Raw genomic sequence first — 144,179 nt, 5'->3', positions numbered from 1 at the left:
TCTGAGTATGAAGACTCTGAAGCTAAGGGCAATTAGTCATCACGTGACAAGGAAAATGTTGATAAAAAGCAATTCACCATTGGACTTGAGGAATAGAACATCCTTGGTAGAGGAATAACATCCACAATTGACAGACAACATCTACGGTGTTAAAGGGAAGAGGAGCTTGACATCTGAGAAAGAGGAAGAGAAGATCCATGGCATGACATGGGAATAATGATCTAAGAGTAAACACCACATGTTAAGGAGAGGAAGAGCTCAACAATGAACTAGAGCAGAGGCACAAACTGGATTAGAGCTCTATAGCAAAGGCAAGAAATGCCTACACTCCATGATGGGGAGAAGAACAAGCACGGTGGAAAGGAGCAAAGCACTCCACACATGTTGAAGAAGATCAGCAACAATTTTTGAAGATTGGAAAGATTGTTGAAAGATTGGTTGAAGCATAAATGTTGATGATATGTTACATTCTTGATTGAGTTTTTCATTGATGTCAACATAGCATGTTTGATGTTTTTTGTGGTATCTAACAGAAGAACAGTGGAAAGATTAAGTTGGTACAGATGGCTAGTTGAGCATGATAACAACTTGAGATTATGGGAGATACTTCTAAGTATCTAGTATATGTAGTTAATGTTAGAAGTAGAAAGGACAAGTCTAGAAGAAGTTATGTAAGTTTTGGTGATGTTTATTTTGAGATAGAGTTTATAGAGGCATGTTCTGGTAAACTTGTTATATCTCTTAGCAAAGTTGATATCTTGAGGATTGAGGTTGAGGACATGAAGAAAACATGTTGAAGATGATGTGGCTAAGCTCACTCATCATATTATTGCATGTACAAAAAGTTATTCAAGTTGCAAGGCAGAAGATTAAGGTTATTGCTAAGTGTAACATGTTCTTAATGTGGTCCTATGATAATTGATTGAGAAGGACTAATAGCCAACTTAGGGAATTGTTTTATGGACTCGATATAAAGGAAGGACATTTTCCTTTATCATGGCATATGTTGATATGATTGAATGGTTGATGATAAGCAGCAGAGAGTGCAGAATGCAAAGTTGAGAAGAATAGTGCAGAAGTGAAGGAAACTTCATTGTCTAAGTTTTGTTGAGTGATCTGAGGTTTGTTATTTGGATCCAAGGTTTGTGACTTGGCCTACAAGGTCTGATAGTGATTGGTTTAGTTGAAAGGATAGAGGAAAGGATAGAGGAAAGAAGAAGATACCAGTAAATTACTTGTTTGAGTATTGAGCTCTTCTTGTAGTTGAAATTGCATGTTTGGGCAGTGGGCTCTTCTTGCATACATTGTACCACAACTTCTAACAGGGTCAAAATCTCCTAATAGGGATTAAAAGTCTCCTAACAGGGACTCATTGTACTAAATATTGTAATAGACTCCTAATAGGGTCCATTCTCTAATAAGGAATATTTATATTAGTACATCATCTTGTGGGCATCATTCCCACTGGCATTCTTCCTCTGATCAAGGGCTTCCCTAGTCAACATATATGGTGTAATTGTCCATGTGCACTTTATTATGGTTATTATTTACTTTGGTTGAATGGTTAAGTTTGTTTAATGAAGATAAGTGTTTTAATTGTTGGATAACTAATTCACACACACACACCCCCTCTCAGTTATCTTGGTGGACTATTGTTTCTAACAATTGGTATCAGAGCATCAGTCCCTTGAAGAAAAAGTTTAATATTTTTGGGAGATCCATGGTGAACATGTTCAGGAAGATAGTATGAAGTTTGATGTAACAAATTATGACAGTTGGAAGGAAAAAATGAAGACACATTTATTGTGTATGGGTTTAGGATATTGGATCTTGACAAATCAACGAAGACAATCATTGACGAAAAGGATATGGAAATTTGCACTGAAGTAAAAAAAGATCTTTTCATGTGTGACATGAGAGCTAGAAAAGCACTATTGAATGCACTTCCTTAGATTGAGTACAATCAGGTAAAATCACTTGCTACTTCAAATTTGATTTGGAAAGGTTTGGAAAATAGTTTTGAAGGTGATGCACATTCTAAGAAGTTGAGGCTACAAAGTTGGATCTGTGCATTTCAAGATGCTAAAATGATGGAAGATGAATTTGTAAGAACATATATAAGCAGGATATTAGAAATTATTGCAGGAATTAAAGATCAAGGAGGAACCAAAGAAGATGATGAGGTTATAAAGAAGATGATGAGGTTATATGGCAGATGATGAGGTTATATGGAAAATATTGAGCACTCTAAGTCCACCATTCAAGTCAGCAGTTCAAATGATATAGTTGTTGACATCATGTACCAAAGAGTTTACAAAGGAGACTTTTCTTGGAAGACTTGAAGCAGTTGAGAATGAACTTAGACAATCCAGAGAATTGACCAGAATAGAGATAGCTTTCAATGCCTTGAATAATGGACCTAACTTATCAAGGAGCACAAGTGCTAGAGGAGATTTTTCTAGCAGTAGTAGATCCGGAGAAGACATAAAGATTGATGAAGTAGTAGCCCTTCTAATAAGAAGAGAAAAAGGAGGTAAGAAAATCTTTAAATGTTGGACTTGTGATGAATATGGTCATTATGCATCTAAGTGTCCCAAAAGACAAGAAAAGCATAAGGTAAATCATAAGCCTAGAAAAGATAGAGATTGTTTGTATGCAAATGAAGATTATGATTCTGATGAACAAATATTAAGTGCTAGTGATGATGAAATTGGATTTGTGGCAATTAAGGAAGAAATTCTAGAGAAGATAGCTTTGGTATCATAAGTTGAGAAGAAATCTAATTGGATAATTAATAGTGGTTGTTCACATCATATGACTGGTGACATGAACAAGTTTGTTGACTTCAAAAGTCGGGATGGAGGAATTGTCAAAGTTTGAAACAATGCAGCAAGCCAAGTAAAAGGTATTGGATCTATAACTCTTGATGGTAAAACTAATACTGAGGGTGTATACTTTGTTGATGGTTTAAAGCACAATATTTTGAGTGTTGGACAACTAATAGACAAAGGTTATTACTTGTAGTTCATAAAAAAGACATGCATGATTAGAGATAAAGATGGAAAGGTAATTGGAACAGGAATCAAATCTATAGGTAATGTATTTGAGTTGAATCTTACTAAAATGACATGTTTGGTTGCAAAGATAGATGGTACTTGTTTATGGCATAAGAGATTTTGTCACATAAACTTTTATAGTATTGTGAGGACTAGTAGAGTGTTTACTATTAGAGATTTCTCGAAGATTGTACAGCCTACTAACACAATTTGCAAGGAATGAATTTTGGTGAAGCATAATAGAACTTCTTTTTCCAACAAGAGTTTACCACTATAGTGAAGTTAGAGATTGTACACATAGATCTCAATAGTCCTACAAAGACTAGAGGATTCTATGGTGAAAGGTATTTTATGATCCTAGTTGATGATTTTTCTATAATGATGTGGGTTGCATTTCTTAAAGAAAAATCTGAGGCATTTGATAAGTTTAAGATATTCAAGAATAGAGTTGAGAATGAATCTGGTACGAAGATTAAATGTTTAAGATCAGATAAAGGAGGAGAATTTACTTCAAATGAGTTTAACATGTTTTGTGAGGAAAATGGAATTAAAAGATAGCTATCAGCTCTGAGAACCCCTGAATAGAATTGCGTTGCAGAGAGAATGAATAAGTCTATTACAGAAGCTCCAAGAGCTATGTTAGCAGAAAATGATGTATCCAAGGCATTTTGGAGAGAAGCTATGAATACAATAGTCTACACTATGAACAAAGTGCAAGTTAGGAAGGACGCATACAAGACACCTTATGAATTGTGGTTTGGTCACTCACCTTGACATAAGGAAGGATAGGGAAAACTAGGGCCAATGGCACACTTAGCTCTCTGAACTACCCTGCAAGAGTTAACACAGCGAAAATTTAACACATAGAATCAACAAGAAAAGGAGGAAGAGCAAAAACTTTCATTAATTCTTCAAATATTCAACATACATGCCCAACTGTAAGGCCTTTTGGGTTATGGCCAGATACAAAATACATTCATATTCAAAGATCTAGCAGCAAATTCACACTTTCCATTTCTGCTCCCAATCCTCTCTTCAAAACTCCAAAAATTGTCCTAGCTCTAAGTGTGAACACTCTATTTAGCCAAAACGGCTTATAGACCATTCTAGAACATAGAAAAGCCAAAAGTTGGCTCTCAACAAATATTAAATGAAAATAAACCTAACATTAAATTCTTGAAGAGCCACAAGTCGGCCTGCATCAGTAATTAAATGTCCAGAAATCAATGTCCAAGTAAAATTGCAATATCTCCTAGCTCTGATTGAATTAGAACTCACGCTTCAAACTATAGGTAGATATTTAGGTCCTCTACAACCCCTTAAGTGTGCAAAGACTGATTCACCAAGGAAAAGTGTGTATCCAATCTAAAAGTCAAGCACAGAAAACTGTCATGTAGAACTACCAAAAATCGGTACTCTGGGAGAATTGCCATATCTCCCAACTTATATTGAGTTAGAACTTGCACCTTGGACATAGATAGTACTCTAGGCCCTCTTCAATCCTTGAAGTGCACAGCCTCTCATGATTATGAAAAATTAGTTATAGGGTAAAAGTACAAAGTTGTGTCATCTTTTAGGCTAACTTATCAGAACAACTGAATTTGAGTACTTCTATCTAAATTTTTCTTTTTTTTTTAAATATGATCTAGATAAATTCGTTCTAGCTAAGATATATATGGTCTCATAGTTTTTCAATTTGAAATGCCTATTAAATACATGTTTTATAATAGTTTGTATCCAATTACTAAAGAAAGAAAATTATTTCAGAAAAGTGGTGTTTCAATAACTCTTGCTACTTTTTTATGATATTTTTCTAATAACATATAAACACCATTTTATAGAGCTCAGAGTCAAGAATATTCTCAGATAGATTTTATAGTGTTCTAATTAGATATAGCAATTTTAACACTTGAAAAGATGTCGGTTTTGAGAAAGAAAAAATATTAAATCATATAAAAAAAATATAAATATTATATGGCATTATAGAGGAGAGAGTCCTATTCTAGAATGTATTATTTTTCTCCTGGTTATAATAGATTTGTTTGGAAAAATGTGGTGAGAGATGAAAACTATTGATTTCAAGTGAGTTGAAATTTCAATCATTATAAAAGAGAAAATATAGGTCTAAAGCCGATTTTTTTTTTTTTATTGTTCTAGATATATATGTTATCTATAACATATTCTAAGATCAAAGGGAAATAAGTTTATTTCCATATAGTTTTGTGGTGGGAACTAGAACCCTAATTTTTAGCATTTTTTAGCAACTAAAAAAATATCAATAAAAATTAGAAAAATATATCAATTCTTATTCCAAATAATTATTAAAATTTATAATCCTAAACTTTGTCCATTTCTACACATTTCATTAGTTCACTTCATTTTCAAATTCAAAATAATAATACCAATTTTATGTCATTAAAGGTGAAAGCTTATACTTTTGTTAGTGTTTTCCTTTACAAAAGTGTGACACAAATTTGTGCTTTTACCCTACATAGTCTGCAACGGGCACCTAGAAACCAAAAAACATAGTTTCAGTAGAATATAGTTTCAACAGCAAGATAAAAACTGAAAACATGCAGGATAGCAGTGCAACCCAAGATGCTCTTGCATCAGACAACCAAGGTTGGAAGAAATGATTCTCCTAAATCATTGGGATGTCACAAACTGAGCTGAATCTAACTCAGATTGAGAAATCCATAAAGCATCTTCCATAGGTTTGTTCTTCCACATCACCAGATATTCATAATAATATTTTCCTCTTGTGCTCTTACCAATTCTATGATCCAATATATGTTCAACTTCTTCAATCAGCTTCTTAGGATAGTCCTCTGATACAATAATTTCATCATCTAACTCATGATACTTGTATAAATCAGCAACATTGAATATAGGAGATATATCCATGTCATCAGTTAACTCAATTTCATAAGCATTTCCATTGTCAAACTTCTTCAAGATCTTACAAGGTCTAAACTTCTTCATTTTCAGCTTACTATAAGTTCCAACCGAAAATCTCCCTTTCTTCAGATGAACCATCACCTCATCACCAACTTGAAAATCGTGATGTCTTCTAGACTAATCAACATTCTCCTTATACTTTTGATTACTTTGTTCTATCCTCAACTTCACTTTCTTATGTAAAGACTCCATAAAATCAACAAATTCTTCTCCTGCAACACTCCTCTTTTCCTCACCGGCAATAACTGTCAAATCAGATACTCCTCTAGGCTTCATTCCAGTAACAATCTCAAAAGGTGTCTTCCCTTTACTCCTATTCATAGAATTATTATATGCAAATTCAACTTGTGCCAATATCATCTCCCAATTACTTGGCTTATTCCCAACTAAACATCTCAGCGAATTACCCAAGCCATTATTCACAACCTCTATTTGTCCATCTATTTGTAGATGGAATGTAGAACTAAACTTCAACTTAGTACCCATCTTCTTCCACAAAGTCTTCCAAAAATAACCAACAAACTTATTGTCTCTGTTAGAAATAATACTTCTTGGTAATCCATGCAATCTCACTATTTCCTTAAAGAAAAGTTTAGCAACATACTTAGCATCTGATGTCTTCTTACATGGTATGAAATGAGCCATCTTAGAAAATTTGTCCACTACAACAAATATAGAATCATACCCCTTCACTGTTTTAGGCAATCCAAGAACAAAATCCATATTGATGTCACTCCAAGGTTTCTCAGGAATAATAATAGGTGTATACAAACCAGTATTTTGACTCACTCCTTTTGCAACTTGAAAAACTCTACAACTCTTTACAAATTTCTAAACATCCTTATACATTTGTGGCCAATAATACTTCTCTTTCAACAAACTCAATGTCTAATCAATTCCAACATGTCCAGCCAATCCATCACTATGCTTTTCCTTAATCAAATTCAACCTCATAGAGCTTCTAGGAATACACAACTAAATACCTTTGAACAACATACCTTCTTGAATGAAATGCTTATCATACTTACTTATGTGATTGGTCAAATTTGGTCCTCTGCACTCTCTCCACGCCTCAAAAAAATCAAGATCAGCATCATGCAACTCTTTCATTTCATCAAAACCAAGAACTTCAACCTTCATTTTAGTCAACAAAGAACATCTTCTAATCACTGCATCAACAACTTTGTTAGTAACTCCACTCTTATGTTTAATTACAAATGTAAAATTCTACAAATACTCAACCCACTTCATATGTCTTTGATTCAATTTATGTTGACTTCCCAAGTATTGTAAAGCTTTATGATCAGCATACAACACAAACTCCTTAGGAATCAAATAATGTCTCCACTTCTTCAAAGCTTGAATGATAGCATAAAATTCTCGATCTTACGTAGAATACTTCCTTTTAGCATCATTCAACTTCTTACTAAAGAAAGCAATAGGTTTACCTTCTTGACTTAATACGGCTCCTATTGTACTACCACTTGCATCACATTCAATTTGAAATACTTCATTGAAATCAAGTAAAGCCAATATAGGTAATTCAGCAACCTTTTGTTTCAAAGTCTCGAAACTCTTATCAGCTCCATGTGTCCACTTGAATTCCTTTTTATCTCCCCTCATTGTCTCAGTCATAGCATTACAAACAACACTTAAATTCTTTATAAACTATATGTAGAAATTAGCCAAACCATGAAATGATCTTACCTCACCCACATTCTAGAGTGTAGGCCACTCCAAAATTGCTTTAACCTTCTCAAGATCTATCTTCAATCCATGAGCTGAAATTACAAATCCCAAATATACAGTCTCCTCTTGCATAAAATAACACTTTTTTAGATTAATCAGCAACTTTTTCTCTTTCAACCTCTGTAATACTTGTCTTATATACTCAAGATGTTCTTCCTTAGTCTTACTAAATATCATAATATCATCCAAATAAACAATTACAAACTTACCCAACAATCTTTTCAAAACTTGATTCATCAACCTCATGAAAGTACTAGGTGTATTAGTCAAACCAAAAGGCATAACCAACCATTCATACAAACCATCTTTTGTCTTGAAAGTAGTCTTCCATTCATCACCTTCTCTGATTCTAATTTGATGATAGCCACTCTTCAAATCAATCTTGGTAAAATACTCTCCTCCAATCAAGCAATCCATTATGTCATCCATCCTCGGCATAGGAAACCTATATTTCACTGTGATCTTGTTAAAAGCTCTAGAATCAATACGCATTCTCTATTCTCCATTCTTCTTAGGTGTTAATACAACAGGTACTGTACATGGACTCAAACTTTCTTTGATCAAACCTTTCTGCAACAACTCATGCACTTGTTTGTTAAGTTCTTCATTTTTTGTAGTTGTCAATCTATATGGTGCTTTGTTTGGCAAACCAGCTCTAGGAATTAGATCCATACAACTGTTGACATATCAGTAAAGTTTTTTATTAGTGACACACACTTATTCAGATTGTATATAGCTACCGAGCTCTTTGTATAGTTCATAGTGTTTGCCAAGTATTTCAGTTGTCACCAAATTTTACAATTGTTGTTGAGTCCTTTGGATAAATCTAAGTGGTTATCGAGCAGTCATAGTTATAGTGAAGATTAGCAGTGTAAATTGTGCATCTCATTGTATCCCATGTTTATCAGTGGAAGCCAAGCTATGCAATGTTCACCAAGTTTGTAGTGTATGTGATGTGAGTCCAGTGTTAATCGATCTACTCAGTGTTAACCAAGAGACTCAATTTATACCAAGCTCGAAGTGATAGTGTTTATCGAGTCATATAATGTAAATCAAGAGACTTAGTTTATATGATGAGTTTCATAGTATCTACTGAGTCACCAGTGTAGACCGAGTTCAAGACTACTTGGAAGTGATCAGTATGGATCGAGCCTCTACATCTACCAAGTGCATGATGATTCCAAGCATTGACAGTGGATGCCCTGTATTAGAACCTAACCAAGTCTGTCTTCAAAACCTGAGTGTCTTCATGCGAGCCGACTTTGTAATATTTGTGGTAACTTGTATTGTGGCCAACTTGTAATTTGTATAATTGGATTAATTTATATGTAATGTATTGTATCATATCCAAAACATATGCGTAAGAAGAAGAGCGGGAGAGAAATCAATGTAATCATTAGAGAAGAGTAGAAAGAGTGAATTCAAAAAGCTACAATAGTATAAGGAGTAGCAAAGACATATATATCATAACAAGGTGATCAGTACTTAAAGGAATCTCATTCAGCAAACCAAGTTACAGATCAAAGATCATCTATTGTTTCATCTTAATAAGTGGATCAGTCAAATCCTTTCACAAGGTAGACCTAACAGTTTTTTGTAAGTCTCTTTACCGAGTGCATACTTAATTGTATGTTTATAAATCCATTAACAAGGTGGACCTAGTAGTCCTTATTGCTCCTAACAAGGAAGATCATCAGAAGTGATCAATGTAAGCTTTAATAGGCTAACTTTATACTACAGTACTAAAGTTGTGGGTATCATCCCCACCCCAGTTTTACTTTCTATTTGGAAGGTTTTTGGGTTACCAAATCTTTGTGTCATAGTGTTAAAAATGCTTTCATATTTTCAGTTTCTTATCCATGTAATTAGATCATATTATATGTGATGAATTGAATGCTAATTGAATGGTTAAATCAAGAGCTGAAATTGTTGAAGTTTTAGAAGTTACTAATTCACCCCTCCCCTCTCAGTAACTTAGCATAGTCTTGAATATTTCTAACAATTGGTATCAGAGCATTGTGGTTCTCAAGAAAAAGCCTAACATCTTGAGAAAAGATCAAGGCTATGGAGATATTTAGACTTGACAAAGCTATTGACAATGAGAAGCTAGATTTAGAAGTGGCCATTGCCCAACTCAAGAAAGCAAAGGAGAAACTCTCTCAATCCTTGAAAAGAAGCAAAGAACTTGCAATTCAAATGAATGGTCATGTCTACATTGAAGAAAGAATTGAAGTCCTTCATTCAAGCAATTCAGATGAAGCCAATGAAGTAATCAAAGAACTACTAGAAAAGAATGGATCCCTGTAAGAACAAGTAAGAAAACTAAGAAGAGAACAAGAAATTCAGTTAGTAAGGTTATGTGAAGTCATGGAATAGAGAAACAAGATAAAATAAGAGATAGATGGAAGGAACAATGAAATTCATAACCAATCCCTTCAGCATGCAGACCTTATTGATCAACTCTCCAATGCAAATGAGGAAATCATGAGCCTAAGATTTGAAAATGAAAGAATGAGGAATGATCTAAACTCTAAAAGACAAATCAATGAAATAATGAGGAATGATCTAAATTTTGAAAGTTAAATCAATGAAAGGTTACAGAATGATCTAAACTCTAAGAAGCAAGTTAATGAAAGAATGATGAAATCCCACGCATACATGAATCAACTGAATGAACAAAACCTCTATAGGTAAAAATGAAAAGTAGGAATTGGATATACAGAAGAAGGAGAGTCATCCAAGCAAGGAGCTCAAAAGAACCAAATACCTACTTGCAATCACTATGGTAAGATAGGTCATACATCAAACAAATGTTCGAGCAATGGAAAAGTAAAATTCAATGGAAAATGCTACAATTGCAATCAGCATGGTCATAAGGCTAATAAATGCAAAGAGAAACCAAAATTTGAAGGCAAATGTCACAAATTTAAGAAGTATGAACACAAGTCATTAGAATGCAAAACTAAGGTATTGAATCTAGTAGAGCAAATTGTGAAAGCAAAATTTGGTTGGGACTACAACACCTAGTGGATGTCACTACTGTGGAAAATTTGGACACATTGCAAGAAATTATGTAAAACATCATTTGAGAAAAAGAGACACTACTAAAAGATGTTTCATTTGTACAAAACTTGGTCATCTTGCCAAGAACTGCATGAATACGGGTAGAATTGAAGATGAGAAAAAGGAAAAAGTTGATAACATCTAAAAGTAGATGAGATAGCAATGGGTTCCTAACTCTACCAAGGATACAAGTCCAAGTAATGATCAAGTCACTCACGAATTGGGTGACTCTATCATTTCTGCTTAAGTTCTCATAGGAGAAACTGGAACTATGCTATCAAAGAAGATATCCAAAATAGTTCCAGATTGAAAGAGCAAAAGGATCCAAATCAGTATTTAGGATACAAAGGGATCATCGAGTAAAAGTGTCTACCAAGTTATCATCTCTACCAAGTGAGATTGGGTCACAGACTCTATCGAGCTAGGTCGGGAGTGATAAAGATGTTCATGGTTATCAAGTCACGAAGACTTTACCAAGTGTTCAATGCAAGTTTAGTGGATGACAGTCTGTCAATGTGATGTCAATCAACCTACCTTTGTACTGAGCATTTATGGCAAAATTTTAACAAAAGGCATGAAATCAAAATCATTTCTTACCATAAAATTTTGAGTGCTATTGTGAAAGTGTCATCTTTAGAGCTTCCAAATGATTTGAGAAAATTTCCAGCAAAAGTTTTCGAATTCCCTCAAACCCTACTGAGTCAAGATGGCATCCAATAGTAGCAAGGTCAAATGAGGATCAGACATGTTGGTTCATGGAGTGGAATGGAAAGCACCTAATTTCAAGCTCACTCCTGCGATTGCCGAAACCCTAGATCCAATTGGAGCATAATAAAAAATGCTTCCCAAGGTACTTCTGATTAACGATATTCTAACTCATTTCAAGTGTGTCATTCAAGAAATTGGTACATTGGAAATGGATGATGCCCTAGGTTAGCTATGTGTTAATGGATTTTTGAAACCTAAGCACCAACACCTAGAAACCAAAGGATTAACACATATACCTCACATGCCCTATGAATTTCAAGTTAAATGGATTAGGTTTATCCTAAGCCAAGTGCATAATGGTCAATTGTGGTTGGAGAAACCAATGTTAATCACAAAGAAGATTATTCATCAAATCATTGGCCTCCCAATGCTAGTCAAGGTCAAAACAACAAAAATCCTAGGTCAGGCAAAGTTGGAAAAGAAAACCCTAGCATAATGGGACGATAGGGGAATAAAAATTAGCAGTGTTTCTGATATGGAACTGAAGTTTGGTATTCACATTATTGCACATAAAATTTATAGCTCTAGTAGGTTAAATAGTGTGTCATGTGAAGTTGTAGGCTTTGCATACAATGTGGTAAAGAACAACTTGTCATTCGACCTTGCCGAGCTATTGCTAAGACAATTCAACAAGAACATGGAAAGCATAAGAACTTTAAAGAATAACCCATGTAAGTTCAGTTCCTTGTTGACTTATTTATGCTTTTATGTTAAAAATTTCTTTCCTTGAAAAGGCATTGTAGTATAGAGAAAATATGTGCCTATGCTTTATCAGATAAATGAGTATATTGCAAAAATGGGTGAAAATTATAGCAGTATTATGGATAATTATTTTGATGCATTCAAAGAGAAAATGAAAAATAGGTTTTGGATCCCCAAGAAACTAGTTGAGGATTATAAGGATGATATATTTTTCATGGTGGATAGTGACAAAGTGTACATTCAAGAAGTTAAGCCTAGAATTACGTGGGTAAAACCTCTTGGTTATGAGGTTAATAATGATGAAACTAAAGAAATCATTGAAGCTCTTGTGAATGAGCTAGTTGATCCTAAGGCTACATATTTTGGAACATGTGATGAAGCAAAAGCTAGGATTGAACTTGAGATAAACCTTTCTGAGGCAGTAAACAAAAGGAAGAAGAGAATTGCAAAACTGAAATCCAGTTCAACCCTTTTGTTAACTGAGGGTAAATGAGAAGATGAGGAAGTAGAGGATGAAGACTCAAAGGAAGAAAAGAAGCAGATTGAAGACCTAGTGATGAACAAAATGGGTAAATGGAAATACTCACTAGACCAGCTTACTTCTCAGCTCCCCAATATTTTGTTGGAAAAGATAAAGCCAAGATGGGATTTTTCCATGCAAACTATCAAAGACATATGTGGGCAAACCTTGAGGCAGCTATTGCCGAGCATATTAGATGCTAAGGTAAAAGAGTCATTGAAGAAAAATGAAGAAAATTTGACTCTAAAGTTTAATACTTTTCTAGTTTTGATTAAGGACATTGAGCATGTTGTAAGGAACACAACAAACACTTGGAAGAATATTTACTTGTTACATAAACCAAGTGATTTTCCAATCAATGTTAAAGATGATGATGATGATGATGAAGATAAGGACAAAGATGAAGAAGAGAATGTTGAAGAAGTTACTCATCTTGACAATGAAGAAGATAAAGAGGATCAAGGACAAGAGTCTATCGAGGAAGCTAAGCTAGATGAGGAGATCGATCGATCTGTCATGCCCAAACTACGAGGGCAAAAACACACTCAAATTTTATTTTTTATAATTAATAATTTAGCATGCTCTAAGCTGAAATGATTGATAATAGCTTTAGTCCAGGTTCTATACTTTACGTCCTAGGCTTATAACATGAGGGTGATTATATCGTTAAGATTTTGAAGCTTAATCGATTAACACTTAGCTATATAACCATTTTAATAATGAAAGCATATATAAAAGGAAACAATACCAAACTAACATAATCAATGCTAATTGAAAAAAAATTATCTAACGTTTGATAAAAACAACTAAATTAATCTAAGAACCAAACTAACTAAATCTAATACGCACTGACTAAATATAAATCACTAATACATTAACACTAGTTAAAAGAAAACATTATAAAAGAATCATAGTTCTACAAGTTAAATGATGATAGAACCTATAATTTAGCATGATACACAGTTTATAACAAAATTAACTTACCCTTTTAATTCTAATAAGATCACCATTCTATTAATGCCAAAATTAAAACTATATTATAGCTAAACTAGAATATACATATATCTACAAATATCAACTAATTAAAATCTAAACTATATTACATTAAAACCAATGTAATAGTAAGCTAACTAAGTTTCTTAACAAATTAAGGTTACATATGAAACTAACTATGAGGAAATATTAATAAGGAACTAAAAATTAATTAATTAAACTTTAAACAACAAAAAAAAAAAAAACTCTCAACAATACTAACCTAGCTAACTAACCTACTAACTCCCTACAATCTAACCCTAGCCCAAACTACCACCCTACACTCCCATGGGCAGCGCTTCCCAAGGAGCGTTGTCCTTGGGACAGCGCTCTTCCCAACACAACAAAGCGTAGGCCTAAGGCTTAAATTCATGCGCAAGCATCACCCAAAAAGGTGGTGACCAGACCAAGTGGGGGGAAGAAAGGTAAAAAGGAAAAGATTTAAACATGTTTTAAAACAACACAACCTCCTTCCTTCATAAGGTGAGCGCTCAAAAAGAGAGGGGGGGGGTAGATGGAAGATGGGATGTGGGGACAGTATGATGTCACCCTCCCACAAGCAAAAAAAAAACTTGACTAAACAAATTCCATTTTAAAACCTATTCAACTGACGTCCAAGATGGAGAGTTGGTTTAAGACATAAAGTCATAAAGTTTATTAGGTGGTAAGTAGATATTTAGGATGTTAGGAAATAGCATAGTATTACTTTAGTTATTCATAATTAATTTATTGATTATGAATTAAATTTGAAATAAGGAAATCAGAATGGAATATTCTCTGTTCAACAAGAGAATAGATTATTCCCCCATACAATTTCCAGCATCCTGTAGGTGGATATTTGACAATTTGTCTTCTCTCTCTTTCTTGAAACTCATTGTATATTTCTTTGCAACTATATTACAACAATAGGTGTATGCATTATCTTATAAATTTTTGATTTATTATTTCCATGAACCTCAAATGGCCATGCAATTCAATGAAACCAAAGTTACCTCGTATATTCATATTTATCTGTCTATTGTAACTGATGGAGCACATAATTTGAATAACATAGTGACAAAACTAGTCTTATGGAAATTTGAGAAAATAAGAGATCAAAATGATATTGCTCTATTCGTTTAGATGAGAGTATCAAGACACACCAAGATCTTTCCTCTATCGTTTTGCAGATTTAAGTTGGATATCTTGACATAATTCTTTCCTTCATGTTCTTGCAATTTCACTTTCAACACAACCTTACATAAACTAAATCATTTCAAACTTGATAAAGACACCATACATTTACATGGATTAGCAACATCTCTCTCTACAGTCCATATGAATAGAGGCATCACCACACATCACAAATTGAATCTTGTATAATTGAACATCACTGTTGCATCTTATCTTTGATACACATTCATATGACAACATAGAATACGAAAATTTAAGAGAAGTAAATTTACTCAATCACTTATTTTATTATCACCCTGATTCAAGGCTCAGCCGGGAAAGAATCAGGAAGAAAACCCGGCTTCGTTGCCATACATAGTAAGGTTTAAAAAAATATATAATTTACAATAGGATCTCAATCCCAATTTTCAATAATTTTATCAAATTTTCTTCATGATCAAATCAAGGAATATGTAATGTTTTCTGAATCTCTTCTCAAGAACCATGGAGGAAACCAATATTGATCGGGTGACAACCAAGCAGAACCAAAAGAACATCAAGCATGCATAATCATACATGGTTTACACAATAAGATTCACAGTGAATCAAGACTAGGGAGAGGTGGATTCTTCCAACTGGAGAAGTCAAGCACAACACCAATTCAGATGCCCAAACGGGGCCAATAACCAAGAACTTCCGTTCTTCCATTTAAACTTGCCATACTCATACCAGGTTTGTGCTGACGGGTAGGGGCCCATAACACCCTACCCTTTATCCCTCTTCTCATCCTGAGAAGAGACTCTACACAGGTTGGAGTCCAACTAAACAGACCTCTCCCAAAATTGGTCACTTCTGCCCTCTCCTAGGGTGAGTAATACCAAAACACCCATGCAAGGAAACTCAAAATTTCAAACATAAACAAGAAGGAAAACAACCAAAATAACAAGGTTTACAAATCTTCCCAACATACCCACAACCATATAACAGTAAAACAACAACAAGGTAACAAGAACATGAAACAAAACATAAAAACTGAATAAGGGAGATGGAAGCTTCCTACCTTCACAAAGAGGTAATGGCAATGAACCAATTGAGTAGAGTATCCCTCCTTCCTTCAAGCTTCAAGAAATCTTCTCTAAATGTAGAGATTGGGTAACCAACCCACTAGACCAAGGAAGGCCTCTAAATAAGCCTCCAACTCAACCACCCAAAAGGAGCAATAACTATTTCCACCCACTAGCCACACTAGAAACTCCTAACTCAACCTACACCATGGTTAAACCCTAAGAGGAGGTGGGGTAAGACAACTCATGACAACCACTTGCAATTTTCGCACAAAGGCAAAAAGGGACTTTTTGAGTGCCCTCAAAAGTCAAAGCTAGGGGCTTAGGGGTTGGAAAAGACCCCTAACCCATACCCACACCCATAGGTTAGAGAAAAAACATGTTTTAAAGCCTTAGGGAAGAGGTTAGAGACAAAATAAAATCTAGAAATAAAATAGGTCCATCTAACAACTCTAACTAGCAAATCAAGCACATAAACATTTTATGAGTGTTAAGCGACACTGAAAGAACACAATTACGAACAATAGGGTTTCCAATTTTTTTGCACATGGAGATCAGTTTTGTTCCTCCGTAGGGTTCCTCGGCTAAATATCTGCACACTCATTGCACCCATCAGTAGTCCCATAAAATCACATGTATATAAACGTATATGTATCAGAAATTTTCATAATTTAAAACATAAATCAATAAAGTTTCTTCATCCTTTATAATTATTAACCATTTGAAATATCTTAAATCACATCTCAATCCTACATTTACTGATTTCGTCAACATACATATACATGAACATTAAATGACAATCATCAAATATATCTGGAAATAACATCACACAACATGAAATAATAAAATATGTTCTAAGCATCAGATAATGTCTCGACATCTCGAGTTGTGAATAACAAAATAAGGGTAATGTATCACTATGCTACGATGGGTTGGGGCGAGGCCTCACACGATCCAGTTAAGATAGTTGTAGTAGTCATTGCCTCACTTTTTCACTCTTCAAGCAAATCAGTGACCACATCAAGTGCAGAGACAGCCCTAACAAGTTTGATTGTGACCACTAGTGCCAATCCAATCATCCAATCACTCTTTGCTCCTACTTAGCTCAGCACATCACTAGCAAAGGTGAATTCCACTTCATCTACCAAGCTACAGATTCCTCCTTCATCTATCGAGTTGAGTACTTTAGTTTTGACTTCTTCAATTTTGAGCACTTCAATTTTGGGCACACCAATTTTGGGTTCTTCAGGTATTTCTATAATATTCCTTCAGTTAGTACAGTATCAGTTTTCACACCAAGTCCTAGCATGTCTACCATTATTTCTATTCTAGGTACAAAAGTAATAAGTGTAAGGATAGTTGAGCCCAAAGTTCAACCGAGCACAAAATTTTTGAGTAAAGGAAATGAGCTAGAGGAAGATATTGATTTAGATGAGGAAAATGTCATCCCAAATTGGGACATTTCCAAGCTTACCTCAGACCAAATGTAGTTATTTGGTGAGCTCCACTAGAAGAAGGTTAAATAGTAGAAACTAAGACAGGAGAAAGATAAGGAATTTAAGATAATTGAAGATGCGAAGAACATTTTGGGAGAGGCCATAGGTATTGAGGTTGACTCTTCTTAGCCAATTTTGTATTAACTAGTAGAGGCAGTACATAAATTCATCGAAGACACTAAGGGACAAGATAAGTTAGTGCAAAAAGTAGAGAAAAAGTTTGATAATAAAGTGTTGGAGCACATTGCTCAACAGATAGCCATTCATCAAGTAGAACTTTCTACAATTTTGGGCAGTTTAGAAGCATCTTGTACCAATGTATCATCACTTTTTGAAAAGCTTCGTGATATTTCTGAATTCACTAAAGAAATAAAGGACAAATTGTCCAAAATAGATGAAGATTTGAAAGCTAGTGCTCAGAAGCTGCAACTTGATCCTAGTTCAAGCTCTGCTCATTTTCAAAGGATAAAATTTTTGTCAGATTTGCAAGTAGAACTACGTAGAGAAGAAGCAAGGATAAGATTCACATTGATTTATATTCAAAATATGATTCTTCCCATCATGGATGCACTGTAGAAACATATTGTACACTCAAAAACTCTCATCCATGATAATAATTTCTCCATTGTAGATCATATGATTGAATTGTCAGCAAAAGTTCAAATTGCACTTCACACATGCAAGATCCTATAAGACAATTGGGATAATACCTTGGTGACCATTCTCAAGGTACATTCAAATTTTCTATCTAATTTTGGTGTTACTATGTAAATAAATAGAATAAATCTTTTGCATTAATGTCAAAAAGAGGGAGAAAGACTTATGGTATAGGGGAGAACATGCAAAGAAAGACATATGGTATGGGGGAGAACATGCAGAGAAAGACATATGGTATGGGGCAGAACATGTACAATATGTGGAGTAAGATATGTACAAAGGGATATATTATTATGTATAGATATATCCCTTACAAAATCAATTTTGAAAAATCAAAAAATCAGTATACTCTACTGAGCTAGTATTACAAGGTGATGAATAAAAAGTATTCAGGAATCTTTTTTGAATTTAGTTTTGGCTAATAAGTGTTTTTATCACTAATGCCAAAGGGGGAGATTGTTAAAATATCAGTCAAGTTTGTTATTAGTGACACACACTTATTCAGATTGTATATAGCTACTGAGCTCTTTGTACAATTTACAGTGTTTGCCAAGTATTTCAGTTGTCACCTAGTTTTACAATTACTACTGAGTCCTTTGGAAAAATCTAAGTGGTTACCGAGTAGTCACAGTTATAGTGAAGATCAATAGTGTAAACCGTGCATCTCAATGTATATCGAGTTTACCAATGCAAGCTGAGCTATGCAGTGTTCACCGAGTTCGTAGTGTATGTGATGCAAGTCCAGTGTTGACCGAGCTACTCAGTGTTAATCAGGAGACTTAGTTTATACCAAGCTCAAAGTGATAGTGTTTGTTGATTTATACAATGTAAATCAAGAGACTTAGTTTATATGACGAGTTTCATAGTATCTACTAAGTCACCAGTGCAGATCAAGTTCAAGACTACTTGGAAGTGATCAGTATGGACCAAGCCTCTATGTCCACCAAGTGCATGATGATGTCAAGCATTGATAGTGGATGTCGAGTATTAGAACCTCACCGAGTCAGTCTTTAGAACCTAAGTGTCTTCGTGTGGGCTGACTTTGTAATATTTCTGGTAACTTGTATTGTGGCCGACTTTGTAATTTGTATAATTGGATTGATATATATGTAATGTATTTTATCATATCCAAAATATATGTGTAAGAAGAAGAGTGAGAGAGAAATAAATGTAATCATCAAAGAAGAGCAAAAAGAGTGAATTGAAAAGGCTACAACAGTATAAGGAGTAACAAAGACATATCTATCATAGCAAGGTGATCAGTACTTAAAGAAATCTCATTCAGCAAACCAAGTTGCAGATCAGAGATCATCTACCATCCTAACAGGTGGATCAGTCAAATCCTTTCACAAGGTAGACCTAACAGTCTTTTGTAAATCTCTTTACTAAGTGCATACTTAATTTTATGTTTGTAAATCCTTTCACAAGGTGGACCTAGCAATCCTTATTGCTCCTAACAAGGCAGATCATCAGAAGTGATCAATATAAGCTTTAACAAGCTAACTTTATAATGCAGTACTAAAGTTGTGGGTATCATCCCCACCCCATTTTTACTTTCTATTTGGAAGGTTTCTGGGTCACCAAATCTTTGTGTCATAGTGTTATAAATGCTTTCATGTTTTCAGTTTCTTATGCATGCAATTAGATCAGATTATATGTGATGGGTTGAATGCTAATTGAATGGTTAAGTAAAGAGCTGAAATTTTTGAAGTTTTAGAAGTTACTGATTCACCCCTCCCCTCTCAGTAACTTAGCATAGTCTTGAATATTTCCAACAACAATGACTTATACTTCTTACTAGAGGTAAACTATTAAGAATATTATCAACAACAATATCTTTATACTCATTCAGCAATTCAACAATTTATGTTTTCATTCTATCATTACCAACTTCTATTGCTCGATCATTACTACCAACACTCGGTCCTCTAGGAACTATAGCAAAACAAACTTGGTTCTTCTTTACTTCCTTTTCAAATTACTTTCCATTAACCATGCAAATTTGATTGCAGTACAACTAACCTCATCTAGACTTTCAATCAAAGGCAACAATATTTATTTCTTCCCATTTACCCAAAGAGTATATTGATTCAATCTTCCATCATGTACAACATATCTATCATATTTCCAAGGTCTACCCAAAAAAATATGGCAACAATCCATGGGCATAATATCACACAAAACTTCATCAAAGTAATGTCCAATTTTGAACTTCACAAGGCATTGCTCACTTACCAATATCTTATGCTCATCTTTGATCCATGAAACATGATAAGGTTTGGGATGTTTCAGTCTCTACAATTACAACTTTGTAACTAGCTCTTCTCATGCCAAACTTCCACTATCAATGATCAACTTGCAACATTTTCTAGCCATCTTACATCTGGTCTTGAAAAGACTTCTTCTAAGGAAAGGTTCCTCATCACTTCCTTTATTACATAAGGTTCTTCTCACCATCATATTTTCTCCAACCTCAAGTCCACTTGGTGAACTCTCAATGTCTCCTTGAATCACAACATTTCTATTATTCTACCCACTCTCAAAATATCTACATTGAAAACATCTATGTCCTTTACCACATCTGAAACAATCACCATAGAAACCACCTCTAGGATAAGAATTACCTCTTGCTCGGTAAGATTCAGTACCTCCTCGATATGAACTACCACCTTTTCACTTGATCTTGTTTTTTTCATCATTCTTCCATTCAAGTTTGCCTTTATCTTGCACAAAATTGTTAGATCTACCACCTTCTCCATAAGATCTACCTCTGCCTCTCTAGAATCTACCACCTCTACCTCTTTGCATTTGTTTATGCTTCTTTGTCAAGATCTCCTTAGCTTTCAAGGCATATTGATATGCTTCTTCTACACTTTTCAACTTCACAAAACTTATTTCATCTTGAATTCCAAATCTTAGTCCATTTATCTACCTTGCAATTTTCTCAACATCATCATCCACATGTTAGATCTAATGTCCAATCTATAGAATTCCTCAATATACTCTTTCACAATCATGTCCTTTTGTTTCAAATTTTGCATCTTTCTCAACAAGCTAACTTGGTAATGAGTAGGAAGGAATTTGTTCTTTACCTTGTTCACCATCTTTGGCCAGGTTTTGATCTTCTTCTTTCCTCTCCTTTGTCTATCAGTTTGCAAATGCTCCCACCATAGTGAAGCATGACCTTTCAACCTAGTAACTGCAATCTTCGCCTTCTTATTATCAGGAGTGTTTTCATACTCAAAGAACTTCTCCATATTTGAGATCCAATCTAACACATCATTGGTATCTAATTTTCCATCATAAGGAACAACTTCTACAACAGGCTTCAAATGTGCCCTAGATAATACTCTCAACAATCTTTCTTCATCCTGATCTTCTTCAAGTTCTGAATTATGGTTTGGTGTTGTTGCTTCATCATCACTTACATCATCAAGATGTGCTCCTCTCCTCTAGGTGGTATCCACAGCATCTAATCTGGCTATAATTTGTCTCAATTGATCCAATATAGCATTACAAACATTTCCTCTACCACAAATCTTCTTTACAAATCAGGTTCCTACAAGATCGTAACCCTCTGCAAGTTATAGGTCAAATTCACAAATATGAAACCCTACAACCAATATACAAAATAGGGTTCTACACAATCCAATCTCCACAAGGATGAACCTCAAGCTCTAATACCACTTGACATAAGGAAGGATAGGGAAAACTAGGGCCAATGGCACACCCAGCTCTTTGAACCACCCTGCAAGAGTTAACACAACGGAAATCTAACACATGGAATCAATAACCAAAGGAGGACGAGCAAATACTTTCATTGATTCTTCAAATATTCAACATACATGCCCAGCTATAAGGCCTTCTAGGTTATGGGTAGATACAAAATACATTCATATTCAAAGATCTAGCAACAAATTTGCACTTTTCAATTCTACTCCCAATCCTCTCTTCAAAACTTCAAAATTGTCCTAGCTCTAAGCGTAAACACTCTATTTGTACTAGCCAAAATGGCTTACAAACCATTATAGAACATAGAGAAGCCACAAGTTGGTTCTTAGCAAATATTAAATGAAAATAAACCTAACATTTAATTCTTGAAGAGCCATAAGTTGGCCTACATCAGCAATTAAATGTCCAGAAATCAATGTTCGAGCAAAATTATGATATCTCCTAGCTCCAATTGAATTAGAAATTGTGGTTCGAACTGTAGGTAGATATTAAGGTCCTCTACAACCCCTTAAGTGCACAAAGATTGATTCACCAAGGAAAAGTGTACATCCAACCTGAAAGTCAAGCACATAAAATTGTCATGTAGAACTACCAGAAATAGATACTCCAAGAGAATTGCCATATCTCCCAACTTATAAGGAGTTAGAACTTGTGTCTTGGACCATAGATAGTACTCTAGGCCCTCTTCAATCCCTAAATTGAAAACCTCTCATTCATATTGGAAAATTATTTATATAGTCTGCAACAGGCACCTAGAAACCAAAAAACATAGTTTCAACAGAATACAGTTTCAGTAGCAAGATAAAAACTGAAAACATGCAGGATAGCAGTGTAACCCAAGATGCTCCTACATCACACCTATAGTTAAGTATTTCAAAATATTTGGAAGTAAGTGTTACATAAATAGAGATGATGACATTGGTAAGTTTGATGCTAGAAGTGATGAAGGTATGTTTCTTAGTTATTTATTGAAAAAAAAAGTTTATAGATGTTTTAATTAGAGAACTAAGACTATTATGGAAAGTGCAAATGTGAGAATTGATGAGAAATTTAGAATACAAGAGAGATTAGTTGATTACAATTCAGATAATGATGTTGTTACTAAGCCAAGGAATGATGAGGTATTTCTTGAGACTAACAATGATTTGCAAAATAAAGGAGAGCCAAGGTAGGAACAAAGCTCGAAACCTTGAGTAGAGCCAAGAGTTGAGATAACAACTCCTACTTTAGGAAAGAACATGATAAATAATTATTTATCTGAATAGATCATCAGAAGCAAAGACAAAGGTGTGATGACAAGGAGCAGAGTGAATGAAGAACTATGCTTGATATCTCAAGTTGAGCCTAAGAATGCATATGAAGCATGTAAAGATGACTATTGGAAATAAGCTATGAAAGAGGAATTGGATTAGATAGTAAAGAATAAGACATGGGAGTTGGTCCCTAGACTAACAGATAAGAATGTAATAGGAACCAAATGGGTATTCAGGAAAAAAATGAATGAGCAAGGAGAAGTTGTAAGAAACAAAGAAAGACTGGTATGTAAAGATTACTCACAAGAAGGAGGAATAGACTATAAGGAGACTTATGCTCCAGTGGCTAGAATAGAAGTTGTAAGATTATTCTCAGCCTATGTGGCACAAAAGAAATTCAAATTATATCAGATGGATGTCAAGCCAACATTTCTAAATTGAGAACTTGAAGAAGAGGTGTACATTGAATTGCCCGAAGGATGTCCTTTGACAGATGAAAGGGACATAGTATGCAGATTGAGGAAAGCATTGTATGGATTGAAGCAAGCACCCAAAACCTAGTATGTGAGGTTGGACAAGCATTTGACAAAGCTCAGATATAGAAAAGGTATGATAGATAGTAATCTATGTTGGAAAGAAACTAGTGATGGTTTGATGATTTTGGTAATATTTGTTGATGACATTATATTTGGAGAAAATGATGAAGAAAGTAAGAAGTTTGCAGAAGAGATGAAGAAAGAATTTGAAAAGAGTATGATAGGAGAGATGAAATATTTCTGAGGATTGTAGATTGTACAGAATAAAGAAGGAATCTTTATCTCTCAAACTAAGTACTTGAAGGATTTACTGAAAAGGTTTGGTTTGGAAACATGCAAACCCATTGGAACACCAATGGTAACTGGACACAAGTTATCTACAAAGGATGAGACACCTACTATTGAGCAGAAGAAGTACATATCTATGATTGGAGGATTTTAATATCTAACTCACACAAGACTGAATATAGCAAATGTAGTTGGAATTGTTGCAAGATTCCAATCTGATCCCAGTGAAGCACATTCTGCAGCAATAAAAAGGATATTTAGTTGTTTGAAGGGAACGTCTAAGTTTGCATTATGGTATGACAGATCTAATGATTTTACTCTAAGTGCTTATACTAATGTAGATTAGGCAGGCAGTATGGATGACGAAAAGAGCACTACTGGAGGAGCTTTCTTTCTTGGAGGAAGTTTGGTTTCTTGGTTAAGCAAGAAGCAAGATTGTACATCTTAAAGTACAACAGAAGCATAGTATGTTGCAGCATCAAATAATTGTAATCAAGTCATTTGGATGAAGCAGTTGCTAAAGGATATAAGGATAGAAATCAGTGAACTTGTTGTTATACATTGTGACAACACAAACACAATAAATATGTCTAAGAATCTAGTATTGCATTCGAGGACTAAGCACATTTCTATCAAGTATCATATGTTGAGAGAAAAATTTGCAGAAAAGGAAATTAGATTGGAGTATGTGAGCACAAAAGAGCATATTGTAGATTTATTCACTAAGCCTCTTCCCAGAGAGACTTTTGAGTATTTGCGAGGTATGTTTGGGGTTATGCCCCTTCCTACATCAGAGTAGAAAATGCAAGAGTGCATTAATCTAGGGTAACATAGCATCATTGTTTGTCTGGACTGGATGCTGATGCTTTCTATATAAGGGAGTATCTATGATGGACAAAGTCATCTGGGACTCTTATTTATGTTATTTTGAACAATGTCTTTTGACACTCAAGCTAATAAGTTATTGCAGAATTTGATGTAAAGATGTTGGTTGTAGAAGCTTTTGACATTGATGTCAATGGGGGAGAAGCATTGCATAAAAAACATTATACTAGGGGGAGAAGTATTATACTAAAGTAGAATTTCGACATGAATTTGTAATAACATTTTGGTGCAGAGCACATTGAGGTATATCAATGGGGGAGTATGATTGATGAAGAAGACTTACAAAATGATAGTCTTTTGTTAGTATTCTTGGAACTAGATGTTTTTCATCTATGTTTCCATCAATGCCAAAGGGGTAGATTGTTAGAAGATTGGTTGAAGCATGAATATTGATGATATATTACATTCCTGATTGAGTTTGTCATTGATATCAACATAGCATGTTTGATGTCTTCTTTGGTATCTGACAGAAAAATAGCAGAAAGATTAAGTTGGTACGGATGGCTAGTTAAGCATGATAACCACCTAAGGTTATGAGAGATACTTTTGAGTATTTGATAAATGCAGTTAATGTTAGGAGTAGAAAGGATAAGTCTAAAAGAAGTTGTGTAAGTTTTGGTGATGTTTGTTCTGAGATAGAGTTTACAGAGGCATGTTTTGGTAAACTTGTTATATCACTTAGCAAAGTTGATATCTTGAGGATCAAGGTTGAGGACATGAAGAAGACATGTTAAGGATGATGTGATTAAGCTTGCTCATCGTAATATTGCATTTACAAAAAGTTATTCAACTTGCAAGGTAGAAGATTAAGGTTATAGCTAAGTGTAACGTGTTTTTAATGTGGTCCTATAATAATTAATTAAGAAGGACTAACAACCGACTTCGGGAATTGTTTTATGGACTTGGTGTAAAGGAAGGACATTTTCCTTTATCATGGCATGTGCTGATATGATTGAATGATCGATGATAAGCAGTAGAAAGTGCAAAATGTGAAGTTGAGCAGAACAGTGCGGAAGTGAAGGAAACTTCATTGCTGAGGTTTTGTTGAGTGATCTGAGGTTTGGTATTTGGATTTGAGGTTTGTGACCTAGTCTACAAGGTCTGACAGTGATTGATCTGATTGATAGGACAAAGGAAAGGATAGAGTAAAGGACATAGGAAAGAAGAAGATACTGGTAAATTACTTGTTTGAGCAATGAGCTCTTCTTGTAGTTGAAATTGCATGTTTGGACAGTGGGATATTCTTGCATACATTATACCATAACTCCTAAAAGGGTTGGCTCAACTCCTAATAGGGTTTGAATCTCCTAACAGGGATTCAAAGTCTCCTAATAGGGACTCATTATTCTAAATGTTGTAATAGACTCCTAACAGGGTCCATCCTCTAACAAGGAATATTTATATTAGTACATCATCTTGTGGGCATCATTCCCACCAAGGTTTTCCCTCTAATCAAGAGTTTCCCTAGTCAACATATTTAGTGTAATTGTCCATGTGCACTTTATTATGGTTGTTGTAAATACCTTGGTTGAATGGTTAAGTTTGTTTAATGAAGATAAGTGTTTTAATTGTTGGATAACTAATTCACCCCCCCCCCCCCCAGTTATCTTGGTGGCTATTCTTTCTAACAAATAGGCCCCATGTTGAAGAAATGAGGAAACCCACAATATTAAAAAGAAGCAAAGCTCCATGGTGAAGCAGGGAAACCCTTAGGTTTAATCCCACACTAAGCGGGTTGGAGAGATTTTGTGTTTTTTAAAGTATTAGTGCATAGTTGATTAGTGTGTTAAAAGACATTATGGCTCTTGAAGCCATTGCCCACTTAGAGGGGCTTGCCCGTGGCCAGCCTGATGGATATGAAGCACAATTTTGACCATTCAAACCAAACACGAGGTGCCACAGGGTGGATTGCGAGGGCAGTTCATGAGATCAGGACATGAGAGAGAAAGGGTTACAATCTCACAACAAATCGTACATTTGGGAGGGTAATAAATTAATGATATGATGTTACGATGAAGCCTCGATCGTGTGACTAGGAGAGGAGAAATGGACATTTACAATGTTATGATGAGTTTGTAAGATCGTAAGTTGCAAATAAATGAATTAAGATGCTATGAGGAGGCCTATCGTAAGATCTCCAAGGTAAAGTATTAATGTTAAGATGATACAATTTTAATCATATGATTGTAATATCAAGTGGTCAAGAAGAGAAATATTAAGCCTTAAGATGTTATGAGGGTCATCGTGATATCGTAAAGTGAAAAGTTAAGTCTTAAGAATATACGATCAACGTAGGATCGAGAGTGAAAGATTTATAAAATTCAAATTTTTCAAATGTTGCATAGGATGATGTGGCCCTCTGTAGACGAGTTTACAAATAAGAAATAAACAAGTGGCATCCTATGGTTGGAGATAAGGAAAATAAGAATAAAATCAAATCTTCAAATCATATATTTCAAATGAGAGCACACATTATGATGTTTTAAAGTGAAAATTTTAAATAAATTTGATGATATTATATGGTGCAGACAATATAGTTTTAAAAATTTTCAATTTAATTGCTTTGTTCATGGCCTAGGACCTAGTTTTTCAACTGCACACCAAAGGCACTATTTATAGGGTAAAAGCACAAACCTGTGTCACCTTTTATGAAGAAATGTGATATCAGAATGCAACAGTTCAACATTAATGACAGAAAAAATGGTATTTGTGTTTAGAATTTGAAAATGATGTAAATTGATGAAATGTGTAGAATTGGATGAAATTTATGCCTATCATTTTTTTAAAAAAATTTGAGTAAGAATTTATTCAATTATTTTATTTTGAAGTCCCTTTTTTAACTATTAAAAATATAGGGTGTAGTTCCCGTCAAAAAAAAAAAATGCAAATCATCTTTTTATGTTTTGATTTGAAAATATCTTATAGATGACATGTATATCTAGTGCACAAAAAAAGAAATAATTATTTTTTATCTATATTTTCTTTGTTATAAGTACTCAAGCTCAACCTTCTTAGGAGCCAACAGTTTTTTCCTCCCGTCAAAACTTCCCAATCAAATCTACACCTTCTTGAGAAAAAATTACATATTCATGAAGAGGACTCTCTCCTCTAGAGATAAATATAATTGTTTTATTTTTTCGGTATGATTTACTATTTTTTTCCTTTTTTTAAGTGAGCATCTTCTGAAATGTTGAAATATCGACTTATAATATTTTGAAATTCTAACATATTATAACTAATCAAAACACTTAAAAATTTATATAATGTTGATATTGAATCTAAGATCTATAAAAGGGTATTTTTAGTTTTTGAATAAAATTGAGATTCGATAGAGAAATGAAATTTGACCAAAACAGGTTTTGATATCACAAACGGTGACATAGATCTGTGCTTTTACCGTATATCCACAACATAGAGTGTAATATACCATTGGAACCAAGAGAAGATAAATTTTTCATTTCTCTAGTTAGTTCTTACATAGGTATTCAACAAAAAAAGTTGCAAGTCGTTTTGTGTTTTAGGGACATTCTCAGTGATATTGAAGATTTGCTATTTCAAAAGGAATAATATCAGATTGTGATCAAATTGACATAAGATCAAATGCACTAAGTAGATATAAAGAGTAAATTGAATTTTTTAAAGGTAATTGCAAGCGACAGGGTTTTGTTGGCAGAAAGCAGTTGGAGATTCATGCAAAGGGAAAAACAAGAAAACTAGGTCAGATTGTAAAAATTCTGCACATCTTATTAGATATCTGATATTCATTTAGAGGATGTATTTCCTCATTATTTTAAGGAGATATATTAGATTTTTTGCAAACAACATTAACGAGTTTTGATTGTCGGTAGAGGATAGAAAGTTTCAACAAGAAACTTGTCAGAATCAAATTTTAGATCCACGAGTCCTCTTCTTGTCTATATATTCTTTTTTTTCTGTCATTGTAATGGTTCCAGTTCTGGAGAATTCTCCCCAGCTATTGTGAGACTATAATTGGTTCTAGTTTTATGACTATGACACCATATTTCAGTTTTCCTGTATAATGAAAAACAATATTGTAGTGCTTTTGAAGCATTTAAGTTATACAGTCATCTGTTGTGTATCCTCTGAGTTTTTTGCATATACATGATGTATTGATTTCAAGGAATTTAATACAGAGCTTTGTTGGAAGTTTCATTCTGAATTTATCTCTTTTTTATGTGTACAAAGTGCATACTGTCCATTTGCCACTTATTTTCGAAGTTGTATGCCACTGTGTATCTTATTATTGGGTCAAGGACCTGAGTAATTTGCTTGAAGATATATGTACAAGGATCATAGGAGGATTTGATAAGTACAAATTTGTTTGAAGATATATTTCTATTTGAAAAATAGACAGATAGATCAGGTATTTGAGTATACGAGTATATTTTGGGTATCCATGTGTATGTTCTGACTTAGTTTATGCCCAATGGATAAGGGATTGATTAGCTTGGAGATTACATGTTCTTGATGTTGCATACCTGGGTTATGTTGATTCAATCATTAATTGAATATCTTTTTCATTTATGTTTAAGAACTAAAAAGAAGTTACCCTCACTTAGTTTATCAGATTCATGTGCCCTGCTATTAGCTATTTCATGTCCATGAATGTTTGCATAAACATAGAAGATTCAAGGGTTTTATCTCTTGTATAGATTCATTTATATGCCTTTACACTAGTACCGTATAAAGAATTTGAGGTCCACCCACCTAGGTTTTATAGAGCCTGAAGAAGAAGGAGAGTATAGCCTTATAGTTGGCCCTAGCGTTTGAATTAGTCCATTGACCATGGGAATTAGTTGCCCCTACATGTATCTGTTCTTATGGTTGGGTTATTCAAAAGTTGTTAATTTAGAAGCCAACAGGTTGTGTGGCATTATTCTCTTTCATCTACAGATTTGGGCCTCACATACCTTGTGTATATCGAGGACACCCCTACCTAAATTTGTATATCCTAGTCAAAACCTTATAATATTGTTGGTGTGTTTGATGTGCTTGAAGTGTCTTTATTGTTATTACCCATGCAAAAAACATTTGTTGAACATACATATATTTCAAAGTCAGTTATCAATGTTCTTTTACCAAAAAGAGATCCATTAATTGTCTACCTCAAAATTGTTTTGTCCTTTGAATGATTTTTTTCCACTTGATCCAAAGAAATTGTCTCAAAGTCAAACTATGGCATACTTAGTGTAGTTACTACCTCATCAGAGACTCATCCAAACTTCCACAACATTGTCATCCTAATCACATCCTTTTTTATGTCATTCTATTTCTTCTATCAAGTCTTCCTTATCCTAAGCTAGCTAAGTCTTCTTAGTCATCCCCCACCCCATTTCTATATCCTTTGGAGTCAGTTTTTCCTCCCGTCGTGAGCTTAATCCAAATCCAAATCTAAGCTTCCCTACTTATCCTAATTTTCATATTCATCTATATCCATCCTTTATCCCCAAAACATAATGTCATAGTCCTATTATGATGAGTTTGGTCATCCCACCTTTTCTCCCATTCCATCCTATAATGATGATGATGAAGATCTAGTCGACTATGATGTTTATATTGAAAGCCTTAGAGATATTCCTCCAAACATCCTCCAAAATCCAAACATTCCTCCAAAATACTCCATCATGCTTCCATGCATACCCAATAGTACTCCTTATCATACCTTTGACAAGGGAAATCCATTATTGTCTTCATCTATACCTCCTTCCTATAGCATGCCTACATATTCCTCTTATACATCGATCATCTCTCTATCTTCATCCACCTTCATATCCTAGTCTCCACCATTCCAGAACAATGCTAGTAGCTACATCCTTAGTCCAAACCCACCATCTCAATATCTTCCAAACCCCTTTCCAAATCCTTTAACCAATCTTACTTATACAATGAATCACCCTAATCCTCTTACTCTTCCCAATCCCACACATGCATATCCAAGGATTTTTACAAGGAAACCCAAAGAAAACCCATCTCCCACACCCATCATTCCTCTTCCATTGTCCCATCGCTACCATCCCTATTTCATCCACCCCACTTATCAATCCCCTTCCATCCCCTACCTCCCATCCATCAAATCCCTCCAAATCCCATCCACATCTCCTCCTCCTAGCATTACCTAAATCTCATATAATGGACCTGATGAGTCCCTCCTCCATTAGCTCATCCTCATTAAAGAACCTCCTACCCATCCATCCGCCTCACTTAAAGAAACCATCTACACTTCTCCTATCGCATCACCCACCTTAATCCAATCCTATCAAGATCTTGTCCAAAAGCATGTTGAAATATCCACTAGCCTAAATCATGATCCTACCATTATACCTACTCCATCTAAAGATCCCACCATCTCACTTATTCCCCTACATGATCCACTTTTACCAATCACTCCATACAAAGAGCAGTCACTATCCCCTCCATATCCAAATCCTCCCATTATACATACTCCATCTCAAAAGCTATTATCCTCGCTCCATTGAAATCAAGATCCTCTCTTCCCATCCCCTCTACTTCATGATCCTACATACCCTATAATCCATGATAATAGATCTACAAAAGAAGACCTCACTATCATATTTGAAACTTCAACTCCTTCACCTATTGATGGACTCGCATCTTGTGTTCCAAATAATGAACATCATATTGAAGAAAACAATAAAAGTGTCTCTCTAGATGTTGGTAGCACTATCCCCACATGGTCCCAAGTTCTTCCATCTTCACCCCAAAGTTCCCATCCACCTTATTCCACATCTATTTTGGGTCCTTATCCTACTACTTCTTTCCATCCCTCCATTTTGGGTCGCTATATCCCTTATCTAAATCCTACCCCCTTTCCATCCATTTTGGGTCCTTATATACCTAATCTAAATCCTTTATCTCCTCCATCTATTTTGGGACCTACTCCTTCCTCACTTCCATCTATTTTAGGTACTTATCCTTCATTCCCTTCATCCATTTTGGGAAATTATATGCATCCATATCCTATATTCCAATCTGTCACTCCATCCCCTCAAATCCACAAGCTAGATCATCAAATGCACTCATCCTTGAATCCCTTCCAACCTTCAACCTCTATCATTCCATCCATAATAGTATCATATTCCCCATGCTCTTGTTCCCATACCATGACTAATAGAAGTAAATTGGAAGCCAAAATAAAAAAGCATAAATCCAAAATTCCATAAAACTCCAAGTATCAACATGTCCCTTCTAAAATACATGTCCTAGAAGAGAAACATTTGATCCAAATCAAAGAAAATGTCAAGAAGTCAAGTTCTAGCACTCACCATACCCATCTTATCCCACCATACTAACCACATCTTATCCATTTCACTCGCCATCCTCCTTCAAATCTTGATAAAAATAAAGTCCACCACCAGATGCATGCTTTTGGTCATCCTTTTGACATCCATTTCTCATCAACTTTTATATCCACCTATCCTTTATTCACCCATTCTTTATTCCATATAATCCCTTTGTCTCCTCTTTTTTAACCTCATCCACCAAACATAATTATCCCTCATCTTCCTTGCTCATTCGCCTTTCCTATCCTAGCTTCCATCTACCTCATTATCCTCTTATCATCCAAACCTCTATCCTATCACACCCCTCATAAAAACTCCTCTTAGCTTCCACCTATCTCCTTTATCCTCTTGTTGACCGATCTTCCATCCTATCACACCCCTTATAAAACCTCCTCTTGAATAACACATGATAAATGGGGGCACTATATTCCTTGGCGATTGTGTTGTGTCCATCTTTCTATCCCCCCATTTTAGTACTATTTTCATCTAGTCATACCCGAATCCATTCATCTCCCACTCCCTAGCTTTTTCACATTCCTTTATCCAACCTTCTGCTAGTCGTACCTTTTCTTCTATCCTTGCACTTCATACCATCTCTCCATCTTTCCATTGCCTAGTACATCCCTTGTCAATGGCATCTAGCTCTAGGCTATTCCCATATACCCCAATGTCATCCAGTCATATCCTAATGCTTGCAGAAACCCACCATCAATTGTACTATCCCATTGCACATCTTTCAACTCATCCAATCACATTCTTAAATATTTTACCCAGCCTTGTTACAAGCCTTGGTCACAATCCAATTATCATCATTGGGATACATCCTTCTCAATCCTTCTCTTAAAGTATATATTTTCCTTCTCCACACCACCCTATCAACCCTTAATCACATATCTCCTTATCTTGAGCTTTTCATCCTCTCATCCTCTTAGCTTAATTCCCCAAATACCCAAAAACCCAAAAATACCAAAAACATCAAAAGCAACTACAATTTCCAAACCCAAAATCATCCTTATATTCCAAAAATGAAAACATTAAGCATTATCTTTCTTTGCTTCGTTTAACATATTTGTGAATATACTTTTCTTCCCAATGATCTAGTGCTCTCATTTTTATCTGGTGTCCACCTATAATTGTTGCTCCTTTGGGATAGGTTTTGCATACCTCGACTAGGTTTATATGAAAACATTAGTGAGGCCTCAAGTTAATATTCTCCAAAATGCTTTTTGTAGACAATAATACATCATTTTTATCTCAGATGGCCATTTGGGACAATAAATAAGCCAATCAAAATCCACTATAAATAAACCATCCAAACAAAAACACATGGACATTTGTTTGTAAAACAACTTCACACAATGTCATAAATAAAGAAAAACACACTGGAAAAGAAACACAACACATGCTCATTGAGCTCCTCCTCATGGAAGTGGGACATTTGGGTTTCCAGCAAGGGGCATTCCCTCTTGCATCATCCCAGATGATGACACCCCTAGAGTCATCCTCACCCCTACCTAGATTGTATCCATCAGAATTGGGATGTTGTCATGCCTCAAGAAAGTGTTTATCTGCTCCATGAACTATTTCTCTGAGTATATGACTCCTCTCCTTTGCTCCAAAGGGACCACCTGATGATATAACCCTAGGTAGTATGTTGCTTCTCATGCAACTTTAATAGATTTCTCCATAACAACTTTCATCTCCACCCGCAGTCTTTCTGCCCTTAGCACAATTATTGTCCTTTGCACAACATCACATTCTCTTTCACATATATTTGCTAGAATTTTCATTAACTCCCTCTCATGTTTCATCATATTCATCTGATTCTGGTACCAAGTGATGTGTGCATTACTTGCATTTAGCTATTCTTGTGACCTATATGCTAAATTGTTGGTCTGCACCATTGTCTCCCTAAATGCTTCTACTTGCAACCATAGTAGAACCAATTCATTCTAGATTCTCTCCACAGCAGCTCTTCGAGTATCTAATGTTGCCTCCATAGTCTTTGATCATGCTCGCTCAACAAATAATATTGTTTCCAAGTGTTAGGCTTTTGTCCATATGCCATCTTCTTGATTCCTTTCAATCAGACCTTAAAAAACCTCTATGTCTCTCTCTGTCTAGTCATCCTACTCTTATTTTGTTGCCAATGCTTTCTTTATTTCTTCTTCCATCACTATTGTTGCATCATGCATTGCTTATATTGCAACATTAGGTTGAACTGCTTGAAATGATTGAAATGTAGACAACACTAGGTCCTCCATTTATTCTTTAGGGATTTATGTCATGTCCCCTAGAATGCTCATTCCCTTCCTCCATAATGTTGCTATCAATCGCATCACAACTCTCTATTCCACTTCCAATAGAGTATCTTCTATAGGTGGTTGATCTTCTCCATCCATTCCCTCTGACAACACTTTCGCACCTAGAGACTTCATCTCCTTTTTCTTTTCCCTTGGTTTTGTTCATTGTCTCACACCTTCTGCTAACAACTGCAGCAAGGTAGGATCTTCTTCTCCATCTTCTACCTGATCCTAAGCTGGATCGACTTGACCAGCATACGTCACTGCTCGATCACACTGCCACATGCTTCGACGAGGTGAAATTTCCCTCCCTTCTTGTTGGCTTTGCTTTATGCCCCATTTTTGTCTACTTTCTTCCCACTTGGCTTTCATTTTCCTCTTCACTCCATCCCCCCGCTCCTCCCTCTACCTCCTCTGGCTTTTGTTCTGTCTTCTCTTTTGAGTTCGCCATTGATACTTCACACTAGATCAATTCTCTACTCAAACTTATCTCATTCAAGAAAAACACTCAAATGCATTAAACATTCACTAGGTTTGTTCACCTTTTTATAGAAACAAAAATACTCTCCATATCTTTCGCTACACTACTAATATATTTGATGACAAGCTCCAATACCCACCATCATAACTATCAAATCAACAACCACCTCCATCCTGTTAACACATCACATCCCCTATAGTAAACGATATGCTATATCTTGTCACTTCTGTTATCCATTCATCCTGATCTTTTTTTCATGCTATCTCATCATCCTAATCTCTTTCCACTATCTTCTCACCTTGAGCTTTTCATATACTATCTCCTCATCTTGAGCTTTTCATCCCCTTTATCTACTCATCCCAAGGTTTTCCTCTATTTTTCTTATCCAATGCTTTTCATCCACTATCTTCTCATCCCAATCTTTTCATCTTCTATCTTCTCATCTCGAGCTTTTCATCCACTATCTTCTCATCTTTATCTTTCCCGCCATTATCTATCATACTGATCTTTATTGTTGACATATCAGTCAAGTTTGTTATTAATGACACACACTTATTTAGATTGTATATAGCTACCGCGTTCATTGTATAGTTCACAGTGTCTACCAAATATTTCAATTATCACCGAGTTCTATAGTTGCTACTGAGTCCTTTGGACAAATATAAGTGGTTGTTGAGTAGTCACAGTTATAGTAAAGATCAACAGTATAAATAGTGCATCTTAGTGTATGCCGAGTTTACTAGTGCAAGCCGAGTTGTGCAGTGTTCACTGATTTCATAGTGTATGTGATGTGAGTCTAGTGTTAACTGAGCTACTCAGTGTTAACCAAGTGACTCAGTTTATACCGAGTTCGAAGTGACAATGTTTGCTGAGTCATACAATGTAAATCAAGAGACTTAGTTTATATAACAAGTTTCATAGTATCTACCAAGTCATCATGTAGACCGAGTTCAAGACAACTTGGAAGTGATCAGTATCGACTAAACTTCTACCTCACTGAGTTAGTCTTTAGAACCCGAGTGCCTTCATGTGGGCCAACTTTGTAATATTTGTGGTAACTTGTATTATGGTTGACTTCGTAATTTGTATAATTGGATTGATATATATGTGATGTATTGTGTCATATCCAAAAGAACATAAGAATGAGCGTGAAATCAATGTAATCATCTAGAGAAGAGTAGAAAGAGTGAATTGAAAAGGCTACAATAGTATAAGGAGCAGTAAAATCATATATATCATACCAAGGTGATCAGTACTTAAAGGAATCTCATTCAACAAACCAAGTTGCAAATTAGAGACCATCTACTATTTCTTCCTAATAGGTGGATCAGTCAAATCCTTTCACAAGGTAGACCTAACAGTCTTTTGCAAATCTCTTTACTGAGTGCATACTTAATTGTATGTTTGTAAATCCTTGCACAAGGTGGACCTAGCAGTCCTTATTGCTCCCAACAGGGCAGATCATCAGAAGTGATCAATGTAAGCTTTAGCAAGCTAACTTTATATCGCAGTACTAAAGTTTCGAGTATCATCCCCACCCAATTTTACTTTCTATTTGGAAGGTTTTTGGGTCACCAAATCTTTGTGTCACTGTGTTATGAATGCTTTCATGTTTTCAGTTTCTTATGCATGCAATTAGATTAGATTATATGTGATGAATTGAATACTAATTGGATTGTTGGAATAAGAGTTGAAATTTTTAAAATTCTAGAAGTTACTAATTCACCCCTCCCCTCTCAGTAACTTAACATAGTCTTGAATATTTCCAACAATTGGTATTAGAGCATTGTGGTTCTCAGGAGAAAGCTTAATATCTTGAGCAAAGATCAAGGCTATAGAGATATTCAGACTTGACAAAGCTATTGACAATGAGAAGCTAGATTTAGAAATGGCCATTGCCCAACTCAAGAAAGCAAACGAGTAACTCTCTCAATCCCTGAAAAGAAGAAAAGAACTTGCAATTAAAATGAATGATCATCTCTATATTGAAGAAAGAATTTAAGACCTTCATTCAAGCAATTTAGATGAAGCCAATGAAGCAATCAAAGAACTTCTAGAAAAGAATGGTTCCCTACAAGAAGAGGTAAGAAAGCTTAAAAGAGAGCAAGAAATTTAGGCAGTAAGGTTATGTGAAGTCATGGAATAGAAAAACAAGATAAAAGAAGAGATAGATGGAAGGAACAATGAAATTCAGAACCAAACCGTTCAACAAGCAAACCTTATTGATCAATCTCCAATGCAAATGAGGAAATCATGAGCCTAAAATTTGAAAATGAAAGAATGAGAAATGATCTAAATTTTGAAAAGAAAATCAATGAAAGAATGAGAAATAATCTAAAATATGAAAGAAAAATCAATGAAAGATTAAGGAATGATCTAAACTCTGAGAAGCAAATCAATGAAAGAATGATGAAATCCCAAGAAGATACGAATCAATTGAATGAACAAAACCTCTATAGGCAAAAAGGAAAAGTAGGAATTGGATATATAGAAGAAGGAGAATCATCCAAGCAAGGAGCTCAAAAGAACCAAAGACCTACTTGCAATCACTATGGTAAGATAGGTCATACATCAAACAAATGTCAGAACAATGGAAAAGCAAAATTCAATGGAAAGTGCTACAATTGCAATTAGCATGGTCATAAAGCTAATGAATGTAAAGAGAAACCAAGATTTGAAGGCAAATGTCACAAATGTAAGAAAAATGGACACAAGTCATCAGAATGCAAAACCAAGGTATTGAATCTAGTAGAGCAAATTGTGAAAGAAATATTTAGTTGTGACTACAACACCTGGTGTAGATGTCATTATTGTGGAGAATTTGGACAAATTGGAATAAATTGTGTAAAACATCATTTGAGAAAAAGTGACACTACTAAAAGATGTTTCATTTGTACAGAACTTGGTCATCTTGCCAAGAACTGCATGAATACTGGTAGAATTGAAGATCAAAAAAAGGAAAAGGCTGATAACATTCAAAAGAAAATGAGACAACAATGGGTTCCTAAGTCTACTGAAGATACAAGTCCAAATAATAATGATCAAGTCACTCAAGAATTGGGTGACTCTATAATTTTTGCTTAAGTTCTCATAGGAGAAACTAGAACTGTGCTATCAAAGAAGACATCCAAAACAATTCCAGATTGAAAGAGCATAATGATCCAAATTAGTATCTAGATACAAAGAGATCACTAAGTACAAGTGTCTACTGAGTTATCTTCTCTACCGAGTGAGGTTGGGTCACAGACTCTATCGAGCTAGGTCAGGAGTGATAAAGATGTTCATGGTTACCAAGTCATAAGACTTCACCGAGTGTTCAATGCAAGCGTAGTGGATGAAAATCTATCAATGTGATGTCAGTTGATCTACTTTCATACTGATCATTTATGGTCAAATTTTAACAAAAAAATGAAATCAGAGTCATTTCTTACCGTGAAATTTCAAGTGCTATTGCAAAAGTGCGATCTTCGGAGCTTCCAAGCTATTTGAGCGAATTTCCAATGAAATTTTTCAAATTCCCTCAAACTCTACCAAGTGAAGATGGCATCCAACAGTAGTAAGGTCAAGCGAGGATCTGACATGTTGGTTTGTGGAGTGGAATGGAAAGCATTGGACTTCAAGCTCACTCCTATGATCGCCAAAACCTTAGATCTAAGTGGAGCACAATCACAAATTCCTCCAAAGGTACTTCTAATTAATGATATTCACACTAATTTCAAGTGTGTTATTCAAGAAATTGGTATATTGGAAATGGATGATGCCTTAGGTCAACCGTGTGTTAATGGAGTCTTGAAACCCGAGCACCAACACCTGGAAACCAAAGGATTAACTCATATCCCTCACATGCCCCACGAATTTCAAATCAAATGGATTAGGTTTATCCTAATCCAGGTGTATAATGGTCAATTGTGGTTGGAGCAACCAGTGTTAATCACAAAGAAGATGATTCATCAAATCATTGGCCCCCCAATGCTAGCCAAGGCTAAAACGACAAAAACCCTAGGTCGGGCAGAGTTGGAAAAGAAAACCCTAGTAGAATGGGATGATAAGGAAATGAAAATCAGCAGTGCTTTTGATATAGAATTGAAGTTTGGTATTCACATTATTGCACATAAGATTTATAGCTCTAATAGGTTGAACAACACATCATGTAAAGCTGTGGACTTGGTATACAAGGTGGTAAAACACAATTTGTCATTCGACCTTGCCAAGCTATTGTTGAAATAATTCAACAAAAATATGGAAAGCATAAGAACTTCTAAAAATAACCCATGTAAGTTTGATTCCTTATTAACTTGTATATTCTTTTATGTTTAGAAAATTTTCCCTTCAAAAGGCATTGAAGTATGGAGAAAAGATGTGCCTGTGCTTTATCAGATAAATGAGTATATATTGCAAAGATGGGTGAAAATTATAATAGTAGTATGGATAATTATTTTGATGTATTCAAGGAGAAAATGAACAATAGGTTCCATATCCCCAAGAAACTAGTAGAATATTATAAGGATGATGTATTTTTCATGGTGGATTGTAACAAAGTGTACATTCAGGCAGTTAAGCCTAGAATTGCATGTGTAAAACCCCTTGGTTATGAGGTCAATATTGATGAAACCAAAGATATCATTGAAGCCCTTGTCAATGAGCCAACTGATCCTAAGGCTACATATTTTGGAACACATGATGAAGCAAAAGCTAGGATTGAACTTGAGATAAAACTTCCTTAGGTGGTAAACAAAGGGAAGAAGAGAATTGCAAAACTAAAATCCAATTCAACCCTTTTGTTAACCAAGGGAAAAGGAGAAGATGAGGAAGTAGAGTATGATGAATCTAAGGAAGAAGAGCCATTAAAGAAGGAAGGCAAGGTGATCATTACCAAGCTAGCCAAGCCATCCACTGCAGTTTTCACAAGGAGATCTTCAAGGAAGAAGTTTGACAAGGAAGGAGGAGACATTTTAATTTAGAAAACTTCCACCCACCTTCCAAGATAGATTAAAAGATTTAGAAGTAGGAGCAGGCATAACAAATTTCAAATCATTAAAATATGAGATCGAGATGGTAGAGGAGTAGAAGCAGATTGAAGACATGGTGATGAACAAGATGGGAAAATGGAAATACTCACCAGATCGGCTTGCCTCTCAAATTCTTAATGAGTTGTTGGAAAAGATAAATCCAAGATGGGATTTTGCAATGCAAATTGTCAAAGACATATATGGGCAAACCTTGAGGCAACTATTACCAAGCATATCAAATACCGAGGTAAAAGAGTCATTAAAGAAAAATGAAGAAAATTTGACTCTAAAGTTTAATACTTGTCTAGTTTTGATTAAGGACATTGAGCATGTTGTTAGGAACACAACAAACACTTGGAAAAATATTTATCTATTACAGAAACCAAGTGATTTTCTAGTCAATGTCAAAGACGATGATGACAAAGAAGATAAGGAGAAAGATGAAGAAGAGAATGTTGAAGAAGCAACTCATTTTGACAATGAAGAAGATGAAGAGGATCAAGGACAAGAGGCTATCGAGGAAGCAAAGCTAGATGATGAGGAGACTGATCCAATCAAGATAGTTGTAGCAGTTATTGCCTCACTTCCTCACTCTCCAAGCAAACCAGTAACCAAATCAAGCGCAAAGATAGCCCCAACAAGCTTGATTGTGACCACCAGTGCCAATCCAATCGTTTAATCACTCTTTGCTCCTACTCAGCTTAGCACATCATTGATAGAAGTGACTTCAACTTCATCTATCGAGCTATAGATTCCTCCTTCATCTACTGAGTTGAGTACTTCAGCTTTGACTTCTCCAGTTTTGAGCACAACAATTTTGGATTCTTCAGGTATTTCTGTAAATATTCCCTCAATAAGTATAGTATCAATTTTCATAGCAAGTCCTAGCATGTCTACAATTATTTATATTCCAAGTACAAAAGCAATAAGTATAAGGACACTTGAGCCTAAGGTTCAACCAAGCAAATTTTTTTTGAGTAAAGGTAAAGAGTTAGAGGAAGATATTGATTTAGACAAGGAAATTGTCATCCCAAATTGGGACATTTCCAAACTTACCTCAAACCAAATGTAGTTATATGGTGAACTCTTCTAGAAGAAGGCTAAACAACATAAACTAAGAGAGGAGAGAGATAAGGAATTTAAAATAATTGAAGATGCAAAGAACATTTTGGCAAAAGTCATAGGTATTAAGGTTGACTCTTCTCATCCAATTATGTATTAGCTAGCAGAGGCAGTACATAAACTCAATGAAGACACTGAAGGACAAGATAAGTTAGTACAAAAAGCAGAGAAATTTTTTGATAATAAAGTGTTGGAGCACATTTCTCAATAGATAGTCATTCATCAAGTAGAACTTTCTACAATTTTGGGCAGTTTAGAAGCATCTCGTACAAATGTAACATCACTTTTTGGAAAACTTTGTGATGTTTTTGAGTTCACTAAAGAAATAAAGGACAAATTGTCCAAAGTAGATGAAGATTTGAAAGCTAGTGCTTAGCAGCTGCAACTTGACCCTAGTTCAAGCTCTGCACATTTTCAAAGGTTAAGATTTTTGTCAGATATGCAAGCAAAACTGGTTAGAGAAGAAGCAAAGATAAGATCCACATTGATTGATATTCAAAACATCCTGACCCTCCATCTCACTACCCCTTGGCCTATAAATAAAACCCTCTCCCCTCACAATTCATATCATCTCTCAATGTAAACTTATAATGCCATATTGACCATATACAACACAACCATTTTTACACCCTTACCATGTTAAATTCCATCTATACACCCATCACTAAATCCTTTATCCATCTCCACACTCTATCACCTACCATTTGAAGCTTGAGCACACTTGATGACCTTACCATTTTTTGTCTGCCTTCCTCCATGGTGTTTTGCATTTGTCTTATCATAAGTGTTGATTCAATTTAGTTTGTGAATATTAAATTTACTTTTAATGTTTGTAGCACACTAGGTTTTTAGCATTACAGTAACAATCACTAAGAAGATGATCCATCGAATTGTTGGCTACCCAATGATGAAAAAGTCGAAGGCAACCAAAACCCTAGCACAAGGAGAATTGTCCAAGCTAAGCCTAGTTGAATGGGATGGTAGAGGCATGAAGTCAAATAACATTATTGACATGGAAATCAAGTTCAAAATTCATGTCATAGCTCACAAGATTTATAGTTCAAGCCGACCCAACAATGTTGCTTATGAAGTAGTTGACCTAGCATACAAGGTGGTGAAGAAGAACTTGACATTTGATCTTGTCGAGCTACATCATGTTCAACCCTTAAACTCATCAATTAAAAAGTAAGAGATAATTTCTAGAGCAAGTCAATTTGTGATATTACTATCAATGTATTTTTTTAGTTAAACTCGTTGAACCATGTTTTATGTTTCAAACTCATTAACCTACAATGTGAATGACACAATAAGGAGAGTCCAGATGCCAAATTACTCAAAGTATCCTAATATAACCATCACACACACACACACACACACACACACACACACACACACACACACACACACACACACACACATAATTATTTTCCTACAATTTTTAGAGCTGGACTAATAGAATTAGACATTCACGCCCTTCACATTTGAAAGCATTAGACATAGACCTCAGACATACAAATTAGAATGAGCAATGGATTTATTTATTTATTTCTTCCTTCTTTCTACGTAGACATGGGTCACAAAAATGTGATCAACAATAAGATTATATGAGATAATACATTATCTTATTATATATCTTTTCCTCTTATAATGTAAAACATGTACAATGTTTGTGTGTTGTTTACAAAAACTTCGATGCTTAGCTTACATATTGATGCAACAAGATTTCAAGGGTACCCCTACTTGAGGTAATTTAAATCCCTACAAATAACCACACAATAGAAACACAATACAAGATACACAACCTGATACTAAATACAACTCTTTATTCATAAAATAGTTGTTTACATGCAATGTGCCCAGTTGTAAAGTCTTCCAAGTTACAACCAATTACAATAGCAATTACAAAAATAGTTTTGCAAGACATCTCAAGATCCAATCCTGAACATTAGGTAGTCTAGATCCACACTCTTGTAAAAACCTCCAACGAAGATCTCAACTTGTGCTCACAAGCCCACAAAGTAATCTCCTTGTTTCCCAAGCCTTGGCTACTATCCCTTCTCAAACTTCACTCTTCTGCTGCACCCTCTTCTCTAAGCTAGATAACCGTGACCTAAGACTCCATGAAAGACCCGTTATACCCAACTAAGCCACAAGTTAACCTAATAAGTTGCAAATTAAATAAACCCTTCATTAAATACATGTTGAGCCACAAGTTGGCCTCCAACAAATATCAAATACCAAATGCCTTAAAAGGCTTACAACACTTATTAAATACATCAAGAAAAATTAACCAAGAACAAAATAGGTCCACACAAACTCCAATGATCAATCCACATCATGATCTCAATCCTCATGTAATAAATGCACCAAGTCATCCAAACAAATCCATAAGAACTTTGTCCCGCAAACCATACTGCTAAGCATTAGGAAAACCACAAGCATCACCGAGCTCTGACAAGAATTACCAAGCAATATGGTCCATGCCAAGTAACAATATAAGCTGCACTCCTTCAGTGACTGAGCACCTCGGCCAAGACTACACCCAATAACTACCAAGCACCACTCCTTTGGTGACCGAGTCCATAAATCCAAGCTAAAATCTCTCCACCATGAAGGATTGTCAACTGTCCTAGGATGCTCCTGCATCAGACACCCCAGGTGTGAAAAGATGTTCTCAGTAGCTAAAACAAAATCTTCTAGGATTCACCACATAAATCCCAAACTAGTTCTTCACTTACATATCCTCCAAGTCTTCAACTTGTACACTCCTTCCCTTATTTTTCTTCTCCTTCTTCACATCCATCCTCGGTGTTCCACAGATTTGCTATCCACATTTATCTCTAATCCTCTCAAAATCTGCCAACTCAACTCGGCTACTAATGCTCAGGTTCCTTCTATCGAGCTCTTCAATCTGGAAAGGAATTAGGGAATGCTTCATGCCACCTTTCACGATTGTAAACACATTTTTGACACAATCATGCACATCCCTGCAATCATACTACCAAGGTCTACCAAGCAACAAATGTCAATTGTTCATGTCCATAATATCACACAACACTTGATCCTTATACTGCCTAATCTAGAAATCAACAAGGCATTGCTCCCTTACTTACAAAGCATGCTCACTTTGCAACCATCTAATCCTATAAGGATAAGGATGTCTCACTCTCTTCAAACCAAGTTTATCAACCATCTCCTCAGCAACAAGGTTATCTATACTACCACCACCCATAATCACCTTGCAAACTCTACCACCAAACTTATAAAAAGTCCTAAACAAATTACCCCTCTAACAAGATTTCGATGTGCTCTGACCAACTAGTACTTGCCGAACTAGCAAATTCTTCCCTTTCTTAGGTTGATTGTCATGATCTTCAATCCCATTCACAACAATAATTCTTCTGTCAATAGCCTTTTGCGAACACTCATAAGCTCTATGTCCCTCTTCATGAAATTTGAAACAATTACCCTTAAACTCACCTCTACCTATCCTTCTCTTATGATCAATAAGTTTTGGTTCATCTTATGCACTCGGTTTACCTTTTGTCGAGCTATCCTACTTCTCCTTCCCTTTGGAATTACCTTGACTTTTCCTCTTCAACTTATCTTCTGCCTTCAAGGCATAATGATAAGAACACTCAACTGAATCAATTTTCAACATACCAACCTCATCTTGGATATTGAATCTCAAACCATTAATGTACCGAGCTAACTTCTCCTTTGACATTTCTCTATGTCTAGACCGAATAGTCAACTTGTAGAACTCCTCGATATAATCTTTCATAGGCATATCTTTCTGCTTCAAATTCTGCAACCTTTTGAACAACTCAAGTTCATAATCAATAGGAATGATCTTAGCCTTCAACTTAGTTACCATCAACCCTCATCGAGTAATCTTCACTTCACCTTCCTCCTCTCTATCTCTTTGAAATTCTTTCCACCAAAGAACAACATGTCCTTTCAACTTAGTTTGTGCCAACCTTACAAGTGGATCCTCAATATCTTCAAGCTCAAAGCAGTCTTCCAATTTACCAATCCAATCAATCAGGTCTTCAAGATTCAAAGTACCTAAGAAATTATAAACCTCTGTCTTATACTTCAACTTCAATTGAGATCTAGGTCTAGCAAACTGACTAGTTTAGTTCCAATAGGTCTATCCACATGATTAATTTTGTCCTCACCACTTGATCAAGCAACTTCAAAGTCTTAAGAAACTCATAACCATCTTTAGTACTTGCATGTCGAGGTACACCACCCAAAGCACTCACAATTTTAGAAATCACTCTTCATCAATGCCATCTTCTCTAAGAGCCTTGCTTCCACAACATCACATAGATAATCAATCGCCTTAGTATCCAATCTTCTTGGAGGCATCTTCCAAGATCCTTTGCAAACCCAAAGCAATAATTCCACAAATCTAGAAGAACATTCAGATCCACAAGATTAACCTTCACTTCCAGCCTTTACCCAAGTCTTGGAGCAAACTGCCTCAACTTCAGTGCTCGATCTACACACTTAGGAACAACTGAGCTCTGATACAAGGCTATGATACCTTTTGATGCAACGAGATTTCAAGGGTACCCCTACTAGAGGTAATTTGGATCTCTGCAAATAACCACACAATGAAAACATAACACAAGATACATAATCTGATACCAAATGCAACTCTTTATTCATAAAATAACTATTTACGTGCAATGTACCTAATTGCAAGGCCTTCTAGGTTATGACCAATTACAATAATAATTAAAAAAATAGTTTTGCAAGTTCTCTCAAGATCTAATCCCAAACACCACCTAGTCTAGATCCACAGTCTGGTAGAAACCTCCAAGGAATATCTCAACTTGTGCTTGCAAGCCCACTGAGCAATCTCCTTGTTTCCCAAGCCTCAACTACTAGCCCTTCTCAAACTTCTCTCTTCTATCACACCCTCTTCTCCAAGTTGGATGATCGTGACCTAAGACTCCATGAAACACCCCTTACTTCTACCCAACTAAGCCACAAGTTGACCTAGTAAGGTACAAATTAAATAAACCCTTGCATTAAACACATGTTCAACCACAACTCAACCTCCAACAAATATTAAATACCAAATGCCTTAAAAGGCTTACAACACTTATTAAATACATCAAGAACAATTAACCAAGACCAAAATAGGTCCACACAAACTCCAACGATCGATCCATATCACAATCTCAATCCTCATGCAATAAATGCACCAAGTCATCTAAACAAATCCACTAGAACTCCATCCCACAATCCATACTGTTGAGCGTCAACAAAAACCACAAGCATCTATGAGCTCCCAAAAGCATTGCCAAGCAATATGGTCCATATCAAGCAACAATGTAAGTTGAGCTCCTTCAACGATCGAGTCCCTTCAGTGGTTGAGCACCTCGGCCAAGACTACGCCCAGTAACAACCAAGTACCACTCCTTTGGTGACCAAGTCTGCAACTGCAAGCTAAAATTTGTCCAACATGCAGGATTGCCAACTACCCTAGGATGTTCCTGCATCACATATGCTTCATGAAATTGTTCAATACTAAATATGAACTTCTTAAATCTATTTTTTATTTTATTTTATTTTAACATTAGTTTAAATATTTTGTTGTTTGCAAGGAATTTTGAGCTCTCAAATTAAGCCAATGACTACAGATTCTTAGGCTATCATACAAGGTCTAATTTTAGAGTGCATGTTTTTGAGTTTTATGCACATGAAAGTTATAGGAATAAAATCCATTTCAAAGTGATAAAAAAAGTGCAACTGAGAAATTTGTGTCATTATTTATTTTTATTAATGACATAGTTTCTCATTCATATAGAATAATTATTTTATTAGGTTGTTTCATACAATCAAAATAAATGAAAAAGATTGGATAAATTAATGATTATTTCTTTAAATTCAAATTGATGCCAGTATGACCATAAGAGATCTTTATTCTAAATATTTATATATTTCTTGAAAATGTTAAAGATAGGAATATGGAGCAAAAGAGATAGAGATGATAGACAGCGAGACAAAGTCAATTTTGAATTTATTTTTTATAGGCAGAGGTTATCTATTTCATATATATATATATATATATATATATTGTGTGTGTGTGTGTGTGTGAGAGAGAGAGAGAGAGAGATTGAGAGAGAGAGAGAGAGAGAGAGAGAGAGAGAGAGAGAGAGAGAGAGAGAGAGAGATGTGGTAGTGATAACGATATAAATGCAAAGATAGGAAGTGTGTGAGTTCTCTTTTTCAATGGTGCAATTTATTTCATTAACAAGACGATTTTAAAACATGTCAAATATGTCCTTGAGTATCGATTATACTTTTGGTGACCTAGCACAACCCCTTGTTATGCAAAATTGATTTTCACGTCACATTCATATGCCAAGTTACTGTGGGACCAATTTGCAAAAATTGTTACATTATAAATAATTTATTGACAAAAAGATGAGAATAACATACAAGTAGAAATTCGTCAACTACTACTTAACATACAAGACACAAACCCTACACAACATGATTGGGGACACATTTAATGACTTGTACAAATTTACACTTCAGTGCTGATGACAACGTAGAATTTGATAGATCTATGCACTTATTTGCCACTAAAAAGGTTGTAAAGCTACAAAATAAAAAGATGCTAAAATAATTGAATCACATGGTCACAATAAGTATAGCAATAAATTGCACAAGCAAAGATAATAGTTAGATGCATGATGAGCAACTAGAAAAATACAAACTTCTTTACAAAGGACAAACATTTGGATAGAAACATGACTTATTAATGGAGCTCTTGGTGAGATTAGTGATGTCATTTACATAAGAGATTATATGCCATATCTAGAGTGAAACCACTAGGCAGACTCTATCTTTGACCCACTTTCACTTTTGACATGTACTCCAAAATTCCAAGTAATTCATTATACAAAACAAGAGCTCTTTGAGAGCTGGAGTCCCTGCCTCTAGGGAAACAAATTGGACGTAATATTTAAAATTATGGTTTTGAAAAGAGAAGTTATAAATTTTAGCAAATTTAATTTAGATTTTTAATTTTAGTTTTATAGAATAATGTGGCAACTAGCCATTGTCTAAAAATATACAACTTAATGTAATGCATTGTAAAATCAAGAGATTTGAATTAATAGATTTTTAACCAAGAAATTTAAATTTTTTAGAATTTTATTACATAAGTTAAATTTAGAAATTAATTGTTTTTAATTTTTTTAATTAATATATACTAAAGTCTATATATATAAAGCAATACAACTCTTAATAGCAATAATATATTTTAATAAAAAATTAAATTTAATAATTATCAATTTATATAAAACTAATTTTTAAAACTATTTAAAATATATTAACATTGTTAAAAACTATTTTGAAAACTAAAAATTGTGATATTAATATTGATAAGACATTATTTTTGTTGTGGAAGATAAAAATATGACTTTTTTAGAAATCTAATGAACTTGTAACAAATATGCAAAATATAAAGTTGTAATTATTTTATAAATCTAATGAACTTGTGATAAATATGCAAAAGATAAAGTTGTAATTAATAATGAACTTGTCACAAATATGGAAAAGATAGAGTTGTAATTAATGAATTCATTAATGCATGTTAGAAAATATCGTATTTTTTGAAGAGGGAAAATAAAATAAACCCCACCAAAAATGCAACAAACCAATTAGAAAAAGGTAATAAATCAATATAAATTAATTTAAAAATATAAAGTTTGTTGAACTTTAGAACTTAGTATTTTTTTTGGGTTGCAGAAATTAAAAATTAGTACCTAAATCTTATTGCACTTCAAACAAAATGTATTTATTCTCACAACATAAAGAAGTAAAAATGAAAATATTTTTTATAAAAAATATAATACAAGAATTGTAAACTTAATTATAAGAAACATGGTCCTAACTATTAATAAAAACTATCATAAAAAATATACAAAACTATAAACCCTTGGACCCTTGGGAACTTTACCTTTTCTTAGGAACTTCTCTTTAGACATCAACTACATCTAAACATTCCTTTATATTACCCTGACTCCACATCAGCTAAATAAAACAAAATAAACAATGTCCACGTATCTAAGCAAATCACATCCGACCTAAACTCATGAGTTCTTTCAAATATATTTTATTTGAAAAACAAAAATATCTAATGGCTCAAATAAAACTATTGTTGACCAACAATTGCGCAAATCCCAAAACAAAGATCACGTTCCAGCACCAGCTACGGTGCAACTTATTTGCACCGTGCCATTTGCATTTCCGTCTGTCTCCCAACTCTGACACTTTCGTCCTCCTCCTGTCTTATCCTTTGCTCGCATTGTTTCCAAGTTCTGCAGTGTCAGTTGTTTTATATATGTATAAGTTTAAAGTTTTGATTTAAGATTTAAAGAAATGTATTGTATTTTAATAAATTGTTAATAGATTTAAAATATTCATATAGTATGTTAACAATAATTTTTTTTTTATAATGAACTATTGTAATATTATTATTAGTAAATATTAAATTATTATGAATATTTATGATTCTATTTAATTAATTTTTTAATGTGTTTAATTTAAATAAATTTTTAATAATAGTTATTCATATATTTTATTAATAATATGTATCTAATTTAAATAGTATTTTGTTTTAATAAATTGTTAATGGGTTTAAAATATTTATATAGTATCTTAATAATATTTTTATTTTTATAATAAGTATTTATATTAGTTTACTATAAAATTTGATGTTAATTATATTCTCCTTACTTAATGTGTATAAATAGAAAAAAAACAAATCACTCTGCAATTAACCTTAATAATTTCTAATGACCTATTATTTATAACTTCTTAAATTTAAAAAAAACATATTTATGACATCCCAAAACAAAATAATATGTGTTCAGGATTTGATAAGTATAAAAATTATTTCTTACATTTAAAATTTTGACCCAGAATTTAATAAACATTTCTTAATAAGCTTGTTATTTTTAATAAGTATTATATTTTAATAGTTAATAATAGATATAACAATATTTTATTAATATTTATTATTTTTATTATTAATTATTAAAAAATTAAATGTTAGACTATTATCGACAAATTAAATGTTAAACTATTATGATTATTTCTATAATTTTTACTTTTAGTAAAATTAAATCTAAAAATATAAAGTATATTGATTAGATGTAAATTTCAATTTAAAAAAAAAATTATTTAACAATTCTTTGGATTTAAGCAAAAAAATGTGCCAAAAATATAATAGTTAGCATTTTAAAGTATTTTAATGCTAAAAATTTAATGAGAGATAAGTCTTCAAATACCTAGTGTATGTAATTGAAACTAAAATGTTAACTAGAAAAACTATTTATTATTAATTAAAAAATAAATCTAAAAATATAAAGTATATTGATTAGATGTAAATTTCAATTTAAAAAAAAAATTATTTAACAATTCTTTGGATTTAAGCAAAAAATGTGCCAAAAATATAATAGTTAGCATTTTAAAGTATTTTAATGCTAAAAATTTAATGAGAGATAAGTCTTCAAATACCTAGTGTATGTAATTGAAACTAAAATGTTAACTAGAAAAACTATTTATTATTAATTAAAAAATAAATCTAAAAATATAAAGTATATTGATTAGATGTAAATTTCAATTTAAAAAAAAATTTATTTAACAATTCTTTGGATTTAAGCAAAAAATGTGCCAAAAATATAATAGTTAGCATTTTAAAGTATTTTAATGCTAAAAATTTAATGAGAGATAAGTCTTCAAATACCTAGTGTATGTAATTGAAACTAAAATGTTAACTAGAAAAACTATTTATTATTAATTAAAAAATAAGTTTTTTTAAAACTTAAGAAGTCATAAATAATAAGATCATTAGAAATTATTAAGGTGAATTGTGGAATGAATTTTTTCTATTCATATATTAAGTAAGGAAAATATGTAATATACAATTGACATCAAATTTTATAGTAGACTAATATAAATACTTATAATAATCTAACATATATAAAAATTTAAAAATTATCTTTATTATTTTTTAATAAACAATAACATTATATGATTTGACAATAATATGATATTTATTATTTTATTAAAAAAAAAATATAAAATTGAAATTATAAATGTTAATTAGAAAATTTATTTATAAATAATATCATTTTTTTTAAAGTTATTTAAATTAGATACATATTATTAATAAAATATACGAATAACTATTATTAAAAATCTATTTAAATTAAACACATTAAAAAGTTAATAAATAATCATAATAGTTTAATATTTACTAATAATAATATTACAATAGTTTATTATAAAAATAATAATATTGTTAACATAAAATATTTTAAATCTATTAACAATTTATTAAAATACAATACATTTTTAGTTCCTGCCGCATGGCAGGATACTATAGCATTCGGGTGCATGTTATGTGCAAATTAATATCTACCAATGGTAAAACAGTATTAAATTCTAGCACACTATTTTCTAATGTTGTGTTTTTCCTCACAATTTTCTATAATATAAATATACAATATTGTCACTTTCTTATTGGCTCGTACTTTGAATAGTAGGGTTTTCACTTTTTTTGATGTAGGAACAAGTAAATATTTTAGTTGTCTTTATTATATATTCAATGCTATGTTGGTTTAATGGTGGACATAGTACAATAATTGTCGCTTTCTTTGCTGATAGCTTGGACTTTTGATTTTCACAATGCTTACTTATGATAGGTGCAGTCACTTCTGTCCACTTCCATCATTTTTAATTAATAAAACAATACAATGCTTAAATGTTGGATTTATGATTGTTTTATTAACCAAACTCCATCACTTTACCTAGATTTTTTAATACTTCCTTTTTTTCAATCAAATCATTTGTAGGAATGGATGACATTTGATTTGTCTAGTATGTATAATATTTTTTTTATTAATTTAAAAAATAAAAGATAAAAAAATATTAATTATTATACTATTTATTTGTTTTGAAAAATATATGTAAGTAGAATAGTAATTTTGATTTTTTAATTAGTAAATTTTGAAATTAATTATTTCAATTACAATGATTTAAAAAGAATTTATTTAATTAGTAAAAAAAATGCTACTATTTCAATTATAAAGAATAGGGGAAAATAAAAAATTGATTTAATTTATGTAATATTTTTTCAATTTGTAAAATAATTTATTAAATAAAAGATTATATTAATTAGAGAGAAAAAATTCGATTATATATAATTGAAGTTTTATAACAATGTTGTGGTTAAGATTATTTTGACAAGCTTTTACTCTTCTATTAATGTGATCAGATTTCCACAATCCATCATAGTTATGTAAATCAGTTTCTGGATTAGATCGTGTTGAGATTTTTACCATCAACATTTTGAATCACACTACGTGATCCATCATCAGGATGAGAGAGCAAGAGATGTCAAACAAAGTCTAATAATATGCAAGACACTTTTTACTGTTTCACTTGTCTAATAATATGCATTATTTTAGGTTCGTAAAAGAGGAATGCTACTATTGAAATAATTATGAGAATATGACAAATATTGAAGGCTACAATATTCATCTAAAATGGATCTGGTCATTTGATTCTCTGAAAGATGTGTTGTTCTAATGTCTTCTACGTGCTTTTTTGCTTAATGCAGAAAATATTCTTTAAAATTTTTAAAAACCCAATATCACTTACAAATTGCAATGGGCAAAAAATTATTGGATTTCTATAAATTTTATTTTTTTTCACTCTTTTTGCTATTTACAAACTCTATAGTAAATTAATAAGTATGTTGTTTAATAAAATTGCAAACTTAATATAAGTCAATTATTAACTTATGTTAGTTAAAGTTGACAACAAATGAACTAAACTTAAAGAAATTTAATGAAATAATTTTTTTCAATCCTAACCATATGCGCTAACAGATTTTTTTATTATAAAAATAACATAACACATGTAGCAAGAAGTTAAAAACAATTTCGGAAGGAACTAGACGCTTTGCGTCCTTGTTTAAAGCTTAAATCAAAACTTGTAACTTTAACTCATACATATAAAAATATATATATATATTAAGCAAATGACACTGCAGATTTTGGAAACAGCGCGTAGTAAGGATGAACCAAGAGGACGACGGAAGTGTCAGAGTCGGGAGGCAGACGGAAATGCAAACGGCACGGTGCAAATAAGTTGCGCCGTAGCCGGTGCCTCACGTTCCCGTCTGTTTTAAAACATATAGTGTCCGAAAATGCAGTAGATACATCCTAATCAATATACGCACAAAAATCATTGAACGGCTCACTTAACAAAGGCGCTGCTTGAAACCGCGTCTGATCACTACGTACGGTGTACCCTTCCGCGTATTGGAATCTCCAAAAGTCAGCACACAGGTAATCAGTCGGTATTTTCTTCCTCTTTGCTGCAGGGCGCACTAAATCTCTTCAGAGCTTGAAAGCTTCTCATTGAAAATTTGAACAGTCAAAGCGCGTTGTTCTGTAGTTTTGAATTGGGTTTTTTTTTTTCATTGAAAATGATGGCACAGGGTTTGGTCTTCTAAAAAGGTAGATTGCGCTGTTAAGTTTTTATTGGTGTTGAGTTCGTTTTGAGGAGAGAGAAAGTTACTTAGGCCATCGTTCACTTTCATGGCTACTGGTGGAATTCAAGGCCAGCTGTTGGACGTTACTGGTATGGATTTATTCTATATTTTTGCCCTAGTTATAATTTAAATTTCATGGATTCTATTCTTTGTGGAAATGTTAATCTAAATTGCCGTACATTATTTCCCTCTTTTTTATCTTCGCTCTCACACGCATACTCAGTGAGGCAGAAATGGTTCTTTGTAATCATGAGCTTGCGATTAGGTAAAGAACGAGAGAGAGAGAATTTGAACATATATAAATATAGGAGAAGAAACTGTTAAGGGGCAAAGGTCCAGGAGCTGTGCGTCCTACTTTTGGGCTTTTCTAAATCATATTTCGTGATATCGTGCATATGTTTTAGAGTTAGCTGTCTGAGTTGTTTAATGATCCTTCGTTCTTTTCTTTTCTCTTGTTCTCTTCTTTCTGATGATGAATGTTGTAGTTTGATCTGAAATGATAATGAAATAAATTACATAGTTGATTACAGAAGTCATGCACGATAACGTCATGAACTATGGAAATTATATGTCTACAATATTTGGTGATGTTGAGTAAGGCTAAACTATTTTTGAGGGATTTCCTTGACTACTTAACTGCTTAGGCCCAAGGTTACAGTTCCACATCATTAAATTTGATACCAATAATATGTGTGGTCATAAAATGTGTTGAGAATGACATCTTTTTATCCCCTAACTCATGATAGTCAACATTTAAAAAATTGCTTGTGCCAGTAATTGAATATTTGTCCCCTAAAGTTATGTACATCCCAACTTAAGTAAATATCATTATCTTTCAAACCAAAGACACACTTCTAAATGTATATGTACAAAACTATCAAATTAAACAACACAATGCTATGTACTAAATAATTGTGACCCTTAATTGTGAGGGAAGGAGGTTTGCCTTTGTTGAATTTTGGTAGCTTCTACCACTTGACATTTGGAATTAATAAGGGGTCACCTTGATCTCACTCTAGTGTCTAGAATCTTCTACTTAGGAAGTTTTGGTTGGAGTGTTCCTTTGGTCCTTAGGCACTTTTGTACAGATCCAAGCCTTTACCCTTTTGAAGATATCAATAATTTGTTCACCAAGAGTTTTGCCTTCAAGTTTTTTTCATCTTATTTCAACTCTTCATTTGGAGGTGTTAGTTGTAGTATCATCTTCAATACCTCAAAGAATGTCTGTATAGTCTTGTCTCTCGTTCACTATCTCTCTTTGTATTTAATTACATTCTCCAAAGGAACTTGATTTGCAAGATTGGTACATGCTTGTTTAGGAAGGGGAAGTAGCCTTGTAACCTCCACCCATTCTCTCTTAGTACGGAGTTGGACAATTCTATTTTATTGGATGATTTTATCTGTTCTTTATTGGCAAGAGCTTTACCCCATGCTTCTAACTTTTTCGTTTTCTTCTATTGTGACTTCTGTTTCATCTTCTACCACGGTTTTAATGATGTAAATGTGTTGATTGATTTCCTTACATGCACTTCGATGTTCCATTTGCTTCATGTGTCTGAACTTTTTTTAATGTTATGGTCTTGACAACGTGGTTTGTTCTTGCCTATTTTGACATCTAAGGGCATTAATGTTGTTAATTGAACCTAACTTCTTTAAGATAATGGCGCCATTGGTTACTTCATCACCAAATAAGGCTAGTAATTGTAGTGTTGAAATTTGAACATAAATAAAAATGCATATTAGATAGAGTGACAAAAATATATATCTCTGTTCATTTGAAGTTTTTACACAAAGGTAGACTAGGAATGGTCAACCATGGATCAAACTATTTTCCCCAACTACAAGAAGTCTATGTAAAGTACTCAATGGTTGCCAAGCAAAACACAATTGTCAATAACCATTGACAACTAAATACTAATGATCACTCATTGTTTCATGAAGATTTTATTTATTTATTATTATTTTTTTAATTTGTCGAGATTAATTATTATTATGTGTCAAGCTCGAGTAGAATTGAACCCAAGATCTCCTAGATAAGAGGCCCACGATTTACTGTTGTGTTGTAGGCTCTTGCCAATAGGTTGACAAAGAATTAATACATAACAAATACAAAAAGTTAGTGAAGCATTACAAAATTGTTTTATGCAAACTGCACCCTCTTTTTGAGAAGAATGTCATTTTCTAGTTAGTACAAACATGGCAACTCACAAATAGCAAGTTAGATGGACTCAATGAATGACTCTCCAAGGACTTACAAATGGGTTTTGGGTGATCACATGCCAAGTTGCTCACTTCTAAACTAGTGATGCTGGCATTAAAAATTGCTTCGTTATGGAAAACTATAGTATAGCTTAGAGTTATCAGATTTTCTCATCTAAGCCACAAATCAGATTCGGATTCAAATTGGACCCGCATTTGCAAACTGATTTGTTTCAAAGTCACACTTAAATCAGAATTTGACCTTGTGGGTTCGATGTACAAACCCTGTGCGAATCTGACTAATCAATCATGAATAGACGTGGTCAAGCGAGAATTCAACATGAATTGGTTATGAATCTATGTGGACTTTGGAGAATCCGACGTGAATCCACACAGAATCTAGGGACCTGTGGACCAAACTTGGAATAAGTATATACAAATCTATATATATATATATATATATATATATATACATATGAATCATAATGGGGAAAAAATTCACAAATCCACGAATAGGATTCTCGTACTCGTACCTGTCCCTAAATCCAAATCGACAAATTATGTATAGCTTGAAAAAAAGGTCAGCATCTTTTCCTCATTTTTTGATTATTGCTCTTGTACCTTCAAAATCTTGCCATTTGCATATGTGCCAACATTTTACTATTTATGGGTGTGAGCATTATTGGAGCACTTCTCGAGGTCATTTACATGAGGCAGCACAATATTTTGACCCAAAAGTGCCTAAATGATCTATCTTTTGCTAAGTCACTAGATTCGCCTTAGTAGGCCCAAAGTTTGGTTTGGTTTACAACAAACTCGAAGTCCTATCAAATTGCTGCAAATTTTGCTACAGCTTGCCAAATTCACTGCAAAGTTCGTCAGCAGACTCGAGGCATGATTATAAGCAAATTTGAAACCCAACCATAGAATTGTTAGAGTGGGTTACCATTGCACACAAAGGTTAATCTGTTAATGCCTGATACAACCACTCAACTTGTAGTACATAGGAGGCGGTTAAGCCCTTGTCATGAATCCCAAAGGGAGTACTGAACATTTTGCCACCAATCTCCCCCTTAGCATTACTCGAGGGTCTAAGTGTAATGTCCCCACTTTAACATATAAATTAAATAATTAATAAGTATTATATATTAATATTAATATTAAAATAATAATATTTTACAAGTAATATTATATTATAATTATGTAATAGTATCATATTATATCATATTTTAATGGTAATATGAAAATACAAATTAAATAATAACCTAATACAAAAATAATGAGATTATCATTATGATATATTTTAATATAGTAATACTATATTAATAACAATATAATATAAATATAGTTGATATTATAATAATTAAGATATGATTTAATATAGAAACATTATTAATACAAAGTATTATAATATAATAATATATATAATTGATATATTATTAAAATAATATATGTTATAATATAATTATTACAATAGTATACATAATGATATTAATTAATTTAACTAAGTAAATATATAATTAATTATATTATCATTAATATGATTAATATTAATGAAAGGACATGACTATTTGAAATGCACATATATATAATATCAAATAACGTGAGGGATATCATATATCAAATATTATAAAATTTTATTTTAGATTGAAAAAAGATAATGAAATCTATATAAGTCTGAGAAAATATAATGCAAAGGATACAAATAAGAGATCCAGTCGGAAATGAACAATAGACCCCCAAATCAGGTTCATTACAAATGGTATCAGAGCTCAAATCCTGCCAGCCTGTGATATAGATATTAAAACTGCTTTTCTGCATTGAAGCACATTTGGACATTTGATGATCTGAGAGAGTGAATTTGTGGAAAGCGTAGTCAAAAAAGATCACCAAAGACATTAATTCTCTGAGAACGATGAGATTTGGATACAAATCACTTGGTCAAAGATGGCAATCAAACTAAGAGTATAGTATTCCTATAGTGTGTATTTCAGCGGCAATTGTTTTGGGATACGGGAAGATACCTACTGTGTACCTAATTGTGAAGCAGCATTTTTTGTTCATAACCATGTTTGATATTTGTTTTAACAGAACAAAGCACAATATAATTGAACTTACGTAAAACAGCGATACCCTTTCAGAAGTTAAATAATTGTGTTTGCTGGCCATTGACTGGCAAAGACTATTTATTTTGGCTTTCGAATACAAAAGTTGCAGAGCATTATTATGGAAGAAGTACATTAAGTACAATGTTATCGAGCCAATTTATATTTTAACATGAGTTTTGCAGCGAGAAGCTGCTATTTTCTGGAGAATACTACAGAAGTTGAACAATATTACTGGAGTAATATTACCATAAAATAATCTTTGTGTAACACAGAAGGATTTTATTCAGCATAACGATATTACATTCAACATTCTTAAGCATTGATATTGCAAACCAACAAATGAATTAGAGGAAATAGTTTATTCAGACGTTATACTGGCGAGATCATACAAGACAGGAGGCTCCAACTTAGCACTACTATGTACAATTATTTTTGGAATCATTCCTATGTACATTTAACAACATTAAATATATTGGGACCTCATCATTCCAGGTCGACTATATTAGCAAATCCATATTCCTTGTGATTAAGAGAAGGCAATAGCATTTTTGTCTCAATCACTTGCACCCCTATATTACGATGATTACTCTATCACTCAGAATTTTGGAGGAGCTTTCTCAACATTGAAATGTAAACAGAGATTTATAAATACAGTGGTACTGCAGCAGTCGCTCTTGAGTAGCTGAGGATTATATTATTGGGGAATTAACAGTAGCAAATTGTTTTTATATGATGTTTTGGATAACCTGTCAGAACCGTGGTGTATTACACCATTTTCTCAAGTTTAATTGTAAAAAGTTATAAGTTAAAAATCAGTGACTCATGACTGAAAAGAGTTAAAGTTAGTCCCATCACCAAAATACCTGAGCACAGCGTAAAAGGAAGGAGCACATTAAAATGAAATGCTATAATAACAAACATACGAAGGACCAAAACTGGCAGGGAGTAGATTTAAATAGGGCTGACTGGTGTTAAAATATATTCACTCCAAGAGTTATATATTCAATGTTTGAGTGCCAAAACAGAAATCAGTGAATCAGACTTAAACCCAATGCACGACATTCATAGAGTACTCCATAGTGAAAGGAACAAGATACTCCCAGACCAAAATTGCTTTACCAAAGACATTTTTGTTTTTCTTTGAGTCTCAAGAAAGATCGATCTCTACTACTACCATGTGGTGATTAAGTTGAAAGGTGGTGCCTACGTTAGATAACAATGAAAGGAAATCACATTATTCAGTCAAAGGAATTACACAAGATAAGTAATTTACCATAGCGAAAAAATATGTGCTCATATGAATGACTTCTAAACATATTTTATGATTGATAGCACATATTGAGCATGGAAAAGGTATATTGAAGGACAACATATAAGGATCAAACTAAAGGGAGATTTTAAGTGGGATAAGTACAAAGATAAAAGAGTTTATACTTGATATAGAGAAAGAGAATCATCAAACTTCATAGGGAGCCTTGAAGTCAAGAAGATAAATCTAACAATAAAGAATAAACTATATACTAGTTATAGATATTGTAATAGTCCAAACATTGGGACATTACATATGATCGAGTCTTTTAATACATCAACTAAGAAGTAAGATCCGAAGAAGCCATCAAATAATAAAGTGTAGAGACACGTATCACCACTCATAATACATCCAAAGAAGATATTTTTACCTTCCTATTAAATGAAATGGAAAGAAGGTATTAAATGAAATGGAAAGTAAAGGTATTACATGAAATAGAGAGTGATGGAAAAAGTAAAAAGAAACACCAATTGCAAGGCAAGTTATGTGAGCATACAGGCTCGAGTACACATTACAAGACCCTATAATAGCAGAGTACCAAAGTACTAATCGGTACGTATAAGGTACATCGACTCATTGAATTATATTAAAAATTTCATTAATGGTAATAAGGTATGGTAATGAGGTAAGTTTATATCTTCTTCATATGTTTTATTAAGAGATAATTGTTAGTCTCTTTCTTATTACTGACACATTTGTTATTTTGAAGAATATTGAATAATCTATCAATTATTCTAGTTACAAAATTAAAAAGAATATATGAAAATGAAATATAAATGGAAAATATATATATAGATGAAAAAGGAAAAAATGAAACATAAATAAATGTTGATTTAAGGAAAACATAGTAATTAGAATACATTTCAATTATAGCACAGAGAGTCTATCTCTCGTCCAAATTACGTAATCTTAGATAGGGAGTTGGTGGAGGGAAAGGCGGAGTAATTTTGAGCACTTGTCGGATACGCTTGGAGCTTGTTTCATGCGCCCTCTGCACCGTCATTCTACCATCAAGATGATCGTAACAAGGAGAGAGAAAGTTGTTTGTGTACTATAAGAAGAAATCTTTCAAATGAACTAAGTAAATTAAATTTAATACTCATCTTCTCATCCACATTATGATATCCTAAGGTAGGGAGTTGGTGGAGGGAGAGGCAGAGTAATTTCGAGCACTTGTCGGATACGCTTGGAGCTTTTTTCACGCGCCCTCTGCACCGTAAATCTACCATCTTATGATGATCGTAATAAGGAAAGGGAGAAAGATTCCTTCCAAAGGATTATGTAAATAAGAAAAGGGAACCCTACCACTTTCCTATGGAGTCTACAATCAGGACAAAACACCCTATTGTAGTGCTAGTTACGAGAAAGATAGTAATGGCTCCTTTTCACAAGAACCTTTCTAGCCAAACAAGCAATCCACTAAGTAGACCACCTCGTGTGGATGCCTAACACCGAGGCCAAGGGGGCCAAAGTTCCGCTCTTGGGCTTAGTATGGAACTGGCTTGGATTAACTTATTATTATTCAAATTTCTTTTGAAGCTTATATATATTTATATACATATACTGATGCTTATTTTGTGGTTGCAGGTTTCATAAGCCTAATGAAGAAGTATAGTCATTATGCACTGTTAATTTTAGGATCTAATCAAGGTTATGTATGATGTGTCTACATCGTGTATGCTTCGTGTCTTCATCTGTCTGCATCGTGTCTACTTCGTGTTTTCATTCATTAAAGATGTATGTGTTATAAACCTTCTAGACCTTTCATAAGCAAATATGTTTTGTATCTATGGCAAAGCTTGTGTATAAAAGATTTTGCTTGAGGGCAAGCAAATTCGAGAGGGGAGAACTGTAATGTCCCCACTTTAACATATAAATTAAATAATTAATAAGTATTATATATTAATAATAATATTAAAATAATAATATTTTACAAGTAATATTATATTATAATTATGTAATAGTATCATATTATATCATATTTTAATGGTAATATGAAAATACAAATTAAATAATAACCTAATACAAAAATAATGAGATTATCATTATGATATATTTTAATATAGTAATACTATATTAATAACAATATAATATAAATATAGTTGATATTATAATAATTAAGATATGATTTAATATAGAAACATTATTAATACAAAGTATTATAATATAATAATATATATAATTGATATATTATTAAAATAATATATGTTATAATATAATTATTACAATAGTATACATAATGATATTAATTAATTTAACTAAGTAAATATATAATTAATTATATTATCATTAATATGATTAATATTAATGAAAGGACATGACTATTTGAAATGCACATATATATAATATCAAATAACGTGAGGGATATCATATATCAAATATTATAAAATTTTATTCAGATTGAAAAAAGATAATGAAATCTATATAAGTCTGAGAAAATATAATGCAAAGGATACAAATAAGAGATCCAGTCGGAAATGAACAATAAACCTCCAAATCAGGTTCATTACACTAAGGATTCGAATCTGATACCACTTGTTAGAGTGGGGTTGCCATTGTACCAAAAGACCAATTTGTTAATGCTTGATGCATCCATGCAACTCATAGTACACAGGAGGCGGTTGAGCCCTTGTCATGAATATTGAGGGTGGAGCTGAACATTTTGCCAACAAGAATCCGGGCTGACTGTGGGTAAACATTTACTTCTTTTGGACTTTAAAAATTTTTCCAGTCTAATTTAGTTTATTTGACCCTTCAACCCTAAAGTAGACCACTAAATATTAGTATATATGGTGTATTTTGCTATGTTGCTTTACTATTAGGATAGTGGTATATGAACTTATGTGCTGCTATATATATACATTTAAAAACAAACACATATTTTTGTATGGGACAAATCCCAAAATGTACTCAAACCCACCTCAATTATTTTTCATGAATCTCGAACCCAAATCCAAACCAACAACTTATCTTTTTGTGCAATAAAACCTTTTCTTTTGTAATAAAAAGCTGGAGGGAAAGGAGACTCATGAAGTGATTGAATTTTACAATTTTTTGTATGGAGATCATTGATGTTGAGATGAAAGTGACATTTATAGAAAAAAGTAGAAGAATTGTTAGGTACTTCATTTAATGATGAATGCGCTATGTTTTAGGAGGATATTATTCCTTGAGAAGAATCCTTGCCATCTAATTTAAGGTCACCCTCTTTGACTCTATTTAAAGGAAAACAAATATTTTCTTGGGGTATGTGGTTGTGTGCTCTCTCAACTCCATGTAACTTGAATATGATTATATTTATTATACTTTATTCCTTTTATTTTATGTTTAACTTTAGTTTGAATTTTTATATTAATCTTTGGAAGAAATATGGAAGAATATTTATCAATTTTGAAAACTTAACCTAAGAACTCTTTACAAAATATTTTTATAAGCGTGCATTGAACATTTAAAATTACAATTGTTTATTTATATTTATATTTTTATAAACTATCATCAATATTTAATTTATGTAACCTAGATTTTTTTCTTTGTAAAATTCAACTTTGAAGGTTGCTCCCTTTGTATTGACCAAAAGAGAATTTTGCATCATTTTTGAGTTACAAAAAGCTCTTTTGCTTGGACTCTATTGACAACTTAACTTAACATAGATATTATACTTTATAGTCTACCTTAGCCAGTTTAGATATTAAAACCTGGCTACCGTATACCTAGATACAAATATTCACTTGTCAACATATTTTGATAGGACCAAACTTTCTTCATAGACACCTATTGACAAATGTGAGTTTCTACCATGGAACAATGAAAGACTCGCCTAGGCACTCTTCGATGTGTTTTCTTTGGCAACCTAAACCATTCGAGTCCACAATGCCCAATACTTTCTTTAAATTTCCACTCCTTTTGCTGTCTTATGTCAATGATCCAAAATAGGGGAGGCATCAAATGAGAGCACAAACAAAAACCACTTTACCATGCCTTTATGCAACTGTAACCTATAGAAATCGAAGGGAGAAGATCTCATTCACATACCTAGTCACCTCCAAGGTTTCATTTTGATTGCCTAGAAACAAGTTCTTTATGAGAGCTGTGACCATTGGCTTTGCCACATCTTTCAGTTTGTGCATGTGAAGCACATATGCCAAAAACAATGATGTGATATTTGAATTGATTGGATAATGATGATTATTATGTAGGTTGTCATCCCCTAAGACCCACTATACCATTATAAAATTAAGTTGTGCCGCATCTTGAATATATGTTTTAGTTGCTTCTCTATAATATTACGTGAAACTGCCATTTGACATTATGAGGATACCAAGCATATTGGCATGCCCATTTTAGGAGGATGCAAAGTCTTCAAAGTGATTTCTAATGTCGAGGCAATAAGATGGGCTTTAATTAATTCGTTTTGCATTTGGTAAAATACACGCAAAGGTGAAGGAAAGGAAAAACATTAATGTTTCATGATGATCTCCCTTTGATCATCGCTAGTTATATGAAGTAACACCTTGTCAAGTATCAATTTTGATTATTGGATCTTTATTGCCATTCCATGCTAGTTCTAGTTAAATCACGTTTAGTACTTACCACTAGTTCATTCTCATCGAGATTTGCGTTGTTGGAAAATATGTCAGGGACCATGTTTTTTCCCTATACACATGGTTAGGAGTGTATGCATCCAACTTTGGCAAGTCACATTGAGTTGTCAATACAATGAGTTGAGTTTCCATCCATGAAGTTGATTGGACTTAACTGAATCAACTTAACTGAATTTGTTGTTAATATAGAGTTGTCCTCTATATCTACCTCCACCTTTGTCTTATGAAGTTTTAAACCATATTTACAAGTTTTTACGAGTCTAGGTAAACAAATCTTTGGGCCTTTGGACTTTAACTCGGCTGAGTCAATTAGACTCAGTTGACTTGCAAAGTCTCAAGCTTAGGACTCATCTGCAACGAACAAGCATTGTAAAGTGTTTTTTTAATTGTTTTGCTTTGTTTTTTTTAAATTTTTTTATAGGGTTCTCTCAAACACAAAAAGCAACATTTGTTCATTTCCAAACACAAGAAAGAAAGGAACTAAGAATAGAGGATTACTGCAGAGTCTTCTGTGACCTACCTTAGGTGCACACATAGGAAGTTTTTGGGGTCAATTGGCCATTGCTATATGCTACTTTGAGCCTTAGTCTTCTAGGTTCTAGCTTTTGATTTGATATATGTTTTGAACATTTGATTCCACGGGTTTCATATTCCATGAAATTTTTTTAGACACTTGACATTTTAAATGTGTTATTTAGTTTAACTTATTTCCTTCAGAAATTCACGTTTATACTGATGTGATCAATGCAAACTTGTGTATGTGTGCAAACTGCAAAGTAGCTTTGATTTTCTCAATTATTGTGTTATTGATGTTAATTTATTAATTGATGGATGAAAAAAGTTGTAAATCCTTAGAAAGCTTTGAGTTTCTTAGGTTTTTCAATTTGTTAAGTCTTTGCCGAGCCCATACATTGGGTCCGAGTTCGTGTCAAAAACAGCTTATCGAGTTCGAGGTGAGTTTGAGTCTTGTAATTATGGTTTAAACTCAATTGCAATGCTTGGAGTAAGGCATGCAGCTCAACTTGTTATTGGTACCATCATTGAGACATTTAGAGGTTTTAAACACTATGGTTCTTGTCCAATTTGGAATAATGCAATTGGCCCTTGAGGGTCTAGATTTGCCATTTGAAGCTTCATTGGAAAGTCAGCTTTACAGTTTTACCCATTTGGCTTGAGGTAGTTTCCATTTTTCCTCTGCTCATTTCGTTATTTCCTTAACACTCCCATCCCTATTAACAATGGCATTTGGCCTAGATTTCAACTTTAATGTTTATTTAACTTTTAGTATTATTAAAATTGGTTAAATCTCAATATTCTTTATTTAAACTTTAATGTAATACATTTAAATAAAAATTAAAAATGATAGATTTGTGTTATTTAAATATTAGCCATGAAAAATAGTGTTTAATTTTGAATTTAATATTTTGTTTGTGAAACTCGAACATGAACACAAACCTTTGATAGAGTTAAATCGTAAAGCTTATAACAACTAATTTATAGGACTCCTCTCTTGAGCACTCCAAACACCGTTGAAGATTCAAGGCAGATGTCTGAAATCCTATCTATTATTCAAATATTCAATTTTGTTCCCTCCTTTTCATTTGTTGTGTGCATATTTTTTTATTGCTTTTTAATTCAGCCCTTCTGCCTTCTTTTGCATATAGCTAACATTATTAAAACCCACTTGTAAATGAATGTGATTGCTGATGAGAGGAAATGTACATTGCACCATAATACCGCATGCAAATCATCTCCTATCAGCCCCAAATGTAATTCTGAATCCTATGCAAATCATCTCCTATCAGCCCCAAATGTAATCCTGAATCCTATGCAAATCATCTCCTATCAGCCCCAAATGTAATCCTGAATCCTTATCCCATAGAAACACTAATTTTGGGTTTAAGTGGGGTAGGTAACTGATAGGCCAGTTAATATAAGGGGTTTTATTGATTATTGGTACTCTATTTTATGTTTTGATATGAATCATTTGTTACAAATTTATAAATTATAATAATATTTCTAATGTCGTTTATTGTCAAAAAATGTCAATTGAATTGTGCTCAATAGCTGCCAAAATATACAGCACTTTTAAGCAGAAATGAACAACTATTGGCCCAAGGATTTTAAATATTTAGAGGTGACTGAATGTCATTTATGTGTGGCCATTTCTATATAACTACTATCTTTTGTGGATGCTTTTATTGGAAACTGTTTGGTATCTTACTATCACGTTTGTTTGGCTATTTTTGTCAGTTGTGGGATGCTACAGGCTGAGAGACACTGAGTGGATCTCCAGGCAAGATCCATATGTCTGTCTTGAATATGCTAACTCTAAATTTCGGACTAAAACTTGCACAGGTTTGATGACATTCTAAATTCTTTAAGAATTTCTTTTTCTTATATTCCTTTCGATTTTCCTGAAAGTTAGTTTATACTTTACTGAGTGCAGTATTTTATCAGTGTCAATTGTGAAGCATCTATATGTTAAGTAATGATAAATATTAAATGTTATGTATGTTACTTTTGTAATCTTGGCCTTGGCAACATTGCTGATAACTACATCCCGTATGATACAAATAAAGCTAACTTGAATTGCATTGTCACCATGCATTTTTCTTTGCATCTTCCATCTCATCATTGCATGATAGTCTTTCATGTGGCCAAGCCTAGCAATTCGTATGCATAAATGAAAATGCAGTTTTGTTATGCATATTTTTTTCACCATATTCAATTTTTAGATGGCTAGCAATGTTTATTGCATCTAGGGTTGACGATTGTCATTTTATAGGTTATAGTATTTTGCAAATATTATAATTGACACAACTATGCTCTAATATTGGGATGAATGCAAAAGATAGGAATAAATGGACTTAAATCAATGCTAAAAATTAAAAAATGACAAGGGGAGCAGAGGCTTTATAGCACAAATTGAGTGCACCTGCAACTTCAGAAGGTTGGAAGGAATACCAAATAACAGGTGCATGAATTTATAATATATCCATAAATAGGTAGAAAGGAAAACACCTTAGACAAAAAGAGGACAGTTAAATCTTTATTTCTTATTAAGTAAAGTGGCCCACCCTTTTCCAAATGTGATGTGTAATATCCCTGACTAGCTCAAACTACAAAATTGTCAGTGTTCTAATTGTCTTGCACAACACAAAGCAAAACAGTGTCATGGCAGATCTGTTCAAATTATGAGGGCAAGCTCCTTGAGATCTAACTTGACCTAAGCTTTAAAGCTACGTGTTGGTGCTTCCAACTGATGCCTGAGATAAAACTTGTTAAGTTTTGCCTAGAGAAAATGATAAATAGTAACAAAAGTAAAATAAATAGGTACAAGAGACACATCAGCTTTATCCTAGGAAAACCCTTCAATTTGAAGGGAAAAACTCAACCACATCAAAAAAATACCTGTTTTATTGATAATAAAATGTTCAAAGACAATATATATAAAGAATCGAGAGCACATCAGCTTTATCCTAGGAAAACCCTTCAATTTGAAGGGAAAAACTCAACCACATCAAAAAAAAACCTGTTTTATTGATAATAAAATGTTCAAAGACAATATATATAAAGAATCGAGAGACTCTTCATCTCACAACTGAAGGTCTCTTCAATTTCTAAAAACAAGTTTTTTCATATTTCCAAACACATGCCTCCTCGCATGACGCATGACACATGTCTCTTCATATAATATTATCTCAAATAAATATCTTCTCCAGCTGTAAACACAATATATAGGTATTATCCAGTGTAACATGGGGACATTTCTGCTTGCCAAAAATCCCAATGTCTCTGATTTTTGGCTAGCCACTAGTTCGCCACCATTTTGGCAGAGATGAGAGGACCTCTTGGTGTCCCCTGAGGCAACAAGGGACGTCTCGACATCCCTTGAGGGGACAAGGAGACAGGAACAAGTCCCCTAACCCTTCCAGTGGATAGCAGGGCGTGCCCTATCCAATAAAAACAACAACATTTTTTTGATATTCTATTGGTTGTATTGAATATTATATCATGTTGCTCAATGTAATCATCTTTATGATGAGATACTCATACTTTTGATATCTATGGCTATTATTATTTAATATTTGTATAATAAAAGTTAAAACTCTTCCATTTGCTCATTCAAGTATTTAAAATTTTAATATTTATTGTTCAGTGTTCAATGTTCCACTTTCTTGTTCAATGTTGAATGCAATATTCAAGCATTTAAATCTTAGTAAATTAGTATTTTACATCTTTAGTCTTATATTGTTATACGTATTTTTATAACTAGCATTTTAAGTACCACATGTATATTAAATAGCATATACATCCCCCCTGCCCCTTCCTCCCCGCCCCAAAAACTTGGCCTCTTGTTTTGAGGTCCTCCTATCCCCCAAGGAGGTGTAACGATGGTATTATCTCATTTTCAACATATAGCAAAATCAGAGATAAAGATCTCTATTGCAGCTACAATCTTCAACACTTCCTCTTAGCAAGAGATAGATCTTTAGTATGACAGGCACACATTGCTACAACTAAAGATGTTAATGATAAATGCACATCACATGAAAACATGTTTTCTCAGCATAACATAATTCACCATAGTTACTTCGTAAGCACATAAAATTAAACTAATGGAGTCACACACATAACTTCCACCATGCCTACTTGTAGAGGGTGGTCTGCAATACCTACTTGCAAAGGGTGGAATGACGGCTTTCACCTCAGACTTATCCCAGAGAGTAATGCATTTCCACCATGCCTTCTTGCAGAAGGTTGTCCACTATACCTACTTGCAGAGGGTGGAACAAGGGCTTTCACCTCAAACTTCTCCTAAAGAGAATGCATTTCTAGTATGCCTAGTCGCAGAGGGTGGTCCACTATACCTACTTGTCGAGTGTGGAACGAGGGCCTTTCACCTTTGACTTCTCCTAGAGAAGAATGCATTAAAGTAACATATCTAAGAATTGTATACGTGAATATGCGGCCTCTGCTAACACACACACTTCAACACGGTCTTTATTTGAGGATTCATCCCGGAATGAACATTGGATTGTTCATTCGAAAATCAGCCGGCAAGGCGACCTGTTGCCTTCTATCTAAAGGGATTTTGCTTGTTAGATATCCTCAGATTTGAGGTGTTAAGCAACTAGACCCTCTAAGAATGAGGGATTTAAGAAATGAAATTAATCTATATGATTATGCAGATTAATCTAGAATGAGAAATGCATTCTAATCTAAGAACAAGTAAAGGAAACTAGATTAATCATATGCATATTATGCTAAATGAGATTAAACTAGAAAATGAATATCTTATGAAAGTAAGGAGCTCAAATGAATGCACAATCCAGCAGCAATTCGATGCAAATTCTCATTCAACCTCTCCCTAAAATGAAGAGAGGAGGGTCTCTTATATAGATTTTCCTGAAAACCATCAACGTTGAGATCGATTTTGATCAACGGTCAGGATTGAAGATGAGGTTCAGTTAAAATGGAAACTTCCTTAAGAAAGGAGAGTTAACTGATTTCTTTTGAGTAGAATAAGGAGTTAATTGATTTAATTTGAGTAAAATAAGGAGTTAACTAAGCTTTTTGAGTAGAATAAGGAGTTCACTGATTTAATTCCTTTTTGAGAGATAGTTTACTCAAAGTTTCCATTTTAGAACGGAAGAGAAGATTTTGAAGATATTATTTAATTTAATAAAGTGAGATATGCTCTCATAATTACCTTTTTCATTTAATTAAATAATTCTATTTAATTAATTAGAGGCACTTTTCTTATTTAATTAAATAAATTCATTTAATTAATTAGGAATAACTTCCCATTTAATTAAATAACTTTGTTTAATTAATTAGAAGTAGCTTTTCATTTAATTAAATAATTTTGTTTAATTAATTAAAATAGGCATATTTATTAAATTAAATAAATTTAATTCCATAGTACATTAGCCTTAGGATATAACTTAATTTAATAAAGTATGAATACTTTAGATTAAATTAAATTGAAATTAAATAGGTTTAATGTGGCTAATATGAGTCAATACTATAGGAATTAAATAATAAGCATGATGAATGCAGATTTAGGTTTTCTGCATTTGACAATTAAGTCAAGTAGCGAGTAGCAGAATGAGAATTGCCTATTAGAATAGGTCTTAGGATTGATTAGGAATAGACCAGAATTGGTATAATGGCAATGAGCCAATTTTGGGGTATTACATTTTGCCCCTCTTTGAATGAATGTGCGAGCAGTACGTTCAATTCAAAAAAACATTAGAAAGCATGATGCGAAGATGAGATTAGTTCCGAAGTTGATGATACGAAGACCAATTGATAAGCTTTTAAGGACCATCTCTAGAACAGAGCTTAATCCTAAGGGATCCAAGTAGAGCACTTAGATACCTAATATTGATAGCATTTAGAAGATTATCTCCAGAACGGAGCTTAACCTTCAAGGATCCAGATAGAACACCTAGATACCTGAGATTGAAAGCATTTAGAAGATTATCTCCAGAACGGAGCTTAACCTTCAAGGATCCAAATAGAACACCTAGATACCTGAGATTGATAGCATTTAGAAGATTATCTCCAGAACGGAGCTTAACCTTCAAGGATCCAGATAGAACACCTAGATACTTGAGATTGAAAGCATTTAGAAAATTATCTCTAGAACGGAGCTTAACCTTCAAGGATCCAGATAGAACACCTAGATACCTGAGATTGATAGCATTTAGAAGATTATCTCCAGAATGGAGCTTAACCTTTAAGGATCCAGATAGAACACCTAGATACCTGAGATTGATAAAAGATAACAAGATCCAATCATGAGTCGTAGAATCATCCCCAGAAGGAGGCTTGATCCTCAGCAGTCGGGGTTTAGACTGTCCCAATACCTGTCCATCTAACTCTGAGAAGAGCTGTTATAAGATTGATCAATTGATGAAAAGATAAGATAGATAGCAAAGATGCCAGATAGGAGGGAACAAGATGCCCCGAGTGATGAGATGCCCCAAGTGACGAGGACATAAGATAGGAACAAGATGCCCCCAAGCGATGAAGATTCAAATTGATTTGAAATTCAAGTTCAATGATGTAATCATCCTGCCCCCTCGGGAGTGAAATCAAAAGATGACACACCAGAAATATGATGTAAAGCAGTAGAAGAAATTTGAGATTCAACCGAATGTAGAAGAGATCAGAACGATCTAAAGAAATATGAAGAGATCAGAATGATCAGAAGAAATTTGGAGAGATTAGAGTGATCATAAGAAATTTGGAGAGATCAGAGTGATCTGAAGAAATGTACAAGTTGATTCAAAGTGATTTCAAGATCCAAAAGACCAAGTTTGAGTTGAAAAGATTCCAAGAATCGCAAAGTATCAGAAAAATTTGGACTGCACAAGCGTTCGATTGCATTGGTCCCAAAATTGTAAAATGTATTTTTGAGCGACTTAAGTGTGTTAGATTTCGAATTCGATCTCGAAAATGGGTTCAGAACAACCAAAGTAGCCAAAAGAGTGATTAATCAATCATTTGTGCAGTCGTGAAGAACATGATGCTTTGAAGAGATTTGCAGTCCCTCATCAGAGAAGGTGAAAGGAGATTTGCAATTGAATCGCATGCTTATGCAAGTGAAGTATGTAATGCAAGACTATATTAAATGCAACCCTAGGCTAGATGCAACCGTAAACTAGATGCAACCCTAGGTCTAGTTACCAAGCCTCAATATTTAATCATCACCGGATATAGAACAAAGCTCATAGGTCATACAATTCCCACTGACATTGCAATCATGGAAATATGAATACAACATACGTTATTGGTTTGTCGGGATTAAATGTAAGCATTTGAGGCACAAGAAGCCAGAATGACCAGAACATTTGTCCCTTTTAATGTAGCAAGTTAACATAAGCATCAAAGCATAAACGCTAGGATGACCAGAATGTTGCTTGCATGACAGGCACACCAAATACACGGGAGGTCCCTCTTATGCTAAGCATTCAGTATTCATTCTGTTCGCAACGACCCTTGCGTTCGTAACCTGAGACAGAAGTGTGCTAGATATACTCGCTGTGACTCGTACGTTCACTTAGCAAGACGAGTATTAGTATTTACTGTAGTATGAAGAGTTCACTCCAACAAACAAGGAGAAGCACCAATGTTATTGATGTATTCTTATAAAAGGAGTCGAGGTACACCCGACCATCCAATACGAGATGGAGGCTCTTATAGTGGACACCCCTTTTATAGGAATGTATCAACTAATTGGAACTAAACCGCAAACAGAAAGCAAAGAAAAAGATCATGCCCCTAGTCATTGCTTCTCTCGTCGAAGATGACATCATCGAGTTGCTCAAGGAGATATGATAAAGCAAAATAAAGCAAACAAAGAAAATGCTTAGCATATCCAAACAATTATATCATTTTTGAGTTCAATGTTTTCGGGATTGATGTCAAGTGTCAATGTCCAGAACATGTTTGAAAGAAATCTCTTCAGTAGGGTGATGACAGTAGGCAGACGCAGTCAGAACAATTGGTGACTGAGGTCAAAGAGGAAACTTCACGATGAAGAACCTAAAGAGGACTAAACGATAGTAGACAGACACAACCAAGACGACTGGTGACCGACGCAAGAGAGATCTTCCATAAAGGAATTTGGAGACATGACCTTAGCAACAGTAAGCAAACGCAGCTGAAACAACTGGTGACTGTTGCGACAGAGATTCTATGAGGAGAATCTTGAAGAGAGTGACACTAGCGACAGTAGGCAGACGCAGTGAGAACCACTGGTGACTGTCGCAAAGGAGATTCTATGAGGGGAATCTAAAAAATAGTGACAGTAGGCAGATGTAGTGAGGACCACTAGTGACTGTCGCGAAGGAGATTCTATGAGGAGAATCTTGAAAAGAGTGACATTAGCGACAGTAGGTAGACGCAGTGAGGACCACTGGTGACTATCGCGAAGGAGATTCTATGAGGAGAATCTCGAAAAGAGTGACACTAAGGGGGAATGCCCCCGAGCTGTGAGAAGACTCAATCCATGGATACATGAGTAGGAAAGCAGGAAAAGCAGGAAAGTGAAAGCATGAAAGCAACTATACAGAAATCTTGAAGGTGCATTGCAAGATGGAGCATTGGGAACAAGAGGTGCCTATTTACCACGTTTTCACCTTCTTGGCAAGATTCTCTTTTTTTGCTACCATGATACCTGTTTCTAAGTTTTCACCAATGGCACTTTTCTTGTTTTTCAATTTTTTTGTATTTTTGAGATTTTTCACTTTTTTTGGTGTTACCAAGGCGCCTATTGCTAGGTTTTCACCAGGGTAACAATTTTTTTTAGGACTTTTTCCGATTTTTACATTTTTTTCACGACATATAGATATGTACAAAGAGCTTGCTGAGATTAAATCAACTATAAAACCGCTTCAGGTGGAGAGTGTTGATAGGTTCTTTAAGCACTTCTCCTTCGGTTGTGGAAAGCTGATAGGCACCAGATCCATATACTGCAGTAATGATGTAAGGACCTAGCCAATTTGGTTCAAACTTTTCCTTTTGTACTCATTGTTGTTGATTCTTGGGGTTCTCCCTCAGGACGAGATCACACGGCTGGAAGTCATGTGGCCTGACCCTCCGATTGTAGCTTTTGGCCATTCTTTGTTGATATGCTCGCAGATGATCACATGCCACTTGTTGTCGTTCATCCAGTAATACAAGCTCTTGAAGCCGAGCTATTCTGTAGTCATCATCAGTGATAAGGCCCTTCATAGAGATTCTCAAGGTAGGAATCTCGACCTCTATTGGAAGCACAACATCTGCCCCATACACCAACGCAAAGGGAGTTGTGCCCGTTGGAGTTCTAATGCTTGTCCTATATGCCCACAGAGCTGGATTGATCTGGAGATGCCAGTCTCTTCCTGATTTACAGACTGTGCGATGAAGAATTTTGAGGATTGCCTTATTGGATGCCTCAGCTTGGCCATTACTTTGGGGGTAATAAATGGAAGACCAATGTTGTGTGAACTTGAATTTCTTGCACAGTTCCTTGAGGTCTTTATTCTTGAATTGTCCTCCATTGTCAGTAATGATTGAGGACGATACACCATATCTACAAATGATGTAGTTTGTGATAAAAAGTGCTACAGTTTTGCCATTAGCAACTGTGAGAGGGACTGCCTTTACCCATTTCGTGAAATAATCTGTAGCTGTGATGATGAACTTATGTCCATTAGAAGAGGTTGGGTGAATCTGCCCCACCAAGTCGAAGGCCCACTGTTGAAATGGCCATGTTGTAGTAGAGGGAATCAGCTCTCTGGCTGGAGCGTGAATGAGAATATGCGGCCTCTGCTAACACACACACTTCAACACGGTCTTTATTTGCAGATTCATCCTGGAATGAACATTGGATTGTTCATTCGAAAATCAGCCGGCAAGGCGACCTGTTGCCTTCTATCTAAAGGGATTTTGCTTGTTAGATATCCTCAGATTTGAGGTGTTAAGCAACCAGACCCTCTAAGAATGAAGGATTTAAGAAATGAAATTAATCTATATGATTATGCAGATTAATTTAGAATGAGAAATGCATTCTAATCTAAGAACAAGTAAAGGAAACTAGATTAATCATATGCATATTATGCTAAATGAGATTAAACTAGAAAATGAATATCTTATGAAAGTAAGGAGCTCAAATGAATGCACAATCCAGTAGCAATTTGATGCAAATTCTCATTCAACCTCTCCCTGAAATGAAGAGAGGAGGGTCTCTTATATAGATTTTCCTGAAAACCATCAACGGTTGAGATCGATTCGGATCAACGGTCAGGATTGAGGATGAAGTTCAGTTAAAATGGAAACTTCCTTAAGAAAGGAGAGTTAACTGATTTCTTTTGAGTAGAATAAGGAGTTAACTGATTTAATTTGAGTAAAATAAGGAGTTAACTGAGCTTTTTGAGTAGAATAAGGAGTTAACTGATTTAATTCCTTTTTGAGAGATAGTTTACTCAAAGTTTCCATTTTAGAATTGAAGAGAAGATTTTGAAGATATTATTTAATTTAATAAAGTGAGATATGCTCTCATAATTACCTTTTTCATTTAATTAAATAATTCTATTTAATTAATTAGAGGCATTTTTCTTATTTAATTAAATAACTTCATTTAATTAATTATAGGAATAATTTCCCATTTAATTAAGTAACTTTGTTTAATTAATTAGAAGTAGCTTTTCATTTAATTAAATAATTTTGTTTAATTAATTAAAATAGACATATTTATTAAATTAAATAAATTCAATTCCATAGTACATTAGCCTTAGGATATAACTTAATTTAATAAAGTATGAATACTTTAGATTAAATTAAATTGAAATTAAATAGGTTTAATGTGGCTAATATGAGTCAATACTATAGGAATTAAATAATAAGCATGATGAATGCAGATTTAGGTTTTCTGCATTTGACAATTAAGTCAAGTAGCGAGTAGCAGAATGAGAATTGCCTATTAGAGTAGGTCTTAGGATTGATCAGGAATAGACCAGAATTGGTATAATGGCAATGAGCCAATTTTGGGGTATTACAAGAATGACTGAGATTTTCTGTCAACAGGGACAACTTTGATCACCATAATAAGATAGCTGATTACAAATTGACCAAATAGGAAGCAGTTACACTGCCACATAGGCCTGCGAAGACATCCCCCTGAATCATGTAACCGCCCTTTGAAGCTGATAAATCTCCCTTCCGAAGATAATATCTTCCTCTTTAATGTATCAATTCAGTCCCATGACAGCAAACAATGCCCCCATGTTTATTTCTGTTCCTGATAAAAACATTATGATCAAAATAGAGATCAAAGCTTTAAAACATATGCTATTCTTGATAAAAACATTATGATCAACATTCAAATATGTAATCATAGAATACTTATTTATGAAGTCTAATCTTCCTTGAGAGGTATGCATACTAGATTAATAATGAATAATCCTAACACAGTATTGATCATGCAAAGATTGACAAATATAGAATCATAAAAAATTGATATTATACACACAGACAACTCTCAACACAAATACACGCAGACAACTTTCAATACATAAATAGGCAGGAAACTCCTGATACACATTCAGGCAAGCAGCTCTCTCTACTTCACAAACACTAGCAGCTCTCAACACACACTCAGGCAGGCGGCTCTCACCATACACACATGCTATTAAGACCAAAGAACACTCACCCTCACACAATATAATAATAGTAATTAAAGAATGACTATGTTGCTTATCTACTGCACTGCTTTCAGTATTCTACAAACTGACAAAAAAAGTAGCAAAAGAAATCATCCAAATTAGACGCATGACATATGTATCAAAATCTTCACGACTCAACCCCAGATGAAAAACACTGCCCAGAATTAATAACTAGAGAAATTTTTGTTATGCCCAATATCTGTCCTACCAAATAATGATGAGAACTTCATGAATATGAATTAACAATGCAGAAAATTAATTTCTTACAATAAAAGCAGACATTCAAAACACCAGAGCAATGTTAAATCTCAAATAATGCAAAATCGTGCAAAAAAAATAAAAATAAAAATCTGTCAACCACATCCTATCACCATTCTGAACCAGCAGTTTTTGTTTCATGAAGAGACAGACTTCTTAAATTCGTTGAGGAATATGTGCGAGTTCTCTTGAAGATGACAAGGAGGAACTAAGGTAGAGGGCTTCTTCTCCAAATAGAGGATGGCAAGAAAGTTATTTACACACTGTAATCATCACGATATAAGACTCTGTAGAAGTCGACTATCTCTGAATTGATCACATACTAATAATAATTTTTCTGAATCTGAACAATGTGGAAGAATAATAATTGGTCTGAAGTTTGAACATATAATCTTCTCATGCAAGCACTATTTCCAGCCCTGCATTCAATCACTGGCCTCTATGAAGAACTACGGCCTATTCCTTCTAACTTTTGTTGCAAACAAATAAGCAAAAATTTCTCTTGCATTGCTAAATCCCTTGCTGAGATTTTTTGTCCCAGCTACCGGCTGCCAGGGGGAAGCGTCCTTGAGCCCTCTTTGCTATTTGCTCTAGGAAAGAGCTGCCAACTCAACTGACAAGAGGAAGAGGTGCCATCTGCATGAGAAAGACTCCATTTGAGGAGACCATCCCAATTAGGCCTGTCAGATCCTGCCATTCTTTCTGTCTTTCAAATTTCCAACAGATTCGATTCAATTTCACAACCTTATTCTCAGAGATAAATGCTATTGCAGGTTTCAGTTATAAGCAACAATTTGCAAAAACACGATAGATGGCGACCCTAGTCCTGCACATCTGAGGCCCTGTAAAGCCATGTTCTGCATCGGTGCTGTGCCCGCTGGCCATATCATTTAGCAACCCTTCATTCTGCAGGCCTATAGCACTCCCTGAAATACACGACACAACAACACTGATAAAATCTGCATAATACAATCAATGAGTCTGGAAGACGAGAAGACACAATACTGCAACACAAATGATACTCTGTTCAATATGATCAATGCATCTTCTCTGCATGCGTATATTTGGATCCGTCTCACACTTCATATGAAAAATTCACCCACCCAGAAATGAATATCGATCATCCATAATGAAAAATGTCCAAAAAGATAAAAACTTTTCAAAGGGAATAGGAAGAAAAAATGGTTACACAAGAAGGTGAACCAATGAGACATCATCGACCTTTTATGGACCGAGCATAATAATAAAGGAGCTTTAAATAATAATAAAGCAGACAGCAGATATGAGTCATAAAAAATGACTCCGCTCATACTCCACATTTGCACATAAGCTTGAAACATGAACTTATGAGTCTAGACACCATTAGAGTGCACAAAGCATAGTGCTCAAAAGCAGTAAAGAGATAATATATGCTGAGTGAGATAACAGAGAACACAATGAACTGAACACAAATTAGAGAGCTGAAGATGACTGATCAAAACTTGAAATTGTGAAACTAATAACCAGCTTAATTGCTGTTTATCAAAACGTGGCTTTGATACCATACTTTGCCCAGAAAAAATGTTAAACAGCAACAAAAGTAGAATAAATAGGTACAAGAGACGCAACAACTTTATCCTGGGAAAACGCTTCAATTTGAAGGGAAAAACCTAACCACACTCAAAAAATACCTTTTTTATTGATATAAAATGTTCAAATACAATGCTTTCCACTGAATACAATATATATAAAGAATCAAGAGACTCTTCATCTCACAACTGAAGGTCTCTTCAATTTCTATAAACAGGTCTTTTCATATTTCCAAACGCATGCCTCTTCGCATGACGCATGACACGTCTCTTCATATAATATTATCTCAAATAAATATGTCAAATATCTTCTCCAGCTGTAAACACAATATATAGGTATTATCTCATTTTCAACATATAGGAAAATCAGAGATAAAGATCTCTATCGTAGCTACAATCTTGAACAAATTTAAAGATTAGCGCTCACCTATAGTTAACCATCTCAGATCAGTGACCAGTTGCTCGAGAATTCCTTAGAAATAAGATGAGGAATGCCACCTTCACTTTGAGCTTTGAACCCAGGTGGGTGAACCTAGTGCAACATTAATGGATCTAGACAAACAACAGGGAATATTGCAGATCGGCAAATAACTTTTAACTCAGACAAATCAGAATATGCAGTTGACAATGTTCAGAATTGGCGGTATCCTAAAGTTTGAGCACTTCATAACACATTGAAAGTGAAAACTATGCTTTGACCCCACTTCTACGAATATGAATGAAAAGATAATTTGTTTTTTTAATGGTTACTGAGAACTTAACAAGATTTAGACCAGTGCATTAATCCATTGGGATGAGTCAAATGCTTATTGAACCTGATAGGAATTGCACACATAGCTTTAATCGTCTAAGCATTACTAAAACATTCAAATCAGGTACATCATATGCCACGAATCACAACAGTTGTCAATTAGTTACTGCAACTCATAGCAAGTATTTTAATTCCATCCTTGAGGAAAATTGAGGAATGCATCACATCAGGAAATTACAAAGATAGATTTTTCTATCATTAACGGAGAAATTCATACAACTAAGACAGAAAATTGCAGGAGACAACTAATGGTGAGATTTTTATCTGTGTTACCCAGGGATGCGTCCCCAGCCTAAAAAACCCTGCCCTCGTACCGGAAACGTTTTGAGGACTTGGGGACGCCCCCACCCCATCCCCCTTTTCTGAAAATTCCTAGGAAACGTCCCGGAAACTTGGGGACTTTGGGAAATTTTTTTGGGGATGTATGTACGTTCCGAGGACAATTGGGAACACCTTGGAAATCCCCGGGATGGATGGGCATCCCCGATTTTATAAGACATTTTCTTTTTAAATTTTAAAGTGGGTCCCTCCTTCCAATTTCACGTTAACATGCTTATTATTGTTTGGTAGTTAAGTCTTGCTATTTGGGGACCTCTGATTAGTATTTGACAACATTACTTTAAGAATCATGGGATTAATATTGCTGTTACAGTCACACTACACACTCAGGATTATATAGCAGAGTGTTTGGCAGGTGCTGGAAAAGTCTGAAAAGTGCATTATAGACCTAGAACATGCATCCTTATGTCTTTTTCTGGCAATACGTCAGTGCTTGGTTGGTCTTGGGTTGATCGGGGTCCTTTGTGGAAGATATGGTGACTATTGGAAGTTGCATCAAGATACCGTCTTACTGTAACAAACCTATATCATGATCAGAACTGTATAGAGGACCCTTTTGTAGTAATAATATCAGTCCACTTACAATGAAGTGGAAGTGTAGTTTCAAAATTAAATGATAGTAGTGTGTTTCAGTTTGGAAGGTGGCTTATTGTTCTTGTTGCTATTGAAAATGAATTCTAATTATGTTCTTGGGTATATTTCAAATTTTTATTTTATTATTTTAATATTACATGCACACTGACTATAATTCCAAATTATGAATTCATTATAGCATATCGAGCATTGAGTTTGATTATTGAAATGCTGTATGTTAAGGTTCTATGATGTTTAAATGACATGGTTTATCCATGTCTTCATATGAATGTAATGTATATATGCAAATTTTCTTATATATTTTATATTTTCCCTATCTTTATATAATCATCCCCGTTTGTCGTCTCCCCCCTGTTCCCAAAATCAACAAAAAATTTTGCCATCCCAAATACCTGTCCTACCATCCCTTGGCGTCCACCTCTTGGAAAGTCGGGGGAACATAGTTTTTTTTTATTAATTCTTTTCAAATGTGCAATCTACAATTTATCAAACACAAGACTCCATAATGTACCTGCAAAAAAACTATTGTATATTACACCTTGCCCACCCGACACAAAATCCCAAAAGTTTCAGAACTCTTTGTAAATCAACCTTGATTTCCCTATATAGAAATGGGGAGCAAAAACAAGCTTCGGGTTGATGACACATGTCAAAAATCAGTTACGCTAAAGAGAAAATGCCAAAAGGCATCTTAAGACCTCAAAACAAAAAAAATACTCATTTTCTTCAAATATGATCTTGTATGGAAAACAATGTTGAACCACACCGAAGGACATGCACATAAAAGAATGCATGCTGGCTGATGTAATAGAAATTAGAACCGTCACTGAGTGAAGACACAAGAAAGTGATTGAAAATACCACCAAACTGGACAAGCCATAAACTAGTAATCATTCAGATCAATTTCCAAAATCACAATTAGCCCAAGTGAAGTATCCGTGACCTTTGATCTGGGAAGATTTAAATCATCTAGAGAAACATTTCATTCATGCTACTGTGCTTCTTCTTGGGAGGTTCCCCTGTCTCTTCTTCTTCTTCTTCACTTTCCTCTTCCTTTTCCTCGTCTTCTTCCTCTTCTACATCATCACCCTTGCCTTTAGTGAGTTTGAGAGGAGAATCTGATTTGGCAAGTTTCTTTCCAATGCTTTCTAGCCCCTTCTTCCCTCTTTTCAAAATTTGAGGAATTTGAATCTCAAGTGAGATTCTTGTCTTAGCTTCATCATATGTTCCAAAATAAGTAGCCTTGGGGTCTATAGGCTTATTGATGAATGCCTCAACAATGTCTTTTGTATCATCAATATTCACCTCATATGCCAGAGGTTTTATACATGCAATCCTAGGTCTGACTGCCTGTATGTGAACTCTATCACTGTCAACCAGGAAGCATATATCCTGCTCATAATCATCTACAAGTTGCTTAGGGATCCTAGGGCTGCTTTGCATCCTTCTTTGAAATTGTCAAAGTATTCATCCATGTGTAATGTCCCCATTTTTGGAGGAGTTAATTATTTATAAAGTTATCGATAAAAAATATATTACAAGGTAACTTTATATTTAATTAAGTGATATATCTTATAAAAACATTAAATAAAACAATGTTCTAGAGGTTGCTGGAAGGAGCAGAGAAATAATTAAAAAAAGAGGCCGACCTATCGAGGAAAAAAGAATAAATAGGCATTGAGGGCTCATTGCCTATCATTGAGATTTATTATTGATTTTTGCTGATGTGCGTTGTGGAGCTTAGGGTTTCTGCAAGTAGTCACAATTGGCCATTGAGAACGAAAACTCTCAATTGATACGCAATTTTGAGGGTGTGAAAGATCACCTGAATTATTGCAGCTGTGGGAAGGATATTTCAGTCCTTTGACTTGTGCTTAATTGCTGGTTTGGAGTTTCAAGTGGAGTTGCACTTTCACCATATCATCTTCAGCAGTCACTCTCCAGTATCTGATCAATCCAGGTTCTTCATTTCAGTTTGTAGTTGTAACAAGTTCTCAATTGTATACAGCCAGTTAGGGTTTGTCTGTAATGTGCCATGTCATAATGTTTCGGTGCTAAAAATTGCCATATCATTTGTAAAAACATTTGGTTTTCATTGAATGAATACATTGGCACTATTATTTCCTTATTTCAGCAATATACTTTAGCAGTGTATTAAATTTAGGGTTTTATTTAGTGGCCTATTGGAAAGGGTCATTACAGTGGTATCAGAGCAGGTTTCCTGCCAGCCTGATAGGGTTTATCCAGCCAATTTACACAGGGAACCAGCATAACTAAGAATATGGCTGAGGGACGTTCTCAAAGCCCATCCAGAAGTGTGCGAGATGATGAGACTTTACAGCATCAGGAGAGGCTTCTATAGTCAATAGAGGTAAGTACACAGGCAATGATGGTTATGATGCAACATTTGATTGGGGAAAATAGGAGAAATAATCATGATACTGACTAGGATGACAGGAGCATAGCAGGATCACAACATAGGACACGGTCTGGAACAACTGACAGACCCACACATCCTACATTTAGGGAAGAAACTCCAGCACGCACACCTGATGCTATGGTAACAGATATTGTAGATGAACTTCGACAAGCAAGGAATGAGTGGGATTCGTTACCAACATATGTATAGGATGGGTGGACATTTGACAGGTACCTGAACTACAGAGTTGCCAGGCAGAAGTAGGTAGATAAACACAGTGAGTTGCAACAGGTCACCAACAAGTTGGTATTACCCCACATTTGACGGCAGTGGAAAAATGACTGCTCGTGCTTGGATTCATAAGGTGGATACTTTCCTATCTCTGAAGACTATGATAGAATTTGAAGCGCTCAAGTATGCCACTTTACACTTAGATGGGGTAGCACATGATTGGTGGACACATGACATGATCACATTGCAACACAATCAGATAACCACTTATCAGGAATTCTTGGATAGATTGGTAGAAAGGTTTGATAAAAAAAATCCTGAAGTTTATTTCTGGGAGTTAACCCAATTGAGACAGTCAGGAAGCTTAGAACAATTTATCAATAACTTCCAAAATCTTGCAGTGATGGTGCTTGACATTTCAGAATGGAGGCTAGTCATTTTATTCATAGAGGGATTAATTGAACCACTCAAGGGGTGGGTAAAGGCTTTTGATCCTCCTACATTACAGGAAGCCATGAAGAAAGCCCGTCGTATGGAACTTGCTGTTTTAGCAAACCGGTAGTTCGAAGGGTTCTTCATCATTTAGAGATAACAAAGGGGAATTCAGCAAGGGTAAAGAGAAGGTTAGTGACTCAAAAGGCAAGTCAGCTGTACCCTTGGATAAGGAAACACTTAATGACCTACGTAGGAAGAAGCTATCCTTCTTTTGCAAAGGTCCCTATGAGTTTGGTCATAATTGTCCTATGAGGCCTAAGGGGAAGGCTAACCGGGCGACGTGGGCTTATTACGAGGGTTCAGATTCAGACAGCTCAGAGCACCATGATGAGGATCCTAATAGGTAGAGGGTGAACAGGAGATGGATAGTGCTGAGAAAAAAGAGGCTCCAAAGCTACATTTACAGGAGGCACGTCTGTCTAGTATTCAAAGAGGGATCTTTCAGACTCCGGGGAGTCTTGGCAGGGCAGAAGGTTATTACTTTATTGGATACAGGTGCCACACATAATTTCATTGATGCACAATTTGTGGAGAGGCATGGACTCATTACTGAGGAGTTTGAAGGTGTGACAAGATTCAAGAAGAATTGGCAGATTAACGGATTTTCGGATGATTAATTAATTAACAGAGGAACAAATGTGTTCCTTATAAAGAATTACAAGGACATTGTTTCTAAAAGAAACAATGTAGACTGAAGATGGAATTAGAAACAAAACTAGAGACAGGATAGGAAACATTCCTATCTGGACTAAAGAAAAAAGAGACAGGATAGGAAACATTCCTATCTAGACTGAAAGACGGACTACAGACAAGTAGTTGACTATTATAGAAAGTATAAGATATTATCTTAATACCCTCCCTTAATGGTCAACGTACGGATGTCGGAACATTCTGTAATAATTGAGACCCTCCCTGGATCTACAGAATGTTGAAACCAAGAAGCTTTGCCAGAAGAGTGCTATGACTCAAAATAGGTTGCATTTACAAAACTTCGTTTTTGTGGAAAAAACGGTAAAACCCAGAATCTCACACAACCTTGCGTATTACAGACAACTTGAAATGATTTTTGAGGAGAAAATCAACAAACCCAGAATCTCATGCAACCTTGCGTATTACAGACAACTTGAAATGATTTTTGAGGAGAAAATCAACAAACCCAGAATCTCACGCAACCTTGCGTATTATAGACAACTTGAAATGATTTTTGAGGAGAAAATCAACAAACCCAGAATCTCACACAACCTTGCGTATTACAGACAACTTGAAATGATTTTTGAGGAGAAAATCAACAAACCCAGAATCTCACGCAACCTTGCGTATTACAGACAACTTGAAATGATTTTTGAGGAGAAAATCAACAAATCCAAAATCTCACACAACCTTGCGTATTACAGACAACTTGAAATGATTTTTGAGGAGAAAATCAACAAACCCAGAATCTCACGCAACCTTGCGTATTATAGACAACTTGAAATGATTTTTGAGGAGAAAATCAACAAACCCATGAAAAACAGAAACAGATTCAGAAGGCGAAAAATGTAGCTTCGCCTTGATCAGGAAGCTCGACAACTTGTGTTGTTGGCCGGGAAGCATTTTGCCTTGCTTGGGCAGCCAAACGTTTCCGGCACTCGAACTTCATATGGCCGAACTTGTGACAGTAATTACACTGCACATTTTGCTTTGTAGAGCCATCCAGGGATTGAGCAGAAGGTTGATGCTGGAAAGGCTGAGAAGACTGATGGTTGCCGATGTTCTGTTGAAAGGATTTTGCAGCAAATGCCTGCTCTGAGGAGGCTGTAGAAGCACTGCTGCCAAACTGTTGTTTCCAACGATCCTGCTGCAAAAGTTTGGTGCATAATTCTGGAAACTTCAGATCAACATTAGTTGACGTAATGTTGAGTGTTTCTATGAAGTGCTCATAGGATGATAGTAGACTTTTCAGAGTGATGACTACCATATCCTCTTCCTCCATTTTTCGACCAATAGCTTTGAGCTGATCACGGATGTCCTTAATCTTTGTTAGATGCTCTTGTAAGGACATACGTTCATCCATCATAATGGAGAACAACTGATTCTTTAGAAAGAATGCCCGACTTTTGTCAGATGTTTCATGCAGCTCCTTCAGATATTTCCAGATTTCTGCAGCTGACTTGCTTGAAGGACTCTGTGGTAGCTGATCATCGATAACAGAGAGCTTAAGAAGCATAACAGCCTCTCGATTGCGATCATCAAACTTGTCCTGTTCTGCTTGGTCAGAGGTCGGACGAGTCTTTGTGCCTAGAACAAGCTCATCCAAACGACGATATTCGAAGATGGTTAACATGCGCTGCTTCCAATGATTATAATTGTGGCCATTGAATCGTAGACTGCCCTCCAACATCAGATTAGTCAGAGATGCCATTTGCACGAAGTTCGAGGCAATGTTGAGGCTGACCCAGAAAAAAAAATGACAAGTGCCCAGAAGAGTAGACAGAAAACCCAGAAGGAATCTGCAGTCGCAATGTAAATCCGTTGGCTCGAAAATTGAGGCACGAAAAATGAGGTACCCAGAAAATTCTGACGAAGACCCAGATGAGGTCTCCAAAAACTCATCAAGAATTTTCAAACAAAAAAATTTTCCGACCCCAAAAATTAGGGTTTTGAAAAAAAAGGCCCTGGCTGAAAAATGCTTGAAAAATCTTCAGATTTCTTGATAAAAATGGTCGATTTTGCTTCCCAAGCACAATTATAGACTGAGTATGCAAAAAAATGACTCCAAATATGAAGCAAACAGTGGCCAAAAAGACAGAGGACCTTCCAAAAACAGTCTCAGATTTAGGAAAATCGCAGAGGCCGGATTGAGAGCCATTTTGTTTTAAAAAACGTCAGAAAAAAAAAGGAGCTGGGAAGCATGGCAAAAACACCATTTCGCTGTTACAGGCGCATGAAAGCTAGAGCCCGGCTGCAAGAAAAACGGCAGTAAAAAAATGCCCAAAAAATGCACGACTTCAGGCCTTGTAGACTGCGGCCGAAAGTTGGCACATTCGAACCACGAACCAAGCAGAACACAAGCCGACCAGAGAAAATGTAGAGCCGTGATTTGCAGAAAAAACACCCTTTACTGGTCTCAAAAGCCCTAGCCAAAAACCAGGAGTTCTATGAATTTCTCACAGAAAACGGAAACCTTGCTCTCGATTTACAGTGAGATTTCTCCGAATGGAAAAACCCAGTTTGAAGCAAAATATCACGGATACTTAATTTCGAAAATAGCTACTGATAATTTCTGAAAAGAAATTATTATTTTCAAAAAAAAACTTTGCTCTGATACCATGTTACAAGATTCAAGAAGAATTGGCAGATTAACGGATTTCCGGATGATTAATTAATTAACAGAGGAACAAATGTGTTCCTTATAAAGAATTACAAGGACGTTGTTTCTTTTTAGAAACAACGTAGATTGAAGACGGAATTAGAAACAAAACTAGAGACAGGATAGGAAACATTCCTATCTGGACTAAAGAAAAAAGAGACAGGATAGGAAACATTCCTATCTAGGCTGAAAGACGGACTATAGACAAGTAGTTGACTATTATAGAAAGTATAAGATATTATCTTAATAGAAGGATTGAGAGTCAAGGTAGCTGATGGATATACTCTTCGTTGTGACAGGATGGTGCGAGATCTACCTTTGTGCCTGAACAACTATGAGTTCAAGGCGGACTATCATGTGGTCAACATGGGTGACATGGACATAGTTCTTGGGATGTAGTGGCTACATTCTTTGAAGGAGGTTACTTTAAGACTAGAGGATATGGAGATATGGTTCGAGGTGGATGGTAGGACTCATGTGCTGAAGGCTATTCGTAATGGTGATGTCAGGACTATCTCACTTAGACGGATGGAGAGATTAGCCAAGCATATAGAGTGGGTGACAATTTGTGCCTTGATGCCTATCTAGGAAGAGCAACATAAGACTGAATATCATCTAGATATTCAGAAATTGAGAATCAAGTATGAGAAGGTTTTTAGCGAGATTCCACCAGGCAGGCCACCAGATAGAGGCATTGCGCACATTATCGAGTTGGAGGAAAGCGCTAAGCTTGTCATGATCACACCATACCGGCACCCAAAACGACTCAAAGATGAGATCAAGAGGACATCAAGGAGCTGCTAGCAATGGGACACCTCAGACCAAGTAAGTCACCTTTTGCATCTTCTGTTGTTTTGGTAAAAAAGAAGGATGGTACTCTACAAATGTGTATTGATTACAGGGTGTTGAATAAGAGAACTATAAAGAATAGGTATCCCATCCCACACATCGATGAGTTGATAGACAAATTGCATGGGGCTTGTTATTTCACAAAAAATGATTTGAGATCAGGCTATCACCAGATTAGAGTTCGAGAGCAGGATATTGAGAAAATTGCTTTCAGGTGTCATTGTGGGCACTTTGAGTTTGTAGTCATGCCTTTTGGTTTGACTAATGCACCTGCCACTTTTCAGTCCACTATGAACAAGGTCTTCCACCATCAGCTGAGGACATGGCGGGAACATTTAGAGCACTTGGAGACAGTATTGAGCATCTTACAGAGGGAGTCCTTGTATGCCAAGGAGTCCAAATGTGATTTGGGGATGACAGAATTGTTGTTTCTTGGACACATCATTAGTGTGGAAGGAGTGCGAATGGATCTTGAAAAGATCCGTGCTATTGTTGATTGGCCACCACTAGAGAACTTTACACAGTTAAGAGGGTTCCTTGGTCTATGTGGATTCTATCGCAGGTTTGTCAGTGGCTACTCACGACATGCAGCGCCCATGATAGATTTGCTGAAGAAAGGGGCATTTGTGTGGACTCGGGAGGCACAGGAGTGTTTTATGCAGTTCAAGGAAATAATGACTACATGCCCAATATTAGCATTGCCTGATTTCATGAAGCCATTTGAGCTTCAATGTGATGCTTTTGGAGAGGGAGTTGGTGTTGTACTCATGCAGGACAAGCATCCTATAGCTTATGAGAGTAGGAAACTCAGAGGGCCTGAGAGATCATTCAGCATATATGATAAGGAGATGTTGGCCATCATTCATGCCTTGGCCAAATTTAGAGAGTATCTTGTGGGCAACAAATTTTGTATTAAAACTGATCATAATAGTTTGAGGCACTTTTTGGGACAACGGGACCTGAATGATCGTCAGCAGAAGTGGGTGAGTAAGTTAGAGGCATATGATTTTGATATCACATATGTTAAGGGGACACAAAATATTGTTGCAGATGCTTTATCCTGTAGGCCACACCTCACTTCTATGATTCAAATATCAAAGGATTGGTGACACTTGATTGTAGCAGAATATGCCAAAGACACATGGGCCTCTGCTATAGTGGAGGGAACAACAATCGACACTAGATACACTCTCATAGATGATTTGATCATTTACAAGAACAGGATTTACTTAGTCCTAGGATCGAAAGTGAAGCACTTGATTTTGAGAGCATTCCATAATTCACCTACAACAGGCCATCTTGGGTATTTCAAGACTTACAGGTTAGTAGGGGAACGGTTCACTTGGAAGGGACTTAAGGCTGATGTTTTGCAGTATGTGTGTGAGTGTCATATTTGCCAGCAGAACAAACAAGAGCACACTTATCCAACAGGGCTCCTACAGCCACTTCCTATTCCTGATAGGAAGTGGGAGTGCATCTCTATGGATTTTAATACGGGCTTGCCCAGGTCCCAGGGGCGTGATTGTATCTATGTGGTGGTGAATAGGCTAACAAAATATGCTCACTTCTTCCCTATTGCTACTACATACTCAGCAACTCAGGTGGCAGAGGTCTTCTTCAGGGAGGTTTTTAGATTACATGGTTTGCCTTGGAGCATTGTGAGTGACAGGGACAGCCGCTTCATGAGTCACTTTTGGCAGGAGGTATTTTGGTTGTGTGGTACTGAGCTTACACCTAGCACTAGTTATTACCCACAGACTGATGGTCAAACAGAGATTGTAAACAAATGGGTGGAAGGGTATTTGAGGAATTATGTGGCAAATAACAACGAGCTTGGGTCCGATGGATATATCTCTGTGAGTATTGTTATAATACTACATACCATATGACTATACAAATGACACCCTTCATGGCACTTTACAATCATGAGGCACCTAGTTTCTTAGATTTGTTGTTGGGAGATAGTCGGGTACCCCGTACAGGTGAACTATTACAAGAAAGTAAGGATATAGTTACTACTCTTAGAGACAACATTGCTAGAGCTTAGAACCAGCAAAAGTAGTATGCAGACAAGAAGAGGATTGAGCATAGCTTTGAGGTAAATGATATGGTTTACCTCATGTTGCAGCCATATAAGCAGTGCGCTCTCAAGAAGAGTGGTGTAGAGAAACTCAAGCCACGCTATTATGGACCATTCAGGATCGTTAGGCGAGTTGGTGAGGTGGCTTATGAGTTGGAGCTTCTTGCAGATAGTAGAGTGCACAATGTGTTTCATGTATTACGCCTCAAAAAAGCGTTGGGTCAGAATGTGATGCCTTCTGTAGTATTACCTCCCTTGGATGATGAGGGAAAATTGATCTTAGTGCCAGAATCCATTTTGGATAGTAGAGAGAAGCAGCTTCGCAGGAGAGTAATCGGAGAGTATCTGGTTAAGTGGAAAGATTTACTTGTTTAAGATGCTACTTGGGAGGGAGAAGTGATTTTGCAGCATCCAGCATTAAGATTGCTTGAGGCCAAGCAATTTTAGGGGGGGCGGCCCTGTAATGTCCCCATTTTTGGAGGAGTTAATTATTTATAAAGTTATCGATAAAAAATATATTACAAGGTAACTTTATATTTAATTAAGTGATATATCTTATAAAGACATTAAATAAAATAATGTTCTAGAGGTTGCTGGAAGGAGCAGAGAAATAATTAAAAAAAGAGGCCCACCTATCGAGGAAAAAAGAATAATAGGGATTGAGGGCTCATTGCCTATCATTGAGATTTATTATTGATTTTTGCTGATGTGCGTTGTGGAGCCTAGGGTTTCTGCAAGTAGTCACAATTGGCCATTGAGAACGAAAACTCTCAATTGGTATGCAATTTTGAGGGTGTGAAAGATCACCTGAATTATTGCAGCTGTGGGAAGGATATTTCAGTCCTTTCACTTGTGCTTAATTGCTGGTTTGGAGTTTCAAGTGGAGTTGCACTTTCACCATATCATCTTCAGCAGTCAGTCTCCAGTATCTAATCAATCCAAGTTCTTCATTTCAGTTAATAGTTGTAACAAGTTCTCAATTGTATACAGCCAGTTAGGGTTTGTCTGTAATGTGCCATGTCATAATGTTTCGGTGCTAAAAATTGCCATATCATTTGTAAAAACATTTGGTTTTCATTGAATGAATACATTGGCACTATTATTTCCTTATTTCAGCAATATACTTTAGCAGTGTATTAAATTTAGGGTTTTATTTAGTGGCCTATTGGAAAGGGTCATTACACCATGATGCTTTCAAAAGTTCTCACCCATCTCATTTATGAATTCATTGATCTAATATAGAACTCGAGTGTCTTTCTTCTAAACAACATTTCCTTTCGAAGGAAAGAATTTTTGAACATAAAAGAACAAACAGACTAAGAGTGAACCAAACTTGCATGTGTTGTTCTTTGAGGCCTGAATGCTCTCCATGTTCTTGCTTAGCTGGGTTCATTGAAGCTTGACAAGGTCGAAGGATAGATTCTTCTTGACAACCTTGTATGCCAGGTCTACTGCCTCACATGGCACACTATTTGCATGACTTGAATTGTAGATATTGTACGCAATGACATGGATGCCAAACATGATTTCCATGTCTGTCACATTGTTTAGCTTCATGCCTCTGCCATCCCATTCAACAAGGGTTAGCTTTGTCAGTTTTGTCCGACCTAGGGTTTTGGTCGCCTTAGATTTCTCTATCATTGGATATCTTGTTAGCTTATGAATCATCTTCTTTGTGATGGGATAGGTCTATTTGAACCAGAATGACATATCGTGAACTCAGCTTAGTATAAGCCTAATCCATTTGACTCGGAAGTTCCTCGGCATGTGGATGATGTGGGTCAACCCCTTGACCTCCAGATGTTTGTGCTTTGGCTTCAGCACATCATTATCGCACAATGCACCATATGCTTGATCTAGCTCAAGATTCCCTAGTTCTTGAATAGAGCAATGATAAAATGACTTGATGTTGTGAATGAGAAGTATCTTTGGAGCTCCTTGAGGATCCTTTTTGTCGACAATTGCTGGATAAAGTTGGAATTTCGGAGGAATGCAATCAAATATTTTTACCAACATTTTTGAACCCTTTTTGACCTTTGAACTAGAAAATGCTGCCATACTATTGGTTGATGAAGAATTTGAAGCTGCTGTCTTCCCATGAGAATTTCCTTCAACAAACTTGTGGCTAATTGCTTTGGAGGCTCGAGGAATGTTGCACTCTTTAGAAAGCTTTGAATTCGCAATGAAAATGAAATTGCGATTTCTCCTTTTTATCAAAGTTTCGATTTTAGGTCTTCATTAAATGCTCTGTACCTGGGTAGGTAGAAGAAGCTTGGTTTGGTCTTCAAACCTTGAATGCTCGGCCATCACTAACCATGCTTGGTTGAGTCAGTGACTCTGTCGAGTCTACCCATGCTCGGTTAGGTCTAAGGAGTGACTCGATTTGGTCTAACAACTCGGTTAGGCCAAAGGAGTGACTCAGTTTGGGCTAATAGCTCGGTCTATTTTGAGTCTTTACTTCCGTCCAAGTGCATCTGATATGTTGATTTGGACTTTCTTGCTTGGATGACTAGAGCTGATGTGGAATATGAGTTTGATCATAGCTGTAGTGGTCTCCTTGCTTGTTCAAGTAGAGATAAGTGAATTACCCAATCCATTGACACTGCTTTCATTTGAATTCTCTCGAGATTTCCTCACCCATTGCTGCTTCATTTGAGTCTTGATATTGTCAGCCTTTAATTTCTTTTCGTCTTCAACTTTTCCTCTATTCATGTAGTTCGTTGCTAGATGATCAAGTTCTTTGCATACATAAAATCTTTTGGTAGGATTTCTCTTTTTGAGGTGAGTCTTCATACAATTAGCTCTAGTGTGTCCAAACTATCCACACATAACATTTGCACCAAGTGTTGTAATCCCAACCAAAGATTGCTATAGCAAGTTGTTCAGTAGGATTCCAATTCTTAGTTCTGCACTCTGAAGATTTATGACTTTGTTTGTTGCATGTAAAACATTTTCCTTCAAAGTTTGTTTTCTCTGTGCATTCACTTGCACTATGTCCATGTTTGTTACAATTGTAATATTTGCCATTAAATTTTGACTTTCTATTGCTCCAACATTTATTTGAAGTATGCCTTGTTTCTCCCCAATGATTGCATGTAGGTCTTTTATTGTTTTGAGCTCCTTGCTGTGATTACTCTCCTTGTTCAGTAACCACTTAAACTTGTTTATTTAAGCACTTTGTTAAGTTGTCTAATCTATTTGCATGCAAGAAACATAAAGTAGTAAAGTAACAACACCATAACACAATATTTGGTAACCCAAAAACCCTCCAAGTAGAAGGTAAAACTGGGGTGGGGATGACACCCACAATGCTTCACTACTGCAGTAATAAAGTTGGCTTGTTAAGGCTTACAAATGATCACTTTTGACAATCTTACTCGGTTAAGAGCAATAAGTACTGTTAGGTCCACCTTGTGAAAGGATTTACACAATACAGTTAAATATGTACTTTGCTAGGAGTTTTTTGCAAAGGACTGTTAGGTCCACCCGGTTAAAGGATTTAGGACTAATGCACCTATTAGGATGAATCAGTGGATTGATTTCTGATGTGCAACTATGGTTGCTGATGAAGATCCTTTGAAGTAAATTGATGACTTGATTGTGATAGATGAGACTCTTCCTTTCCTTGGAATGCTTGTAGCCTTCAAACAATCCGCTCTTCCATATTCACTAATGTTCTTTAATTATAATACTTCATTTTATTTTCATATTTGGATAAACAAAATACTTCATACTTATATCCATCCAAATAGTTCATTCATAGGTCGGCTACAACACAACTAATTCCAAAACAATTACCAAGTTGGCTCAGTGCTGTAACTCGGATCCAATGGCTTACTCGGGCAACACTGTCACCTTGGCTAACTCTGGCACTTGGCTGATACTGGATGCTCGGTTCATGCTGATCACTCGGTAGACACAACTGACTTGGTTCACACTGTCCTGCCAGCTTGATTATCACCTTGGAACAAAATTGCTCTGCTGACTCAGTTCACACTATCAACTCGGTTGACACTATAGCTCGGTGTGAACTGCTAACTTGTTTGACATAGCAACTTGGTTGACACTGCTTACTAGTAACTCGGTTACTATTGTTTTTCCATTATGACTTAAGTGTTTTGACACTAGTTGACAATACATCTCGCAATGAGATTAACACAAATGCTTACCTTAGATGCTTAGAACTCCTTTGTAGAAGCTCTTTGACACCCTACGAATGATCCTCTTCAAAAATAACGACTTTGCTTTTAAAATGCCAAAATGGAGATCAAATGACAAGAGAGTCCAACTCTAAACAAAATGAGAAGAATGAACAATGAAAGACCTCTTTTAGGGCCGTTTTAGGGTTTAGGAACAAAAAGGAGCAAAGAAGGAATAAAATAAAACAATAAAGCACATGCTAAAAGAAAGTTTTAAGTGATTCTAGGCATTGGAAAGGTATATGGGCCACGGATGCTCTTTGATTTGCTCGGATGCATCTTGGATGTGCCTTCCTAGGCACATCCAGACAACACCCAAAAGCACCTCTGCACCAGAACAAATCAGCGTCCACATAAGGTGGCACATGGAGAGAATCGATATCTAAGGTCGGAAATATAATTTCCACTCTAAAATGCACTTTGTCCTAATGGAGTTATAACTTTCATTGTAAAAATGACCTAGTCCCTATGAAGTGTGGGTTTCCACTCCAAAAAGCACAAAATCCCTATGGAAATAAGATTTCCAGTTGGAAAATCATGAAAGTTCCTAAAGGGGTCAGTTTTCCATTCGTGAGGAAAGATTTGTAATAAAAAATCTAAGTGTTGGGCCAATTAGTCTTTACGAAGGTCATTTTCCCTCATGGACATGAAAAAATAAGATAAGCGTAAGAGTTCCTATGCACGTCGATTTTCCACTGGACTCTGAATATTTTTTAGTTGGAAAGTAAGAGAAATCCTTGTGATGAATGAATCTCGATTTTGTCCTTATGCATGTAGGAATTCCATCAGCCCATGAAGTTGAATATCTGAAGACAAAAATTCATAAAAGTGAAACCATTTTCCTCCAAATAAAAAACCCACTTGTAGAATCAAATGAAGAACAAGAATAAATCTGACACAAATAAAAAAGCTGAAGGATTGGAGGTGGAAATTATATATTCAATTGATTCAATAAAATTGTCAATTTTGCACGAATCCCAAGGGGCTGCATTCAAATTTGCACAAATCTTGAAGTCAATTCTTAAAATGCAGTTTTAATCCCACATTGGCTGTGTGAGGGGGGTCCAAGTCACTAATCCTTTAAAAGACCACCTACAGTAGCAAACAACATATAATAACAGAGTTGTCTGAGCTTGGAGTCTAAGGTATTAGAAAAATGAGCAGATATAAATGGGAGCTATAAAAAATTAAAAACAAATAATTTGGCGCTCTATTCTTCGTTCAGTACACTTACATATCTATGGTATTCTTAAATCCTAGTACTTGGGAAACAACATTGCTAAATAGGCTGAGTAGCTTTAACAACTCAACATATGACCACTCATCAAATAATCATTAAATAAATTATGACTAATAATAATATCAAGTTGTTTAATAACATAATATTATTATGACATTCATTTATCACCACCCACATATACTCTTATTTATATTACTTATGTGAACACTAATTCCCAACAAAAGGAAGAGGTGGAAGCAAGTTGACAAGAGGCTGCTAAGAAGTGTATAGTTTGAGAAAGCACAAGTACAGCCATCATTGAAATCTGGCAGCACTAGAATGCAGGTTTGAAGATGCTTAAGAAGATTCAATCGAATTGCTGTTAGTAAGGGAAGGGAGTTCAAATGTCACCAAGCAAGGGCAAAGATGATTAAGAGAGGGGGTTTGCATGCTAAGAATCTGAAAATTAGCCAAGTGCTGCAATATTACAAGGAGAAAATCAGGAATCATAAATCCAAGTGATGAAAGGTGCTTGGAGGATCAAATCTGATTGGCACAAGGTCTGAGACTATATCCAAGCGTTAGAACGTACTGTAAGTGGTGATTTTTAGATGTATTCTGAATATTTCAGAAGGGGTTCAACTTTTTAAGAAAATCATAGCAAAATCCCTAGTCATTAATCCATATTAGCATTCATTGCAGACTTTTAGAGAGATCAAAACCAGGGTTCCAAGACCAAAGCTGAGCAACTAAGGGGCTGAAAGGACATCAATTTTCGGACCTAGGTCTGGATTTTTATAAAAAAATCAGATGGAACTCCCAAGTTGTTTAACCAAACCAAACTTCATTGCGGAATGTTAAGGAGTCATTCTTGCACAAATTGTTAGGTTTTGAGGATAAAAGCATCAAGGAAAGGTGTGTTTCAGACTTAGTCTTCAGAAAATCAGAATTACATTTTGTAGCCAAAGGGTATGTTCTCACTTTTGACTCCAAAGATGCTTTCATACCCTTGTTAAAAACTCATGGTCATTGACTGGACTGCATTGGTCATAGAGAAATGCCTAATTTCAAGGACATTTTCATACAATATACACTTATAGGGCAGTCCTCAGAAAAATCAGAATAAATATTGGCATTTTGAAGTAAAATTTAGTCATTTAAGGCATGGATTTCATGATTTTGAAGTGTAAATGTAGCTAGTTGCAGAGTTAGTCTAAGTCCTTGGACTTAGTTTTTAGACTTAGTTTTCTAGTGTACTTGAGACGTTCCCGCATTGGATACTTGAGTGCCCAAGTACCCCCACCTTTGCCATTTTGTAACCATGCCGCCGCTAGGTTTGAATTTTGATTTTTGAATGTTACTATTGAGTATGTAATATGTTACCATGTTGAATGTTGATGGTTCTATTTCATGTTATAGTTTTGCTATGTTCAAGAATTTTAATTTGGTATGCTCTACTGAAACATCATTTCATAACTAGTATTTCATGTTCTATATGTAGACTATACAACACCCCTCCCTGCTCCGTCCTCCCCTTGCTGCCGTCCCCTTGCCTTCTTGAAAATGAGACCCATTTCCCCCCCGTCCCATAAATTCTTCCCGCTGTCCGGACGTACCCCAGTACTGGCGTTACATTGTAGTTTTCAGATTTTTTTAAAAGCTTTTATGTCTTCAAGATTTTGATATTTTGTAAGTTTGGAGTAATTAAAGATCAATTCGTTTATTACTCTTAGCACTGCAATTCCAAGTTTCATTTGTAGCCAATAGCTATAAATTTTCCAAGTCTTAGAATCAAGTTTTAAGGATAAATAAAGTTTTAGAAAGGTTGGAAATCAGCCCCTTTATTTAATCCATATTACAAGATGCTAACTTGGAGCTTTGTACCAGAATTTAGGTCTACATCAAAGGTAGGGATAATTGTTACGAAGTGACAAAATAAGGTCGAAGACAAGTTCAAGCTCAAGGCCAAGGATAGCATTGGAGGATTAACCTGAAGCAATTAAGCTCAAAGGAAGACAACACTTCAAGATAATGCAAGGAAGAAAATGAAGAGAGAAGGATTCAACATTGCAATTACAACATGGATAATTCTTCAGCAAGACAAAAGAAACTTGATACAGAGCTTGCCTCGAGTCATTTTTTTTTGTAGCTTTGGAATTTTCGTTCTTTTTGCCATATGAAGACTCACATTGTTCATTTTTTCTGGCAATTTTGGCTTGAAGCATGTTGCCGTGCTCGCCCCGAAACTGCCCATTGAGCTCATCTCAAGTCTAGTCGGCGAGGTGAGCTTGCCCAAAGTCTAGTCAAAACCCTCGCCCTAATTCTAGTCGGTGAGTTCACATATCCTTTGCAGAGGCTATGACTAAGCTATCGAAGATCATAAGCTTAAGTTGTTTCCTACTACTTTTGATAAAGCATTCAAGATCAATCCTTCATCAAGTAGTTATGTGGATAAGCACAAATTTAAAAAACAAGGAGCCTATGGACAAGTTCAAGTTCAAATTCAAGGGCATTCATGTTTTCCAATGCAAGGCAACTTCCATTTGATTAGATGCTTGATGAATAAGGATTAACTTATATGGAGATCAACTTTCTCCTATTAACATCAATTTTCTATAAGGAACAAACATGATTCATTTCAAGGAGAAGGTGTTAGGGATTCCAATTTGTCTTTATTAGGGATCGAGGCTAAATGATTTCTAGTCAAGGAGGTAACGAAAAAACTTATTAAGGGTGTCCTAAACAATGGGAGAGGAAAACTTCATTACGCAAGGATGATCAAATTATGCAAGGAGGAGAGGTCTACAAATGAGAAAGATTGTCATCATCAAACATCTAAGTAGATGGAGAAACTAATTGCTCCAAAGAAGAAAGATGTTAGGACCAAGTTCAGGGATGAGATCAATTAAAAGGATCCTCATGAGATTGAATATGACTCGGACTCCCAAGTAATGTGGGGGGATTGGCTCAAAAAGATCAAGTTCAAAGGAGGTTTAACTACTCCAAGAGGACCAAGGACAAGATTCACAAGAAAGGAAAATGAATAAGTTCTACAAATAAATAGAATCAAGTTCGACAATAGAGAAGACAAAGAATTCCTAACAATGAATGCTGATGATACTACTTTGGGGGAGTATCCTAAGCATTAGAGAGTATTGACATGTTGCATTCATGACTGTGTTTGTCATTGATGTCAACATAGCAGTAAGTCTTTGAAGATTTTCAGCTGATGACATGGCTCAGTGCGCACAACGTAAGTTGAAGACATACGAAAGTTGTACCTGATTTACAAAGAGCAGTTTAGAGACAGAGTATTGGGAAAGCAATTCTTGATGCTTGTTCGCTATCGTACATCTGAGATGCAATGAAGAGATGCATAGTCAGCCAGTGACAGATGACAGTTTGTTAGTGATGTCAGCGAGTGTGTAAGTCGTAGTGTCACACGTGTGAAGTTTTGTATAGATTGTGAGCCGACAATGCTATTGTAATTGTAATTAACTAATTATCTTATTATAATTATTGGGAAAGCCTCAAGGTTGACTTAAGGAATTATTTTGAAGATATGGTATAAAGGAAAGATGTTTTTCCTCGTTTGTAATGTGTTGTAATCATTGCATGAAGTGTAAAGTGCGAAAAGGAGCAAAGTGTTTTGGTGAATGTGAGTAAGCGAGCCAAGGGATTATTTGGATGCAAGTTTTGAGATTTGGTTACAAGTTTGAAGGAGAAGAGGTCCGGTTGAGAGGACAGAGGTGTTGTGAGGTTTTCACACCATTGGCCCAAAACTTTTGGGGACCCCCTTTTTTTGATTGCCTTAGCAAATTTGGAGTTGTCCAGACGTTTTCGATTTGGCATTTTTACACTTTGGATGCTTCAGGCCAGGAGGGATGTGATTTGATTTGTTTTCACTCAGTGCAAAACTTGATTTTTCGGAATGTGTAATTTTATCTTTAGGCCAAAGAGGTTTAAAAAACAACATTTTTTTCAATGGTTAAAACAAATACTTGGTAGGATAAAATTGCAAATTTTTGGACTTGGATTTTTGAAAAGTTGAAATAATTGTATAAGCTTGAGTATTTTCAAAATGAAATTTTTAGATTTAGTCGTTTTGGAAAATCTTGAATTTTTCGGTGAAAAGGAAATTTTAATAGTGAAATTGAAATTGGAGTTTGGATTTTGATTACCAGGAAAAGGATTTATTTTGTTAAAAAATAAAATAAAATTTGAAATTGTATGGCAAGGTTGAAATTGGATTTGAATTGCATTAATTTGGGTGAAATTTTGCCTAGAAGATTTTAGAAATGTTAACGGAAATTGGTAATTCGGAATTGAAAATTGATTTTGGCTTGCTAGATTTGATTTTAATGATATTTTAATTACCAAAACATTGTTAAATGAAAATTTTGGCATCTCCTAGCCTCTCTTTGTTTCTATTTTGCAATTTCTGATCAAAATTGACAATTAAATGGGCCAATTTCACTATGGATTAAGTAATTTTAATGTTGCATTTAAATCTGGGCCATTAATTAAGGGACTAATTTAATTAAATTTTTCCTCCAGGCAGGTCGACCCACTTGGAGAGGCAAAAAGTGTGGTATAAGAGGGCCTAACCCTCATCTTATTTTCTCATTCCTTTTTCCTCCTCCTTGGATGTGCGATTTTCTTCTAGAGGCAAATTTCAGACTTGGCTATTTTTTGGTAGCATTTTTCTCCTTCTTGCTTGGGCGAATTTTTGCCTAGGGCGATTTTTGGAGCATATCTGATTTTTTCCAGCTTGGGCGATTTTTCGTTGAGTTTGATTTCTCCATCTTTGGTAGTGATTTCTCCTTCCAGAATTTGGCGATTTTATTTGGTGAAGAGGCTATATGATTTAAAGTTTGATTTTTGGCAAGTGTGGGCAATTTCAAGGAAGTCGAAATTATGATTTTTGCTAGGGCATCATTATTTACAAGGAGGTTTGAAATTTCTGAGATCTGATCCAAATTTGAAGAGGGCCTGGTTATTGGTAAAGGCAGATTTAAGGTAAAATTCTATTCATTTTTAGAGGTGAAGATTGGTAAAGGCAGATTCTATTCCTTGATTCTTGCTTGGTTTGTTTCCCTTATTTTCTTCTTGCACTCATCATCCACCATTTCATCATTCCATTGATAGGCTGAAGCTGAGAGATATAAGTGTAGATTTCACGATAGGACACTTGGAGAGGCAGAAATAAGCTAGACCACCCTAGTTTGATGTTGGGAGATATAAGTGTAGTCCATCCTACGGTAACGAAGAGGCAGAAGTAAGTAGTAGTCCTACCCCTAGGATTGAAGTTTGGAGATTGATAAGTGTAGAGATAGGACTTGGAGAGGCAAAAATAAGCTAGATTCCATCGATAGAAAGAAGGTTGGAGATTGATAAGTGTAGTCCATATCATTTAGAACGAAGGGGCATAAATAAGTGTTTAGGATGGTAGATGTTAGTGCAAGCAAGAACCCAAAGGGAACTAATACCAAAAAGACAAGGAAGACATAATGCCTAAGACCACCTTCTTCTCGAAAGTAAGGTGAATAAGTGACACCAATGTCGATATGGTAAACATGGTACGGTTAAAGGATAGATTGAAGGAAGGACGATTCCCCATGGCAAAGAAGATCTACAAGAGTGGAATTGTACAAATGGCGGCTTTCCTTCCTACTTGCCTTGTTCGGAATTGGTAATGGAATGTGCATTCCGGTTTGATATTGTGACCAAGTCCATCATTTTTGATGAAGGGAAAAGAGTTTTGGCTAACCTCAGCGGACAAGTGGTCGAAGAAGTATTCAATATTCCCCAGCATAGAGGCATGACAGTGGTAACGATGGATCAAACAACCAAGTTCTTTCAAGGTAACCAGGAGGCCTACTTCATTCATCTATAGCAGAATTGGTTACACGAAGGCAAGAAGGGAGTCACCAAGTCGTCAAAGCTCACCAAGTCAGATTTCTAGCAGGAGTATGGTGAGACCTTATTGTGCTTCTCAGCCGGATCATGGGTGTGGCTCAAGGTATGCAATTCGAGAATTGGATGTATTACTTTATTGATGAAATTGAAAATGGAAAGAGAAGATTTGATTGGGTGAGGATTATAAATGAAAATCTAGAGTTGCAACTTAGGACAGTGCAAAACCAAAAGCAATTCTACATGGGATCCTGTCTTTTCTATTAGATTGCGAGACTATATGAAAATCCTGAACTTAAGGCCTTAGGAGTGATTGGCAATGGGCCGGGGCAATGTTTGATGTATGAGTGCTATCCACAGCTTCATTTGCACAACAACAAAGATTTTAAGATGTTTTATGACACCTTTGCCATGAAGACGGTAATGATATTACAAGGGACACCTGCTAAGAGGCTCTCATTGGAAGCAGAAGCAAAAGTTAGGAAGTATGGGAGTTGGTTCATCCAATTTCCACAATTCACATATATTAGAGTGGTAGGAAGTACAGGTTGTCCCAAGAGACTTCCAAGGTACCTGCCTGACAAGGTAGTTCTGATGGAGTTGGCTAGGCAACTTGAGCATTATGACAAGATGATGAAACTTAAGGATGAGACAGGGATTACCTTCTCATTTGGAATAGGCAATGATACTTGCCCCAATCCCGTCACCTTTGCAGCTGCGGAGAAAGAGTTAGAGCGATATCATCTAGGATGGTATTGAGCAAGACAAGGATTCAATCCTAATGGTCTTATCAAGGCATCTCACGAAACACATTCAAACATATTCCTAGTGTAGAAGATTTTTGGGCCAATGCACAGGATAACTTTCATGTGAGGAAGCTTGCTTTCTCAAGATTGTCAGTAAGCATGATGGGGGCAATTAGATGGAGAGGCATTAATATTTCCAATCAATTGGAAGATGATGAAAATATGCTAAGGGAAGATTATGATACAGTCGATGGAACAAAATTGGGTCCAGTGGAATGGGATGATCATCAGGATCCTTCCTTAGAGACAGTTATTAGGATAGTTGATCTACACACCGAGTCATGGTACAATGAGAAGTTAAGGCAATTACAAAGTCGAAAGGTACGCCTTACTTATGAGAAGATGAAACCAGAGGAAGAAGGTCCAACGGAGTTAGTCGGACAAAAAGGTGAAGGCAATAGCCAACAACAAAGAACAATTAAGAGCAAGAAGAGAAATTTGGAGGTTGAGAAAAATAAAGAACATCAAGAGCCTCCAACAAAGAGACGGAATGCAACACCGTCAAGGGAGAGCATAATTGAGGCTAGAGACCAAAGAGATAATTCAAGTGGACAAGGTATTGCGGTAGAGGTGAGCTTTGATTTGGAACCAAGTGGTTACAACAATAGTACCGAGTACTCTCCTCTCTCAAAGAACCAACATGGAGATGATGTGACAGTCACTAGTGAAGAAGAGGATAGGTCAATTGATATTGAGGAAATAAGCCAGGTGCTTGAGGCTGTCAATGATGCTCTGCTAATTGAACCGAATCCAGATTTGGGGAGATGCACTGCACCGCTATGGTTAAGGCAAATGCTTATGCCAAGAGGCGAGGTGGTGACTGTCAGAATAGTTGAAGATATTCAAGGGTAAGTGAAAAAGGAAGATAGTGAGAAACAAAAACAAATTGTAAAAACAATGGCAAAGGTAATTAGAAGCGATGATGAGGGTCACCCAAAAGTTCAGATTGCTATACCAAAGGTTAGCAAGGCAATAGAGGAGATTGTAGCCCAGGAGTATGAGATAGTAGAGTATAGCTTGGGAAGAATTACGGATGACATGAATGTGAGGAGATCCAGGAAGGCATGGTTTCAATTAGAGAAAGGTTGAGGAAGGAAAACAAAATGATTGTAAAGTTGGAGGCCAAAAACAAGTATTGGAGAGATTGCCAGCTTATCCAATAGTTGCATCAGGCAACCCTTCCACAAGACAGCGGGAGCAACATAGAAGAGATATTTGCTCAGCTGCACGAAATCAAAGATTGGATCAATGATATAATCCAAGATGGGAAAAATTTCTTGCCTTTATCTCGACATTTAGGGCATTGGTGGCTATTAGAGACTAATTTAGTGCATTTGAAGGGGAGTGGAAGGATTTCCTTCTAGTCAAGGACTTAGCCATTCCCTAGCTACAAGCATTTATCGAGTTACTGGAGAGATATTTGGAGAGAACCAAGTTGGTAGATGGAGGAGGAATGAGTACGGTGGAGTCTTCGTTTGTTGCCTTGACTATTAGATGGAGGATACTTAAAGAAATACGGAATGAGATTGCACAACACAGCATAGCCCCAGGCGTTGACACTTCCATTTCAACAATGATGAGTGATGTTGGGGCTGCACTTGATTTTGAAGATATCAAAGAGGAGAATGTCAATGAGATAGAATTTGGATCAAGATTGGATGAGTTGGGGAAGGTTGCCATCAAGAAGAAACATTTGGGCACCCTTGCCTCCCTCAATACCTTTATCGGATATGCGAAAGAATATGAGAAGGATCATGAGAAGACACTGCAAGTAGCGAGCAACATGATCAATTCAGCTGAGCTCAAGATGAAGCACACCCTTTGCCCTCGCATACAGTCAACAATAGGCTAGCCATGTTCGTTGCCTTGGCTAAAAAGATGAAAGAAAAGGGTAGGAATTATATTAGAGGATCATTTGATGTAAGCCCAAGTGGCAAATCCTCCTTTCTTTTTGGGTAGGATAGGTGTAACATCCAGTTTTCTCGGGTCTAAATTAACATCTAACATACTCAAAGAATATAGTTACTACTTCAAAGGAAGACAGTTATATCATTCATGTTCATGTGAATAAGTTTAACCGTTAAAATTTAGGTAGACAAAATTTCTCAACTAAAAGCTTGAAATACCATCAAATGAATTTACTACAGAAATTGAAAACCACATACCTTGAAAACTGAGATTGAAATCAAACTAAGGATGCTTTTGCAACCACCCGGGTTAGTCCACAAATACGCTATAACAATTTCACATGACGACTATCATCTAAAAATCGCTATCTTAAAATCAAATGATAATTTCAATTAAATACCACTAATTCAAATAGGGCTTCCAATACCATGGATTCAATTAGGGCTTCCAATATCGCTAGATTCAATTAGGGCTTCCGATACTGCTAGATTCAATTAGGGCTTTCGATACCATTGATTCAAAAAGGGCTTTTGATACCATTGATTCAAATAGGGCTTTCGCTACCATGGATTCAGTTAATACCATTGTATTAGTTAGGGTTTCCACTATCACTTAATCAATTAGGGCTTCAGATTCCTTTCCTTCAGATTATTTAACTGTGACAGTAACTAAAGATTAGAAAATATACTTATATTCATTTTTCATATAAATGAAAACAATCTATAAATCTATTTCTTACATCTAGGTGTAAAATAACAGTAACAATGAAATAACTCAATTCAATCTTACCTCTTAAATAAAAATGATAATACCTGTTTTCTGATAAACAATTGAATGCATAGCTTATCTTTGTCTGGCACACGACTAACATCTCGGGGAGAGATGAAACATTGTTAGGGGCTTAACCACCCAACCTCGGACCACAACTTATCCCCACCCAATTTCTAACGAGAAAGGCCCTCCCTCCCTAGAATAGATAGAGGACATCTTGCCATCCACTGGACTTCTTGGTAATTAACTCATCATACGACTTTATAGCAGGAGATCACAATTTATGCATGAGTTATTAATTAATTCATATTTAAAAATTGATAAACGTTGTTCTATCATAACTGGTATTGATTCATGTTAATGATGATTCCTTTCCCTCACCTCATCACCCATCTTCTTGGCTACACAGCCGGGTGAGTCCCAGGTATTCGGAATTCTTAGAGCAGATGGATCTATCAATTATTCAAGAAGATTACATTCATCCATAATTTCACATTCTGTGTTTACATAATTATGTTCTTTTAAGATTTTAAATTTGAATGTCTAAATTAATCATAACTGATTTCTGTTTAACTCCACCTCTTCACCATTTCATGGCATATTCGCCGATGAATCCTAGGTGTTAGTGGATCAAGTAAGTATTCTGATTATAAAGCATGAGCATTGATATTGGTTCATTCATACATTCAAGTTTTACAGTTATCATAATGTTATTTAATGAAGATCTTCAATGAATTCTATATTAAGCCGGAAACCAACAACAAGTTGCTTTAATCTTGTCTCAATCTAATAATGTATAGCCGGCTATGGTTTTAACATTCAGACCAGGAAAGAAAAGGTTAAGAATATGAAAAACCTTTGCATTATTTACAGCTCTATCAATATGTACCTGATAGTAATCAAATAAGGAAGAACTAGGAATTACAATCCATGTCTTATTCCTTATAGCTGACTATAGTCAAACTTTCCATTCAGATTAAGGTAAACTTATGAACGTGAATGCATACTCTATATTATTCACAGTCCTAGCAACTAAGTAGCCAGCTGTAGATGGACATACACTCAGAAAGAAGGAATTCATTAATAATGACATGGTAATATATAGTGATCATGGATCAGAAGGAAATTCTAGAACCTAGCTGATTGCTATGTAAAAAGAAGAAATAAACAGAGTTTAAATTAATAACTCATGACCTAATAGGAATTTTTTTTAAGAAACAAAAGAAGTGAACCATCTTATCCTCACATTGCAGATCAACAACTGTGCCAACAGGCAGCTCTTCAACAGCTAGGAACAATTCAACAATATGCCCAGTTCAGTAACATATGATAGCGTTTTCTTGAAGTGAAATATGCATAGAATCAAATGGAAATGTTCATATCCATCAAACGATGCAAAGATGTCTTCTCAGTAGCAGAGTATGTGCCATCAAGAATCAAACATAGTGCCATTGCGGGTATATAATAAGCTGTAGACATATATTGCAGTACATACATTCATCGCACCAAGGCATATATTAAATTGCAAGTATACAAGAGTATGGGACGCTAAGGAAATTTTGAAAGCCCCAAATGCTATTGCTGTGATTAATAATGGAAGTCGGGTGCCAAAAAGAAAAGGTTATCAAAAGTGATCATTGAGACTCTATTAAAAAGATGCCTTTGGCTCTTCGGCTACCTTCAGTTACAAAGAAGCCATTCGAATGCATCACAAATATAAAAATATACGAAAAAGAATAAAGAGGGAAAAGAATAAGGAGTTGAAGAGAAGTTGAAAAGACAATTCGAATTGCCAAATGTTAGCATTTAAAAGCAAAGAATATTAAATTGAAAAGAATAAAGTTGGAAGATAATAATTCCATTATTATTAAAATTCGAACATTATAATTCAAATGTTATTATATTTCAATTATTATTATAATCTTATATTTATAAATGTACATGAAAGCATCGCTTTATTAAATTATTAAAATATAAAGATGCCAAATCATTTTTATATTTAAATGCACGTATATAAATAATTATTAAAAATAATATGACGAAAGATAAATTAAAATCCTTTAAGATACGTTTTATATTTTAACTCAATTATTTTAATTAAATTATTTATTAAATAACTCATGCGGGTCCCGTAGATGAATCGTGTTTCAAGTCGCTAGATCCTCTACCCTTCTGCCCAGTGATGGTGATGCTCCTGCCTAATTCTTTTCTGACAATGCTTCCATCCACATTGACATGTTTCCTGCAAGAAAATTCCTTGCAGTTAAATTATATTATCATAATGAATTATTTAATTTTAATTAATCATAACGGTTAACCATCTCCTCAATTCCATGAGTTCGTGATTAACAATCAACTAACATGTCCTCTTCACTTGAAATCACAACAACTAACTATCTTACCATTTTGCTAGATTATAACAAATTAAATTTCCAATTGACTTCATGCGAACCTCAACGACTATATTTCAAGTTAGGTCAAAAATTGGGATGTAACAATAGGTGTCTGATTCTGATTGGCTACCATTTTGGTGCCTTCTCATTGGTTGCCACTTTTCCTTGTTTTCATTGGTCCATTAATGAGGTGGCGTCTTCTCATTGGCCGATGGGGTGGCAACCCTAATTAGGGTTTTTGGGATCTAATATTGATCGTTGATTTTGCCTCTTAATCTCTACTGTTGGTTGTAACTTTGGCCTCTATATAAGGCCATTTGCTCTCATTTGTAAAGTGTTGAAGAAAATTGTTGCTTAAGATAATACCGAAATTGCTTCTCTTATCATTGCTGTGACTTGCATGGTGATTAGGGACACTTGGTGTTATTGCATGGTTTCTACTTCCAATAGTTATAAATTTATAGGGTTGAAGAAAATTGTTGCTTAAGATAATACCAAAATTGCTTCTCTTATCATTATTGTGACTTGCATGGTGATTAGGGACACTTGGTTTTATTGCATGGTTTCTACTTCCAATAGTTAAAGTTAGATTCCTTTGAAGTTGTTAAAGTAGATTTCATTTCAAGAAAGTTGTTATGAGTAAGAATAGATAGATAGTTGAATGGTGATATTAGTGGATGTTTGATAGGGATCTATAAACTAGGCCACTAGCATTCTAGCAGCTGGTTAGGAAGCCTAACGTGGTAATCTAGTCTTTTTTCCCTTGAATTATTGCATCTATGGAGGTAGAGCCGCTAGTAAGCTTTCATCAGATTCGATCCCTGCCCGTTTACTAATCTTTCCATTCATAGGAGTAGAAGTAAAGTAGTGAGTAGTTGAGTAGTTGGATTTCGTTCTAAGAAAGTTAGGAAGGCATGTCATTTGAACACACACCCTCCATCACCATCACCATCACCATCATTTGGTGCTCATATACTTTACAAGGCCAGACACCATCATCATCACAACGAGAGTTCGACAATTCTTGAATGAACAACGTAAGGCTGCCTACTTGATTAACCAACAAATCACATTAATATAACTAAGTTAGTATCCATAGGTGTAAAGAACATTGGAGTTTTGCTCATGTCTTCGTGAGTATTTACTTTTCAAGACAGGGATTGAGTTTTTGATATTCCATATCAAGTATTCAATTGCTATATGTTATGTAGTGGTACAAAATTGACCTCAACAAGAGGAAGGAAGTACAATTCATTTCTATTATTCTGCAAGGAATAATACAGAGATCATTTGGACAATGGGTTCATTGGTCTTATCTTTGAAGCTGTTTGCAGTGGGTCTAGCTGTCTTCCACAACTCCTAACATGGTTGGGACAACTCTTAATAGGGTTGGAATCTCCTAATAGGGATTCAAAGACTCCTAACAGGGACTCATATGTATTGAATGTATTTATAGAATCCTAATAGGGTCCATCTTCTAACAAGGAACATTGATATTAGTACATCATCTTATGGGTACCATCCCCATCGGGTTTTTCCCTCTGATCAAGGGTTTCCCTAGTTAACATATCTGGTGTTATTGTGTATGAGTATCTTGTTGTGGTTTTGGATTATATTGCTCATATGGTTAGGTTTGTTTAATGTTGATAATTGTGATAATAATTGGATAACTGATTCCCCCCCCCCTGCCCCTCTCAATTATATTGGTGGGCTATATATTCTAACAGTTTAGGGACAAGATCAATCAAGAGGATCCTCATGAGACTAAATATGACTTAGACTCCCAAGTAATGTGGGGGGATTGACTCAAAGCGATCAAGTTCAAGGGAGGTTTAACTACTCCAAGAGGATCAAGAAACAGATTCACAAGAAAGGAAATCAATAAGTTCCATAAGTAAAGAGGATCAAGTCCGACAATGCAGAAGACAAAGAATTCCAAACAACAAAGGTGGAAATACAAAGGATTCAAGAACCACAAGGACAAAGCATCTAGGAGAAAGAATTCAAAGAACAACAAAGAGTTTGTAAGGAAAAAGAAATGAAATTGAAATAAAGATTGCAAAAGAATTTATGCATAAATATTCTTGAGGATGAATTGTTCGATTACTGAACATCTTGCTATTGGTTCTCCTACTTTTGAATTTTCTCTTAGGCTCATGAGGTGGTGCGTCATTCTTATTGGTTATACATTTAATGTTTGTAGCATCCCTAATTAGGGATTTCTATAAGTTAATCTTGGCCATTGGTTTTAAATGGATCTTGGTTATCCCTAATTAGGGATTTCTATAAGTTAATCTTGGCCATTGGTTTTAAATGAATCTTGGTTGTTAAGTGTATTTGGGGCTCCTATATAAAACTCACTCCTCTTATTTGTAAAGGAGAGACGTGTTGAAATTTTTGCCATAATGTGCTCATTTCTATCAATAATTGCTAATTCATTGTTAGTCTTCATGGTGACAGTTGTAAATATTGGATTGTCAATGGCAATATAAAGCCATTTATGGTATGGAAGTCCTTGCAAGACAACTAGTGGTCTTGTTCAAGTTTATCAGCTTAAAGGTATTTTTGGCTATCCAGCTCTGCATGACCTTTTTCTCGTTGTGTTTTGGCCATAGTTACGGGACTTGGACTCGCCTTTGACTTGGAAAGTCAAAATCCGACTCGGACTCGACAACTGGACTCGGCAAGGACTCGGAAAATAGAAAAACCCATGAAATTCAAAGATTTTTAAGGATTTAAAGATTTTTTCATGCATCATTTAATCAATTAACATCAAATACACATTAATTGAGATAAATGGAAGCTACTTAACACTCATACACAATTTTGCATAGATCACATAAGTATAACAACAAATTTCTAAAGGAAAAAAACTGAATCACATAATATAAAGTTAAACATAGTGTCATTGTCAAACGTCTACAATATACGAAATCCATGGAATCAAAAGTTGAAAACATATATCAAAATATCAGCTAGAGTGTAGAAGACTAAAGTTCATAATAGCCTATGCCCTCCGACGAAGACGCCTAAAATAAGTCATGGAAGACTCAAATATTGAGAAATATGTTTGTTACAGCTTATGTGCACATTGTAGTCAACAACATGGCTTTTAAGTATGTCTATCAATTTGCTTGGTGAAACACAACCTTTAATGGTAGAAGTCTTTTAATAACAATTATAGTTGGCTTACAAATTTTTGCCAAGAAAATGATCAAGGACATATCCAGCAACACATATACACAAGTTTGAAAGTTTATAACTTTATGTACAATGCTAGAGAGTTCTAACATTCATGAACACGTAATTCTAAAAAAGAAAAGAAAAATTTATATATGCCATTGTAGAATTCTAACACAAATATATGTAAATTTGAAAATATCTGTACAACATTATTGAAGTATACAATGCTGAAAACGACTTCTTCATAATGACACCCAGATTGTAACCAATATTGGCAATGAGCTTTCAATTTGGGAAACTATCCTTCATTTTGAGATGTAGGGCTATTCAACTGTGTAATTTGCTATAACCTAGTTAACGACATTTGAAGGTTTAAACATTAAACTTGCTAAAATATTCAAGATTTTTAGACATAAATTTGAAGATTTAAGATTTAAGATTCAATCCTTAATAAATTCTTGACATACCACAACATCATTTTTAGAATTAATAAACACTGAAAAAAAAAAACACCTTCTAGAAATCTTTATCTTTTAAACAAAATTATATATATATATATATATATATATATATATATATATAAAATAAAAATTGGAGAGTCTTGGGCTCAGGACTCGGCAAGTGCACGAACTCGGCGAGTCCACGTGGGCTTTGCCAGGACTTGGTCGAGTTAGAGTCCAAAGGCCATTTGCCTCAGAAAGGCTGCCTCTGCCTCGGACTCACAGAGTCCTGCTCGGACTTGCAGAGTCCCGGAACACTGGTTTTGGCAGCTAGGTGTGTAATCAGGACTGTGATAACAGTTTTAGACTTGATCTGCACTATTTGTTGTTCTAATCCCTGTTTGTATGTAGCTAAGTTGGGATTTAGATGCTGCAATGGAATATAAAAACTTGCTGCAGTAATACAGCTAGACTAAGTATTGATTTTATGTTGGTTTAATTATACAATTGCACCTTATATTCAGTTTACTCAGATAATTTATTTTATTTACTTAGTTAAATTGTGAAATACGAAGACATTTCAGCTCATTGATTGATGGGATTCTTGTGTCACCTTTAGATTGTTCACTTTTTGATTGAAGGTAGTTAAGTGTCACTATTTCCCCATCAAGATAAGTTCTTTTCACACCACTTGTCTTAGATGTTGAGAAAATATATTACTTCACTGTGGGTAACTCAATTCCACAAAAATGCTTGTTAGCCCGACCTATATATCTTACAACATATATTTTAGTACATGTGCTTTCTATCTCAGTCATGGATCATAAATATAGCCATTGGAATGTTCTTATTCTCCTTTTGGTTACATTTGAACTTATGTTAACATTCCTTTTTTTTTCTTAGGGTACATTGATTGTTGTTGTTTCTTTTTAAAATCTAGCATGGTCTCAGTTTAGGGAAATTTAGGTGTCATTTTATTCATTTGAGTTAAATTTATAGAAGTGCTCCCTAGGGGTGCACACACCTTGTACCTTGTTTTTTAGGTGTTTCCTTGAAAGAGGATGTTGTGGGGATTAGGTCAACATATTTATTGTTGGCATAATCTTAGAATTTGTAGGATAATATTTTGTATTTTGCAGTTATAGTTGTTAGAAATGGAATAAGAAATATGTAAATGAGCAATACCAGGAAAGAATCTAAGCGAGTTAATGCATGAAAAGATATTACCATAAGATAGGAGAGAGAAAGCTTCAAGATCCAACTCCATGAGACAAGATATTTGAAAAGGGAAAAGCAAAGAAAACCCCTTGTGACATTATGAATGAGGCATGTGAAGCCAGAGAGAGAGAGAGAGAGAGAGAGAGAGAGAGAGAGAGAGAGAGAGCAATCGCTCATACAATAATTGGGAAGAAGAAAAAAACCTCATTAGAAATGAGAGAGGAGGGTCATCTCTTAAATAGAGATGAGAGAGAGGAGTTAGAATGTAACTCCCATGTCTATGAATGCCACCATTCATAAGTGTGTGAGGCCAAGTGTGAGATTCCTCTTAAGGAGGAATAATCTAAATTACAAATTACAATAAATATTTGTCCTCACATATTCCACTAGAGGACAAAATAAGATGTAGTGGAAAAAGGACAAAAAAGAAATATATTAGGATACCTTGGCTTATATCCTAATATATTATAACAATAAAGAAAGGAGGTCTAACCTTGGTTTATAAACACACCAAGGAAAGATTACAACTTCTAACACCCCCTTTTAATCTTTACTTGGGGTAATTATATCAAGGGGTATTAAACCCATAATTTACAAAAATCTGCAACTTAATCTTCAATATGAAGTAATTTGATTGTCTTCAAGCCATATGGTACATTTACAGATCCAAAAGAAGTACATGAGTCCTTTGAATGTGATCAAGTGGAAGCATAGACACATCTTCATATGTGAAAAATCGAGAAGGTTCCTTGATGGATCACTTGAAAAAAAATCAGAGAACAAAAAACAAGACAACTATCCACAAGTAGAATTACATTGAATGAACAAGTTAGTTAAAAAAAATGAAGTTATAATAATTTAATCAAGGAGGAACTAAGAGAGATGAGGATAAATGAATGTGTTCGCCAACATGCAATGGAGTTAACATGATATCTAAAATAAGTCATAAGCTCAAAATGATCATTATAGATGCAATAAATCTCTCATGAAAGGAACATACTAATGCACAAATGACCACAGACAAGGCCAACTAATGAAACTTGCATCAACATTGCGTCAATCACATGGATATGGACAGTCCACTAATGAGTCATCCCACTATAAGTGAATGGGTCGCGACTCCATCACCTACATGACCCACGATCTAGGCAAAAAAGTATGTAGAACATTATCACATTGTATATTTATCAAAGGAATACAAGAGAGACAATAATAAATAAGTAGAACATGTGCCTCAAGCACCAAATAATTCAAGTTACAATTTTTCCAAGAATTATAGCTGAAGTGGACCAAAGGAAGGGTTTATGAGGAGTAACAACATATTGCCTTCAAATAACAAATCCATCATGGACAAGCAACATCATTGCTATGAGGAAAAAGATCAACATGGGTCAAAATAACTTTCTCAAATAGAGTCTCCAATATTGGAGTGCTCCAAGATATGGTAGCCTCGTCACCTATCAAAAATGAGCAAGGTGTAGGAAGTCATACCATGAATAAATCACAACTTGGAGCATACACCAAGGAGACAAAGAGATTGGAATGGGAAATCCCCATAAAATATCATCCTCGCATTGAGGAACAAAGTGGAACAAATGGAGGGAAACTCCATTGAAGTAAGTGCACACCAATTATAGGTTGGAGGGGTAGTCCACGGGCCAGATAAGGCAACTATGAGTCAGTTTAAAACTGTTGGGTCCACCATAGTTAACCTTGATAAATTGGCTCCCGATGCAACTTACAAAAAAAGATATATATAATAAAAGAATGGTATTAAACCATGAAATGCTACTATGAGCATAAAGAGATGCTATAAAAGCATAAAACTGCAACCATGTGCAGATAGATCATTAGAACATAGTAAAATCAAATCATTAAATAATGAAGGCAATAGTGTAAGATAACTCATAAACCTGAATAATTTGAGATAAATAAGAAGTATATGAAAGAGCAATAATCATAAATTATTAGATATCAGTTAAAGTCTCCATGCAAGGTGAACATAAGTGAGAAAAGTAGAAAGGATGGGCCCACCAACAAAGACAAGAATCATAAGATAGGTGTTTTAAAAAAAACTTTAATGGAAATTAAGATATATAAGATAAACCAAAAATTATGATTAGTTGGTAACATTAATACAAATAATAATAAAAGAGCAGAACAATAATGAGATAATGATACAAAAGAGAAGAATGAATATGATTAATATAAAATTTGTTACAACTAACCTTGCAAAAAAGGTTAGTAATAAAAGATAGAGTTCAGATCTGGCAGATAAGAATATACTAAAAAAATTGTTAAGAAACTTTCCAGAAAAGAGATTGCAGAAATTGATTTGTAATGATTTGATTTTTGAAAAAAAAGTGACAGAGAAACGAATAAAAAAAAGGTACAAACTCATAATAGAGTATGAGTTGGTGTAAAACAACAAATAGATCAGAGACGTTATATAAATCATTCAATCCTGCATAACAAGTGTTAACAACTAAAAATAGAAAGAAAATAATGAGAAAATCAAAGAAAAGGAAGAATAATAATTATGCATGTAAATAATCCAATAATTATGCAGGAGAGCTCCCGCTTGACGAAAACTGTCGTTTGAGTGAAGATCCGACTGGATCTATGCGAAAATGGCGTCCATGGCCGCTTGATCCACCCGAACGAAATTCGTATTTAGGAGCCGAGTCTATGGTTAATTAAATCTTTAAGTAAGTTTGCTCAGCAAAATCTTATTGAGTAGATCCTCACTCAAGGCTTAAAATGCTATCAGAGTTTTGTAAGATATGTGAATTCAAACCTCAGCTGAGAACAAATTCTGTCAGGAGAACATTTGACAATCTGCTACGAGTTCTTCACCGTTTGCCTTTGTGTTCGCCAGGATCATTCCCGCTCCACCGGCAAATTTCACCACTGATCCTTTTGCTACGTTTTCCCCCCCAACTACAGATTTTACAGAAGAAGCATACCAGTTTTCATGGCTTAGAAAGGCCGCAGGCATCTGAGACCTATCGATATGCACAATATAAGTCTTAGTTTCCCCATCGCTGTCAAGAGCAGCAAATCCAAACCCTACAGAACAGCACAAAACTACTTGCGCTAAAAAGGATTGAAGAAGCCGCACAGATTTAGGCCTGGAACAGTTTCCCTTCGAGAGATCCACAAGTATCAAAAAAGCAGAGAGTTGCTTATTAGGAAGCTGCCGTTTCAGCGCCTAGTCAGGGAAATTGCTCAGGATTACAAGACGGATCAGAGGTTCCAGAGATGAATGTAAAGAAGGAACATTAACAACGTAAATAGCCAAATACGAAAAAGAAATAAACAAAAGACTATAGGAAAGATGCTGAAAAAATTGAGAGGAAATCCAAAAAGTAAGTTCAGTTTTTGGGAAAAAAATAGAGTTTCTAAATATATTAAAAACTCATAAAGATATAGAGTAGAATATATATATATAAATTTCAAGAGAGAAATATGAATAGGTTTAAAATAATTAGTATTTTTTAAAAATATAACTACACTTAGAATTATTAAAGTGTTACTTTCAAGAAAAGAAAAAATTAGAGAAATAATAAATTTGGATTTTAAATATTAAAATTTAATCAAAATAATAATAATAATATAGTTTGTTAAAGCAAATTTTTTATTTTAAATATTTAAAAAAACAAAAAAAAGAAAGTTCTAATTTTTTTTTTAAATTTTAGAACTAGTTCAAAATTTATAAAAAACAAGTAAAATATCTTGTGATTATTTATCACTAACTTTTAAGTCTTTTTAGAATCTGGAGAATAATGCTTCTACTCCCTAGGGATTGCAAATTGATAAGCAATAAATAATAATATTCTCATATCATGTGTTTTTAATACAATGGACATATATATCATATTTGTGTTTCCAAAAAAATGTTATAACCATAAACAAAATAGATTAGACAAAACAAGAGTAAAAAAAAATTGATATCTAGATAGGAAAACCCTTTGGCGGCAAGCCTTCCAAAGGGGGTTAGATGAAAACTAATAGAAAATAAGAAGTAACGTGCACAAATTAGAGCAAACAGAAGTTAGTCAGGTTTGGTGGTAAACCAGCCAAACCCAAAAAGGAAAAAAAATTCATTTTCTTCCAAGTTAAGAAGATTAAAAAAGAAATTAGTGAAATCTCTCTCAAGAGTCTCCTTCGAATCGTACCTTCATGCAAACACTCAAAAGCAAAGATTAAATTGCTTTGATACCATGTTAGAAATGGAAAAAGAAATATGTAAATAAGCAATACCAGGAAAGAATCTAAGCGAGTTAATGCATGAAAAAATATTACCATAAGATAGGAGAGAGAAAGCTTCAAGATCCAACTCCATGAGACAAGATATTTGAAAAGGGGAAAAGCAAAGAAAACCCCTTGTGACATTATGAATGAGGAATGTAAAGCCTAAGAAGAGAGAGAGAGAAAGAGAGAGAGAGCAATCGCTCATACAATAATTGGGAAGAAGAAGAAAACCTCATTAGAAATGAGAGAGGAGGGTCATCTCTTAAATAGAGATGAGAGAGAGGAGTTAGAATGTAACTCCCATGTCTATGAATGCCACCATTCATAAGTGTGTGAGGCCAAGTGTGAGATTCCTCTTAAGGAGGAATAATCTAAATTACAAATTACAATAAATATTTGTCATCACATATTCCACTAGAGGACAAAATAAGATGTAGTGGAAAAAGGACAAAAAAGAAATATATTAGGATACCTTGGCTTATATCCTAATATATTATAACAATAAAGAAAGGAGGTCTAACCTTGGTTTATAAACACACCAAGGAAAGACTACAACTTCTAACAATAGTAGAATTTGAAATGTTGTCTAGAAGATGGATTGGATAGTCTTTTTTATGTTGTTCATTTGTCAATATTTTCATTTGACGAAGAGCAAGATTAGAGAAGGATGAAGAAGTACAGGTCCGTATTGTAAAGAACATTTTTATGCTTACTTTGTATGTTTATTCTTTTTGCAAGGATTTCAATGTGCTATTTCCAATTTTTGCCAGCCCAATCAGTGCAAGTTGATATAAGTAGTTGTTTGGCCAGCCAATTAGGCCCCTAACAACTCCAACTTTATTTGTTATGTTTTGCCTCCTCAGTGGTGGTTGACCAAGCTGCAATAGGATCTGAGAAAGATTCTAGTTTTGGATTTGACTCAATGAATTTGCTATGTATCCTGCTCTCTATGTTCCCTACGTTTTGGACTAATAGCTTAAAAAGCTTGGCACAGCTGAATTTGTTTTCTTTGATTTCTATTTAATACAATGAGGTTTTATTTTGGAAAAAAAAGTTGATATTTTCATTTTCATATCTAGCAAAAGTCTGTTCAGGCCTAAGGTCCAACTAGTTTTGAACTCAGATTAACTCTTCATTAAAGCTTCCTTGTTTTTGCATATATTGATTTTCTTCAATCCATAGCTTTGCATCTTTAGTTTCTATGAACATCATATATCTCTACAACCCATAAATAAATTCATAGCCAAAGACATTAATTTGCAGAAATGTGGAATAATACCAACATTTCGGAGTCCACATTCATTTTTAATCTTTATGGTCTCACCTGAATTGCCTTCATTCACACTTTTATTTTGTTCCTCCATTTTTCAGCACTAAACACCCTCTTGCTTGTTTATTGAACAACAACCACATATGATAGGAAGTGTTTAGACTTGGTTGTCAGATTTGGAGAGTAAAGGCAACATCTATATTCTATCTATGTTGGCAGCTCTTGTATTGAGTCCATGGTTGGTATCAATGTACAAATTTGTTCAGAATTGCTATTCAATGCATAAAAGCACCTGAGCAAATTCATTTGCAGCATTATGACATGCGTGAGTGTTTATTAATGGTCACAATATTGCTCCTTTCATCATGTTTTATTGTTTGATAGAGCTTGTGATCCTTGCCTTTCTCCCTTACTTGATTTTCATAAAACCAATGAAGGCACTAACATGTTAGGTGAATTGGTGCTTCCCATAACTTCTTGTCCAACAAAATCAGTGGCTCACAGATTTCTTGTTCTTGACATGGTTTCTTCCACCATTGCTACTATGACTTTTCACACAGTTGAAATCCAATTTCTTCTCCTAAAATGTGGCTCCTTTTCTGCTTGAACTCTTAAGTTTTCTTTGTTCAAACTTTTTGGATTTTAAAGAATCTAGAATTTCAATTTTAGGACATATTTTGTTAAATTTGGGAGTCATAATATATTGAATGTTTTTAAAGTTTAGGAGCACTTTTTAATTAGGGGCATTAAAATAGTAAAACATGAAAATATGAGGTCATCTCACAGACTCACACACTTCAGAATATTCAGAAGATGCTCGAGATAACAGTAGCTAGTCATTTAGACATGAATGCCATGTAAGTAATGAATTAACATGCGAAAACTAATATATTATATAATACTCATCATCATCCTGCAGAACACAATTCTTCTACTGATGGGGGGGTGTTGTTGAATCAGTAATTCAAATCTTTCATATTTTTTTTAATGAACTTAGCAAAAGTTGAAATGAAACTGAAAGGAATGCAAGCACACAATGAAATAATGAACAAGAAATACGTGGAAAAGCTAGGATGGGAAAAGTAACGGTAAGAAATGCTGGTACGATCTACTGTCCTAATCCAGCCTCACAGTTAAAACTGTGTACAATGCTTTAAGGGCACCAATTCTAAGGAATCCCCAAATTCCTTGCTTAAGAGCACCAACTCTTATAACCACAAATTTATCAATCTGAACACCAACTCAGCATCCTTGAGGCACCAATCAACGGATGCTTCAAAATTAGCTTTTACCAATTTCAAGTCTGCAATATTATGTTTCACAACTATGAAGATAAAAGCACAAAGTACTACAAACTGAATAGTTCTACCCTTCAGATGTTTTGAACTGTTTTATACATTATAACAGTAGCAGTCTTCTGATAAACCTTTACAAACTCAGTACTATCAAGTTGTCAACAACTGAGAGGTTCTGTCCATAAAGTCAGACAAAATTTGTCAAGAAGTCTTACAAACAATGCACAGTCTACAACTTTTGAGAAATCCTGTTCACATCAACTGAACACAACTTCATCAAACAAGATATTCTAAACCACAGCATCATCAGACCTTATTCACTATTCAAATCAACTAAACAATGTATACCTGAAATACTTCTGTTTTCACTCACAACCCAGAATTGATTGCAGTCTCTTGTTTATAAATTATGGCATTCTGAATAATACCTCTCAGTAACTTTATTAATGATTTGGCACATCTATGAGTGGCACACCTTTTACTCTGCTTCAGTAATTAACAACCACCACATAAACCATCAAACCTTAGTAACAATAAATAGAACGCACTTTCTTCCATTGTTTTTATGGCTTCTGAATTGGTTAATAACTGTTTGGACAGTTCAGTTGTAACCATATAGGTATTGGTCGATAGTTTCAACCATATTATTATAAACAAAAACAAACCCTTCATTGCTGAAGAATGAGATGGCAGAATTAAACAGTAATTGCAACTTATTCTAAAGACAGTTGCAACAGTTCTAACTGTATATCCAGATTTTAAACTGATCTAATACAACCAGTATATACAGACTGATGGATTCATTTGGTGTCATTTTGGTAACCAAACTGATGCATTCATTCATAGCCATTCTGAACACAAAACTTCACATATAGGTTTATTGCCACAACAAATACATATCAAACTGATTAAGAGCAGTTTTATGAATAAGATTTAAATCACCATAAAGTATTTTCAGATTCTACAAAACAGAAGACCACCATTTGAAAACAAAAAACCAGCTAAAGATCGACCTATGCCTGTCACCCTGAAACTTTATCAATCAAAACAAATCTGTCATTATAAGCAAAACAGTTAAGTATCAAAGGTATGTGTTTCTTCTCCATTGCGAATCCAATCTGCACTTTCAGATTAAGATTTCTGCAGACTTTTTGCACCGTATCTGATTTTCTAATCTATTTTGATAGCAATGCCAGTTGCGCTAACACATCCCTCAAGATATTGTATAGATATATGAGGAAATTAGCATATTAGGTTTTCCAATCCATATCAAGAACATGCCAGAATTCATTATCGGTATTGAGAACTATGTACACTATCAATTAAACAGAGACTAAGAACATCAAAAAGAAACATTTTGCCAAATCCTTATAACATAATCAAAATGAGCAGTGACCTGCCTTATATTGCTATAGGCCTTGCCTAACCTGAGCAAGCCCTACTAAATTAGGCCGCCAGCATTTGCATATTTGCAGTCTAAATATGTTGAGGGTATTTTTGGGGTTAAAAAATGAACAGCATGCCTTATATTGCTATAGGCCTTGTCTAATCTGAGCAACTCCTCATCAAGCTGCTGGCATTGCTTGTTTGCAGTTTAAATATGTTTTCTTTTGGGTTCAACATAACTATGATTGGCCTTGTAGATGGGTCAAAGAATTTAAAGTTGTTTTCATGTCAAACCCATGAATGGTTGATAAGGAAATCATATATTCACTAGTTTTGAGATAGGGGGTATTTCCTTCAAAGCAAGACATGGGAGAGTTTTACTTGGGTGAAATATTAGTCTTTGCTGTCTCCAATTCAAGGCAAGAAGGTGGCCTTGGACAAGGGCTAAGACATCTACAAAAAAGGAAAGGCTTGGTAGAGTTTTATTAAGGGCAAATATTAGAGTGTTCGTTCTTTCCTTTTCAAGGCAAAAAGGTAGCCTTCGACAAGGGCTAAGAGTCTAAGACATCTACCAAAAGGGTTTAAATTACTTGACGTGTTATGGTTCTACAGTCTGATATTTATAACAATGTGCCCATCCTCTACTACTAGAAAAAAAGAACCATTTCCTAAGGTCAGTCATTAAGAATATAAGGGCTTCAGAGCCCATGAAATTGTGTGGAATGCTTTTGGAAAATGTGTGGAAAGTTTTGTGCATCAATGTTTGGATCATACTCTGTATTTTGGTGATGAATCATGGAGTAATCCAATCCACTATCATGATGGATCACGAAGTTTTTTCCAAATATTAATATACAAAATCTTCCTCACATTTTTTTCTCCAAATGTATTCTCTTCACATCCCCAAAATGTCTCCAGTACCGATATGTGTCTGAAAGGGCAGAGGACAGATGCTTTTGTATTTTTGCAACATTTTAGCCCAGCACAGTTACAAAACTGATGATCTATCACTGGGTATGTTCCTAAGCATTGATACACAAAATCTTCCTGATAGATTTTCCCATAAGCCTTTCTCTCATAGGGAATATAATTTAGCTACAAAATCTTCCACTTAACTTTTTGCTACATGTGAATTTTTTTTCTTTGGAAAATTTCCTCACATACAGCACAGTTTGTAAGTTGCTGCAAATACATTTATAGATAATCTCAGTTATCACCTGGGCTGTAAGGAAGTCTTCTAGATGGAAATTTATGTTTCATCTATGCTTATGTTTGATACTGCAATCATACAATTTCTTCCTTTTGCAGATGGTGGAAAAAATCCAACTTTCAATGAGAAGTTTGTTTGTCCTTTGATTGAAGGGCTCCGTGAATTAAATGTTTCAGTGTGGAATAGCAATACATTATCATTTGATGACTTCATCGGGTCTGGCAAGTATGTACAGTCTGTCTTAAGTTTTAACACTTTGCTAGCTTTGTTTTTTGATTTCATCATTTCTTAGCTAACATAATATCAATTTCAATACTGATTTGAAAGAACTTAGGAATGAGATGAACAAAATCTAAACTCTTTACTCATTTTTCGTATTTATCTAGAATTTTGCTGACAAGGGTACTCGCAAGTGGGTATGATGATTCGACATGGTCATTGACTTCCAAAAGTGGAAAGTGAGTGTTATCACCTTTCTAGTGCTTTCTAGGGATTTTTTTGTGGTCTTTGAACTCCTAGGCATTGTTTTATTTTATTTGCCTATCTGATTGGTTGTCTGATTCCTAATTTATTATTTGCAAAAGATCATACACTTTGGCATCAATTGCACTGGTTCCAATGGTTTTATTCAGTAGTTGACTAACATTTGTTCTGAAATTTGTCACCTGTATTAATAGAAATGCTGGGGAAGTAAGAATTATCCTTCACTATGCAAATGTTGGTGTAAGTTGAGCAATAACCGTTTCTGGTTTCACTTTTATATTCTGTTACATTTCAAAGTTTTAGGCACATGCATGTAAAATAAAGTAATACAATTTATTTTGAACAGAAAAATAAGGCACAATCGGCTGTTTCAGCTCCTCCTTACACAGGGCAGTTTCCAACTAGTGCTCCATATGCACCACCATCTGGATACCCAACCTTTCAGCAGCCATCTTCATATTATCCTGGATATCCATCTGTATCTACATCTAAATCAGAACCAGCTGGATATCCACCTCCTCAAAGCACTGCATATCCTCCACCTCAAAGCAATGCATATCCTCCACCACCAAGTAATGAATATCCTCCCCCTCCAAGTAATGCTTATCCTCCACCTTCAGCACATTACCCTCCCACGCCTTCTGTCTACCCACCATCTCCTTTTGGTATGACTGCCTCACCTTCACCATACCCTCCTCCGGTTGCATATCCTCCACCAAATCCGCATGGTTATTCAGCACAGCCTTACCAAGGTAATTTTCGTTGGTGCACTGTACTGTCTCATTGCACATGAGGATAGTTTTGTTTAAATTCTAAAATTAGTATAGGAATAAGGAGAAGCATTTAGTTTTCAAGGTTCAAATTTTTATTCTTGGAATCTCACAGGCTATTATCCAGGAGTATATCCACCTCAGTAGGCTTTCTGGTGGCACTGGTGGGGACAAGGTTTGTTTTCACCTCCGATCATTTATTCTCGTCTTGTGGTTCATTTAGGGATAGTGAGCAACTGTCAAAAAGTTTTTGAGAGCACAGATTATTTTTAACATTAGGAGGAGAAATGGATAAATCACAAGGATATAGATTTCCATGGCAGGGATTTACTCTCTTTTGTATTACCTTTCATCATATTTTCTGCTGTTAGATTTGTAAATTGTTTGGAATCTGCAGGGATGTCAAAATTTCCGATCTTTGGATTGTTAATGACGTTTAATTCCCAGTTTGGTTCAAAGTCAATATGCAATGAACTTTTGCTGTGTCATCTGTTACTGCTGTACAATATGGTATAGAAGATCAAAATTTGTGCTTGTCATGTATCGATGGTGGATATAAAAGGGAAATCGCCCAATCCTCTAGTTTGCTGTAATTATTTTGTGGACATTCCAATAGAAGCCAGCTTATTTGGTCAAAATTGACAGAAGTGTATTTGTGATATCTTGTCATGTGGTCGTGTATGGATATTCAATATTTCACGAGTGGAGGTGGTGCCACTGGTTTTCTGTGTCTTGTAACAGCTGAGGAAGACAATATTAACCTATATTTAATATAAGTATTTTGCTGAGCATTGTTTCTCATTAAGGCTAAAATAGGTTTTGGAGGGATCCAAACTCTTTTACAAAAACAGGTTTTGCTGACCATTGTTGTAGTGAATATAAGTCTCGTAATTTTCTCTTCAGTCTTGATATCATGCTTGATGGACAAACTATCCTTTGTAGTAATTTCAATGCTAAAATCAGATAGTTGTGAATGTTAAACAATTCGCCTTGATTGCATGTAGAGGATGCTGGTAATTGGAAATAGGTTGATGCTTAGGAATGTCATATGATAACATCCCTTTCTTCAAAGAGCAAGGATGCTATTTTTTTTAATAAATGAAAACATTTTAATTTTTCTTTAATTTGATTTTAAAGTTGTCAAATGTTGCGAGTGTTCGTGTTTAAAAAGTTGTAGGTTATTTCTTCTCTTGAAAAAATGACATCTCCGGAGCCAATTAAAAATTCTTGAATTTCTTATAAATAACATTATTTTGACCAATGCATTTGTATAGTATAATATTGGCCAATTCTAAATGGGAAAATGTCAAAGGCTTAACAAATATCAAAACTATTACATATCAAAACCTCAAACATGGGCCCATGGTGAAGTTGAAGGGTTCTAAACGAGTCCACTAGGGGTCAAGTCTTCTTGAGTGCATGACTAGAACACCATAAGGAATGACGTTGAGATTGTGCCTTGGGGTGATTTTCAATAAAAATAAATCCTAATAATATATTATTAATACATGAAAGCTTAGTATATATGATCTTGATTAATTGAAGCAACAAGATCAGCCTACATTTGTTCAAGATATATGTCATGCTTAGGTTAAATTTCATTTTATGATCTTAATGGTTTATCGAGGTCAATTGTGCCTTTTTGGATATCTTGGCTTGTTTATTTGGAGTTTCCATTAGATACTTTGTTTACATAATTCAGCATCTTATATGCTATCATTAAAATAATTTTAAGCCACATCTTTGAAGCTTGATTAGTTGTACTTAATTTGAATATTTTTCTTCCATTTGATAAACTTTCATTCATTGGAAATAACCCTTTACTAAGTAAACAATTTAGATTAATGATTTTTAAATGTTTATTTTTGGAAAAGAGTAGAAAAATCTACAACTAATGTTACAAGAAATAAAAGGTAACACTTCTATGATAAGTGCAATTGATAACATCAACACTAGCACATTTGGACATTAGAAAATAAATTAAGCTATTTTTGTTAAAAACTAATTATCTCTGTTTTTTTAGACATGCTTTTAGAAGCATAAAGTATATTGAAGATTGGAAGTTTTCACGCCAAGGAGTACTAGAATGAAGATAATCCCTTTATGATCTTGTTTATGTAAAAGATCTGTCTAAATACTATCAAATTTTTGCATATCCTATATATGTATCATATCAGTGGTAAGCATATATCACTACTAGTGGCATGCACAATAAAACAACCCATTACCATCTCTAGATTGTCCAACATTCTCCATCCTTGAGAAATTGATGAATTAATTTTTTAAGGTTTAAAATTATTTGATAGTAGTTGAAATCTTCCCTAACTATTGAAATTTCATTATTTATTGGTAAAATTGGGAAAATAGAATCCGTTAAAGTAAGATTTAAATGATAATATATATGAGAATTTTTAAAGCAAAGTAGGCTAGAGGCAATAGTCAATATTTGGTATATTATGGAGAGATGAAATGACATTGAATGATTGGCAAAAACACAAATCAAGGAAAATATTGTGTAAGAGAAGCAACAAATTAAAAACACATCACATAGGCTACCATTCTTATCATTTTTTATGCATAAGTAGCTTGTCCATAATTGATGCAATGGATGCCCCTCTTTTTATGTCAACTAAGTCCTTAGTTGTTAGAGCAATTATAAGCACAAAATCAAATTCCTTTCAATTGTCAGGCTTCTTAACAAACCCATATAGATTGTATGAACACGCTATTCTGTGTATTTGAAAATGATTTAATAGGTCGTTTCCTAGTTTAATATCAATATATATTAAAGTTTGATACATTTAAATATATTTGATATTGATCTATAATATTGTCAAATTCTAGCTCCAAATTTTTACACCATTTTAAATCATAAATTACAATTTATGTAGATGCTTGCTTTTATGATGCTAAATGTAGCTCATGTTACTTATCTTGAATGTTGCTAGTGCTATGAGTAAAAAAGACAGTAGAACAATTCAACCCAAAGATGGAATCTCTTCCTTTTCATTATGGTATTTCTTTCACTTCTGTGCCTTGCCCTTATTTTTGCTATTGATAATAATAAATTTGAAAGATAGTGAAATAATCCATGGACCAATGGAATGAGTGCTATGAGATATGGGAGAAACAAAACAACCAACAACATGAAAGAGAGATTCTCATTGTAACCAAGTTGACAAACATAACAATAATCAAAGGTAAGAAACAAGAATTTGAAAACCTACCTTGTTACTTAAACCCTTCACTCCAGTATGAGATTGGGAGACACATTTGGGAATACATTTCTTTTGCCTTTATACAATGGCCAATAAATATCACTATTTAAGTTGATAGAACTAGGAGAAGCAAGGGGGATTCCTCCATAGAAACCTCAATTTTGTGTGCAATAGAAGCAAAAGTTTATTTATTAGGAAATGTTGTGGCTATACATGATAAGATTCTACATTACCCAAATAGAGGAATCTATGCTAGCAAGTGTTTAGAATTCACATGGAAATGCATAGACAACATACCAAAAGATGACATGACATAGGAAAGCCTTCAATAGGGAAGGACTCAACCTCCAAAGGCATTCATTACTCATGACTTATTCAACAATGAAACATTACACTACATCTTTAGAGTACTCCATGAACACTTTTAAAGCACTAACTTGTCGGGTAATTGAGAGGGGCGATGAACCAATTATCTTAGGTCCCTTAACAATTTTCACCTTTAAACCTTTCAACAACTAATCTTAATAATTAGATCTAAGTATTCAATTGACCAACAACAATATCATTTAACCAACCACAACAATATGCATACATAAATAAAAAAATAACATGCAAAATATTCAACCACAATTTGGCATCAATATTTTAATGTGGAAACCCAATTTGGGTAAAAACAACTGTGGGAATTGTCACCCACAAAGAAATTCACTCTTCTAAAGTGAGCTTGGTTAAGAGCCAACCTTGTTAAAGGTTACAAACACATTTGTTAGATGTGACAATGTTAGGGAAATTTCACCATAGATGGGCTAGATCTTTCACCCTTCAATGTGTGGCTTGGTTAGAGGACTTAGGACATTAACATTATCAGATTTCCACAATCCATTAGTAAATATCTGTTTATTTTTGGATCCGATTGTGTGTGTTTTTAGCATCAACATTTTGGATCACATTCAGTGACCCATCATTAGGAAGAGAGAGTGCAAGAATAGTAAAAGAAAAGCCACCTTACATAGGATTTACAAATAGGACTGTTAAATCTACTTGATTAATTGATTTTCTAGTACAATGGTTAGAAAGTAACAATGAAATGATTTGATAAAATGTACTACCTTGCCTATTCAAATCTCCTTTCTGCTCCTTTCTCTTCTTTAAACTCTTCCTTGCTGGTTGATCAACACACACTCTTCATCTCAACACTTTACTTCACTCAATTCACTCTTTTCTCCAATTCTATTATGCTTTGTGACTTCTATATCCACTCGACTATCAACAACATCAAATTTCTTGTTCATCCTTTATATAAATAATGTTTTGTTGCTTAATCTCATTTATTAGGGTTTCCTTGAATTCCTCTCAACCATTCGATCAAATCTCAACTCACATTCATTGATCTTTTGCTCAGAAAAATGTTTTATGAGTCATGCCAGTTGGATCTCACCTTAGAACTTGAACTTTTCTTAGATCATGAACCAACAATTAGATCTTTACCATTTATCTTTACTTAACTCTTTCCATCTGTTGTTTTTGCTAACTACATTTGTTCCTTAGAATCTTCTAGATTAATTTAGATCATCACTCGATGCCATAGTTGAATTGATTTTTCCAAAATTGTTCTTCTCAGCGACTTGTGTTCTTGTTTCACTGAACAACCTCTTCTCTTCAGTTACAACTATTTACTCAATTAACATTATGTGCTCGGTAAGATTGTTTCAACACATCCTCAATTTAATAACACTTTTTATGTTAACTTAAACTGAATCAATTCTTTTCTTACTGACCACCATTTCTAGCTCGGTAACACCCACTAATTCCTCGTCTTTTCACTTCACAGCTTCATTCCTTTATTGTCAACTAATATAATTGACTTGTGCATCAATCTAACACTTCATCAAGTCATGTAAAATAGTCAATCAATATTACTTTATTGAAGACTGATTCATCAATTGCCCATTTAGGCTCGTACATTAACATCACTTCTTCATTTCATCTTCTATCTTTACCAACCATTTCATTACTCAACATCACATCCTTCAGATGATTTGGATACTTACATAAACTGGTAAGTCAATAGACTTGACATCAATTACAATATAACAACTGATCCAATTCTTCTGCATACTTTTCATTGCTATGTTATTTGACCTTGTTCATCATCAACATCAGTTGGGTTAGTAGTATCAGTTGTGGTAACACATCTCTCTACAGGCACTCCATGTGAACAAGCATGTAAAAATGCATCCTGTGCCATACTTCAAACCATCACAAATGCTAACAAGTGACGTTCTTAACCCCTTTTCAAAAATGGTCAACTTGCCAACCTTTAACAACTACCCATGTGCTTGCTACAATAGAATCAAGATCACAAAAAATCATTAAGTGGTATTTCCTTAAACCATGTGGTTAATACCATGAGATTACAAACCATTAATCCCTAACTTAATATTGGGTAATGAGCATTCACTTTATTAAATATATTCCAACAATATTAAATGAAGTACTTTTCCCATAAAGAATAACATTATTCTTTTTTATCAATGTTATATGCAATATATAAACTAGCTTGAGAATGTTAGCCACATACGATGCATGCATTCTTAGTTCGTCTAGGTGAACCCAAAGTAATAATAAAATAAACATTATAACAATATGCACATTGTACAATTTCCCCAATTCCTAGCAATGTTTAGAGTAGTCAAAACTCGACTAACCACCACATGATTAGGCTGAAGTAGACTAAAATATGATAACATAGTAGATTGAGTAATTTTAGTAGAAGATGGTTAGACTCAATAATACAGGTCAATGGACAAGTAGAAGGGCTTGCTAGAGTCGTACCATTCACTAGAGAAGTCAAATTTTGAGAAGTCAAATTTTGAGAAGATTTTTCATCTTCAAAGGAGCCATTAACTTGACAATTATATGTATGAATGGTCAAGTGATCTATATAAGCATTCTTCCACCATATTTCGACACCCATGGAACACAAGTGGATAATCAAAAGCAAAGTGGTGAATGTTAAACTAATATTTTCATCTAAAGGAGAGACCTTGATTATTAAGTATTTGAGTCCAAGGCACATCCCCCAACATGAAGACAATACCCCTATAAAGATGTTGGGATATATACTTGTTATCCTCAATTTTGGCTTCACATAATTGGGAAAACCCTACGCGTTTTTCTCATAGATTTGTAATTGCATCCTCTTTGTTTTAATACAATGATGATGCATCATGAAAATAATTCATTTTCTCTAAATTATTCTTTGTGTAGTCTTGTTTATGTATTCTTTTAAATGTTTTCCATCGATATTATCCCCAATTATTTGTTGGTAAGAATTTTCATTCTCACACTACAAATACTCAATTTTTGGTGAACTTTCATACCTTTTCTTTAGTTTTTTTTGTGTTGTAAATAAATTTTCATCTTGTTTTTGCCTTCGGTGAACAACTCTTGGAATTCTGCTTGATTCGAGCTAACTTAGGTCCAAATCAGAGTTGTCTAGCTCAAGCTATAGGGGAAAAAGTGGAGGTTTTGAAGTTAATTGTACATTTTTATTAAAAACCTAATAAAAGTGGGGTTTTTATAAGTAAATGCATAATATTAAATTATATTTGATATTTAAAGTGGATTTTGTGGTCCATTTTAAAATTTCAACTCATTCTGAGTTGATTTGACCATAGTTTTTTATGTTATACAAAAACAACCCATTTCAAAACAAATTTTCATGTTACTTTATTAAAAACTATAGTTAGATATTAAATATAAATACATGATACAACTTAAGTGCATAAAAGTGAGATTTTTATTACATATTGCATACATCCACATGCAAAATACTTCATGAAAATCCACTCCCAACAAATTATAAGTCCTAACATTAAATTACATGGACTTTTTATATGCAATAACACATTTTAATATGTTAAGTGAGATTTTAATATGCATTTGCATATTTAAAATTTATTAAATCAATGTAAGTGGCAAATTCTAAGCCATTTGCATATGTTTTTTTGCACGTATAAGTTTATTTTATATATATTAATGCATTTAAATGAGATTTTTCTAACCCATTGCGTATACATCTTTTAAAATTACCACTCAATGGACTTTTTAATTCAAATAGCATATTTTTTAACATGTAAATGCATGTCTAGAGTGAGTTTTCACTTAACTTAGAGAAAAGTGGCAATTTTTAGCCCAATTACATGTCTTTTAAAACATGTAAATGACTCCCAAAAGTGCATTTTGAACTAAGTTATTCACTAAAAGCTCGTGGTGGTGATTTTCCAAGCAATTGCATGAGTTTAACATGTATTTGGTCTCCAAAAGTGCATTTTCCTTCATTAAGGGCAAAGTGGTAATTTTTTGAGGAAGAACACATTGTTTTTTATGTGCGTTTCATGCAAGAAATCCTATTTTTCACTTTCAGTGTGGATTTGGAGGGTCATTGTGCATCATTTTCATATGCAAACACTATCTAAATGTGTTTCCAAGTATTGGTAACCCTTTGGAACATATTTTCACTCAAAAAAGCCACATTTTGAACTCAAATATAAAGCATTTTTGGGCATTTTTCGAAAGTGGCAATTTTTGGAGTGATTACATGTCATATGTTGCATGTTTTTGGTCAAAAACAACTCGTCTAGGGCACACTTTCTACCAAAAATGTTGCATTTCTTGTTAGATTTTGGTTTCCAATCATTCCAAAGAGCTTCTTAGAGTATGTATTTTATTTCCAATTTGTTCTTCATCATTTCCAAGCTTAAAATGATGCCCTAGATGCCGTTTTTGAATGTATTTGCACATGGCTTTGATTTGGTCAAAGTTTGTTCTATTTTTTGGGTATTATATCTCTCCAACTATCTCCGCATGTCCAAATTTGAACCTTGATGTTTGGATTTCAAAATCTTTATAAATATTTGGCTATTGGACAAATCTAAAACCCTAAATCTCTTGGATTTATTTCAGATTTTCTCAAGATTTGGAGAAAGACTTCTTTTCTCATTTTTGGTGGAGTTGTGGTAAAATTTGTTGAGATAATGGGTGTTGCACACATTGCATAATATTGTTATTTTATTATTTTATTTTTATTATGTAATGTTGTACCTAGATGGACGTGCAACATGTAAAGATTCCCATGGAATATTCTTGATGAGTTGTATTGTAACATTGTGAAAATATTTCATATAATTATTTAATATTGGGGAAAAGAATTAAATGCCCAATATTAAATGTGGGGTTAGTGGGTTAGGTAGCACATGGTTTTAGCACATGGTTTATGTAATACCACTTGGTGGTTTTGTGGGACTTGCTACTATATAAGCATCCACAAGGGTAGTTGTTGTAGAGAGAGAGAGTGACAAGGAGAAGACAAAAGGCAAGAGTCGAGCGAGACAAGGCTTGACAGGTTAGCCAAGGGAGCATTTGTGAAGGTTGAAAGCATGGCATGGGATGTGTGGATTCATGCTTGTTCACATAGTTTGCTCGGTTGTGGCTATGGCCATGAAGGCTTCCATTGGTTGTATGGCGATGGTATTTTTGCCGAATAATACATGGTGATGGATGCTTTTGGAGGTTAGGCTTTTCCCTCAATGAGGGTTTCCCAGGGTATATCTTGTGTCACAATTTTGTGGGTATGTTGTCTATTCTCTTGCATGTGGATTTTAATTTCATGTTTATTTCAGATCTATTATGGGTTATGTGGAAACGGTTATATTCTTTGTTGCCAAGTTTCCTTACAAGTGGTATCAGAGCTATGGTTTTATTATTGTAACCCTAGATTGAATCCATGGGAATGCATGAGAGGATAAAAGAAAGGGCAAGATATATGAATGATTTATTGCAGATCTAAGGGTTTTGGATTTGCTGTTATGATGGGATGTTAAAAGATTTGGGCATGTGAAATTGTTGGACAAAATTTTTTTCGGATGTTTCATTTAAATGAGGGTTTTTTGGGGGTAGCTTGCATAAATGACCTCCTGGGTAAAAAAAAGACCTCGCCATTGGATTCGGGTTGACATTTCCATAAAATTTGATATATAATATGCCCTAGTTTGGCCATGTTCAGAGGAAATGAAAGAGTTTTTTTGGTTTCAGCCCATGATGGCCGTCAAATTTAATCCCGTCGAAATTTTCGTTACTGAAAAAAAATAAAAAATGAAAAATCGTACTGAAAATGGTAAAAAAATTGTCTTAGTAAAATGGCCATAACTTTCTCTCAGAATATCGGATTTCAGAGTTCTTATAGGCATTGGAAAGCTAATTCAGAGCACTACAACATGGTGTAGGATTGGTTGTCTGATTTTGATATTTTGTCAGGTTTTAAGAGCCCTAAAATCAGATGTTATTTATTTTGAGCACAAATTGGGGCATAACTTGGGCATACAGATTCAGATTTTGGACTTCGAGTAGTCAACGAAAAGCTCTTGGAGAGCTCTACACATTGATTCAGATTTGGTGCAGGTTTGGCATGATTTATTTGTTGATATATTGATCTGAACAGTTTATTGATATATTTTGACTATGGTAACATTGTGAGTTTATGGCATTGGAGATTTAAGATTTGATGTCATTGTATACTCAGTTCATATTTCAGATTGGTCTCATGATGATATGGTTATTAGTGTTTGGATTTGGAAATGCATGATGACTTGTTGGGTCTACAAGTTGTGCAGTATTGTAAGCGGTCTATACTTACAGGTTGCATTTATAGCTTGGTTATGGGTTGTCTTTGCCCATTGATCTTTCATTATTGATGCATATTCAGATTGGTGGCTTGGATTTGGGTTGTCTATGCCCTAAGTCACATGATTTATTGATTTCTTCATGTAGAAGGGATGAGATGTTGTTACTAGGTACAGTCATGGTGGAAAATTGTGGTTGACTATGCTAACAGGTTGGACACTTTGAGAACCAGATGCTCGATTCACGGATGTGATCATGGTGTCATGGATTTTGGCATGACATGATTGGTTATACAGGTACATCTTTGATGTTTATTAGCTTGGATTTTCTGATTTAGTTATGGTAGTATATCTTCTTGGTTGAGGATCATGGTTATTTGGTTTCTTTTGAGGAGCTCATGATGTGCACTTTGAGTTCTTTAATGGTTTGATGCCTTGGTTGATTCTCATGGTTAGAAGATGGTTTTTCATCATGATGCCATGGATAGCTTGGATACACAGTTTAGTGGGAGCTTGTGACAGTGATGGGGTGACAGTGCAGGATTAGTTCCTGGTTTGGTTTATATCTTCTTGGTTTGGAGAGGATGGATTTTATGATGCCATAGGTGACTTGGTACTACGGTTGAGTGAGAGTTTTGTTGGCATTGATATATTTATTGAGTGTTTGCAGATGTTGGAGGTTTGTCTTAGATCCTGTTGCTGCAGAAGCGTCTTTGACATTTGCATGGTGCACTTGTTATCTTCATGGTGTTTGAAGATGGTTAGATCTTGAGGACTCATGGAGTTCTTGGTTATCTTCATGGTATGTGGAGATGGTTTTCTTCATGGTGTGTGGAGATGGTTGCATCTTGAGGACTCACAGGGTTCTTGGCAAAGGTGTGGTTTATGCTTTTATTTGGCATGTTATCCTTGGTGTGAGGATGGTTTCATTATTATGTCATGGTATACTCTTGATACGCATTTAGAGTTGTGACATGTTATGGTATGTTCATATGGAGCATGTTATCTCTTTAGTTGAGATGGTAAGATCATGTTGTCATGTTTATGTTCCTGAGGCCATGGTTGGAACTTTGACATTGATCTTGGTTTAGTTTCTTGGTATTGAGTACACTGATCATAAGCTGGATACTTCATGATATTGCTATGTTGCATTTGGAGTTGGCATGGATTGATTGGTTACAGGTGCTCATGGATACTTAGAGACGGTGGTGATGCTGATTTCTCTTAGATTAGAGATGTATTTGTTGGGACGGTTGATGGTTTCAGCAGGAAGTCCGAGGGGCAGTCACCTGATATGGACTTGAGAGGAGATTTTTCTTAGATGAGTCTTGGTTGGAGACTTGGGTATCTTGATGAGCATTCTCATTCCCCGCTCTTGGTCTACTCGACGGTTTGCTACTTGAGAGGTATAGCCCATTATTTTCTCTCAGTTGCATTATATTTATGCTTATCTTTCACGGATATGGATCTTGAACTACGACACATGAGTTAGTTCTGGAGGGTTCATTTGAGAGATGGTTTAGCATTGGTTATCTCCATGTGCATATGTTGTTATGCTGGTTGAGTTTGGGAGATGGTTTTATATTGGGCATATTCCTTGGTTTAGGAATGGGTTTATTGAGTTTGATCTTCTTGTGAGAGGCTTACATCCATGATGAGTTATATGGTATGGTTTGGGTGTTTTTGAGGCTTCTTATTGGGGTTTTATGGAGGAGATCATACTTGCACAATTTACATCTAGAGGTGTGTGTAGAAGGACATGATACAAGTTATGATTTGCATGGTTTCTCTGGTCTTGGTTATCTTCCTAGATGTTCAGTTTTGCCTACATTGGATTTGAGATTGGTTAGAGATTGTGATCACTGGTTTGTGCTCATGTATGTCATGTGAGAGATGACATGGTTCTTTCTTTCTCTTTCCTCTGTTGGTTGTGGTGAACTTGGGAGAGCATTGGAGACTTGTATGAGAGTTGTTCTTGCAGGATATTAGTTTATGTATTGTGGATGTCCTTGATACTACATGGATTCACTTCTTTGAGATGTTGTGAGTGGATTGGTTATAGATTTGACATTATCCTTTGCAGTGGGAGCTTCTTGGTATATATGTGGTAGGTATTGCTCTTGAGGCTTGTGATTGCAGGTTGCAGATTGGATATGTTGGTGATATAAGATTCACTTGTTATACCTTTGAGGTATGGATAGTTGGATGGGTTTGGCACTTTGCTGTGGGTGCTATTTCAGCTATGGATATTTTGACAACTACAGATACATGTGATTACCTTTGGATCAAGTTTTTGTGCTTGGAATTTTCAGTTGGTATAGGATTTTATGATCTTCTAATGCGACAGGTTGGGTGGCTTTCTCTTTGGATGACTTTTATGTATGTCCAGTGGGAGTGGCATAATAGGAGGTGAGATCATTCATGTTTGAGATGCTAGATACTTTGATTTTGTTGCAGGTACCAGGATGGAGCACTTGGTGTATTTTGATCCATGATGGTGGATGTGCTTGGAGGGATTGTTCCCTTGTTCATTTATGTGGCTACGGATTGACCCTATGCAATGTATACAACAAGTGGGAGATTGTTGAGATAATGGGTGTTGCACACATTGCATAATATTGTTATTTTATTATTTTATTTTTATTATGTAATTTTGTACCTAGATGGACGTGCAACATGTAAAGATTCCCATGGAATATTCTTGATGAGTTGTATTGTAACATTGTGAAAATATTTCATATAATTATTTTATATTAGGGAAAAGAATTAAATGCCCAATATTAAATGTGGGGTTAGTGGGTTAGGTAGCACATGGTTTTAGCACATGGTTTATGTAATACCACTTGGTGGTTTTGTGGGACTTGCTACTATATAAGCATCCACAAGGGTAGTTGTTGTAGAGAGAGAGTGACAAGGAGAAGACAAAAGGCAAGAGTCGAGCGGGACAAGGCTTGACAGGTTAGCCAAGGGAGCATTTGTGAAGGTTGAAAGCATGGCATGGGATGTGTGGATTCATGCTTGTTCACATAGTTTGCTCGGTTGTGGCTATGGCCATGAAGGCTTCCATTGGTTGTATGGCAATGGTATTTTTGCCGAATAATACATGGTGATGGATGCTTTTGGAGGCTGGGTTTTTCCCTCAATGAGGGTTTCCCAGGGTATATCTTGTGTCACAATTTTGTGGGTATGTTGTCTATTCTCTTGCATGTGGATTTTAATTCCGTGTTTATTTCAGATCTATTATGGGTTATGTGGAAATGGTTATATTCTTTGTTGCCAAGTTTCCTTACAAAATTCCTTTGTTATTTTCCGTAAGGCATTGATGTTATTTTTGCATTGTTTGTTCTTGCAAATCTTTATCAAGATTTTCATCTTCAAATTTTCATCCCTGTGTGCATTAAGTTGCTCTTTCTATCTTCTGTCTTCTTCTCCAAGTTGCATGTGCAAGGCTTTATTTACTTGTATATGTAGTCGGGTGTGAAATCCTGTTCTCAAAAGAAAGGCTAATTCACCATTTTTCTCACATGCAAATGCAAGATAAAACCTCACCAATATGCATTCTATGAACCTCCATATGGCTGTCCTATGGTTGAAAATAATTTCCCCATGTTTTCTGTATATATAGCATGACTTATTCCTATTAAAGAATGCTATGTTTCCATTTCATTACACTTTACTCCTCATTTTCACATTTTAAAGCTCACTGTCCACATATGCAATCCACTCCAAAAAAACTCATTTTTGGCTATTCTAGCCATTTTTGAGCCATTATGAGCTTGACCCATTTGCTCATTTTCTATCCTTAACTATTCCTTACCCTTTCCCTATATATACCTTGCTCAAATCTGTGTTTTTACACACCCAAGTTTTCTGTGGAACCTTCATATGACGATGTTCATATACTATAGAACTTTCATGTGACATTTGCGCAGACACACCATTCGACAATGTCAAGAGAAGCTACATTAGCAAAAGGGAAAGATATTGGATTGAATGACATCCTCAAGTCACTCAATCATCAAATCGAGTTGCTAGATGACGATCTTAGTGTTTGAAATAGCATGATAGAGATTGATTTGGATGTCTTGTGTGAGTATGAATTCATCACATCTGTTGAGATGTACCATGATTACACACATGTGAGGTAGTAAGGGCTGGAAGCAGAAAAGTAGAAGACCAATTTATCACTCAATTTGACAAATCTGGGGATCACACATCTCACTAAAAGAAAGAGGTATGTAGGAACTATATACTTAAAAGCTATATTTTACATTAGTTCCTAGCATTAAAGTGATGAAAAGATATATCTTCATAATTGGAGATGCAATGAGAAATGTTAGAAATGAATATTCAGTAAGTACTGAGCATCAATGGTACAGTCTATATTGACCGAGTCTTGCAGTATAGACTAAGTTATCAAGAAGGATTACATAATGAACGAGTAAGTTGGTTATGACCAAGTGCATAACTTTGATCAAACTAAAGCCCATCTATTATACACTATCTAAGTACGAGGACATTTATTGTAGACCTAAATTGAAAGATCAAAGGTATAAATCATATTTGAACTATTATTTTCTTACCCAGTGATCAAGGAGCTCACGTAAAGATTCACAAGCAATCTCATCAACCAGAGCAAGGAACTATAGAAAGTTATCATAAAATTTGTGAAGAGAAGTAAGTATTACTTTTATTGCCGAGTAAGGTATTTTGTGAAAATATTTTAGTGAAAACTCTAGTTCACAATGGCATTTGGAAGTGAATCGTCAAAGGATAACAATGTACAAATCATAAGGAATGATCACCAACCTCGACCAAATTTCAGAAACATAGTTAATATTGAAGCCCCTGCTGATAATGTTGGAGCGTTGTCATCTATTCCACCCAGAGTCTTGATTGTGCAAGACATCAAATCATGTTATCAATGTAAGATTGGATAAATTGGAGATTTTAAAATCAGAAAAACTTATGACAAGTTATGTGTACATGGAATTTTGAAAGATGAATTCAAAATTGTTGCAAACAAAGGGTTGACTCATGCCCTAGATTTTCCTAAAGTTTTTAGGAATGAATGGGTAAAAATTGTTTTAAGCTAAGTTGTTGACATGAAAGTATGGTTGGAAGGTGGGCCAATCAAGATCAACAAGTTAATCATTCGAAGAGTAGCTAGGTATCCTACACTGGATCGACCTAAGAGCATGAGAGGTACACAAAATAAAATTGATAACCTAACCAAGGCGAAGTGGAATGGTCATGGAATGTCAATATACGGTATTGAGGATCCACTAATTGAATTCGTTGTTCATGTGATCACACATAAGTTTTATCAATCTACCAGATTGAACAACTTGTTGTGCATTGCAGTTGATTTGGGGTACAAAATTGTGAAGAAAGATCATGCATACGATCTAGCCGAGCTGTGGTTACAACAACTTACAAAGAGCCTGGAAGCAATAAAAAAGCTAAGAAAACATCGTGTAAGTTTGGTTCCCTATTAGTTTGTATTTTTTTCTATGTACAAAACTATTTTCCTACTATTGGAAAGGTAACATGGGACAGAAATAGGACTGTTGTCGATCTACTGAATGACCTAATAAAGAGACTGGGAGATAATTTTGAAGTAGTCATGGACAACTCGTTTGAAGAATTCAAAAATAAAATGAAGAACATGATGAGGATTCCAAAAGAAGTTGTAGATAAATATTTTGATGAAATAAATTTCATTATGGATACAAATTTGGTGTACACACAAGAAGTAATACCAAGGGTAGCATGGTTGAGGCCTATGCCCTACGAGGTAAATGTTGATGACATATTAGTCGCAATCAGTGCACTATTGGAAGAAGAAAGATGCTAGTGCCAAGTAGTTAGGCACATATGAAACAGTTATTGTCAAGCTAATTGTTGAAGCTAGCACACCTAAGTAAGGAAAGCAAAGAAAAATAAAAGTTGTCAAGGCTAGTAAAATGGAACAAGGATAAGGGTTAGGTCAAGCCTTAGAGGTTGAGGAAGGAAAAGGCAAAGAACTTGTGGTTGTGAAGAAGAAGGCCACAAAATAAAGGAGGGTTGTAATAATTGCACCTAAGGTAAAGGAAGACCTCCAAAAGATATGCAAGAAATGGTAACACCATCAAGGCCAAAGGGCAAGGTTATCATTACAAGAAGGAGGTCAACACAACCTATTGTCGAGCTACTACTAGGAAGCCCATCAAAGAAGAGAAGTAACGCATATGAGCAAGTAAAACCAAAGAGGAAGCTGACAGTTGCAAAAGATGAGGAAGAAGAAGAAATGATAGAGTCTGATGAAACTAGAAAACTACAAGTTATAAAGAGACTCCCTCCAATGACTGTGGATCAGGTATGTGAAAAATTGATAGAATCATAAAGTATTTTGGCTCTTAAAGACTTACAATATGATTCTTTGACCAATGAAGATCAAGAGAAACTTGAAGAAACTTTAATTGATATGTTTATCAAGTTTAGGCGTACACCCATGGAATTATGAATTAGAGTTCCTAGGGGATTGTATAACAGAATGGATGAAAAATGGAAATGGGGATTGACCACAGAGAAGAAAATAAGAGAAACAACATTGGCACATGTCATGCTAGATTTGGGAAAGACATATATGTCTATAGCCCTTAAATATTCTATTAAGAAGTTTATGCCAAGGGACAAGGCATACAAAGTTTTAAAGGATAATGTTCCTAAAGTTGAGGAAGCCATTATTAAATTCTGGGAAGAATTATTTTGAATACTTACTCCAATTGTAGAGGTGAGGGAAGCTCAACATGCTACATGTCAAATTTCTGCAAATTCTATAACTAAATATAGACTAGATTTGATCTTCTTCTTCTCCTTGCTTTTGTTGAGAATAACTTCAAAGTAGTCTTCAATTGAATTAGAAATATAATTCAAAATTTTTTCTTTTAGTTCTGCAATTTGAATGTGGGTAGTATTGACTAAGGCGTAGACTTGTATTGGTTCTTGTGTGCTCTTAGACTTCAACCTTACCCTCTATAAATAAAGAAATCAAGGGAAATGTCCTTAGAAAGGACATGTTTCTTCCAAAATCCATTTATGCCTAACCTCTAGAAGTCAGCGACTTTCCAAGAAATAAATGAGTTTAACACAAACACAAACTAAGAAGATTAAATTAACATTAAACTATTGCATAAGGATAGGTGCCAATGTCTTAAGGAGAACAAGGCAAGGATTTAAATCAATATTTATTCATGCCATATTAGATCAAATAGATCTGTTATCATATTAGTATGGTTGCAAGTTACAAAATTTAATGCTCCCTCTTAACTTGATAACCATACTGAGAGATATCATATCTAGCAACATCAATAAAGATGTACAAGAAAGAATTAATACTCTATATCTATTTGAATCCTTTTAGCATGTGGTATCATAGAACACATGATACAATGTCATGTTACTAAATCTGTACTATGACAAATCACTGCTACTAGTGATAACAATATCGCAAAGAATACAATGTACAGGATAAATCTGGAGAGTTATTTAAGTTCTTCATTTATCCAAGTTGTGACTCATAGATACTGGTATTTCTATATCACAACATGATCATCAGTTTAAGATCTACCAGAATAAAAGATAAACCTCATAGAATAATAAAATTCTTCCTTTATCCAATTTGTGACTTATAGACATAACGATGTCTATATCACAATATGATCTTGAACTCACATAGATCTTATAGTAGAACTCTACTATTCAACACATTATCTAAGAGATCGTCATCTCTCATAATGTATTTTATACAAGTGTTCATTATCTTAGAGACCGTCACCTCTTAAATAATGAACACAAATGGTGGAGCCCATAACAGTCAATAGCCTGACAAAAAATATTTTATTAATAATTTAAAGAATACAAATGGATTACAATTCAACCATACCAAGTCTTCTCCTGAAGTGGTCTATCTTCACTCTAGATAGAGGTTTGGTGAGTATGTCTACTGTTTGATCTACAATGCAAATGTATTCTAATTTTACAGAATTCCTGTCTACCAGATCTCTTACATAATGGTAAGGAATTTCAATATGCTTGGACCTGTCATGAAACACTGGATTCACCGAAAGCTTGATAGAAACCTGATTATCACAATGAATAATTGTAAGATTCATGGCTTGCCCAAATAATCCCACAAGGAACTTCCTTAGCCAAAATGCTTCTCGAGAGGCCATTGTTGCTGCAATGTATTCAACTTCTGTGGAGCTTTGAGCTACTAAAGATTGCTTTCTACATATCCAAGATATCATTGCTGATCCTAAACTGAAACAACATCCTGAAGTACTTTTCCTATCTTTAATACTTCCACACAAATCTACATTAGTGAATCCATGTAAATCTAAGCCAACCTTCTCATATTTGAGTCCAAAATTAAGAGTGCCTTGTAAGTATCTCATAATGTGTTTAACTACAACTAGGTGAATCTCCTTTGGCTCACACATAAACTAGCTTAAGGCATTAACAACATAGAAAATATCTAGTCTTGTATTTACTAAGTACATAAGAGACTGAATCATCTGTCTATAGAGAGTAGAATCTATGGAGGGTGATTTTGTTGCTACTTCTTTAAGTTAATGTAGATTAGTCTCTATTGGAGAAGACATAGACTTGCAATTCCACATTCCAAATCTCTTCAAAATTTTTGATGTATACTTCCCTTGATTAAGTATGATACTGTCCGAATTCTGCCATACTTTCAGTCCTAGGAAGTATTGAAGGAGTCCCAAGTCTTTCATCTTGAATTCTCTAGTTAGATCTTTCTTGCATTGATCTATAAGATGATCATCACCTGTTATTAGTAAATCATCAACATACAGTATCATAATTAACATATCATCTTTATCTCTTTTATAATATAAATTTGGATTGGCTTCATTCTTGGAGAATCCTAAGTCGATGAGATACTTATCAATTCTTTCATACGAAGCCCTTGGAGCCTGCTTAAGCCCACAAAGAGCTTTCTTGAGCCTGCAAACAAAAATGTTAGGATCATGAGTTTCAAATCCTGCAGGTTGCTCTAGATATACTTCTTTTGTAATCTTTCCATTTAGGAATGTTGTTTTTACATCCATCTGATGTACTTTCCATCCCTTCAATGTTGCAATTGCTAGGACTGCTCTTATAGACGTATATTTGGCAACAAGAGCAAAGGTTTCTTCATAATCAATCCCTTCTTTCTAAGAAAATCCTCTGGCTACAAATCTGGCTTTATACTTCTCAATTCTACCATCAGTAGCATGCTTTATTTTAAATATCCACTTGGAAGAAACAACAAATTTTCCTTTAGGTCTTGGAACAATTTTCCAAACATCATTCTTCATAATAGAATGGTATTCTTTTGTCATAACTTCATTCTAGGCTGTATGTTTAATAGCATATGAAGGATTGACTGGTTCTATTTTGGACAAATCATTTATGTTTGCTATATAACTAGAAAATCTTTTAGGTCTTTTGCTTTTTTTGACTGTTCTAGAAGGTGGAACAAAGTCTTGTGCTTCCTCTACTATTCTGATGGTCCAAAGTGGTCTTTTCTTTGAATTTGTAATTTCTTCAAGATTTAGGTTTTGAATTTCATCTTTAGTTTCTTCTATGTTCTCCCTCTAAGTCTCAAAATCAGTATTTCTTTCAGAATTGGTTAAAGAAGAAGGTTCTTCAGAACTGAGGGCTCTTTTAAATGCTAGATCTTCTTCAAAAATTACATCCCTACTAAGTTCAATTGTTTTCTGGCGAGGTATGAAAATCCTATATGCCTTAGATGTTTCACTATACCCTACAAAAATGCCTTTCCTCCCAAAGGGTTCTAACTTGGTTCTCTTTTCTTTTGGAATATGGATATATATGGGACACCCAAAAATCCTAAGATGACTTATATTGGGTTTAACCTTAGAAAAGAATTCTTCTGGAGTTTTATCTCTAAAGTAAGAGTGAGGGCTTCTATTTTGAATATAAAAAATAGTACAAGATGCTTCTGCCCAAAGATAATATTCTGCATTTTGATCAAATATTATAGCTCTAGTAGCTTCTATAATTGTTCCATTCTTTCTTTTTGCTACCCCATTTTGTTCTAGATTATAAGGAGTGGTGTACTCCCTCTTACTTCTTGTTTCTTTATAAAGCCTTTTAAACAAATATAAGGTGTATTCCCCTCCATTCCCCTCCATTATTAGCTTTAAGAGTTTTAATTTTATGTCTTGATAAGTTTTCAGTTAATGTTTTGAATTCTTTAAATGTCTTTAGGATTTCTTTTGATTCTTTGCACTTTAATAAGTAAATCCATGTTTTCCTAGAGAAGTCATCCATGAACAAAATATGATACCAAAATCCTCGAAGAGAAGGAATAGACATAGGTCCACATAAATCTGAATTAATTCTAATTTTTTTTTCTAGTGCTATCATGAAATGGATTTCTAGTGTTCTTACCCAATGCACAACCTTTGCATATGCTTGTGTGGTCTTTATTGAGTTTAGGTAAACTAGTAACCATCTTCTCCATAGTTGATAAGGTTTTGAAGTTTAGATGCCCTAATATTTTGTGCCAAATTTCATTTATGTCTTCAGCTTCATGAATTAAGGCTTGAATAGGTCAACTAGATTCTGAATTCAATTCATACGAATACCCCTTTCTCTGACCAATCAACTTTGCTTTCTTGATTGAGGAGTTCTTTGCCCAAGTTATTACTTTGCCATCCACAAATGCAACATTATGCCCATCATCTTCAAGTGCTATAATTGAGATTAGATTTCTTTTAATTCCTAGTACATAGAGTACACCTTTGAGAAGAAGAGAATTTCTAGATTTTAGTTTCAAGGTGCAATTTTCAATTCCTTCTACAAGATGTGCTAAATTATCACCAATGGTAACTTCACCATTGACCTTTTTTGAAATAGAGTCTAGTGCTTCTTTGTATTCTGTTATATGTCTAGAAGATCCATCATCAATTACCCATGCTTTATTTGAGATTTCATTTGATAGTGACAAATATAATACATGATTCTCAGGATCATAATTATCTTCTTCCCTAGTAACATTTGTATAGTTTGCTTGTTCTTTAGAATTTTTAGGACAATTAGATTTGTAGTGTCCAAAATTTTCACATCTGAAACATTTTATCTTGGATAAATCTTTCTTGGGTTTTCCATTCTTTTGATTTCCATTTTTCTTCTTAAAATTGTTCTCCTTGCCCTTATAGGAGTTTGTATTAAGAACATGAAGTTCTTCATCTTCAATTTTCAAATTTTCTCCTTTCTTTAATCTTCTTGATTCTTCTTGAAGACAATCCCCCTTAAGTATATTGAAGTTAGGAAGTTTATCTTTGGCACTTATTCCTTGTGCAAATTTTTTCACGAATCTGGCAATCCATCTATAGCTATCAATGTTAGTTCCATTTCACTAATAATGGTTCCTATACTTGATAATTCATCTCTAAAATTCCATTTCACTAATAATGGTTCCTATACTTGATAATTCATCTCTAATGCTGGCAAACCTTAGGAAATAAGAATTCATTGATTCTCCTTTCTTTATTTGAGTGGGATTTAGTTGCCTTTTCAGTGCAAGAGCCCTAGTTGCATTATTGACCTCATATGCATTTAGTAATGCATTCATCATATCAAATGTTGTTTGATGTTTAGTTAGCATAGGTACAATGTCATTCTTTACTCCATCTAATATGATCTGAAGGGCTTTTCTATTTTCTTTACTCCATATAGTTTTATGAGGTTCAATACTAGGTTGTTTGGATGCTCTATCAACAAATTGTTTTACATCATTTTTTTCAAGAATCATCATGATTCTGAATTTCCAGGCACCAAAGTGTTCTTTCCCATCAAACCTATCCTTAGGTTTGATTGTGTATGCCATTGAAGATAGGAGATAGTTGCTAGATATATATAAAGTCTGATTACTAAATTTTGCAGAGCCTAGGTTTGACTACTGAAGCTTTGATACCATGTCAAATTTTTGCAAATTCTGACTGAATATAGACTAGATTTGATCTTCTTCTTCTCCTTGCTTTTGTTGAGAATAACTTCAAAGTATTGTCTTTAATTGAATTAGAAATATAATTCAAAATTTTTTCTTTTAGTTTTGCAATTCGAAGGGTAGTATTGACTAAGGAGTAGACTTGTATTGGTTCTTGTGTGCTCTTAGAATTCAACCTTACCCTCTATAAATAAGGAAATCAAGGGACATGTCCTTAGAAAGGACATGTCTCTTCCAAAATCCATTTATGCCTAACCTCTAGAAGTCAACGACTTTCCAAGAAATAAATGAGTTTAGCACAAATATAAACTAAGGAGATTAAATTAGCATTAAACTATTGCACAAGGATAGATGCCAATAT

The 144,179-nt window shown here is 34.7% G+C and overlaps 1 protein-coding gene across 4 annotated transcripts; it reads left to right on the top strand.

Moving 5' to 3' along the window:
• Window positions 1–53,413: 53,413 nt before the first annotated feature.
• On the top strand, window positions 53,414–122,686 carry LOC149559033 (uncharacterized). 4 transcript variants are annotated; one of them, XM_089832991.1, is made up of 9 exons: window positions 53,414–53,537; window positions 53,713–53,832; window positions 66,214–66,318; window positions 120,741–120,867; window positions 121,029–121,100; window positions 121,320–121,365; window positions 121,472–121,877; window positions 122,011–122,070; window positions 122,293–122,686. In XM_089832991.1, exons 2-8 carry the CDS (start codon window positions 53,790–53,792, stop codon window positions 122,040–122,042), a joined length of 831 nt encoding a protein of 276 aa, XP_089689117.1. In that variant the 5' UTR covers window positions 53,414–53,537; window positions 53,713–53,789; the 3' UTR covers window positions 122,043–122,070; window positions 122,293–122,686. The 4 variants fall into 4 exon arrangements, with proteins under 4 accessions (XP_089689117.1, XP_089689116.1, XP_089689114.1 ...); XM_089832990.1 differs by having other exon boundaries at window positions 53,709–53,832; XM_089832988.1 differs by having other exon boundaries at window positions 53,690–53,832.
• Window positions 122,687–144,179: the final 21,493 nt, after the last annotated feature.

This window comes from Cupressus sempervirens, chromosome 5 (assembly GCF_028749045.1).
Source record: "Cupressus sempervirens isolate cs-2001-9-10 chromosome 5, ASM2874904v1, whole genome shotgun sequence".
Classification (NCBI taxonomy): Eukaryota; Viridiplantae; Streptophyta; class Pinopsida; order Cupressales; family Cupressaceae; genus Cupressus; species Cupressus sempervirens.
Note: the sequence above shows the minus strand (reverse complement) of the source record. Positions and strands in the feature narration are given on the sequence as shown.

Bases quoted from the DNA above. Each gene is read 5' to 3' on its own strand.
- LOC149559033 (XM_089832991.1), top strand. From the start codon at position 53,790: ATGGCTACTGGTGGAATTCAAGGCCAGCTGTTGGACGTTACTG. The intron at 53,833-66,213 runs GTATGGATTTAT...TATTTTTGTCAG, and splicing joins CCAGCTGTTGGACGTTACTG to TTGTGGGATGCTACAGGCTG. The intron at 121,101-121,319 runs GTGAGTGTTATC...CTGTATTAATAG, and splicing joins TTGACTTCCAAAAGTGGAAA to AAATGCTGGGGAAGTAAGAA.